The sequence below is a fragment of the Nipponia nippon genome, unplaced genomic scaffold (genome assembly GCF_047370975.1).
Source record: "Nipponia nippon isolate SJK-2023a ecotype South Korea unplaced genomic scaffold, ASM4737097v1 scaffold_3, whole genome shotgun sequence".
Taxonomy (NCBI): Eukaryota; Metazoa; Chordata; class Aves; order Pelecaniformes; family Threskiornithidae; genus Nipponia; species Nipponia nippon.
Window position 1 is genome coordinate 105655104 of NW_028262347.1, and position 144179 is coordinate 105799282.

At 43.6% G+C, this 144179-nt stretch overlaps 4 protein-coding genes across 7 annotated transcripts in view; 1 reads left to right on the plus strand and 3 right to left on the minus strand.

Moving 5' to 3' along the window:
• Positions 1–8816: 8816 nt before the first annotated feature.
• On the minus strand, positions 8817–25745 carry LOC104013294 (annexin A8-like protein 1). Of its 3 annotated transcripts, none has more exons than XM_087765730.1 (14): positions 25591–25745; positions 22032–22111; positions 21867–21913; positions 18259–18349; positions 17897–17991; positions 16577–16690; positions 15638–15728; positions 14908–14987; positions 14258–14317; positions 13646–13739; positions 11845–11940; positions 11539–11597; positions 10556–10678; positions 8817–9203 (listed from the first exon to the last, which is right to left on the minus strand). In XM_087765730.1, the coding sequence occupies exons 3-14, from the start codon at positions 21885–21887 to the stop codon at positions 9147–9149; spliced, it is 981 nt and encodes a 326-aa protein (XP_087621856.1). In that variant the 5' UTR covers positions 21888–21913; positions 22032–22111; positions 25591–25745; the 3' UTR covers positions 8817–9146. The 3 variants fall into 3 exon arrangements, with proteins under 3 accessions (XP_087621856.1, XP_087621855.1, XP_009464058.1); XM_087765729.1 differs by having other exon boundaries at positions 21867–21916; positions 25591–25744; XM_009465783.2 differs by lacking the exon at positions 25591–25745 and having other exon boundaries at positions 21867–21916; positions 22032–22121.
• ANTXRL (ANTXR like) lies at positions 22032–98092 on the minus strand. 2 transcript variants are annotated; one of them, XR_015706486.1, is made up of 19 exons: positions 97497–98092; positions 85278–85349; positions 85069–85140; positions 82801–82882; positions 82664–82697; positions 80615–80694; positions 80433–80501; positions 80148–80228; positions 79981–80041; positions 73170–73268; positions 70821–70890; positions 69576–69654; positions 65178–65273; positions 64467–64505; positions 61196–61294; positions 59368–59535; positions 58110–58190; positions 39627–40410; positions 22032–22111 (listed from the first exon to the last, which is right to left on the minus strand). XR_015706486.1 is itself a non-coding variant. In XM_009466647.2 (18 exons), the coding sequence occupies exons 1-18, from the start codon at positions 97655–97657 to the stop codon at positions 40180–40182; spliced, it is 1674 nt and encodes a 557-aa protein (XP_009464922.1). In that variant the 5' UTR covers positions 97658–98092; the 3' UTR covers positions 35524–40179. The 2 variants fall into 2 exon arrangements, 1 of the variants encoding a protein (XP_009464922.1); XM_009466647.2 differs by lacking the exon at positions 22032–22111 and having other exon boundaries at positions 35524–40410.
• Positions 98093–112945: 14853 nt separating this feature from the next.
• ZNF488 (zinc finger protein 488) lies at positions 112946–123044 on the plus strand. Its single transcript, XM_009465772.2, has 4 exons — positions 112946–112968; positions 115267–115489; positions 119635–119863; positions 121824–123044. The coding sequence occupies exons 1-4, from the start codon at positions 112946–112948 to the stop codon at positions 122984–122986; spliced, it is 1638 nt and encodes a 545-aa protein (XP_009464047.2). The 3' UTR covers positions 122987–123044.
• A 7672-nt stretch (positions 123045–130716) lies between these two features.
• RBP3 (retinol binding protein 3) overlaps positions 130717–144179 on the minus strand; it is a 16082-nt gene continuing 2619 nt past the window's right edge. The window contains exons 1-4 of the mRNA XM_009465761.2: positions 143751–144179; positions 135931–136121; positions 132899–133041; positions 130717–131045 (exon numbers count right to left, since the gene is read on the minus strand). The exon at positions 143751–144179 is cut by the window's right edge and continues 2619 nt beyond it. Of these exons, the coding sequence (XP_009464036.2) occupies positions 130717–131045; positions 132899–133041; positions 135931–136121; positions 143751–144179 (1092 nt within the window). The remainder of the gene's footprint in view (positions 131046–132898; positions 133042–135930; positions 136122–143750) is intronic.

Below are 144179 nucleotides of genomic sequence, written 5' to 3' on the forward strand. Positions count from 1 at the left end.
GTCCCGTTTTTAAAAGCACCTATATTGGAGCAATGTCAAAACCCAAGGAAGGCAATCCAGTGGGCTGACTGTCATGGCCCTACCCTCCCCTCCGTCCACCCCATTGATTCCCCTGTAGTGGTACCAGCAGTCGGATGGTCCGACCAGGGCAGGGGTCTGAGCTGGCAGGAAAAGAAGGAGGCAGGTTTGTTATTACTGAGCTGAAGTAAGGGCTCCCTGCCCACCAAAGGGGATTTCTCCCTTGCCTTGGCTAAGATCTCAGGCTAAGCTGATGCAATTCCCGTCGTAGGCAAAGAAGCACTAAGCTAGTTGTTTGCTGTTAGGGCTGGCATGTGGTCAGACAAAGCCTGGGAGCAGCAACAGGCAAGAGTATGTGGTTGGGAGCAGGGAAGGGGGAGTGGAACAGCTTGCTTTCACCATCAGTGAGCTGTTCAGTTGGTTCACGCAGCCCCTTGAAACAAATTTGCAGCCTCAGGCTACAAATATCGAGTTAAGTTCTCTGCTGATTTGTCCCCAGAACCATCTCATCACTGAATCAGGTAGGTGCCAGAGTAAAGGAAGTACATCAGGTCTGCTAGGGCAGCAGGTAGCTAGCACAGCAGCTAACCTGTATCATTAAACCACATCCTAAATCACCTGTTTTCCCCTTGGCTAGATCTACCACCTGTCCCATACATTGTGTGATATTTCTAAGTAAACTCAGCCTTGGAGCAGGAGCTTGCCCTTAACTTGCCCTTAACATGCCCTTAACATGCATCATGGGGATCTGATCTTAATTGCATGCCTAAAGATCATAACTACTCTTTAAGTAGTCTCACAAAAAATGAAAAGCATTCAACAGCTGCCAACAATCCTGGCTATCCAGTAGCACTCCCTCTTCACTGCAGTATTTGCAGACCTACTTTGGAGAACTTTTCTATCTTCTCCTGTTTCCTGCAGGGGTATTATCTGTGCTTGCGAGGATTCAATTAATGCCATTGATGTGGAATGTTGTTCCATTCATCACCAGCCACTGCATCTAATGAATAGGATAATCTAATTCTCCCCAAATAAATATGACACCAAATTAAAAGAGTTCATAAGCAGCCTCCAAAATGGAGTCAGTTTGTTTCAATTTATTGCCTTTTAAATTGCACTGGATCCCTCAAGTAGAATCTAGCTATAAACAAGTCAGTGACTGAGTTTGAAATTTATTATCACTAATGTTTGCCTTTATTTATACTAGAATTGAGTATTTGTATTAGCTGGAAGAACAGCAAAAGGAAGGTCATCCAAATGCCACAGTTTTTAACCACAATTTTCCTAAACTAGTGAGAGAGCTTTAAGGCACAATGTATTCTAGACAATTATTTTTGCTGTGTTTACTGTCACTGAAACATTTAACAAAGTGGTTATGACCTATCATTAGAACCATGTGAAAAGTTCACCAGGAAACCAGAAAAAAGTAGTAATGCCTACTGGGTACTTGGCTAGTTTAAGAAGAGAATTCTCTCCCTATCTTCCACCAAAAAACAAGCAAACAGTTCTTCCAACTTTTTGCCTGGTATCATTTTATTTGGGAATCAGCTGTTAGACAAATGATGATGTATGTGAAGGCAGATGATCTAGTCAAGCTCTTCTTTGAATTTAGCCTGGTTTTCAGTATCCTAGGTTGTCTGACCAGCCTTTCCAGAATACTTGGCAGTAAAAGAGACAATTAGTGTGGCTGTGGATTTCTTACAGGATGATCTAGATGAAAGAGAAAGGAACTGTGGACTTAGTGTGGTGCTTACAAAGCATATCATATTGGATCACCTTCTTAACTGTGGACAATATCTGGTGCTTCAAAAGAAATGGATCTTGTGCCTAACTGCTTGAAACTCGTATTTATTTAAGAGCTTCTATTGTGGAATCTGAACACTTTCCTGAAATTAATCAATTTATCCTCATTACAGACAGTCCTGGGAAGTAAAGAGCTATCTCTACATGGCTTTGACAGTTAGCACATTACTCATGGTAACACAGCTTTGGCTTAGAAATCCAGAGCTATCATATCTGCAGAGCAGAAAACTGCCTTGTGCAGGGATTTTCTTTCAGTCCCAGAAGCATGACAAGCAGTGAGGAATAAGTGATATCATAGAATCACAGAATCACAGAATAGTTTGGGTTGGAAGCGACCTTTAAAGGTCATCTAGTCCAATTCCACCTGCAAAGAGCAGGGACATCTTCAACTAGATCAGGTTGCTCAGAACCCCATCCAACCTGACCTTAAATGTTGCCAGGGATGGGGCATCTACCACCTCTCTGGGCAACCCCTTTCCAGTGTTTCACCACCCTCATTGTAAAAAATTTCTTCCTTATATCTAGTCTAAATCTGCCCTCTTTTAATTTAAAACCATTACCCCTTGTCCTATAGCAACAGGCCCCATCTTTCTTATAAGCCCGCTTTAAGTATTGAAAGGCCGCCAATAAGGTGTCCCAGAAGCCTTCTTTTTATATAATGATTTTCAAAGACTGCAGGACATTTTTCATTTCAGCCCTAGACTCAGCCTTTAATACTCCATGTGTGTGGCATGGACTCTGAAACCTTTTTCTGCCTTGCCTGCAAGGAGAGAGCTAAGGCTGAGATGGTGACTGCATGGGGATAACCATGAGATATAAGGAAGAAATTTTTTACAATGAGGGTAGTGAAACACTGGAACAGGTTGCCCAGAGAGGTGGTAGATGCCCCATCCTTGGAAACATTCAAGGACAGGCTAGATGGGGCTCTGAGCAACCTGATCTAGTTGTTGATGTCCCTGCCAGTTGCAAGGGGGATGGACTAGATGACCTTTAAAGGTCCCTTCCATCCCAAAGCATTCTATGATTCTATGATCCTGTGGTATTTAAGCAGTAATTTCTTGAATTAATATGAATGATTGATATGATCTCAGGCAAAGCAGTAGCTCTGTTTATTTAGCAAGACATCTGTTTTTGAGTCTAGGATACAAGAGTATTGAATGAATAGTCTAGTATTTTAGGTTAGGGAAAAAGAATTCTAAATAGCTAATAAACTTCTGAACAATAAGCTGTGTTTGGAATTATTCAGCACAGAGTGCGAATAAGTTTCTTCACCTTCCTTTTGCTACTTTTCTGCTGTAAACTAGATAGTTGACCATGACTTAGCATTTCTTACAAAAATATTTCATATTCATGTGTCATAGTTGCTTCCTAGCAAAGTAACGAAGTAAGGTTAAGGTGAAACCATGGAAACTGGGGAAAGGGAAGGCTAAGTGACTAACACCAGAAGGTAGCAAAGCTGTTGGGTGATTCTGATGTGCTTCATAAGCTTTGAACAGGAAGTTCTGGCAAGGCTAGAAGTTGACATCAGCTGTACTCTTCTTATTTCTTCTTGTCTAGACCTTTTGGGATCTGTTTAAACTCAGAATTTATCCCCCACAACACTGATCTTTTCTGTTGGAGAAGATTGCTAGTGACATTTAAAGCAATGACTCTTCCCTCCCTTTTGAAGAACACCAGCCTTTACTATGGCTAAAATAACAAGGGATCTTTCAGCTCAGTGGCTAAACCAAGGAACTGAAGGGGAAACTGTGGTTCTTTGGCTTAAAATAAAGTAGAAATTTAGGAGATACTTCAGAAAGTAAAAAAAAAAAATGTGAGGAAACCTGAAATTTTCAACTTTCTCCCCTCCAAAATGTCATGTTTCAGCTTCAGATTAATGAAACCTTTTAACAACTGTTTTTCAGCTTGAAACAGTTTTTAAAATAAAATTGCCATTTTAAAATCAATACATGGAAATGTTGACTTCCATTTTTCCCCCTTATTTTTCTGCCTGACATTCATTATAAGCTCAGTTAAATTACATTTATGTTGACCAAATACCATTTTTCAGTGAATATACTACTGTCAATAACATTTTGCCCAGTGCTGACTCTGATTCTATGCTTCCCTAGAACATTGTTACACATGACTCAGTTCCTGCTTGGACTGTAACTCAATTTCAGAGCTTACCGTCATCTATAACTCCAAAGAGCAATTTCAGCTGAAATCCTAAATTGAATTACAGATTTGTATTGCATTGCTCACTATTTATTAATAATATTGTGCCTACAACATATCCTGTTCTTCATTACCACAGAGAGAGCAGTACTGGTTCCTCTGTGTGATCCAGAGCTATTTATTTCTCCAAATGTTAGATCCCTGCATGTAGAGAGTCTGCAGACATCTGCATTTCTTTTGTAATAAGTACTTTTATCTAGCCAGTAATGCAGAAAAGGCTTCTCAGGAGTACAAAATCACTTGGATGTATCCATATGATTTATATGTCATAGAAAAATATCACCATATGCATTCTTCTAGTTTCAAAGATATACTAAAAGTATTATGGGATAAAGTCTCTGGGAGCTTTGAACTCCCATACCAATGACACCCTTAAGTGTCGGGCATACAACTTTCAGTCAGAAATGCCAGTCCTAACCCTCCAACAGACACAAGCAGTCCAAGGCATGATGCTGACTCACCATGGTTAGTTGAGATTGGGAACAGGAAGGGATATTGGGAAAACAGAAGCACAGCTTGAAGAAATCATACTTTCCTCCAAACAGACAGGAGCCCAGGTCCCCAGGGCTGACTGTTTCTATCATCTTCTGGGAAGACAGTTAGATATAAAACCTAAAGTACAAGTTTTTTCCTGCAGCCTAACATAAGGTTTTCAGTAAGCAACAAATTCTCTACTTATAATTTCTTGGAACCTCAGGGATGAGTCCTTTGGGTTCAAATGGATGACACCAGAAGACTGAATGACAACTACTTACAAGGCCAGTATTGTTTGCAGCAATGGGAGTGATGGAGAATTGGAGTGACCTTCTTGTTTACATGTGGTCTGAGGAGAAGAGGTCACTACACTGCATCAAACAAAACATCTCTGTGCTGCTGCGGTATCCCAGGCATGGGGATGTGCTGCACTTATCGACCCCAACCACTAAAGAATTGAAGAGTCTTTAGAGTCAGCTTGAGCATTTGGGTTCAGGGCAGAAGTTGAAGGAAAGCCTGTTATGTCTTTGGCACAGTCCCATCTTAGCATCTCACAGTTTGGTACTATCTTCCCTGCAAGGGAGATACCATCCAATAGATCCTGAGGAAGGTCTACAATTTTGTCATCAGATGGCTGCCTTGCAAGCAAAACAGGCTCCTTCAAGAAAGCCAGGCAATAAGCCACAACACTTGGAGACTCCATTATCCCATCTGGATGCCTGTGGCAGGCAGTATTTCCTCACTGAGCACGTTACATTAATAAATCAACACTAATTTACCATTAATTTATTAATTTAAGAATAAAAAATAATCAGCAGTTTCCATTCAGAAAGGCTCCCATCTGCCCAGCAATGAGGATGCTCTCCCCTTGAGCTTCCCTTCAGCCTACCCCAAAGCAACTAATGGGGCCATCCATGCCAGCACGACCCATCTCCCCTTCCTTCCTGGGCCACATGCTGTCCTGTGTTTTGGCAAACCCACCCCCTGCTCTGAAGAGAAGAAGTGCTGTCTGGGCTGCCCCACAGATGCCCCAGTGCCAGCTCTGGTGCCCCAGGCAGGCTCTTTCCCTGCCCTGCTCCAGCCCCAGCTCTGCAGCCTACACCACCCAGGGGTGCCTCCATGCGCTGCTGGGGAAACCATAGGGAACCAGAAAGATTGAACATCCTTCTCAGATTATTTCCTCCCCCTCAAAAAACATTCCTAAGCATGGGGAGATGGGAAAGAGATCTCCCACTTTGCTCAACTAAGATATTTGCTGTTCTCTTCCACTTCCTGACAGGAACAATGTTTTTTTTTAATACCAGTTTGAATGCTTAAATATATTTTATCCAAAAATTACTCCAAACTGTTGTAAAATAGAAATGCATGTGAAGCCAGACCCATCCAATCTTTTCTTCTTCTCCCCAGAAGTCACAGCGGTGATACCCCTTAAGCAGAGCCTTTGCTTCCCTGTGGCTGGCCACTGCCTGGGGATCCTGTGGTCAGCCATCTGGGTTTCAGACCACATCTGCACTGGGATGCTGGCAGAATTAAGCAAAACTATGTAAAGTCAGCTTTCTCCGGAATAGGAGCCTTCAGAGATTAAACACGATTTATGTGCATTGGCATCATATCTGGAACAGATTTTTGTTAGTTTTCCCAGGTGTCAGGAGCAGAGCTAGTAGTTGGAGTCAACTATTCCTATGTACACCTGGGTGTGAGTTGAGCAGAGAGCTGAAGTACCTACATCCCACCACTCTCTGGGTTAGCACAGCTCCTGCCATGTGTGTGCTGCATCTGAAGACACAGAGCAGCCACCCAGGGAGGAACAGCAAGGTGGCATTAGTGCAGTCCCTGGAGACTCCCCACACACAGGTTTTCCTACAGGACAGGAGGTGGAAAAAAGCTGGCACACAGGCAGCAAGCGGCCTGCACCAGTCCTGGGCGTTTCTTACATTGCCCCTGTTATCTCTTCCTTGCTAAGCGTTTATCTTGATTTTTGTGCAATAAAATCACGTTAATTAAACTGTGAAGGAATAGAAAGGCCCTAAGTCAATATATGCATTTGGAAAACACTGGTTAGAACAGCTTAGGAATTGATTTCACTTTATTAAAGCACCTGTTCACCCAGGGAACATTTTAGCAGCAATCAATATGTAATTAAATCTTTATTGATGTTTCACAATTGCTTTGTTTCCCAGCAATTATGGTGATAGAATCAGCTTCCCTTGGTTGTTCCTCCCTGCCAGCTTTACTACTGATCTCCTGTGAGCCTATTAGCAATTCACCTTACATCTCCCAAGCTGTTATTAATAAATTGGGACCACAATCACACTGAAACGGCTCTAATCCTAACTCACTGTGCTAAGCACAGGCAACAGGGAAAGCCAACCTCTGACCTGAATAACGTGATACTAGTAACGACAGGAGCTCCGAGACGATATAAGCACAAAAGTTGCAGTGAAATCAACAGACAACTCTGAACTAAAATATCTTTGAAGAGCTGAGCTTTTATTAGGCTTTTCTAGTCAGATTTTAAGTCCCTCAAATCTGGGATCTCACTTGCTGTCTGTCTAAACTCAGGAGACGCAGATGTCATGGATACAACTGTATAAATCAGTCATGCTCCTTGCTTAGGCAGTTACAAATTCCCATTTGCCTTTTCCTAAATAATACTAGAAAAAAATGAAGGGAATGGATCATATTTTCACTAATGCCTCATTGCACAGATCCGGTCAGAGGAGAGCATTTCTGCAGAGCCTCTTAGCCATGCCAGAGCTAAGGGGCTTGCAGGGTGAGAGTCCCTAAACTGGAGCCACGAAGGGGACACCTGTCAGCAAGTGCACCCCTTCATTACAGATTTTAAAACAGCGGGGAGGGAAAGCATGTGTTGTTACAAGGGGAGTAAATTGCACCACCCCGTGCCTGTTCCGCATCTCTCCCGCGGGAGCCCTGGCCTGCGACCGAGGCGTTAGGGCACTGCGAGGGGAGGCGAGGGGCGCAGGGGGCTGGGGTGCTCACTCACCCGCCCTCGTCGGCGGACAGGTCTCGGGGGGCGGGCGGGGCCCCCCGGGTCCGGGAGCTCCCGGCCGCGGTCCTGCCGGCCGGGCTGCACGCAGGCTGTCACCCACAAGATGGTGGTGTAAGCACGGTTTTCTCCGCAGCAGGCATCCCATCCCCGCTCCTGCCCCGCCTCTCGCTGGAGATCAGCGCCTGAACCTGCAAAACCAGGGGAGGGCGGGTCATCGTTGTCAATGAGAACAAGTGGCTCTCCGAAGAACCCAGTGGGTCCTCTGGCCAGCAGAAGGCACGTGTGATTTCTGGTCCTGGAGCTGGCCCACATCCCCCAAAAACTGAGTGAAGAACTTCCCCCTGATGGTCAGTCTAGAGACATGTCTCCAACTCATTTTAGTCCAGGTGAGAAACTGGGATATTGCTGAAAACACAAACACTTAAAAGGTCAGAGATTGAAACCTCCTCCTCTTCATGTTCACCTGAGGGAAGCAGATACTCTGACCCCAGCTCTGGGTCCTGGACTCCCTAAGATTTTTTTAATTCACCACTCTCCCTGCACCAGTTCCTGGTCATTTCAGCAATGCAAGGGAAGAACCACCCCTCTGCCAGAAACTTCAGAAAAGCTACTCCTCTAAACACAATGGCTTTTAGTAATTACAGATCTAAATGAGTTGCTTTAAGTGTGGAGAATCATTGGTCAAGGCAGACCTGAGCTGCTCAAAGCATTTCATCCTGTTCCCTCTGTATCACTGTCCAAATCTGGGGCCTTACTCAGCAAGCTGTTGGGGCAGTCATGGAGGTGGGGGGAATTTCCAAAGGAGTCCACTGACCTCTGAGAAGTTACTGTGAAACTAGGAGCAGAAACAGGTCTGCTCCCAAGAGCAGGATATCCTATATTCACCAAAACCGAATCATCCGCCCCAGTTTTTATTTCCCCACTGTCTGACATTGATGTCACTCCCCGAACTTGCTGGTCTGCCCCTGCAGACATTCACACAAGCAAGAAGGAAATCAAGCACACATCTTTCAATTTTCACATGCTTATAGCCAGTTTGTCTCTGTCATTCCCTGCTCCTTGGGGAGCCCCCACTGAAGTTATGCAGATAAGGCTGCTAAACCAGCCCCCCTAGGACCGAATTCTCCATTCTGACCCATGCCCTAAAGACCCATTCATATCTGGGACTCCTTCCAGACCCATCCTGCTAGCATCAAATGGTCGGTGCTGTACCAGCTTGTCCTAGTGAACTTAGCAAGGCTTCAGGACAGCCAAAGCTTGGTAGGGTTGTTCAGACTTGTGAAACACAGAGGGCTCAATGTCTCAAAAAAGCTTTTAATTTCATGTCTCAGTGCCACCTTTCACAGTGCATTAAAAGAGAAAGGAAATTGCACAGAACAAAATGGAAACATAAAAGAAACGTTCCCACTTGTGTTTGAAAAACGGTTAGGGAAGTGAAAAGCTTTTAATGTGTAATGAGCAACTACGTCCTTCAGAGAGCTTTGGAAATCTCGACGATTAATTTGGTCTTCTTTTTCTCCCCACTTGGAACAATAGAAAGATTTTCTACATGTACATTTTCAGACCCTTGTTCACTGTTAATTTTCCCTCTGTATCCATTTCAGCATCTTCCTCCTAGATTTTGTCAGTCACTGCCACAGAGACTCAGCAAGGCTGTCTTGTAATCACCACTGGTGTCATCCTGACAGGAGAGAGAAAAAAAAAAAGAAAAAAAAAGGTGAGTGTGGAAGTTCCCCTGCACGCTCCAAGTGCTGACTTTGTCAGCCTGTGGAATATGCCCACACAGGAAAAGCACTTTGGAAAGAGCAAGCCAGACTTCAGCAGAGTTACTGCCAGCTGACACACCATCAAAAGTGAACAGAGAAATGAGGCTTGTAGCTGCCACCTGAAATAACATGTATTAAGTCCAATTCTTTTCTTTGGAATGCAGGTGAACAATTGATCATGGCTCCATCCCACAGAGCAGCACAAAGTCTGGACAAACGAGAGCAACCAACCCTGTGGTGTTCAGATTTTATGTCCCTGGATATTTATGTAGCATTCTCTCCCCTACAGGAAGGGAAAGGGCAGTATAGTTAGCCCTGACACATGACATTTTTTAAAAAAGCCACAAATACGGTCATTTTGATCTAGAGAAGCACTACAGAGAATAATCACTAGATAAAAAATTTGCTCCCTTTGAATGTTTTGTGACGACAGGTGTAGAATCAGTTCCGCTTCTCAGAAGGAATGAATATTCTGTACAGAACCTTGAAGACTGATCATTAATCATCATGACAGACACTGACAGTGTCAATTAGAAGGGCCTACATTACAGAACCAGACTTCCCATGGGGACTGCTAAGGATAGGACTTCTGTGCCATTTGCACTGGGGGAAAGGAATGTCCCAGAGTCCTTAGGACAAATAGTAAAACCCAGCATTTCAGCCCTAACAGGGGAGGGTCATTCACTCAGAGCTGAGACACAAACCTCAAAAGCTGCAATAAGCTTTGACAAGGTTCAGTTTCTAAACCTATCTCACCACAGTATAGACCACTCCTTCATCTGGGAGAAGTCAGTTAAAAAAACAAACAAACAAAACACCACCACAAAAAAACAACAACAAAAAGAAAACAAAACAAAAAAACCCCACCACTGTTTTGAGTTATATGGCACTGGCTTGAAGTAGTTAAGGACAGCAGAGAGAGAGGACAAAATAGCACAGCAGTGTGGGAAAGGTGTAACAGGGAGGATTAAATGAATCTAGATTCATCTAGGAGATCATAAAGTGCAAGGATACAGAGTCTGGTCCGTGGAAAACCTGTCTCTCCTCAGGTTTGGCTTTGCCTGAGTCACTTATAGAGCATACAATCTAACTCACCGTTCAGGCATATATGTCTCTGAAGGAGCTGATTGTTAATAGGCCTAATGAAGGAGAGCTATGGTCTTTGCAGAAATGACATTTTTACTGAAAAAAAACATGGAAGCATCTTACAAAGCAGGTTAGGAATGTATGTGATGGCTAAGAACCATCATATCAAGATGCTGCTTACCAGAATCATACTGGAGAGAGACTTTCCTGCAATATGCTTGAATTCAGCCTTTATAAGATTTAAGTCAACTTCACTTCGAGAAACGATCACCCTTATAAGAGTCCCATCACGGGTGCCAGCCCCCTGAAATAACAGATGTATCAGTCTGTGGTGTTAGTGGGTCTTCAAGGGATAAGCTATTGCAAACTGGTCCAGGACAGGAGAAGTCAGTTTTCAAACATCACTTGGCACATGTTCTGCAGCATATCTGCTTCTCTTTCTGGAGGGCCATCCTCTGCCCCGCTCCCAGGGACCGCTGTCAATACCACAATCCCACCATGGAAGTGTGCTCTAAGTCTTTGCACATGTCAAATGCAAAAGCAAACAGAGTTGGAAGTGTACACTGAATACATATTGTCCTTTTGCAGCACCACCCATACAACACTTGGCTTCAACCGATATTGTTTAATCACTCACAGGAAAATTAAGATCACATTGATAACAAAAATAAATCACTCGGCTTTCCACAAAGTTGGGAGAGCTGACATCTTTTACATATCCCTTAAGAGTTACAGGGGCACAATCTGCAGATGCCTTACGTGCCCCCATTTGGAACTCTTTCATTTTATACTGCCATTGAGAGAATCGCTTCCTAAAAAGAAAATATTGTGGTTCAGTCCATTAAGTTAACATTATGGGCAAAACTCCACCATGATCAAACTCCTAGAAAAGCATCTTCCAGAAGTTTTGTCCATGTTCCAGAAGGTGGGACTGGGCTCCTTGCAGACTCCTAAGTCAGAAAAGCCAGGCTCCCTTGGTATCTCAAGCTTGAAGGGTACTTTTCTGCCCAAGGTGTTTGAAGGGATTCTGCTATTACTTGCAACAATAGCACTAAACTTGCTGGATTTCACCAAAACCTTGGCTCTTCTAATTTGAATTGGTGGAAACCAGGTTAAAAGTTAAGTCCAGTATGAAAACAAGTATGTTACAATGAAGAGTCTTACCTTTAAAGCATGGTACAGCCTCTCTGCAAAGTAGCAATGGATGTTCCTGGTGCATTTCACTAGGCGTACAAAAAGACTTAGTAAGAAGCAATGGTAATTCCAGTCCAGGGCAGCAGGTAACAGAGACTGAACATGCTTTCCATGAATTCAGTGTACCCCTGGGATCTGAGTTTATCTTAACTAAGAAGTACCCTTTACTTCCTACCAGATACCTTTATAAAGTAGATCCATCCCATAACAGTCAACTGCTGCAGGAGAAAAGGCAGCAGACTCAGACAGAAGAAAGGGAAACGTAGCCACTCTTACCAATAGCCAGCATGGCATCCTCAAGTGAACCATGAGCTTCACTCTTGATAGAGTCTTCTATGCTCTTACCAGCCAGTTTCTGGTATTCTTCAAACACTGTTTGAAACACAGAGAACTTTAGATTTTTTTTTTTTACCAAGCAACTGCTCAGGCATTTTGTGCCCAATATTTACAGGTATTGCTTGTGCGGCGATATGAAAACGCAAATCCTGCTAAAGCGATGGCCACATTTGCACCAACTTCAGGAGGCTTTAGTCGAGCCCAGAAATCAGAAATCAGCTACAAAAATGGATGGCAATATTCACAAAAACCCAAACCATCCATGGGTCTTAATTCCTTGCCTTCATTTAAAAATGCAAGTTCAGTCACCTCATATTCATTTGGAAATCTGACCCTTCATCACTGTCTTTAACTACAGAAATGAAGCAGATGACAGAAGGTGAGGCACAACTCTATCATTTGGTTTTGTGTTTGCTGATGTCACTAGCTTCAGGAGCCGAAATCAAATAAAATTAAATCCAGGACTATGCTGCTCATGGCCCTTGGACTTTTAAATTATGACAACAGTTTAGGAAAACTTACTATTTCAAATACAATTTAAAAAAAAACAACTTAGAAAAGATGAGCAAAACACAGGTGCGGATTCCAAGATATTTGAACTCCCACATTAACAAAAGCTCAGCAACAGAGTTGTTCACCTTATACACTCTGGATACTCCAGGGTTCAGAATTACAGATCTCAGTTTTGATTCCTAGCTTTCAGACTAACAAAGAAGGAAAACTGCTATGTAATGCAATGGACATGTTAATGAAGTTTTTTCAGCATTCAAGATCAGATACCTAAACATTAATACAGATACTTTGGGAAAAGGCAATACCACAGAATAGACAGATGGATACAACCTCCTCAACTCAGGCCTACTGTCCATATTAAAAAAGAAAAAAAAAAGTTAACTGCAACAACTACAGTCAAGTTTTAAAGATAAACAGTTACAGGCTGCTGTAGCACAGAGGAAATAACTTGCCTAGCGATACACTAAGTCCCAAAGATTGGTTTCATCCTGACAACGACTAGTTGAAATTCAGTTCTTAAAGGCAGACATAGCCAAAGACTAGAGACCACTTTTTTTTTTGTTTTCTAGGTGATGCTGGGAGATTAAATTTGAAACACAAGGGGGAGCTGGCCTCCAGGGCCTAGAAAACAGCCTCAGAAGATCTCAGCTTGAAAAACCTCAGGCATACCTAATTTATCACAAGTAAATTTATCAGTTTAGGTCCAGCTGATTTACACAGTACTTGATATGCTTAGATTCAGCCAACATAACAAAATCTGTCAGAGCCTTGGACTACCTCAAAAGTCTTGAGGTGACAAGGCCAGGTCTCTGCTGCACAGGGCAGTGAGGAGCTGAGGGCTCCCTTAGCTGCAGCTGGGTTAGTCTTTTCCTTCCCTGCAGCCTCTGATGCCCTCAGAAGAACCTGGGCAGAAATGCAGGGTGCACCCCATGATTCTCCAGCACTGAATAACGAGCTACTTTTTCAGTGATCTTTTCCCAGAGGAACCCATATCCAAGAAGTAATGGATCTGTCCACTGCATGCTCCTACCTGGTTAGAAAGGGACACTCTCTCTCTCGCTCCTGCTCTCTCTCTCTCTCTGTGGTCACTGAGTGATCAAGCATTAGGAGACAGACTCAGGTACTTATTTCTGACCACCCATCTCTCCCATCTATAGCCCTCCCTCTTCTTTTTGTATAGAGTGATCTCTCATTTCAGAGGCTTGGGAGTATGGGCTCTGCTCCATACCTTTCAGCAAGTGTGTGGCACTCCTTGTGCACAAGATGGTGATGAACTGTATCTCATCAGTGCCCCGTATCTTCTCCCCAGCAGCATAGAGCGCCTGTAATTGAACACACAATTGTGCAGCTGGTAAAGGAACAGAGTTTGGGTTAAGGCACTGCTAGGGTAAAGGAGTATGAAGTAACTTAAAACACTGTGTGAACTAGACTCTCCTAGAATGGTTGGTTATGAAACCCCTTGACTGTGTATTGTAGTCAAATTGGAGCAGCCACTATCTTCACCTTTTCCAGCCCTCCTGCAGCACCTGGAGCAGCCAACAATGCTCTTGAGGTTTCTTCCCCATTCTTTGCTGTCCCACTCCACCATACCCATATACTTTCACGTATCAAAAACAGCTGAGCCCAAGCCCAGCTCTCATCACTCCTCTTTGGAACAGCAAGGCTCAGCAGTGCAGGCAAAATTGAAGAATCCCAAGTTACTTCCCCTTGAAGGCCACCCCTCCCCAAACTTGTGGCTCCAACCCTCTGCTGACCAGGTCTCTGCTGCCCACTGAAGCACTCTAAATTTCAAGACAGGTGGGATGCAGGCATATCATTGATCACAGGCATTTGAGAGTACCTCTGCATCCTGGAGAGCCAGTGCTGTGTCCACGTAGAGAGTGGCATTGTCCCTCTCACCCTATGAGAAGAAAAACGTAACCGTTTTGTCTCATGAAGATTCTTCCATATATAAGGATCACAGCATACATTCTGGGCAAAGATCAATTATCCTTCTCAGCTATCTATTTCAGCAGAGTACTCAAGCAGTAATGTTTCAGACAGCACAAGTGCCAAGTCCTTCACTGAAAGGCAAAGAAGTTATTCTTCTGCTAGGCAGGAAAATTCATAAAATGTGATAGCATAAATGCATTCAAATGCACTCAGCATTGAGGGGACAGGCCCTGGAAGAGCAGTGAATCATAGTTGAGGGGCACTGTTCTCTAAGACCCTTGTAGAGTTCAGTGGCTTTACACATATGTAAAATTGAGGTGTCTCCCTGTAGCAGAGCTGGCTGTAAGTTCCCATCTCTCTTACTGCTGCTAAGGGAGGGCGTTTCCCTGCTTCAGTCACGTTGAAGCTGAAACACAGATCCAGTCCAAGTGACATGTTTGTCTCTGCAGTTTATCTGATGATCATGACTGTATTGCCTCTTCTATTGCATGTCTTCTCCAAAAAGGAAGAGAAAAACATGAAGATCTTTATACCCTCATTTCTCTTCTCTAGCATTACCTGAAGAAGGCAAACCAGAATCTGTTCAAAGTAGCCACTTGTTTCCGATTTTATATCTTCTTCCAGATCAGAACCATATTCTACCCAAGGGAAAGAGAAGGACAAGGGAAGGATTTGTTATTTGGGTGATATAGTCAGGATATTACCAGTCACCCAAGAACACACAATAGCCTGACACTAGTCAAGAAGGCCACTAGGGAAAAAAAAACAAAACAAAACAAAACCCACAGGGCTGAGATCAGCTCACACCCTCAGCGATACCCAGCTCAGCATTTGCATCTGACTGAGTCACTAGCTCCACTGATGTCCAAGGGATAAACACAGAGCTAATGTTAGACATATAGTTTAAGGGACCAAAAAGATACCAAATATTTACAAATACATATTTGATAAATTCCCATCTAGAGTGTATTTAAGGGGAAGAAAAATGCAAAGCGCATAGCTATAATTTTGTTTGCATTCTGAAAATAGCCTATGTGGCCAAGCTGAATCAAATTTGTGATTTGCTGACCTTTTCGTCTAGCTAGAGAGTTAGAAACGGATTTTTAGATTCTCTCAACATAGCCATGTTCCGTTTGCCAGGCTGAAAGCAGAGTTAGGTTGCACCTTCTTGCTTTTAAAAAATCTCATTTTCCTGCTGACAATGCTAGTTGGTAACACCGTTCCTGCTGTGCAATCAGGCAGTCACACATTGCTCTGACCACACAAATCAGAGCCCCAGGCACTTTACCTTCTTTGTACGCCTTGATTATCTCTTTGATCTGCGCTTTTGTCCGGGATGCCAGGATCTCTATGATAACATCTTCATTTGTTCCTACACCCTTTAATAGAAAACATAGTGGAGAAATGAAGGTGGAGAAAGGCATCTAGTCATGGATTGTAATTTATTGCCAGAGAAGTATGGTGAAGTGAGGAGTTGGACGGTAGCAAAGTGTTAGGCTGCATGCTGAGCTGTGAGAAACTGTCAGAACGAAAGCTGGAGACACAAAGCATGTTTCGTTTGAACACGGTTTCTTTTACTGAGGTGCCTAATTCGTAAAGGATGATTTTATATAAACCTGCACTTCTGCAATGCACTTCTGGATCTGGAGCTTTCATGACAGACAGTGTTAGAGGGATGTGGGGAGACCAGTGTTTGCCTAGCCAGTCTATCTTTGTATCATTTTAATAGACCTCTCTGCATCTGAAACTTGAAAAGATACTGTATCAATAGGTAGGATCCCAGCCAACCGCAGCCTGGCCCCCATACCACCACTCCTTTATTTCTTAAAGGTTTCACATCTCAGGTGGGGCATCAGGGCAGTAGCTTTGTGTCATTGAGCTCCATTCACGAGAGGCACTGCAGAAGGCAGCAGAGAGATGTTTAACTGAAAACCGTCATCTGTTGGTGTTCATTCCTTGCCAAAGCTGAGTTTAGTTTTGCTCTCGCCATCCCTAGGCTCTGAGACATGTATGTACAGAAACTCTCATACACCCCTAAATACTAAAGCAGTATTTTCCCCCAGATATGCATTAACTGCAAAATTAACTATTTCTCAGAGGCTGCTGCTAATAACAAACTTAATCATGTAACAGTCCAGTTACTTCCAGTTGTGTTAATAAGAACAGTTACAGGAAGTTAACACTGGATCCATGCTGCTACTTAAATATCAGCGTGCAGTTCGCTTACCTTCATGGCATCATGGAGCTCCTTGGCATCATACTTGAATGGGGAGTACATGAGAGCTACAATGAGCCTCTCAAAGTTGCCACTCAGTTCAGACTTCAGGCTTTCAATCAAATCCTGTTAAACACGTACCACACAGTTACATAAAAAGCCTCAGAGACTCTCTTACTGTCTAGTGCTTTATCCATCCCCATGGCCTACAGCAATGAAGCTGAACGACAGTGTTGTGTTGATAGGTTATTAGAAAAGGTCCTGGGACTGAAAAAGGCACCTAGCTCCAAAATAGGATTTGTCTAGGTCCTTCTACATTCCCTGTTGTCCCATTACTCAAGCTTCTCCCAGGTACTAATTAATTCTGCAGCAGAATAGGGATGATAAAAAGCTTCTTCTGCCCTGCTTTATTCAGTGAGCAGAACCAGGCAGCTGAAGACCTTCAACTGAGCAAGGAATGTAGCTTCAGACAGAGCCAGTTCCCAAAGCCTGCATATAAACATGCACCCAGGACAGAATCATTGCAGAATCAGGCATGCAGTCTGTCTGAAAATAAACTTCAAACTTTCCTTTCACTATAATGCAGGTTTTTTAGGGTATGACTCACCCTGTTTTGGTGGGATGCAAGCACTCTATTCATTGTCCCATACTCACCCCCCCCCGCTCCCCCCCCCGCCTTTGCTTCCTTTTTTTGGCCCTTGCATAGCAGTCCCCCTTCCAGCAAGGGTCTGAGAGCCTATATTGCTCTTTCCCAATATGCTTCCTTCTTTCTCCCTCTAACTGTGATTCTCAGACAACTAGCTCCAGAGTACAGCTGGTAGAAGAGTTTTCCCAGTAAAAGAATTTATCAAAGACAGAAAGATAGCCACAGAAAAACATGGTTGTCAATAACCTCAGTTTGTTTTCATTTTCAGAATTTCCAAACAAATGTAATTAAATAAGTCTTTAAATTGAACTTTCTTTGGCATTTAAAAGGGCCCCAAACCAAACCAATATTTTGCTCAAAATGTCACTTAGAAAGGTACCAATTTTCATTACAGCTTCAAAAGCAATAAGAAGTTAAACTTTAAGTTAAAATAGATTTCTAAAAACTATTTCTGGTCAAAACGCATTTTACCAAAAAAATTACAATCTTTGGAGGGAAACCAGTTTTTCCAACCAAAAATTAACTTCACACATTCACCTCAGGCCTTATAAATAAATATTAATCTACTTATTTGCGGAAGACCTGCATATTGTTTACACCATGCTTGAAGGATGAACTGTACACCCATTTACTACATCCTGCATGCAATGAAACAGTGACTGAATATGACTTTGTTTTGGACGAACATTTCCAAACTGTCCTTTGAATGATTTGGCAATCTGTTGACGCTGCATATTGCTCCTCTTGGTTAGGACATCAATTATAGCTTGTTCATCAGTTCCTGTGGAGAACAACAATAAACCATAAACACAGTACACAGAATAAGTTGAGACTAGTCCAAAATCCCAATTCAAGTATTCAGACAACCTTCCCTAGTTCATTGCCTTCATGATGTCGAAGTTTAAGTACCTATTGAGGAAACTTTAATTTTTAATTTTCCACATTAAAAAAATGGTATCTCTGGCTGCAATTTTCTTAAGGAATGGCTTTCAACTTGGCAGTTAGAAGCAGAACATAGAATTTACACATGTGATTGGAGTCAACTCACCAAGCCCTTTCATGGCCTTGTACAGAGTCTGAGCATCAGGTGTGGGGTCAAAGTTTAAAGCGCCTGTCACTGACTTGCCCTCTGCTTCACTCTGAAAGAAGAAGAAAAATACGGGACTTTTCACCACTGCTTTTCATCAGCTGAAGAAAAAGTATTTTGGAAAGTAAATTAGTATTATTCATTGCCTACACATGGGGAAGGTACAGAAGAGTGGAGGGATTGGTTCAAAATGTCTCAGCAGAGCTCCAAAAAGAACGCAAGTTTCCTGCCTCCAACTGTCTCTACCAGCCTTTGGCTCCTGGCAGAAACATGAAGTGCAAAGCCATATTCTCACAAATTTACTTGCAGAGATATGGTTAATATCAAACTAAGGATATCAGTATGACTTGATGGATTGTTTCAGTGGAGGTGGCCTCAGAGTCAGATGAAAAGCACCCTCAAATCAGAGCTTACAGACCAGAAGGAATCACTATGGTTGTCCCATCTGACTTGCATAACATGGACCACCAAGTGCCACCCAGCAGCCCCCTGCTATGCTGCAAATCCCCACTGCTCTTATCTCCTGTGCTAAAGAGGGCTCTACCCCTCTTCTCCTAGAGTCTCATCCAAGTCCTCCCGAGAGAAAAAGCCTTCAAGCGATCCTTGCCAGGTAGAAAAGCTTGTGGAAATTCCTTCATTAATTAATTCCCTTAATGGAAATCCCATTAATGAGAGGCTGGAAGATTAATGGCTGTGTGGTCAGGAGTGCCTGTCAAGAAATGCCAGGTCTAGCCTAGTGCCACAGCTGAAGCATGCCCACACTGTGCTGCGCAGATGCTCAGGCTGGCTCTGGGTAAACCAGCTCAAGTGTCCTTGCTGAGCGTTTTACTGGTGGATATAGATGGCACATATTTGCATGCTGGCCTCTTTGCCAGCCAAGCTCTGGGAGCAGTGACAAACAAGCAAGAGGCAATTATGAGTATCAAGAGAGGCAGTATGTTCATCATTCAGGAAGATCTGGAAGAGGGCTTCAGTTTGCAGAAGTTTCCTTTACGGCCAACACAGAGACAGGCTCTTGTGCTACCACACCCTGCTCCCAGCAGAGAGAGCAGCTGGGGAGCAGACAGTGTCAAAAGGACACTTCTCACTCACTAGATACAGCTTTGAGTCCCAATGACTACTGAGCAGCAAATTTAAGGCTGTGGTGAAGCTGTCACTGCAGAAAGAACAATGACAGACTGTCACCCCCAAAGGTTTGTCATCAGTCCGGAACAGGAGGTATGGATAGGCTGATAGGACCATTGCAAGCACTCCCTTTTCTGCTCCCCTGTGAAGTCAGCCAGCACCATCACAACTGCCCTGGAAAGCAGGTTACACTCAGTCATCTGATTTTGCTCTGAAAAAGATAGACAATCTTCTCTAGCTGCATACAAGGGCTCATGTAAAAGAAACACTCTGGACCTGTGCCTGGTGACTCAGAGAAAGAGGGAGTGCAAAGCTGAGCTTTCATTTGGAGGCAGCAGAAACACCTTAAACAATAGTCTTTTTTTTGGTACTAATTCCAATAAACATTTACAGCCTATCCTGGCTCAATAGCACACTCGTGACTCACTCATACACCTAATTCTCCATGTATTTAATTGTTCCAGCACAGGCACAATCAGAACAGGTTTCCAGAGTAACCCTGTTCAGCTTGGTCTTGTTTCCCAGATTAGCTGATCCTACTGAAACTACTCAAGGTATCTGTGTAATGCTCATGTGAAGATGAATAATTGGCCCAAAAACAATGGAGTCAGTGTACCTTACAGCTGATGATCTGAAAAGTTTTACCTATAAATGAAGGGGAAGGGAATTAAAAGTTTTCCTACCAAAATATTTTCAAACCTAAACAGCAGTTTATTGAAAAGATGGAATTTGGGGATAGGTGGAGTTACTGTTTGGTTTGTTTTTTTTTTTTCAGTGGAACGTTTCTGAAAAAGTTTCACATTTTTTCATTCTGTTTGCTTTTGAACTCTATTTTTTATGAAGGGTTTGGAAAAATCAAAACAATTTTCTGCTATCCTTCCTTTGCCCTCTCATCTTCTCTTCATGCCTCCACCCCCTACAATACCAACAGGTAAGAGATCGCTGGAGCTTTCGAGGACTTTTCTCCATCTCCTTTTCTCACTCTAAGTTTTTTAAAAAGATTTCCAGCTTGGGAGGAGGGGTGGGTGGAACAGATCAGCAGAAAGGGAAAAATTCAAGTCAGAGCTACTCCAAGCTTTGGAAAAAGTCCATTTTACTGTACTACACTTCAAAGAGGAAATAGGGAGGCAGAAGGAGATCAATAGAAAGAAAGATTACAATTTTAATCTTTCTGGGGAAAAAAAAAAATCATTATATGTTTTGAGATCAGGAAAGTTGCCTATCTGAAGGAAAGTAGGAATTAGCTTGGTATTTCCCAACCCCCAAGGTGTTTTGGTTTGGTTTGGTTTTGTTTGGTTTCTACAGTTCCCACCCCTCTGTTGCAAAATTATAACTGAGAAGCTGAAAAATGGTCATGTCTGTGCAAAGTGGTTTCTCACTCCTTGATGATGTGTTGCACCTGAGGTAATATAATACACTGCAAGACAGCTCTCCTGCGCTTCCTGGGCACCTTTGCTGGCACAGGGCAGCAGAGGCCTCTTTGAGGCCCGCTGCTCAGCTCACCCCTTGCACAGGCTGCTGAAACATGAAGCCTTCTTCACAACAAGGTGGAAGGGGGACACAAATCTTTACAAAGAAGACACAAAAGCAGTCAAGAGAAAGGCTGTGCACTGCTGGCAGTGGTGCTGGGCAGGGGACTGGGTTGGGAAAGAAGACTTTACCAGTATTCCTCCATCGCATGGCTCCAGCAGGTCTCCTGTAGACCTTGGCTTATAGGTACCTGGAGATAAAGTCCAGGGGTAAACCTGGCCTTCTACACAGGCTAATGGGAGAGCTGCCATCGATGGCAACAGAGCTGTGCACATCACCAGAGCTGCCTCCCGCCTGGCCTGAGCCGTACCCTGGAGGCTGCCTCAGCGCACCCCGCGGGTATCCCCCCATCCTGCCACATTCCTCCCAAAGCCACAAGAGTTTAAAAGAGAACGTACACAGCATTTCTGGCTCCTAGCAGACAGACAGGGTGTTCAAGTCCACATTGTCATTGCAATATTAAAAACCCACTAAGGAAAAAGACACTGTGGCTTGACCACATCTCCATCCACGACCACAGTCTGCCAGCACAACTGGGGACCAAAACAGGGACAGGCCAATGCTCTGAACTCACTGACACAAGAGAAGGGAGTGGATAAAGAGCCTGCAGCTTTCAGACCTAATGCAGACCTCAGCTGTGTTACTGTGCTGCTCCCCAGTGCTGTCTCCCCATGTACAAAGGCACACAAACACGCCCTGCACCGCTCTCAACTGAAGGACTAGGGAGAGTCTGCTCTTCTTCATAAAGCCTGTTAACACCTTTCTTAATCAAGTTTTTGGAAGTGCTGAAAGCTACTTTATAGTCAGAAAAATCAGTAAATAGGTCTGGCTGATTTTTAAAGGGAAACATTTCACACAGTGCCTGATGCAACTTATAAGTCAAAGTGTCTTACTTCAGTATTTTCTGTACTTACCCAGGCCTTCCACCATGCCATTGCAGTCTCAGTAGTGATACCTGGGTCTGCTGGTGAAGAAAACAAGAAAACCACACATATCACACCTCATGGTTAGGGAAACTGAGATTTAAAGGGGGTGGAGGGAGAAGACAAAGAAATAAAAGTTCTTTTCAATAAACTTACCACAAGAAAATTGGAATAACTGTACTCCTCAGGAGGCTTATTCCTTCTGGAAGCTGCAGAATGCAACTGGCCTCTCTGTGCTGGGAACACACAGGTATAAACCATCCTTATCTACAAATTCCATGGGGCAACACCCTCAGATGTGACTCAACCTGTTTCTTCACGTATGATCTCACTGGGAGAGATCAAGTTGCTTAGTAAACGAGGCTTCCCTTGTGAGGAGCCCTACATTCAACCCCGTTGACTAAAGCTCATTGTAATTTTTCCACTGCTTCTCCCCACACGCACCCTTCCCGAATAACATTTTGGCCTCTGGCACTGACACAACATACAAATTACAACCAGGTAATTTCTCAGCATAAAACTCCACTAAGACTCGGTGAGTTCTGCTACAAGAGAATAAGCCACTCATTATTACCAACTCTTTCTATCTCTACCAGTCTGGAACACAGCAAAACAGGACTCTAAAAACTTAACAAACCCTCCTCTACCTCCCTCCCTTCAAAAAAGCTTATTTTAAAAAAATAAACAAAAAGCAACGAACAAACACAGCCACACCCTACATGTCCTACATCTTACAGTAAAGCTCAATAAAGCAGCAGACTGCACAGAGACTTGGGACGTCCCCCCATCTCGTACCTAGACTTGCATGGCATGAGTCAAGAAGCATCCCTAGGCTAACATAGGACCAGCACATTTAAGGCTAACAACTTTCAGTAATGCCCACCCCAGCAAAGTTGTCATAGAGCTTGCACTAGCTGCCGTGACATGTTAAGGCTTAGGAGTGGAGTGTGAAATGTTATATTTTTATTTCCTTTTTGTGTTTGTTTTAAAAAGAGCTGAACAGCTCTTAATGCTTTAATTTGGAGAAATGTTTCTGTGAAATCAGCTGAAATATCTTATGGTTGTAGCAATATTTTCCTGTCTAGACTTTTGTCAGAACCCAACCATGCCAGCATTTATTTATTTATTGTAAATGGAAAGCTGCCCTGATGGAAATGTTCCCACCAGCTATATCTTAACCCTTGCTATATAGGACCTTTGTCCCCTCTCACATTTACAAACCCACATGGGATGCTGGGTAAACATCCAACCATGGACCTCTCATTTCCTTCCCACACACTGCTATTTCATTTAACCCAGCAGGGTCCCCCACGGCCTGGGAAGTTGCCCTGGCTGTTCCCAAGAGAACAAGCTGTGCCAGCTGCTCCTGCCTCACACACATCCATCATATGGCGAGGGCAAGTTGTAAAGGAGGAGGCATTGCCCTTGGCGTAACAAGCATGCCGCTAGGGTCTGCACAGGCTTGGTTTCTAGCCATGTTTGAGAGGCAGGTTCATCAACAGCACGCAGCAAGGAGAGCTCATGAGTGGTCCTTCATTCCTCCTCCTCCTGGGGGTAAGGTGGATTCGCAAGCAGCGTGAATTTGCTTTTGCTGGATCCAAAGTCTGTGCCTGGCTGGCTACATATGCCTTTTCACTGTGTTGGGATTTAATTGGGTCAGCTTGCCATGGAGGTCAGCTTTCTTGAGGACTCCAAGGACAAAGAGGCCCTTCTAAACAGAAAATCATGGAGTCACCGCAAACAGCTGTAGGTCACAGAGGGGAGCAGAGACCAAACCAGACAGAAAATGGGAGAAAGCCCAAGTTGTCATTCTTGCCAGCATGAACTAAAAAAAGCTGCGAAGGGACACAACAGGGGACTTAAATGCAGAGAAACACTGGCTAGATTTTAAGAAATCAACATGGATGGGCTAGGAAATGTCTGGAGAACCTGAACCCTGCAGCAAGGCTCAGAGGAGTGCTGCACAGTTTTAATACAGACCAGAGCAGTCAGCACTCAGAAGCCAGCGGAGCAGGAGGCAGACACTACAGTCCAATATCCCTTTTGCTTGTGCAGATGCTGTTAAACTGAGCAGCTTTAGACATGAACAGACTCATCTTCACTACACTTCTTGTCCCTCCCTTAACACACATGCTGTGCACGTGAGTGAGCTTATCCATGGTTCATGCACTTTACTACTGTGTACCAAAGAGACACACAGCTTTTACAGCACTAGTAAGTTATGTAAGGCACAACCTCACATATAGCTCAGTGATTACCTTCAGGAACATGCAAAACTTCAGAAAAGGGGGAGAAGATGATGCATGGATTCTCCCAAGCCTCACTGTCTCACCCCCCCACCCCGCCCCAGAGATCATTTTTGCATCTCAGGTAACACTCCTTTTTGGAAAGTGAACTCCAAATGCACTAACAAGATTGTCAATAGAAACTCTGCCCAACATCATATTAAGGAGGTTAGAATTTGACTCGGACTGTGGGGTGCTGTGGTACCCCACAAAATAGTAATCTCTCTGCTATCTGCAAGATGGTTACCTGGGCAGTGGGTCAATCATGCTGTGGGTACAGACACCCATAAAGTGTCTCCACAGTGAATCTTTTTCAAGCCTCATCCACAGGCCTCCTCTAGGCTTCCAGAGAGTCCCTGTTCCTGTCATCACCCAGCAAGATTAGGCAGAAACCTCCAGCAGAAAAAGGATGTGCACCATAATCAGGTTTGGTTTGTGGGTTTTTAAGCCATTTGGTCCAAATCAACTTTCAGCTAGGCAAAGTGAAGAAGCTACCAGGGTACTTTGCTTTTCTTGATTCCACCCTTGGGACTTTCCAAGCTTGAATCAGTGACATTGGAGCTGCCCCTGATACATACTCAACCGGTGTAAGGAAAGTTATAAAAGAAATCACAAGCAGGATTTTGCTCAACCTTTTTCAACCCCCAAAAATACTTAAGGCATGAAATAAAGGTGCTGATGGCTTTAGAACAGTGCATTACTGGCATTGTTTCAAAAAGCTTTTACCACCCATTAAGCTCTGACTGCTCTGTTTTAGGTCAAATGAGAGCAGTCTAAAGGATGCTCTTATTTAGAATGAGGGTAACTGAAGTCTTCTAGGGTACAGAGGCAGCCCCCTTCTCCCCTTTCCCATCTTAGGTTTGTAAAGCCTGGCCCTGTGCCTGGAAAGTTTCAGGCCAGGAACAAACTGCTTTGGAACATGAAAGCTTATGGAAACCAGGTTCTCAACTGCTCAGCAATTTCACTTACTCCATGGCTTTCACTTCTATTAGAACTTTTTCAAGCCTAACAAGAACAGCAAAGCCCATTGGGAATTTTGTATTTGTTTTTTTTCAGCCAGGAACTTGGAAATCACACTGAATCATTCTGGAAACAATAGACCAAACGCACAGATACTTTTATGCAAGGCAATAATCTGATGAATCATATAACATAACTTCTTAAATTTGAGGAAATCAGAGCTCACCCCTCAGACCAAACAGGGAAGAAGTAGTCTGTGACAAGGCTAAAAGCTTAATAACTTTCTCTAATCCAGTCCGTAAGTAATACCATGTAGAACTGTAGCTCTGATGAGGAGACAGTTCAGCAAACTGCAGAATTTTCTTTTATACATAAAAGAAATCACCAGTCTCATTTCCAGGTCTGGACATAACCCCCTTACTTATAAGTCTTTTAGCTCTACATCCATTATTGACAACACTTCGCCCTACCTTCCAGTGACTTAGTCTCTTGCCCCAACAGCTGCTGTGTTTGTAGACAGGCTTGCACTCTCTCACTGTGCAAACTGCACTAATTTCATCCTCAAGATTTTAAGCCAGTGTGCAAAAGGTCCAGAGACCGGGCACTACCTTCTACTACTCCCCCCCTTTTTTTTTTTCCTTTTCTTCCTGTTTATCGCTACTTAAATAGAGACAAGCAGCTGAATGCCCTCACAATTCTTAAGAGTAAATGCCCTTACACCTACCAATCAGCTCACCACCACCTGAAATCAGATCATTATATGGGAGAGCTGTGTAAATTTGCCAGCAAGCCAATCCAAACAATAAGTTACTGTCTGTTTATGAAAGAGGTGTGAGCTGGGGAAAACGAACAGATGGGGAAGGCAGCAGTTTTGAGTAAGGAGAGCATTTGTAATGCAAAAATATAGTCACTAAACCCTAAAAAAATTGTACTCACATATCTGGCAGCTCAGTGCTCACCCTGCCCTTTCCTCTTGTGCCTTTGAACCATCTTTCACAGTGAAAATGACCCCAAAATGGGATCATTTCCATTTGAAAATCGCTACCGCAGCTTAATTTTCCAAGTTTCCTTTATTATCGCAAGCAGCTTTGTGCCAAGTATTATAAGAGAAAATTCATTTCTATATGTTGTTGTCTATATGTTCAATCACAGAAGCAGCAATAAAGTAAAAACTCAGGGCTTGATTCCCCTCAGCACCTTCATAGCTCAGGAGGACGAGCCCTGGGGTCAGTGGGGACAGCCAGTGCTGCAGGGGACCCTGCACAGAGGTTTGCACGCGTTAGTGAAGGGTGTGTTTGCCTTTCCAGAGCACCTTTGCTGCACAGGGCCCCTCTGCTGCTGCTGGAAGAGCCAGGGCGAGGCACTACCATCAACACAGCAGAGCACGTCCCCTTGGCTTGCTCTGGCTCTGCTCTGCTTCTGGCTGACTCTGGCTGAGCATTTTTCTGCTCATTCCTTTCTTGCGCTAGTGCTGGTGCCAAGGAATTCCTCCCAGTCACTGTAACAACCGTTTCGCACACAAAGCAGGCAATTGCTGCTCTTGTTTAACCCCAAAGGCCAAGAAAGAAAGCACCCTCTGATTCAAAATGGGCAAAAGCAGCTCACTTGGGTCTGATGGGGACATGACAGATGCCAGAAGTTCACATGCCAGCAGTGGGTGGTAGGCAGCATTCGGAAGCCTTTGGATGCTTGCATGTGAAATATTTTGTGCATGTCCCCACCTACCTCTATGGGGGTTGTTTTTTGTGTAGTCCTTGATGGAATAAGTACAGGTGTCTGTACTTAGTTAAAGACAGTCCTGCTGCTTGAAATGACCCTGTGATGGAGACAGACTTATACAGAGCAGCCTAAGGGAGAAGACAAGTCGTCCCTGGATGTGTCTGAAGTCCAGCTGTTTGTAGCGAGGCAGCATACCCTTTACTGCTTGCATTGATTGGCATGTTGGACAGCCTTTCTTGGTAAGATACGCTTTTCTCCAGCTTTTACACACTCAGTAGTAGCGATGGAGACATAAATTGCTTTTACTAAGGGTAGAAAAATAGCATGTTTACTACGCTGCTAGCATGGCATAGAATCTAGGTATCCAGCCTTTCTGATCAGCCAAGGTATCTATCAACATCATTATACAGCCAATAGCCACAAATCACACGCTACCTAGCTCAGAGAGGAGACAGAAGCCTTTGGTTAGGGACAGAAGACAATAATAACTCTTCAGAAATCCTGCTGTCCTGCTGAGGGCTGGGGTAGGCTGGACACAGCTGGGACAAGGGGCCACCACCTAATGCCATCCTTTGTAGCCCCTACTGACTTGCAGCCCTGACTACTCTGCAGCAGGAATTGAGCCAGCAGCCCCTGTCACAGGCTCACCCTGATGCTGGTCATGCAGTACTGCCCCAAAAGTAGCAGCTGCATCTGGATGACTCGAGATCCACACTGAGTTCAAGCACTGTGGAGTGATCTGTGCTGAAGGAGGTTAAGGTTAAAAAACAGGAGAACATGGTGTCACTTCTGTTTTCCTGGTAAAATTAGAGGTAATACTAGTGCTTCAGGGAACATCCAGCTTTGGCATTGACTCCTTGTCTGCTTGTATATCTCATTATGATTGCATTTGGTGTTCTTTTTCACATTCTTCTCTACAGTTAGATTTGCCTTGAGCTTTGAAGTGGCCATATTCCAGCCCAGAGTTGGCTACACTGAAAACAGCATCCTGGAGCAGGCTCCTTGAGATGCTACTCATTCAGCTAGGCTAGGAATGATGGCTTGTAATTGCTCAATAGCACAATCTGGGAACATTGCATAGTAGTACTGTCTGGCTGCTAGTACCAAGGGCCTAAAACACTTCAGACCATGGCCCTGAGCAATCACTGGTTTAAAGAGCTCACAGACTCTTAGGGCAAGATGTTATCATGACACTGTCATCAAAAGAAACTTCCTGATAACGAGGAAGAACTTCTCCATTGGGTGCAGACGTTTCTCTGTGTTCCTCTGACACCTGTAAAACTGGTGGAAAGTCTCCCAATGATTTCAGCGAGTGCTGAGCCAGACCCATGGCCTTTTGGTTGACTTTGGTTCCCTTCCCACTGCTGCAGAATTGCAGTGATGCTACTGAAGTCAGTGTGGCCATGCCAGTTGCAGCAGCAACACTGCAGTTGGTATCCAGACCTCTATTTGTGTGCATTCAGATGTCTTGATGGACATAGCAAAGGCATTTGTGTCTCAAAATCTTGACAAAGGAAAACAGAGGCAGAGACGTGTCACGGTTTAACCCCAGCTGGCAACTAAGCACCACACAGCCGCTCGCTCACTCCTCCCCGGTGGGACGGGGGAGAGACTCGGAAGAGTAAAAGTGAGAAAACTCATGGGTTGAGATAAAAACAGTTTAATAAGTAAAGCAAAAGCCATGCATGCAAGCAAAGCAAACCAAGGAATTCATTCACTACTTCCCATCAGCAGGCAGATGTTCAGCCATCTCCAGGAAAGCAGGGCTCCATCACATGTAATGGTTACTTGGGAAGACAAACACCATAACTCCGAATGTCCCCCAGTTCCTTCTTCTTCCCCCAGCTTTATATGCTGAGCATGATGTTATATGGTATGGAATATCCCTTTGGTCAGCTGGGGCAGCTGTGCCAGCCATGTCCCCTCCCAGCTTCTTGTGCACCCCCAGCCTGCTCACTGGTGGGGTGGGGTGAGAAGCAGAAAAGGCCTTGGCTCTCTGTAAGCACTACTTATCAATAACAAAAACATCCCTGTGTTATCAACACTGTTTCCAGCACAAATCCAAAACATAGCCCCATACTAGCTACTCTGAAGAAAATTAACTCTACCCCAGCCAAAACCAGCACAACATGAAATATTGCTTTCCTCTCTTCAGACATAGTGTTCAGTCTCTACTCAAGTACCTATGATCTTCATCACCTAAGCAGACCATTGGGGACACTTTACATGAGCACTCACTTGTGCTTATGGGCAGAAGCAAGGCTTTGATAGATGGGTCTGCCTGTGACAATTTGTCATTCAAGGTATAGACAGGTCGCTGAGCCAGATCTCACAACAATGTGGACACTTACACATCCTCCCCCTGACTGGAATGCCAGCTTCTAGGACCCGTTGAGAATTCACAGCTACTCGGAATGTATGTTGGGGAATTGTTTGGGTTTGTATTTTAATGTGTGCCTACACAACAGCTGTTGCTTTCTAAGAGAAACCAACATATTTTGCAAATTGTTTTTGTAGTAACAAGAACAGAAAACAGGGTAAATAATCTGAGAGAAGATTTTTGCATTAAAGGCAGTAAAAATAGCAATATTGCTGCTAAAACAGCCAGGTCTCCTTAAGCTGAGGGCTGTGGTCTAGCTGTGTTAGTTGAAAAACTTCCAAGTGTTCAAGTTCTTTCTTGGAGACCTCTGCCAGATATGGGTGGGTGATCTAAGACCAGCCCCTCTGTGATACTGAGGTGATTAGAGTCCACTGGGTCAAACCAGAGAGGATGTTTAGGGTCATGGAGAGAGCAAGAAATCAAAACAAGCTCTCCCAAGAACCAGACTCACAATGCCACAGTGTCTCAATTGCAGAATGGCATGAAGTATTCATTCATGCCTCAACAGACTACCTTGTGTCCCAAACGGTGGGTTATTTTCAGCACCAATTTTTATCACATAGGTGATAAATGAGGGCTGAACATTTCAGACATGGAATCACTGTCATCAGCTCATAGATCAGCTCAGATAGGTGCAAGAACAGAAGAAGACTGATAGTCAGGGCTTGTTTGCCTGGAGTATTTTACTCAGCGCATGTTTCCAGGTTGACCTGTGTCTCTTTGATACTGACATAGCAACCAGGTCGCAGCTCACCAGTAAGTATGCCTGTATGAAGTACAGTGTAGAAAACACAGCACGGGCTCATGCATGCTGCTGCATTACCAGCTTGGCTCTGCGCGGAGGCTGCAAGAGGCAGGGGCATGGCCAAGGAAGGAGTGGCTCTGAGGAAGGTGAAGGAAAGAGCCTGGAGAGAGACTGATCATGGAAGGAGCTGAGGAGGGACTGGTTGTGGCAGAGGTCTATGAGTGCTGGAAGGAGGAAAGGTGGCAGCCCCAAGGCCTGCCCCAAGCTTCCTTCATCGGGCAGCCTGCAGTGGAAACAGAGAGCACTGAGCAGTGGGATTATCAGGCTACAGTTACCTAGCTGCAGTTCTGCCACGGAATGGCCCAGAAATGCTGAACCCTTCCTGGTCCAAGAACTGAACCTCAGTGGAAGCCTTTAGCCATCTGACAGTTTTTAAGTGCAGAGATCTAGTTTGGTGCAAGATGCATAACCATAGATGCTGTTGGCTTAGGAGACAGTCATCTCCAATGCTGGGCATTATGGAAAGCATCACATTGCTGCAGAAACTGTGTGATGCTTTTGTTAGGTCAGCATGTCCAGTTCTGGTCCTACAAGCTTTTGGGAATATCTCAGCAGAGATTTGCGCATTTCTTATATAAGCAGGAAAAGTACTGCATCACATCACAAGCTGATGGTAACTGCAAAACAAATGAAAACGCTTATCCCAGGGGACTTTTACAATTTCCGTTGCCAATTTCCATTTCTAGCAAAAGGCAGTTCTCTCTTCTGATGTGAGTGTGTGTGCATGTGTCTACATGAAACAGGACAATCACATAGATACACATCTGCATTAACTCCCTCCTAAGATTACAAGCATGCAACACTATGGACAAAAGCAACCTGATCTACCAGGGTGAGCATGTATTTCCAGCAGCAAGCTGCTCCCTGCTTAGTAACTGTGCAAGCCCAGCCGAGCATGTGGCCCTCGTGCTTGTGGTGGCTCAGACGGATGCTGGTCGGTGGTGAAGGTGAGGAGGACCAAAGAGAGAATGGCAGCGACATGGCCCACATGTTTTACAGCCAGGGAGTTGCTCCTTGGCAGGACAGATGAACAGAGAGCACCTGGACAGCACATTCACTTTGTGGGTGGTAGAAGAGGCTGTTGCTGGAGCTGGAACTGCCAGTTTAAGCAGGGTTTCCACAGCAAAACCAGCTTGAAACAAATTTTTTTGTGTTTCAAAGCAATGCCGATTTCCCACTCCGCTCTGGAGAAGTCCGAGCGGGCTGCTCCGCCGCGGGAAATAGGCTGTCAAGTCCTGCCCTCCAGCGGCAGTCCGGCCAGGCCTGCCTCCCTGACCACCATGGCCACCGTCCCCCTCCTCAGCCCTGGAGAGCCCTGCACTGGCCTTGCCAGAGCACTGAGTGCTGCCAGCAGGCCGCAGTCCAAATGGCCACTCTGGGGTGGGGCCATGTGCCATAATGTCCCCATGCCTGTGTGTGGTGACCTCCCCTCTGCAGGTGACAGCCCTGCCAAGGAGCATCTCCTGGCTGGCATTGATTTGGGTCTCACAGCATCCATGCTGGGAAATGCTCTGTCAGTCCTCACAGGACAAACACACGTTAACGATTTCCTTGCCGTGTGCACCCGGAGGGTCAGGATTCCCACCGGCAAGCAGGAGGGGGAAATGCTGTGTTGCCAGGCCCATCGATGAGGCAGGAGGAAGCGCTGGGGGGGACTCACCCCTCCGCAGAGGGGCAGGGGAGGTTGGCGCAGCCACAGACATCACTGGGACTCCAGTCCCTACCTCTTGAAGCGATGCCTGGCCAGGGTGACGGGGTACAGTGAAGCTGTGATTGCTTACGGCCACTTCTCCACCCCGAAGCATGGAAGAGCTCTGCTCAGAGTATGGCCTCGATGGCAGCTTCAATCACCTCTCTCTTTGTTGTGCTGAAAGACAGGCAGTGAAAGAACATCTTGGGGCTCACAGGCAACCCTACAATAACAAGCCAACAGGGTCTGGGAGGCTGATATTTGCCCTTAGCCCACTGTCTGAGCAGCAGACTTTCAGGGGCAAGTGCTTCTCTACAGCTTGTCCTCTGCATGCAGCTCTCCAATAGCTGGTTAGGAAAGGAGCTGCTGGGGCCAGATCCTGGCAGAGAAACATCATGCACTTTGCTTGGCTGCAAAAACACCGACGGGCTATTTTTACACTTATTTCCTGCTGTTGCGTTGAGTCTGCTCCTGAACTACCGAAAATACTGGAATGTCAGACATGAGTCATGCGCATAGCCAGCACCAGGAGCCTCTCCCACCTCTTCCTTCTGCCCCAGGGGGAGCTGCAAAGGTACATGGAGAGGAAAGCTGGCAGCTGCTGAGTCTGAGAGGAGCCACCATAGCTACAGCTGCAGAAACTGCCTGGCCAGGAGTGCTGAGCTGTACAGTTCAAACAGCCAGAGCTGGACTCTGTCCTTACAGCAATGGAAACTGAGGCACAAAATGGAGGGCAGAGAAACAGCCATAGCCTGATTTGCCTGCAGTAGCATCACAGGAAGGAAGGAAAGGCTTAATGCTGGCTGTGCCATCCCACAGAAATGACTCTGCAGAGTTGGTGAACCCAGGGATGCTCCGTCAACTTCTAGGTGCCCCTCTTGGTACCAGCAGGCTGCAGCTCAGGCCCCTGGGGAGCAGACAACCACTGCCTATGCATTGCTCGGGAAAAGGAGAACAACAGAATTCATGGGGGGATGCAGAAAACTCACCCTCCAGGTACATCTTCGAGGAGACCATGGCAGAGCCACTGTCTGAGGCCACCCAGGAAGCATCCTGCCTGCTCTTCCCGGGGCAGGGTCCGGCTGGCCTGGGTTAGCGGCAGACCTGCTCCTTTGCTCCTGCATGTGGCTGGGGGGGAAATGAGCTATTTCCTATTTTGACCTGTGAGTCACTTTAGCGATGCAGAAACCATTAGTATTGGCAAAAATAGAAAGAGCTGGGAAACTCCAGAGCCTGCAGAGAACTGCAGTTTCTCCCTGCCCACTTTTTCCCCCTAGAGAAAGACAAGTGCTGCAAGGCACCAGCAGTACTTGGCCATACCTGCTAGCGTGGGAAGAGACAGATCCCACCAGGGTCTCTGTGACTTCTGGTGGATGGGCTGTCACTCGTGGTGTCTCAGACACGGGCTGTGTGCATTCCTGGAGCAGGTGGCTCCTGGTGACCCATGGTAGACCCAAGTCTACCGTCATGATGACAATGGCTTGTAAGGGTTATTAACTACCTTCTGAACACCTGTCTGCTGAGGACATTGCAGCATTTCCTGGCTGGCACCAGGCCCAACAGCATCACCGCTGCACTGGCATCCCCTTAGTGCCGAAGATCCCAACACACCTTACACAGGTGGATCAGAAATCCGGAAAAGAATAGAAAAAATCACTAAAGCTGACCAGGACTAATCCCTACATCTAGGTATGTTTGCTTTTAACTAAGCTATTCCTGATGCATGAGGAGAGAGAGGCACAAAGCAGCCACAGTTGTGTTTTTGACAAGGATGAGCTGCCACATATGCTTGCCATATTTTCCCATTGGTTTTAGTTGGCCAAATATGCCTTTGATGATGAAGGCGAATCTTGGGACTCCTGTTTTCAGCTCAGAACATCTTCCTACATACTTAAAAAACAGAGACTAGAAAACATTTGAGGGCATTTAGTATTTTACCTTAACACTGCATGAGGTATGATCAATAAGAGTCACTTCATTTAGTATCTCATCATCTCACAGTTCTCCTGAGCTGCAGTCAGAAATCAGAGTAGTACCTGGCTAGGAAACTTCCAGTGTACCCTCCCTTGCAGTGAAAAGGGGGGTCCTCAATGTGCAGGGAGGGGGGAACTTTGCTGCAGAAACTGATAAAGCTTGAGATGAGTCCTAACGCAAAGGGCAAAGCACATTCACAGAGTAAAGATCAGACAACTTCCAGCATGGGCAACATGCTCTGCCTGTGGTTTCTTAAGGAATGGGAGGATAGGGGGAAAGGGCATTTTTTCAGTTCCTGTCTCAGATTACAGAAGCCAGTAAAATTCTTGCTGCTGACTTCCATGCAGCCAAATAGGGTATGCTGGTGTATGTTCACATGCAAATGCCACTCCTGATACTGTGAAGTATATTTGATGAAAAGATGCTAAATCAGCATTAGAGACTATTTATAGACAAGTTCATAACCAAAGCCCTGGATCGGCACATTCCCAGTCTCTGGGGAAGTTCAGATCAAATCTGAATTTTGTTGTCTCAGGCATGCATAAACCTAACCAGCCACAGCTGCAGCCAGTGTCGGGTTTTTGTTAATGCAGAACAAAAATGCCCAGAGCCTTGGCTCCGGGACTGCTTTTGTTTATCTGATCTCTTTCGAGAGCCCGAGCCTGCCTTTCACGTAAGAAGCAGATGGAGAAACAAAAAAGAGTGAAGGCCACAAAACCGTTCTGGGTGAGCATTGTCTTGCCAGCTTGGGGAGCAGAATGAGAGCAAGCCGGGCTCTTTGTCAGAGCCCCTGACTCCATGAGGGAGGAGCACAGCTCCAGGGAAAGGATTTCAGCTCCCATTAGCAGCACAACCAGTTGGAGCTGCCAGAGGGAGGGGGGTGCCCGGCTCAGTCACCACGCATCTCCCACCTGCTTTGCCATGAGTTCACGTGGCTACCAGACCCCCAAAATTCAGTGCCCACCATTTTTGCAGATAAGGCTCACATGGGCTCAGGGGGCTGTGTGTGTGCAAGGACCCATTGCACACAGGGCTGTGGCTGCCATGTTGGGCAGACTGAGTGCGTAGCATAGCTCAGCAGCTTTGCAGCAGCCTTGATTACCCATAATTGCAGCCTGCTGGGGTTGGAGATTTTTGTGGCCTACCCCTGTTGACCTTCTTGCCTGTCTTATGTTTCCACCAGCCCCGCCCCCCCTCCCCAATCCTCAGTGGGGCTCGAGGAGATACAGAGGAAGTATTAGCAGCAGGGAGGGAAGAAAAAACTAACTTCAGAAACAGAGAGGGAGAAGGGGTCTTATGATCCTTCAGGCAAGCCTCCTAAAAATCAATAGTTGTGTTTGAAGCCTGATGACTCCAGTGTTTTCATAGGTGTAGGATTTGCCATAGAATTTCTCTTTGCTAAATTCTTGAGCTCTAGCATCTTATCTTGCATGGCTTTTACTTTGTTTCTATGCATTAGATGACTTCTCTTTGAGATAGCAACAATAAGTTCAGATCCTGCCCCACATGTCAACCAATGTTTGAGCACTGACTCCAGTGGAATTTACTCAGCATTTCTACCCTGCTACCCGAGATCTAAAAGGGGTTCCAACAAACGATGGCTTACCTTTGAATTAGGCAAAGATTGAAATTCTCAAGCTAGAAACGGGAAACTGAGGCACAGAACACACCCTTGTCTCTAGTCAACTAATGAAGCAGTAGCAACCTAGGGATGGGAATTCTGACAGCCCAATCCCATATTCTCCTGACCATTAGATGGCTGAGCTGATTAGAAACCAGGTATAGACAAGCTTAGCCCCTCTTAAAATGACCCTGCAATGAAATTCTCCATAGTGTTTAACCAGTAAGCACTTTTATTGTTGATTTTGAATCCATTAAGACTACATTATGTTGGAGTATAAAACTTTGGCTACATCTCCCACATTTGCTTGCAGGCATTACATTTGCAAGGTTTTCTCAGAAAAATGGAGCAGGCGCATAAAATGCATAAAGGTTATATGATTATAACGTGGAAGCAGCATGTCGGTTACAGAAATTTGTACCACATGTACCAGTAACAAACCCACACCCCTATGTAAAACTTCTTTGTCCCTCAAAAATCCAACTGCTTCCTCTGTCCCTCATCTCCATGCCCCAGCTGTCTATCAGCCCACATCCCCACTGTTTCTGAAAACGCACATCTTTTTGTAGAAAAAGTTTAGTACAGTACATTTTTTCCCTTAAAAACTACAACATTTCTCCTTCACTACCCCCTCCCCCCCCCCCACGAAAAATCTATCATAATCTACACATCTCTTCAAGCACTGTTATATGTTAGGAATCTCTACTGCATTATTCAAAAGTATCAGACCAGTAACAAACTTCTAAACAAACTAGGATGACCCAAAAATTCCCCTTCCCCAAAACTACAGAGAACTGAAAATGCTATACTGCATATCACACTTGCATGCATGTATCCTGAGCCACCTGTATTTATTCACCTTAAGCCCCTTTTAATAAATAACTGTCCAGCAGTAACATCCAGAAGTGTGCTGTCTCCTCCAAATTAAACTCTATATTTACAGAAGTAGGGCTGTTTTCTCAGTGAAATGTGTTTTTTTAAAAAAACAAAACAAAATAACAACAATAAAAACAGCAAACGATTAAAGAGAGAAAGCATATTACTGATCATGTTGTCTAAAGACCAACAGGAGTAAAAAGCATCAGGAGCACCAGGTGCACATGCATTTGAACTGGTACAGTTCATGAAATAATGTCATTCATTGTTATGCTCGCTCATTCAGATGAGGAGCAGATTCTTTTCCTTTCTTTTTTTCCCTTTTTACATTTAGGACCGTCTGCTCTGCAGGCTACTCCCACAGATGGCAATACATGCACTGAGGTTGAAAGATGGCCATAAATATGCTTTGATCAATGTGGTTCTGTATCAGCTTTAAACACATGGGGTTTCCCTCCCTGCTGCTTTGCACCTTGTGTCATTTCACATCTGTGCTAAGTGTGAGCCAAAGGTCTAATGCGGAAGCATTAGACGCTCACTTTCTGCAAGTTTCAAATGATGCTATATGCTGGAAAATACAGGGGAATCATCCCACATGAGAACACTTCTTAGCAGTGTAACTACTGTAATCACAACTGACATACAAGCATACCGAAACAAATGTTGAAATATCAAGCCAGTTAGAGGGATTTTGTCCCTTCATTTATTTTGAGCCTGCTTTCAGCTGACAGATGCCAGTATTACTGCCTTGATTTCAGTTGGCCTATGTTGATTTACACCAGGTAAGGATCTAGCTCAACAGACGGTAAAATAGCAACCAGTTTCTCCTACTACACTGTTATAGTGCCTGAAATCCCCGTAAATGGGTCCATTTCCACACAGCCAAAAGGCCTTTCTGTAGCCAGTGCAGCATATTTACTGCCCCACCTTTGCAAAGGCAATTCAATTCAGGTTCACTTTCTCTTCTTCCCACTTTACCGACAAACTAAACCTGCAGTGCTCCCACCACAGAAGCTGCAGCCAAAACTTGAGTTACACACCAAATGCTTAATTGTACATAGTGAAAATGCAGAGAACTCCATTTATGTTGAATCTAATTTTCAAATTCACGGTGCTTCCTGCTTTATCATATACGGATCTGATCACCTGGAAGCCCAAACCACTCCTATCCTTGCTGCACTTGCAAGTTATGCAGAAAGTGTTACTATCTGTTATCTCCGCAAGACTGGCTATTCCAGCAAAGAATACTCCCCTCAACTGCAAACAACAGGCATGTTGGATGTGTGGTCGTGAGAAGCCCTCCCTAAGCCAACACCTCCATTCTCACTGGAAGTGAGTCAGATCCTACCAACGTTAACATCAATGCCAATCTGCAACAACTCTACTGACCCCTCTCAAGGTCTGTACAGGTGAAAGACAATACAAAATCTGTCTCCCAGGCTTCTTCATTAGCTGAAGTTTACTCCTAACCCATCAATTCAACTTTATTAGCAGATTCTAATTCTGTAAGCAAGTTTTCCGTTTTATTATTACATCATTTGTGGGCTCCACCATTGTTTCAATTTCATCACCACCTACTGATAAGAGACTTGGCATCTACAGAGCAGTGGTATTCCCCACTCCCACAAGCAGCTAAACCTCAAATGCCATGTTTCACTGGTGTCAAAAGCAGAGCTTCACCAGAGCTGCAGTGGAAAATTGGACATGTTTTAGTTTCACCTTTCAGCTGAAAGAAATGGAGATAATAAGTGATGACTGTGTGTCGCACTGGCTGCAAAAGGCCTTTCCATTCATAGGAGTGCTACTCTCCGAGCAATTTTTGTAAAGGAAGAGAAACCAAACAAAAACCTACACAGTTCCCACACACAAACACAGACACACGCACACACATACACACACTCTTCTCTCTCCTCCAAACAGATATCCATTCTTATGGACCAAATTATGCAGACCCTATTCAAGTGACTAAAAAGAATGAGGATAGGGTTGAGTGCATCCCAATTCTCCTTTCTGATCACAATGAATTCACAGGTCAGCAAAGTACTTGGGCATAAAGATGTTCCTCTTGACCTGCAGGACATTTTAATGCATGCAGAAGTGCTCTGCTGGCTCAGGCCTAAATTAGGAACAGCTCCAAGGCCAGCTGGCACCCACGAGTGTGATTCCACTACCTGCACCAATATACATGAGGTAAGAGCATAACTCAAGAGAGCAGAGCAGTGCAAGAGGAGAAAGAGGCTCTGTGGTTCTTCTGAGTTTATCTTTGACAGCCTCAGCTGCATACACACGGCATGTCACAGTGATCAGCATAGACCGATGAGAGCTTGGTATGGTGTTCTGCAAGTGGGACTTCCACTGGAGATAGTAAGCCTGATTTCTATTTGTACCAGCGCAACTTTATATGTCCGTAACAACTGCATGAAGAGGCCTTAAATCTGGAGTAACTGCACAATACAGTTAGTATTTTCTCTTTGACTTATGTGCCAATAACTACTGTGATGTGCTACACACCCACACCTACACACAGACGGAGAGATAAGTATATACTGTGTCATAATGCAACATAAACATTATTTCTACAGCTATCCTAATAACACAGCCAGTGCCAAAGCGAACCAGCATAGGGATTTGCAGCCACGCTCTCCAATACGATAGGTAGTGGTAGAGAAAAAGCAAGCTCAGGTGTTATTTTGATTCACTAGGGAATGATCTGGGCACAACCCACTCAGGTATTGCTTAGTGAACACTATTCATGGGCTGTCCCGCAGTCCCGCGTCATAAATTCCCACCTCTGTGTGGGTGCTCACATCACTTTCTGATGACACACAGAATTGAGGTCATGGGCGAGCAGTCACTATGTTTGGGAAATCCTCTAGCCAAATACTATACAAAACAGGGATAAAACCTCATACTGACACATCACGCCATGCCTCTCAACCACAGGTAGACTGCAAGGTTACATATTAGTGGGATCTGGGCTGTCTAAAGAAAGAGCTACTCATAGAGGAATTCATGTTTGAATCACAAGAGGATCTAGTTCTGCTTGGCAGTAAGATCAAAAGGAAATTTATCTACTTAAATAGCAATGGAATCAGTCCCTCAATGCTGCTGATATAACACATGCTGTTTGCATATTACAGCATTCATACTCAAATTACATGTATATTTGCTCCATTTTGGACCATGTTTTCTGTAAATGAAAACTAAACACCTAGCCAAAATGTTTTTTTTTCAAAATTCCTCTGAACCTGAACCCAGGTCTTGTTCAAGGTCTGGATTTCTAGAACCAACATCTGGCCTTCAGAGGCTATCCTATGCAACCAAGTCTAAACATATGCAGAGATTGTAGGCTCAAAACTGATTTTCTCAGGAGAGAAAAATACTTCTCTTCTATGCTATAGATTACTATTGCTAGATTATTGGCACATAGTCTCATCTTACCTCATTATTGTTATAGCCTTCTTATAAACTTTCATGGAAATTCCACCTGCAGAACCAAAGGCAGAAAGTTATCTTTGCAATTATTGTTCCATATTAACATCTGGATGCATTACCATTGGGGAAAAGAAAGCAAATTCCTCAATGAACTATGTTTAACCAACTTGCAGATGGCAGCTATCAAAACAACTGATGCACATGTACCGGCTAAAGTTATTAATGAATGATCTGACATACCAAGTCAGACAAATGTCATATGTAAATAGATCTTCAAATGTATACATACAAAAGCTGCTACTGTATCTAGATGATCATTTTGGTTTGTTTCTATACCCCATAGCTCTGAATCTATCCACTGAATGTTTACTCAGCACGTGTGGTATAAATATATTCATACACTAAAATTGACACTTGGCAATTTTTCTTTTTTTTTTTCTTTCTTCTTTTTTTGCTGACCAGCAACAAATTCTGATATCTTTAACTGTAAACCAATACTCAATAAATATGCCGTGTTCAGCAAAGAGACATGTTTTGTCAATCAGGGTTTTGCTGCACTCTAAGCCATGGGCTGCGGGGGTGGGCGTGAAGGAGGAGGTCCAGGAGGGGCTCGGGATGGGGGTGGTCCAGGAGGTGGCTGCCTGGAAGGGGGCTGCAGAGACACAGGAGGAGAAGGATTCCTTGGAACATTGTTGAGAGGAACATCATCGCGCCGTGGCAGCTTCGGCGGTGGGCTGTAAGGGGCAGAGGTTCCATCCGATTTCACCCGAGTGAAGTTTATGCATCTTCCCTAGAGGTAAAGAGAAATTCATTATTCATAAAAAGCAGGCATTTTGACTCATCAGCAGCTAGCCAAAGAGACTATAAGCAGAGGGGCCATGCTGCACTTAGAGATCTTCATCCAATATCATTCACTGTGTCCTAGACATGGCATTCAGGTCACGCTGTACTGAAGGTCAGCACTAGAAACCAATGCTTTCCTTGGGTTTCAGAACTCCTGCCTACGGAGAATAGCTTAGGACTGGTTTAAACCAAAAGGGACCCCAGTGTAACCTTGCTCACATGTGCCCTCTGCTCTGCTACTAGATCTATGCAGAACATGCCTAAAGCCACAGCTCCACCAAAGTCATGGCTGCCTTGGTGAGATCCCTGACTGACAAAGCTGTGCTTGAAAAAAACTCATAGCAGAGACAGGATTATACCAGAGGAACAACATTAGCAAAGACACCATCTGTAGCTTTCCTTTTCACCGTGATGCTAGCCTAGCTTGTGTCCATGCTTTGAACACTACACTGGGATAGTACATCTGTCTTCTGTGCTCCAAATGTAGATATGGCTTCCTTCACAAACACCAACAAGGTGTAGGACTTGCACAAAGGGGTCTCCAATGAGTGTGCTTCCAGAATGGATGTGGAATACAGGCAGGCAGAACCTGATGGGAGAACTGTGGATGGAGTGGACCCTAAGTTTTTTTACAAAGTGCCCCACTATTTCTGGGCAATTTCTTTCTATTACTCCCACTAAATCCTGCAGACACAACCTTGTGTGAGGAGATGCAACACTTGGCATCACTGTCTCCACGTCCTCACCTAGGGAGGTGGGAGGAGAAGCTTATGCAAGAACGCAGCTGCCACAAGCTTGGCAGAAGCCTGCACCTGGAAGTCAAAAAGGCCTTTCAACATCATGTACAAAGGCTGGAGACAAAGACTGCCTGAAAAGGCCAACAGCCCATTTACAGGAGCTGGAATGTGGTTTCCAAATAAGTAACTGTGGGCTGGAAAGTACCCATCCCATCAGTGAACTCCATTTACCAGCACCTTTTCCTTTGCACAGCAGGCCTGTTTTGTTCCACGTAGCAACCATCCTAATAAAAATGACCTCTACAGTTTAGCATGGAGGGGGATGTTACCTGTTTCTCTCTTTCCAAGGCAAACACTAGCTGAGGGAAATGGAAAAAACCTGTTTGGTTTGTTTAGAAAATATCTGCCCCAGAAGGCATCTTCCCTCCATTGTTTTGAAAGACCCACAGAGCCATGATGCCCAGCCAGAGGTTTAGGCTGTGTGCTGGAATCAACAAACCAAATTCAGCTCAAGGTTATGCCAACATCCGCGAAGAAAAATTCAGGAGAAGGGCTCCAGATTTAGAAAAGCTTTTCTCAGAGCTAAGCAGCTGTAGATGACAATCCTCACAGCTACCAATGGCTGTGATAACAGGGGAATACAAGAACCCACACCAACGACAGACTGCTGCTCAGTGCTGCCTGGCGTGAGGAAACTCTGAAGGTGTTTAGCGAATGGGCTGAGTTTCTGTGGCAAACCCACAAATCACAGTTTGCTCTGGAATTCAGGCAAGAGCCATCACAGCTGAACCACAACTATCTGTTTTGTTAAGTGACTCCCAATGCCTGCACCTTCATTTATGAAAACTATTCCTTTAAAAAGAAGAGAATCACTTAAGTCTATGGTTTCTCTGAAGAAAGTCAAGCAGAGTATCAAGAGAAGCTTGTGTAAGCTCCAGAGAGCTCAGAAAATGATTCAACAAATGTACTAACGCCCAAATGGTACCACCCTACCACTTTCCTGGATTGAATGGCTCAGGGCTGCAAGAGCTCAGTTGCAGCCAAGAGCTGTTTGAACAGGCATGTTGTTGCCTGTATGTGCGACATACTCAGCAGTTCTCAGTCCCAGCTTTCACCATCACAAGTTTGTCACTACACTTAAACAACAGCCTCAATAAGTAGGATAAAATCCCCTTTCTAAAAAAACAGGCTAGTTACAGCAGATTTTGGTTCTGAAGCAGGGTCAAGGCAATACTATTTTAGGGCCAGAGCCTCTGCATGGGGGTATCAAAGGGCAAAAGCCAAGGTCTTGGTTACTTCTGCAACAAAGATAAACCATTGGATCAAGAAAACCCCCAAATCAGTGCTTTGCTCTACTCCATCAGGGAACTCAAATCCTCACCAGCATTGCAGCGAGCAGCCATCTTGTCCGTTTACAACAGCCATTTGTATTCTGCTGTGCTCTATGGTATTCAGAACACATTTGGAAATTCAGCAACATTTACTGCTATGCAGTGAACATACAGAAATATTTGATAGCTGTACTGCAAATATATTTAAGAAAACAGCCTTGATAAAGTTAAAAATTTAGAACAGCTAAATAATCACCCAGGACACAAAAAAAAAAGATTAAAAAAGTCAGAGGTATTCAGTTGAGATGCAACATATGTGAAGGGAAAAATTAAGAACAGAACAATCTCCCTTATAGTAAATGCAAAGCTGCAAACGCAACACTAGTGCTTTTGCCTACAAGCCTTTCCTGCCTCTCTGTTGTGTCTCTCTCCCAAACATCAATTCCAAATATATTCATAGTCTATAATCAAAGGGGATCCCATAAATCTGTTTGCATTACTTTCACTTCAGTTAAAGTGATAGGCGACGTCAAACTGCTGCCAGTTTCTGCCACACTCACTGATTTGTCAGACAGATGGGTAATTTAAAGGCCATGCGCCGCATTGTGTCATGAAAAATACGGTTGGGTTGGGAGAGCCTGACAGATAGAGGCTTGGATGATCGATGTATGTATTGTGACACTTCCTCACAAAAGATTATTGGTGTTAGCCTACAATCTCATATATCAAAGACTGCTGGTGAATAGTGGAGCAAATCCTCCTGAGCATTTCAAGCAGCCATTGATAAAAACGAGGCCAAACTCTTAGCCAGAAAGGCTAAGAAAGGGAAAGGGAGGAACAAATGATAATAAATCATAAGTCATAGTTTGGACTTATCAAGTATGTTTCCTTAAAGGATTTCTAGGTTGAAGAATTAAGCCCTCCACTCATCACACTTTCCTAGTAACAAGAGTGCCCCAGCTATTCTACCTAACACGCACATGCCTCTGGGGTTAGTTTATAAAAAAATCCATGTTTCTCAAATAAATATGCTAACCACAGGTTTTTTAATATTCTGTGTTTGAAAGGATTAAGTTATTTCCTCTCCAAAGGCATATAAAGGCTTTTAAACCATAGAGAACATGGACAGAAATCGGGTATCCTGCACACTCACCTATGCTCTCCCTGCACAGGGGATTAACAGGGGTTAAGAGCCACCACACTTTAGTAGTGGTAACAGTATTTTTTTTCTAGAAGCATGGTATACACCAAGTGTTTTAGGGAAGGTGTCAGAGTTGCAAAGTGCAGTAATACCATGATGATCTCAGGCACAACAGCTGTTGGTAGCTGCTTTATTGTTTTCTAGGAAGCAGATGATCTGCATAAATCCAGTTCTGTCTGGTTTCAGCCCCGCTCCCAGTACAGCATCCCTCAGATGGTGCGACCTGCACCGCGTACTGTCATTCAGGCACCAACTGAAGGTCAGCAATGCGCCATATGGAGTTACGCCCTTACTTCAGCTCACATCTGCACAGTCTTCCTAATGCACAATTATTTTGCCTCCCCATATGTCCATCCACTTGTTAGGCTCTTGTTATGCTGCTTGCCAAATTGGCTTTTCAAAAAGTACAAATACTGAAGCAGCGGGATCTGCCCTTGTCCCGACTCCAGCTTTTATCCCAGTGTAACAATCACATGTGCAATTCAAGCACTTTGTACTTCTAGGCAATGCCTCCTCGACCACCTAGGATGTGTTTTTGTGTGTGGTTTAAGGGGGGGAAGGAGTGGAGGAACCTCTTGAAAGCCACCGCATCTTGTTTCTGGGCTACTTTCATCATAGTGCTCAGTGCATCATTCCCCAGTGCTTGTTCCCCCAAAATCTTTAGCTGCTACTCATCAAGTTTTCAATGGAAAGGAAGAACTTTTAAAAGGATCCAGGCAATGCAAAGAGTGCCATGGGCAAGTCTCTTCACCCATGATACTAAGAGCACTTCAGCAAAAAGAATTTAAAAAATCTGCCCCATCTGCTAGTAGCTGTCCCTTTTCTCTGTCCATTTTAATACACGCATCGGTGTTTATTTAAAAAAAAACAATCCAGTTTCATTTCTGTGCATGCCAGAGTGTTTATGTACACAAAAGTATGTCTGTGTCTTATTTTTAGCTGCACTAGTTGACCTAATAAAAGATATCCTTCCCATTACAAATCTTGCTTGAGTTTTCATTCATTCTTGCTTTTGCTTATGGAGCCTCAGTGCTGCAATTCTGACTAGCAGAGGAGGGTATCTGACTGAGGAAGAGCTGGCTTCACTTAAATGTTAACGGAAATTCCTTGGTCTTTGACTTTGTAAGAATATGATACTTGGCTTTACATTTTAGAATGGATTAAAATAAAGTAATTCCTTTAAAGTTTGAGCATAGCAATCCAAAACACTGGACCACCAAATTAAAAAAATAAAGTAGCTCCCAGTCAAAAGTATTACATTTAGGATGCTGAAATCTGAAATGAACATAATTTCTTTGGGCTCAAATGAGTAGTCACCTTTCTCCCCAATTTTGTTTAGGGATGTCACTGGGATGACTCTGGCAGCTTGCTGTGGACGTGGTTCATCAGCGTGTAGCTTCACTTCCTACATATCTACCGATAGTTCAGTGTAGTGGAGCTCTAAATCTCAAAAGAACAGATTCAGGTTTTTATGCTACCTACAAAACCACAAGAGTGAGCATCTACAAAAAGTCAGAATCGCGTTAGCTACGTGAAGGTTTTGATCCACACGCCTAGAAACCAATGGGATATATACCTTTAAGAACAGTGACTTTTGCAAAAGTTGAATCTTGGAAAAATTAGGGATTACCCTGTCCTCTGATAAAGAACAAAAGTGTTCTAGCAGAAACACCTACACCGAGTATCCTAAAACAGCAGCAGTATGGGAAACTTGTTTAGCAAATGTATTTATGAATGAGGTAGATTACGGATACAGTGATTTTATAGAGAAAGAGCTGAACTGAGGCGGTACCGAGTTCCCTGGGCAAGTGTCAGGATTAGCAGCTGGCTCCTCAGGAGCCAGGACCTATGCGCATCAGCCTTTGCCAAAAGCTTCCTCACACGGCACTGCTTCATGCTGACTGTGCGCTGAACATGTCACGGCTCATTAAAACCTTCATGGATTTTCTGGGAATTGTACTGATTACCCTGCAGCATACAGGCTAGAAATTAGTGAGCCGCTGAAACAGTTTGTCACGTAAAACCTAAGCCTGCCTGGTTTTCAGGCGCATTCAAGGAACTTTTACTAACTCCTACTCTTACATTTGGGATGCAGATATTGTTTTCATGTTGAAAAATAAAGTATTAGAAATGTCAGAGATTCCCATATCAGCAGTTTGGTGGCTGATAATGCTTTCAGGTCAATAAATATGTAATTTATAATTAATTTCTAATTATATTATTTAACAATTAAATTTTAATTATCACCATTAATTATACTGTGGTTATTGCGTTAATCATTAACAATTAATTTATTAACTTGTAATTAATTTTTATATGTAGCCATTTTAAGTTATTAGGTCTCAAATCAAAACATTAAATATCATCAACACAAAAACATTTGTTTGCATGAGAATCTGACTTTTTAAATATTTTCAAGTTTAATAAGTCCCCTCTTGTCAATAACAATTTTTTGGGGATCTATTTGGCAGCTCAGCACTGACGCCTAAAGTGATGGTAATGTAAAACTATGAAGCGATAAGAGAAAATGGGGTTGACTGAAGAGAGGAAGATTTGAAAAGTAAGGTTCAGTAAAGTGGCAGTGTCCAACAATGAAAACATATTTATTATTTTCTTTAGTGCTGCTTTTAAAAAGGAGAATCAGTTCAGCCCATTCGTTATCCAGTGTATTATCTGGCCTCTTTATAAGTAAACTCCTATTGCTTTTACTCCCTCCCTCTGTGATGGAGATATTGGAGGGGAAGGAAATCACTGCATTGTGGACTGTGAATCATTCGTATTGTAACAGTGAGGACCCTATAATGGCCTTAGGTACATCAGATAAATTCAAATCAAAAATTACAAAATGATGAATGCAAATGCACAAAGATGATCCAAGCAGCAGCAGAAAACTGTTTACAGCACAGTGTGAGTGAGGTGGTGCTGCCAAGAGGTGTAACCTACTGGGCTCACTCAATGTGCTTCACACCACAAAAGGAATTTGACTGAGCTTTAAGATGTGGGAGGTAACACAACTTTAAACAGGACACATGTCCTGACCCAGGAAGGGGCAGCTGAGGCACGTGTGGATCCTTCACACAGTCCACAAAGACAGTCTTATAAGCAAATTTTGTGCCTTTTCTCTTAGTTTTTAGCAACCAACCTAAACCACCCACAAGCCCCAGTCACTGGCTCACTGGTGCAGCACCAGGGAGACACAGCACAGAAAGTTAATTCCCTCTTCAGAAACTCTGATGCCTGAGTCACGAACAAAAAGATAGCTGCACATGCGCCAGGAGCAGAGCACACTCTGACGGTGGGACAGAGGTAGGCATTGCCTTAGGCTACTGACACGTTCAGAGTAAAACCTGTTGGCTTAGCTGAGGCATGGCCCACATTGCTGGCCAGAAAGCCCAGGCGAGAGCCGAGATGCCTGAGCGCCTCTCAGAGGGGCAAAGGCGGACCAGCCTTGCTTTGCAAAGGGGCTGGGAGAAGAAATCCTTCAGAAGCCCAGTATGTCCTCAGACACCCTGGCTATGGGAGCCAAATAGCTGAGAAAGTAGGATTTATGTGGTGGGGAAGGGAGGGTAGAGCATGGGAGCTCTTCTTTTGACACCAAGTGTGTGATGACCCCATCCAGGGGAACGCCCCAGGGGTCGAGGGAGGTAGGTTGCCAGGGCAAACTCACAAACAAGCCCATGGCACGCACTGCACACAACAGCAGCAATAAAAGTCTTTCGGTTCACTTGCTGGCCAAGGGAAAAGTCAACAACAACCAAAAGTCTTCATTTTTCAGGTAAAAGAAATATGTCAAAATAAGTTTCACTCAGGCTTCAAACAGATATGTTGTTCAATTTAAAACACCTTTTCTTTGAGTTTTGGACAGAAAAGGTGTTTCAAAATAAAAATTGAAAATATTGAGACTTTTTCAAGGGTTCTATTTTTTCACTTCAGCTAATTCCACTAACACGCAAAAATATTTACAGACCATCTAAAGAAGCAGTTTTTAGCCAAAACAAAGAGAGTCACGTGGAAAATAGTGTCCAGATCTACTAGGGAATTAAGATACAGATAGGAACTCTTTTGCAGTAAGATTAATAGCTGCAGTATCCCAGGCTACTGTAGCTTCTTTAATCAGAATACTGAGAGTTGAATACAATCAAGTACTGATAGGTTCCCAAGACACACACGTCTGCAGACACTACTCCCCAGTTCACAGTCCCAACTGTGCATGACACTGCTTGAAACCAGGGATGGGTCCTCTGGGAGCAGTCTATTCAGTTAGTTTGAAGACCAGTGCAGGAATACACTGAAGAGGAGCGGGCTACTTCCAATTTATGCCTGGAGAAACTAGCCAATAATGAGGAATCTGAGGGAGGAATAGCTCAGCCAGGGAAACTGGCCTCTTCAGCTAGGACCAGGACCCTTGCGCAACATAAACTTTGTGCTGAACACATCCCCACCATCCAGCTCTCACATGCCCGATACCACTTTTCCAGCTTCAGCACACAAGGAAAGTGACATGGAGACATGGAGCAGGTGACATGGAGAACCCATCCCAGTATTGAAGACAGGGCTATTCAAATAATTTGTATCACACTCCATTCATCAGAGAACTGCATGTTACTTCCAGCCCTGCCGTGGCAGGAAAATGCAGCAATGGGCTACAGATATCTCCTGAAAGAATGGCCAGTCACAAGATATCTTGCAGGAATGCACAAAACATCACATGTCTTGGACCTTGCTGAGGTTGTGGCTGAAGTAACACACAGTGCAGATCCATAACAAAGCCTGTTGATTCGGAGCCCTAAAAAAGCTGAAGTGACAAAGGGAACAGAAAAGGATAACACTGGGCATAATCAAAGTTAAGGACTATCAGGCATACTTTATATTTGGTACCAAACTCAAAGTGCAGTCATGCCAGACCAAATCCCACCCAAACCTGAGAGAAAACCTGCATTTAACCTAAACCTGCAGTCACAACACAGGATTTACTGCCTGCCTCTTTTCTGACAGGTTTTATGGATGAAGCTCCCAGAGTGGAGGAAGTGAGGAGAGCCACTCTCAGGTCACGTCATCTGCCCAAGGTTATGCAGCAGCTTTGGGGGAAAAAAAATGGTATTTACAAGTTCAGGACTCGTGACTCACATCCCTTGTTTTAACCACAGCACCGCACATTTCCACACTTGAATGCTGACCAGACTAGAATGTGGTTCAAGAAAAAAACAACAGTGGTTGGTTTGCAAAAGATTTTTCTCTTTCCTTTGGCATTTTCAGGGAAAAGGAAATTGCATTTGTCCATCACCTAGAATGGGGAGGGCTTTGGAGCATAGCAACAAGAGCAACAAACATTTGCTGGGTGCAACAGGCTCAGCCTTGAGGCATCAGCAACTTGCTGGCAGAAGCAAATTAGGCCACAAAGGACCATAACTGGTCTTGCTCAAACTGTAATTAAGTGTCATTGTGCTTTCCAGGGTGAATTATTTGATTGTCTCTTCAGGAGCAAGCTGGGATTATGGTGCGCACAGAGGAAGAGCCCAATGTTCTTTACCCACCTAGAGTATAGGATAATGCTGCAGACTCAGAGAGATTTCTGGTGAAAATGGTTATTATTTTTCCTTGCCTCAGCCAAAAATGTAAGATTCTGGCCCACCACACAGACAAGCTGCCACTTTGTTTAGAGTCTGGAAACAGATACAAGTATCCCCAACCCATCTCTGGGTAACTGGCCCTTAAACAGCTCTGCTGCTACATAAAGCAAGTAGATGGTAAACCCACAGTTGCCAGGTGCCTCTGTGCTTATCTCACAATGATTTTCTTCTCCTGGGATAAGGCTCATACAGTTCATTATCAGTGCTGGCATATTTACAAAGCACAGAAAACCTCTCCTCCCCCCAAACCTCCTATGTCAACTTAGATGGAAGTGCTCCTTGGGACACAAACACCTTATTATTTCTAGGAATGAACACACCAGGGAAGCAACTCAAGTACCAAAGTCCTGACATGGAACTCTACTTCCCATTTCAGGTATGCTAGAGAGACCTAACACTCTATGCAAACATATCCCTGCCATGTTTCCCCTATGCAGCTTGACCAGACTCTCAAGTACCAGCTCTGCATTTTGAAGTTACTCTTCTCCATGAGCACCCCATTGCCACCTCCCTCATACAAACTGTTATACACCCTGGTCTCAACTTACCACAGACAGTAGCCTGTCCCCCAGCAGTATTAAAAACCCAGGTACACCTCCTTTCATGTTTCAAAGCTCTGTTCCACTCAGAGTGCCTGGCCTTTAGCATTGCAAGAAGCGACACCGCTCTTGGTAGGCTTTGCTTTAAAGTTTCTGTATATCCCACTCCTTAAAGTTATCAGCCAGTGAAGACTGAGGTGTCTACTTGGGTAATTACGTTCCCTAGAAGAAACCCAAAAAGGAGGGGAAAAGAAGGGATATGTTTACATGCCAAAAAAAAAAAAAAAAAAAGAGGCAGAAAGATCTTAAAACACTGCAGACACCCACCACCAGTGTTGCTGCAGAGAGAGCAGTGTTTGCAGTCCTGTTGTTCCAGGAACAGTTCCTATCTGAGGCTAAAACTAACATACAAAACTGGAGGATTTTATTATTAACCTGATGTTTACGTTCAAAGCAAGATCAAGCTAAGATTAAGACTTAACAGACATAGCTCATAAGCTCTTCAGGTTGTGTGGTATCTTTGTGTTACTCGTACAATGGCAGATGGTGATTTGGGTTTTCTTCTGGTACCACAACATGAACCACAGCAGTTTATACAAGAACAGAGGCATCCAGAACTACAGCTCCTCTATAGAAAGTAATGATGCAATACCTTTTGATTTTTAGTTATCACTCTATACAATAATTTTAGTATGAATAATAGTATTAATACATTATCTTACACAGTGTTTTTTAGTTCTAGGGCTCAAATACCTTCAGAGGAAGGTCACAGCATTACTCTTTTTGCATATGGGGAAATGCATTCCTACATAGTTACTAGAAGTATGTAAGCAGAGAGCTAAGGAAGGCTGGGTAGGTTAATTTCTGGACTGTTACCCAACTCAGAAGACAATGAGAGATGCCCAGCTCCCCGCAATCCAACTGAAACAAGGTAACATGGGGTTCAGCATTCATCCAGGGGTGCTGCCAAGAAACAAATAAACATATTGGCCGCAGCATATGCAAGTCATGGATTCATACATGCAGTCCTACTAAGCAACTGCATGTACATTTGTGCACTTGCCTTCTCAAAGAAGATGTACCTTCAGTTGTAGGCTTCCTCCAAAGCCCCAAGATAGTCACCTGACTCCAAGCCAGGCCTGCATAGCTTAGACACACCGTACTCTTAAGTATGGTTGTGGAGCATCAGTGAAGTGCTGCCCAGAAAACTGTGGTAACGACACACAAGAGCCTATTCCCCCAAGGCAGACATGTCAGAGTTGCAGTTAACAAGGGACTAAGTCACCAGTTGTTATCCCAAAGTCATGTTCCCTATAAAAAACCTGAGAATCAGACCTGATGAACCTGTTCCTTTACTATAAATATCAAAGCATGTGTACCACTTCGATATTTCTTTAAGAGTAGCAGAAGAGCCCCCTGTCTACCTAAGAGTCCATCTATGAAGTGCTCAAAGTGCTGTTAGGAACATGGCCTCACCCTCCTAGAATCTACTGTTCATCTCATTTATCACTGTGGAACTAAAGTGACGTAACTTACATCAACTACAGCCAGGGTCTCCAAAGTCACATCTCAGTGTCTTAACCACAAGGCCAATCCTTCTTCATCCTGTTGTGTGCTAAGCGGCACCAGCCCTGGGATTTGTACCCATCCTTCAGAAGAGCCTCTTATGGTTGTTACTGAGCGTGCCTCTGGCTCCCAAAGACATGGACAGACTGCTAGTTCCACCCGGGGGCAGACAGGCAGCATCTATCCCCAAAGCCTATTTGTGAATTCTTCTTCCACATCAGAAATAACACGATCCTGGCACAAGTGAGAGGCAATGCCATATGTGGGCTTCTTGCAGGACAGGAAATTCATTAGTCACTGACTACGTGATTCCAGCTGCAGTGCTCAGCACACCCTGGGGACTGTGCATTAGGACATTGGTCCCGCACCAGGGAGCTTTTTCCCCCCATGCCATGCCTGCTACAGCAGGAATGAACCTTACAGATACTGGTGTCCTTTGCAAAAAGTAAAAAAAAAAAAAAAGTAAAAACAGGAGCTACATGTGTCACATTTTCATTGAAAGTGACAAAGTGAGATCACCTACTGTGGCAGGCAATGTCCTCGTCTCTTCAATTTTTCAGCAGCTTATGAAGGTAATTGGCTCCAGAAAGGTTAAGCAAAGGGAGAAAAGCCCCAGAACCAGGCAGTAGTCGCTGATGAATACAGTCTGAAGGAGCTCAGTGCTGCTTTTCCAGCACCCCCTGTAGCTCTGCCAATTACTACTTGGGTGATTACAACAAGCGGCAGGGAAGCCTATTAAAGGTCGTGACTTGGTCTTGAAAAGAAGTAATTAGAATGAGCTCCAAATAGCACTGGTATGTGGGCAGCTAGGGTGGAGTGACAGGTGGATGATGCCATCCCCGTGGGCTGCATTCAAACTGATGACCACCTGTAGGTAGCAGCCGGAAAGTAATTATTAGTCATTAACAATCCATAGGTTTGGTGTCCCACCATTCATCTGAGGAGTCCTAAGTGCCTGGAAGGACATAACTAAACCTCACAGCTGTAAGGAAGGTAAATACTGTGTTCTCATGATTATTTTGCAGCTGGGAAAACTAAGGCACATAGATGTCATGGTCAGCATTACAAGGAATCACTCAAAATTCGAGGGTAATCAGACCTTCTGAGCTTTACAAACCTATCAGCTTAAGAGTGATCACTTTGAAAGGGATGCACAGAATAAGGAACACAAATACTCCGGTTCTCATTTCAGAGGCTGGTGTTTAAAATTCCAGCTGCTGTGCCTTGTTCAAAGTCACGCAGTAACTCAATGGTGAAAACTTGAAAGACCCGGGAGTCCTGGCTTCCACTATGACCAGTGGCTCATAGTTTGTGAAATTTTTGGCTGCACAGCAGTCTTTTTACCTTCAGTTTTACGGAATAAAGGAGGAAAAAAGGCTTTCAGATTTTTGTACAACAGCCTGCTTCTACTCCCCTTCCCCAGGAAAGGGCTTTGCATGTGCAAACCACAGGGTAGTACTGCTAAAGCATTGCTTTTTTCTAAGTAAAGTCCCATGAGTATACAAGGGTGATGGTGACAGCAAAATCCAGTCTACACTCTCACTATCTGTTGCAGGTAATTTTCAGTGACAAAAATGAGATCACTTTCTAAAGCTTTAAAGTAAACAAGAGCAATTCTGCCAGGGGGGAAAAACATCATCTTTTTTTTCAGTTGAGGTTTTTGGTAAACCGAGCCTCTGAGAATTTCCGGTGACAGTATGTGCTGAAATGCAAAATGGAATGGATTTGCTGAAAGCAGCAACTAAGCAGACCATTTGAAAGAAGCATCTCACCTTCCTCTCTGCACATATTGGGGCTTTTAATGTTTACTTGCTGATCTTGGTAACAGTCCCATTTTGGATCCATGAGGCCAAGGGGAAGAGCTTGAAAGTTCCCTTTTGCAGAGGCTACTGACAACCTGCCCCACCAGCTACTGTGGTTTCTATGAGACACTTCAAGATAGACAGACATTAATATTTCCTAAACTCCAGTCTTCATAGCAGCCCCCTATAAGCTCAGAAGGACATCAACACAATGATGGGGGAGTTCTCGAGGCAGCCTGAGTATCTTGAGCAACACATAGCTTACCAGGCCATGTGGCCACTCTGACATGCTCCCCATTTCTAGATGAGCAGTGTCCCCACCTCAGAGCTGTCAATCCCTTTCTTGGGCCAAAAGAATGACTGCTGGTCCTCTAAGCCCCAAATTTCTGGGGGAGGAAGGGAAGAATGGCAGCCTAGCTTTAAGGGATCCATCACTGCAGCAGTAGCACAAATGCCTATGAAGCCTTCACCTTTGTACATTACTGCAAGGAAGAAAGCCCAGCAATCTGCAGCAGAGCCTCTAACCCTTTTTCATCTCTTCGCTCCTCTACTGATGCTGTCTGAGAGCTCAGCAAAAAGCCATCCCACAAATAGCAGCATATCTGCTAATGATGGGGTAGAGCTAAGTGTGTTTATCCCTTGCTGCCCCATCCTGGTGCAACAGAAGCTCTGGCTAGGGGTGACCTGCAGAAGTTGAGCGAGCGAGGTCCTGTGACCCTTTACTGAGGTACTTGCCAAACTAATAACCAATTTCAGCAGTGGTGCCATGACATGATCTTGAATGGAGACCAAGAGGAGGAGTTGTCTGCAGAGCCAAGCCAAACACCGTGGGCACAGCTCCCAGGAGAAGGGGCATCAGAGCTTGTGCTTGGCTGGTTTTCTTTAAATAGGCAGTTCCAATAAGTGCCTGTGATTTCCACTGCCAGTCCTATTAATACAATCCTGCTTAATACTGATGGGTCATCCATCCCAATAAGCCTGTGGAAGGCATGAGCAAGGGCAGGGGAGGTCTCAGGAGCCTCGGCCAGCTCTGCAGTGAGGCTGTAACCCAGGGCATGCTGCTACCAGCAGCTCAGTTCCTGCAGTGTGAGAGGAACAGGGGAAGGAGGCTGGTCACCAGCCCATTGCTCCCAGAGGGCAGGACTGCAGGGCACCAGTCTGTCTCATCAAGGGGAGGTGCAGGGAAACAAGAGAGAGACAGCAAGGAGAGGAAGAAGGCACAGAAGGAAGTGGAAAGGAATGTTTAGGGCAGGAGTTCAAGGAGGGGCACAAGTAAGGAAAAGAGCAGGTGGTTTGGGAAAGGCAACAGGATCAGGATGAAGGAAGAAATGAGGATGGATGGACAGCAGCCCTGGACACCCAGAACAAAGGACGGCAGAAAGTCCCTTGCAGCAGTCAGCCCTGTATTCCTGCACACATGCTTCAGCCTGAATTTCCACTGCAAGGCTCTCACACACACTCTGGAATGGGCTTCACCACATGAAGACTCAAAAAAAATAAAAACTGTGCCATTTTTAACTTCATGATGGGGGTGAGGGACAAGTCATGATTTGAAAACCTGGGGTAGCAATATTGCCTTCACTGGATGGTTTGCAGGAAAAAAAAAAAAATAGAGAAGAGGGCTGTGTTGTGGGGCAAGATGCTGAACAGCTCTGAAGAATGTCTAACAGACTTTTGCTTGTCTGTGACAAAACCAGATACATTGGTGAATATACCAAAAACTTGAACATATTTTGTTTTCCACCAAAACTATCACAGAAAGTTTTTCTACAAGTATTTTTCAGACTTTTTGGAGAGAAAAGCTCCCAAACCACAGTACTCATTTTCAAATGATGAAAGAAATTACACTTTTCAAAGAGTTTCTAAAGATTGTTTTAATGTCAAAAAATTCTCCTTTGTCATCTTCCCCCTGTCCCAAAAGCCTTGTGAAAAATATTTTTCTCCCTGTACTGTGGATGTTCTCTTCTCTATAATTAGTATTTTCATTATGCAGAAAAAAGAGTTTTGCTATAATTTCTCCCAATGGCTGCAAAAAGCAAACATATGCCCAACTGAAGCAATAAAAATGGAAAATGAAAACTTTCCTTTTTTTCCAATGGAAGTAAACTGTGAAACAGAAATTTGGAAAACGTAACTTCAGTGAGTTACCCTGTTCCAGTGGGAAACAACCTGTATTTCTGGTAATCCCTGAAAATTTTAAGATAATAATTTGACTGATTCTGGGAAATTCAGAGAGAGGAATTTTCTGAGTTATGAATCCAAATGCCACTCCCAAAACAGAGTTAAATTGTGTTTCTTTTGCTTTCTGAGCTCTAAGTTTTCCTGAACAACCAGGACAACTATGAAATTACCTTAAAATCAAACAAAAAAAAAAGCAAACCAAAAAACCCAGAGAACTCTTCCCCCTGCCTCCCCAAATCCCTCAAAACCCCACAAAGCAAAGCAGTCCCTCTCTCCAAGATCACCACAGTCACTGGCCACTGGATGGTGCGGCCTGGAAGAACCCCATGCACGGAGGCAAGTCAGGCTGTACTTTCATGTCTACCCAACAGTAAACCAAAAATCCATTGACTGCTGTCAGCACACCTGTACAGGATTGACCTTGTCCCCACCTGGACTGGGTCAAGCAGAGCTGTGGGCTTGCTGCTGGGGCTGCCAGGCTCCTTCAGCTCCGCACAGCCAGAGCTCCAGGCTCTCCACGCAGCCGGTCACTGATAGCACTGACTTGATGTCCCCATTTTCAGCCACAAAGTAAGTGTGTGCATGCGTGTGCATACTTATATATACTTATGTGTACCTACGTGTATATTTATACACTTCCCCCCCCCAAAATCCTAACTCACAAGGAGCCGATTCTCCAGTGAGGGATTGCTACTAGAAAAGTCAACCAAACAGTAAATAATAACCTTGCTCTTTTCTGTGCCAGCCTTCTCATGAAATACAGGCCTGTGATGTCCTTTATTTTATTTTTTTTTTTAAACAGCAAATGATGTCTAGTCATTTTCTTATTTCGCTTTCAATATTCCTCAGCTTTAGTTAATTTCACAGGCCAGAGAACAGAGATGATCCTATTCTTCCACCGAATCTGGCTCAATAGGATTCTTTCCACCCTATTTCCCAGATGTACATTTGATTTTTCTAATGTTCTCCCTGATACAATAATCCTTCAGCTCTCTCTGTTTTACATTGCCTCTTTTGAGCCCCTCGTCTTCCCTGTAGCAGAGCTGGAAAGCAAGGAACTGAGGATTCCTGTTCGGAGCCAGCCCCCTGCATGTTTCTTGACCGCGCAGGCTAACAGAGGCTCTGTTGTGCTCTGCACCGATAGAAATGTACCAACCGAGGGAGTGAAAGGCAGAGGATAGATTCATATTATACAATGTTAGTGCTATCAAAATACAGCTGGGCCTAAAGAGCCTATTCAGAAGCTCTAGATCGTGCTTAAAAAGTAAATAAGGTGCCTTGAGCACAGCTGTCTTGAAAATGCAGCTTAGTGAAACCATTAGTTTCATGCAGCTTAGTTAAGACCATTTTACAAAGTAGCGTAGGAAGCTGAGTTTGTTCTTAGTTTCCTTACACACCAAAAGAAAAATGGAAGAGATTAAACTTTAAATACTGAAGCTGCATGTTTGGTTAATAACTAGAGAAATGCCATAACGGTATTTTGCCAAAAGCCAGAGGGATGCAACTTATTTGCCCTAGATGATGCAAATTAGGGCTACTTTTAAAGTCTGTTATTAGGTGTGAAAGTCACCTAGGCAAACAAGCCCAGCACAAGGGCCTCTGTACCACTCCTACCCCAGAAAAGCACTTTATGGCCCCTGCCACTGTAACCCTATAACCCCTTCCCCTGAGAGCAAAGGTGATGAAGTGGACTCTGGCCAGAGAAGGGCCACAGGGAGGAGAAAGATGCCATCGTCTCTGCTCAGTCCTCATGTTTTAAAGTGCCACTGCAGAAAGTCAAATCTGAAGGTGCAACAGCCCAAAGCAGCAGCACTTGATTCTTACAGAGTTTTCCCCCCAGAATAACAACATAGAGACAACCATAACTGTGCCAGGCTCTCACGAGGAAATTGTGAGAGCTCTGAATTAAGCTATTGCGAGTCACCTGGGGCAGCACACAGACACATCTGTGGCTCTGAAAGGCACAAACTCCCCGCTTCCTCCCAGGAGGAATCCACTCCTAACCTATGTTTGGCCAATGGACTTTATCAAGGCAGGACATACTCTCTGCCTACATACAGGATATGACTGAGAAATGTGTGCACAGAATTCTACAGAAACTTTATTCTCCATTAACTTTGCTATAATTTGTTTCTTCATCAACTGCACTGAACTGTGATTTCTCTCATTAATCACAACTGTTATTAAATCCGAGACACATTTTTATGAAGTTGGGTAGGAAGGATAATTACTGTTGTAGAACAACTACTGCATATTAAATTCAAAGCGAGCTGTCCCCCAGAATGCACACACAAAGAACCTATGCTTTGACTTCAACACGTGTACCCAGAAAAAAAAGGCTAAGAACTTACATGGCTGAAAAAGGTCTCCTATACTACTGTGACTGGCCAGCTTCTTCCTCAGTCTGCTCAAATTATCACAGTGGAGACATTGCTGTTGACCTTTTGGGGCAGTACTTTTAAATAGATGCCACAGCAAACATTTTAGCTCATTTTGAAATCTTTGGTTCTTGTGACAAATTTTTAGCCTCAGGGTTATGTGAAAAGAGACAAGCTCACAAAAAAAAAAAAAAAAGAGAAAAAAAGGTGGGGTGGTTAGGAGGGAAGAGCACTGCTGCTGCTAACAGAAGTGACAGGCCACTGTGTTTGTGACACCTTACCTTATCCCCTGGCTGTGGTCTCATAAGAGAGACTTGATCATAGCCTCGTCGAACCAAAGCCCACAGTGCATCAAGTTTGCCCTGGAATTAGAAAAGAAAAAAAAAATTCACACGACCAAGAAATTTGGGGAAAACAACGTGAGATTAAACTACAGGTTAGTTGATCCAGCCTTTCTGTATTAAACTGTCCGCACAAACATTGCTCCTGTGCCCTTGCCCTCTGTATACTGCTTATCTGGACAGCCAGAAAAGAGACCTCGATGGGGTAACATGTACCTGATATGCAACGGGCCAAATTCAGCCTGCTCAAAACTCACTCAGGATGACTGTAGTTTAATGTGAACAACTCCCAAGAGGCACAATTAGACAGGTGTTACGGTAACAGAAGGCAGAACAACAAAAGTAGTGTACTGATGGGAGGTGAGCTGGAGCATGGATAAACAGCCACAAGACTACCTCCCTAGGCAGGCTTTAAAATTCACAGGTACTTTCCAGACAATAAATTCAAGCACTGTTAAACTGATCTGTGAGCATGGGGGGGGGGCGGGGGGTGGGGGCCTCATCCCACAAAGCACTGGTTTGGGACATGACCACAGGTTTCTGTGATGAGCATGGCATGCTGCTCCCTTGGCCTGCGCTAACCCTCCAGCTTCCTCCTCTGTAAGCAGAGATAACAGCTCTGCCCTGCCTCAAGGGTTGTGTGAGGACACATACATTAAAAGACAGGGAGACACCAGATACTATAATGACATGGGAGAAATGGGGATGAAAGTGTGGAGAGAATGAGCGACTTGCCCAAAATCAAACACTACATCTTGTGGCTGAACTAGAGGGGAACAGAGCTGAATCCCAACCCAAGGCCTTAGCCACAGTGCAATCAAAGAAAGGACGGTGCACTTTATCTGATCCTCTTTGTATGCTGCCTTGAGACGGCACAAAACAGCATCCGCCCTCCCTAAGAGCTGAGATATTGGCTGTTGCAATCCAGGCTGTGCAAAAGTACCTGAAAAGAAGGTGTGAGCTGAGGGAGGGAAGATCTCTGCTACCTCCAACACCCTCCACTCTTCCTCAAAAACCTACAGCAACACAGTACCGGGTGAAATGCACGTTCCAAGAAACAGGCAAAGTTAAGGGTTACTGGCCATTTTCTAAATAGGCTCTCCCAGCTCTGCCGTAAGAAAGGCTGTGCTAAGGAAGCAGCATGTAGTAAGATGCATACCATAAGAGACTTGGTAAAATGGAGGGGCAGACACATTACCTTGATTGGAGTGTACCATTTCCGCTGGGAAGGTGGTTTTCTCACATGGGGCTTCTTTGGCTTGGGTTCCCATGGCTCATACTCCTGTTCTGGCAACTTAATAATAGCATTTTTGGGCTTCTCCAATTTTGCTCCTTCCTCTGTTGACCCCTTGTCTCCCCATCGCACCTGAAGTTAGGAGAGCACATTCTAAGTAGAGACACTTCAGCAGTTGCTACCAGCAGGCAGTTTTCATAGACATTAATCTAGTTCCCACCAGATGACCCAATGCCACCAGACATGAAGCCAAATTTATAAAGGCACCAAACTCCCACTGTTATCAGAAATACACATTTAAGAGTCAAATAGTCTCACTCAAAAGCTGCTTGAACTACCAGCCTTTGCACCTTCCAGTAACCTAAAGTGTTGTGGGAATTCACAGCATCCAGGACAGATTAACCCATTTCCAAGTGAAATCTGAAGCACTCTGCCCAGCTCTGCTAGGACACAAGTGTAATACGCTTCCCATTGCCTCATGCAAAAAGCAGGCAGCAGCATCAGCTGAAGGTAGGCAGTCTTTACAGCTAACCCGAAGCAGCTCCTGTTGATCAGTTCAAACGTGAAAAAAGGGTCAGTGGACAAGTACATGAATAGCTTAAGAGCATCAGCCCTCAAACTTGTGCAGCTACTACTAAAAACAGCTCTTCCAAAGATGACCTTGCATAGTCACAAGAGGTTAGTAACTTTATCTTCACATACTATACACTATTTATTTCAAGCTGAAATTATCATTTTGGTGTCTGACTTACCTCAAACAGAAATGTGACTCTGCATTCAAGGACAATATATGATCCATTGGGTTACTCAGCATCAAGGATAAAATTCTCCCAAGGAAAATGATTAAGGATATTAAGATGCAATACTTCAACTGCAGACTTGCAGGGACTTGCTGAGAAGCCATTGCTTTCATTCTGTTAGGCCTAGTTTAGTCCAGATCCTCTGCTAGCTTACATTAGCCCACCTCCCTCAGCTACCAATTAAATCTGGTGGGAGTTTCTGGCGTGCCATCCCTAAAAGTCATCATTAGGCCCTCAGCTGTGACAATTCCCTGCCTTATATTATCCATGGTTAGGAATATTGAATTGATTTCACCAACATGGGTATTCACAGGAGTTTGTAGCCGATCACAGCATTATCCACTGATTCCCTGGAACGTACATGCCATAGGACAGCACAAGGCAAATTTCTTTCACAGTAACACCTTACTTTATACAACAAGACTGGCTTGTGCATGAATCCCAGGGCAGGATTTGATTCATTGGCCAATTTCAACACAGACATGTTTTTGTGCTTTAGGAGTTAATATTTAACCGGGGGGGGGGGGGGAGGCACCCAAACCCAAAAGAAAAAAAAAAAGAAAAAAAGAAGGAAAAAAGAAAAATTGGTGGTTTAAATTCCTCAAACCAACTGCTGCCAGCCAGCCGTGCACAGTGTAGATGGCACCCTCAAATACTCAAAATCAGTGTAACTCTGCCTGAAACAAAAGAACTGGACCCAACTGCACTGAACGGTTTGATTCAGTAAATTAAAACCTCTTTTGGTGCTTATCCCATTTCTTAACCTGCAAATTTTCTCTGGCTCATAATGCTAGATTCATTTATTTATTCATGAGAATGGTGGCAGCTTGATGTCTGTTACTTGGACAGCAGGTACAATCAGGTGGACAAGCCCTAATTAAATTCCAGTCTCTAGTCCATCAAGGTAGCTTTTTAAAAATCACATAAACATATTGCTACAATTTTTAATTAAATGTGCTGATTTTTACAACACTAAAGAACAAGCCAAATACCTCCATCCTCTTAATCCCACCAACACCTCGACCTCCATAATAAGATGCGTCCACGGTTGGCCACTTTTTCTTCGGCAATCCATCTTCATCATCTGATTCCTATGGGAAAGACAGGGAGATATTACTGCTGTTCTCACATAAACAGCATAAACTATGGAAAACAACTGAACATCCTATGGTCCAATCATTGGATATCTGGCTTTGTGTGTTATACTCATTTGCTGACAAAAAACAAAAGTCTCTTGTCTCTGCAGCTGCAATTTTAACTAGGGAAGCCAAAGAGGATTGCCTATTCCTCTTTCCAGGCAGCTTTTATTTAGTCAAATATGTACTGAACTTCAAAATCACAACTGACTTGTAAGGAAAAGCAAAGTGGAGATGAATTGTACATTATACTGGCTTGCCACTATGCTATGCTATGCAGAAAATGCAGCAATCAGCCCAAAGAAATCATTTATTAATTGCGCTTTTAGCACTTAATGTCACCTAACAGGGGAAAAAAGCTACCACTGTGAGTTTTCTAACATGTGCATCAGACCCTTTTCTCACGGCAGCTGTAACCAGCTATTCTACGCTGCTTGATTCTTTGTAGAGTCTGGCTCAAGCTGTACAGTTTGGAACCAGGACTCAGACTGGAGCATCTCCAAATTGTCAGGAAGCTCAGATCGAGAGTTTTTGACCTGCAATTACAAAGACTGCAGATTATTTTTCTGGAACGTGGGAGAGTCTGAATCAGGGTTTTACTTGAGGTTCATTGTTCTGTTCTTGCTTTACTAAAAGCTGGCAAACGTTTCTGGTTTGACAAACCTGGGAACACATCTCCAGCTCTATCATCTTGAGCTGACAGAAGTCACTGGGATTTCTCAGACTCCCTATCATTACGCTGAGTTGAGGCAACTGAAAGTCACATCATGACACTCTCAAAGTACACACATAATTGAGGAAAGGTCCCAACAAGACTCCTACAAGAGCATCTTCATTCCTCACACTCTTTATTAAAGACAAATAACTGCACCTCATGCTGATATGCAGATGTGCATGCTGCTCTTGGACTGGCCAGGCACAGTGATTTCTGCTAATTTTCATCAGTAAAAGTATGTTTCTAGAAACACTGCCTGCACTTAGTTTTTACTAAAAAAACAAAAACAAAAAACCACACAACAAGAAGTGAAATCCAAATACTAGAGAAGGACACAAATTATTGTCAGATTACTAGGTGACATTTTCTCAAAGTTGCCCTATGTGTTTCTATTGGAATGTAAAAGGAATTGAGAGTCCAAATGCCAATACTAGCTTTTAAAAAACCTGCCTTAGTTTTTGTTTGTTCATATTTAACTCTTAGGTTATGCCTTGGAGAAAGGTATTCCCATCAGTTATTCAGTGACATCTGATCTCTCAGCTATGGTTCATGGGTCAGTTCCTCCAACAAATTCTTTAATATGGCCAGGCAAGACTGGAGTTGACATTTCCATTGACTAGTAAGGGTGTTTGAGTTTGATTTTTTTTGTTTTGTTTTGGGTTTTTTTGGTTGGAGTTTTTTGTTGTTGTTTTGTTTTTATCCTAAGTCAGGGAAATAAATATACAAAGAAGGCACTGACGTTTGGTGTTGGGTTTTGTTGTTGGTTTGGTGTTGTTGTTTTTTTTTTTTTTTTTTTTAAGAGTATACGAAATATACAAATTTTATCCCATTTTGTGCCACGTCTAAAACAGTACCCAGTGAACTACATCAAGAATTTTAATTCATTTATATTTTATTTCATCATGAACTTGAGTACTATATAAAATATCCTGCCTCTTCCATGGGACGTAACACAGATTTCAAGTCTTCATGTCTAACAACCCTTACAGCTGGCAAGCCTGACAGTAGCAGGACACAGTTAATAGCGATGGCTGATACTTTTCCAGCTGATAAAGTATCTATACCAAATACTCCTACACTGAACACATAGCAAAACATCATCAACAGCTACTACATAGATTTTGAAAAGTAATGGAAATCTAATGCTTGTGGTTTAGAACAAGTTTTAGATAACTATATTCAGTTTAATAGCAGCAATACCAGACTACACCAGCGAAAGGGCAGGTCACCATACCTAGGGAGGCTAGTGCTAAGTGTAACGAAACAACAATCCATACTGGATAAAGACAAGGCCAAGTAACGGGATGGATAACCTCTGTATTCTGTGTTATACCTGGAGGCTTACGTCAGCTCACAGTCTCTTTGATTGCATTTAAAATCTCTGCTGATCAGAATAATCACAAAGCATCTGGGAACTCTGCTGCAGGGGTGCGATGCTCTCTGAAACCTCCTTCAAACATAGCATGGCTGCAATTGCATGCTTCATGACAACACTAATCGCCCTAAAACTAGCATGATTTTTTGGTGCATATTCTAAAGTTAAATTGTCACAGTGCTGCTGCCCAGGACAAGCAACAGGATCACATACACAGTAATGGTGGCCTCTGGCAACCTCAAAACAGCAGCTGTGGTTGCCTTCTGATATTCATGCCAAGTTACAGCAAGTTAGCAGTAAACTGTAAGCTTCTCTTGTGGGTTAGGCAAGTATTTTTCCATCATTTAACTTTCTATGCCTAGGAAAGAAATAAAGGCAGGGATGAGTTTTCTCTGGAGCTACTTCTATTTACTACTATTATTTTCATTAAATTAGCAAAGTGAAATTAAGCTGAGGTCAGGGTCAGTGTGTTACTGTCCCAAAAAGACCTAAATACAACCCTGCCTCAAACAGCTCACAACCTAAATGGAGAAAGGCTAAATGTCCTTCCAAAGGTCACTGCAGCAGAGCCACAGCTGGGGCAGGCTCTTGTCTTCCTCTCCTGTAGCAAAGCCACAAGAATGTGGCCTTCGCTGTCCTTTCGTCAGCTGCCAGACTTTGTTCCTTACTGCCAATCTGGGCTAAACTCCTGCTGAGACCAGCAGCAGCTTTACTGGAGGAGGAACTGCTTTCAGCACAGCTTAAGAAGCAAAGATTTGCTTACACACCTGTTTGATGTGCAGCAGAAGGAACAAAATACCATAGGAACTGTTGGTCTGTGGACTTCTGAGTTATGCAACTATTTTCTGTGGACAGAAATAATCTTGCTGTATGTATATAAAGAGGCCAGAAGGCAGAAATAACTATCCTGACCCAAGAGACTTCCTCTCACAGCCTTCAAGGTGTTATTAAGACACCTACAGGGCTGACGTTCCTGGGCAGCACAATACACTACAGTGGCTGCAGACAGTGCAACAGCTCAAAAATAGCCTACTTACAGGCTCTGGAGGTGGTGGTGGCGGTGGCTCCTTGATCACCTGGAATATATAAACAATGGGAGAAATCTGAGATAATGGTAGGGTTCATCCATCTCAATGCTATGTCCTCTCTGCTTTCTTGCTCATACCACAGATGCGTTGCCCTGCTCCATTCCCCCACATTCAATCCTCTCACTAGCCCCACTGCTTTTCAGCAGGCATAAAATAAATGCAGATGAGAAGCTAAATCCATCACATTGAACTATCTGATTAGTCAAGAAGTGCCCTATTAAGTAACTCATAATACAGCTCCATGTTCTGGTAGTTCTGCCTTAAAAGTGTCACATAATTGCCAAGCTAGTGCAAAATATTTACTCAGAATAAAAAAATAAAGCCTAACTCTTGTCTTCAAAAAGGACTATAACAGCTTATGCACATATTAATAAAACAGTTCCATTACAGTTTTTCTGCAGCAGGTTTCCCCACAGAAACTTGGGCCACGTCCACGAGCAAACTTAAACTTCTCGTTCAGTGTCAAAATCACATAGGCCTTGCAACATTCAAAAACCCAGACTCGAGTGACTTCAACAAGCACCTTAAGCAATTTGTTGAATTGGGGCCTTACAAACCATTTTTCTCAAACAAAGGTAACCACCTACTCCAACACTTTACCTCTGTGCTTTCACAGAGAAGAGATAAAACCAAGCCAGAAGAATAAAAACCTGTACTTACCACCGTGCAGCAAAGGGGCCAGAACCACCACAGAAGAGCCAGAGCCAGCAGTAGAAAAAGAATCAGGAGAGCAATGAAAAGGATGGTCCCAGTCAGCTGCAAACAAGATGATTACTTCTGAGTTACCTGCGCGTGTCACAAACAAGGCAGGAGCCCCGAAGTTACACAATTAGACTGGGCAAAATGAGCAAGGTTTCCCTCACTATGAGGTCTCAGGTAAATTGTGCAGTCAATCACTATTATCATTAGGGTCACATCAGTATTTGGTGTGACAAATCTGTATTTGAATTCATGATTCAGGGAAGCACCTCCTGTTTGTGATGTTTATGTGTATAATTTATGTATAAATTTATGGTATGTTATAGCCCACTAGAGCTGAGGGTGTTAAACTCGTATACAAACCATTCCTAAATCTGTGCTGAGAGATCCCTTAACATTGGCAGAGGGGCATTGCAAACTACATGACCACAGACTCTCAGGTGTGCAGAGTAACCTTTCATCACTAGAGATACAGAATATGCAAATGCTGATATTCAAATAATGGGAATATTGGAGCTAAGACCTTATGGGTAACTATTCGCATGCCAACATCACACACCAGAGCACAACTTACTCATCCCATCAGCTCCCAAGCCTTCCTTATATTGCCTCTTGACTCAAACTGCACACGCAACCCCCAGCCTGAGCAATTATGCAAACTAGTCCTTAATGCTGCTGGTTCTTTGTATGCTTCCTAGGGCTGGTTTGACTATTTTAAATGAGATGCTGTAATCATGATCTTAAGCACTTCTCATTCTTTTATTCCATCTATTTCTCTGGAGAGAATGGTGGGACTCCAGGGCTGGATAGCTAATGGTCTACATTCAAAATCAAAGTTAAATTTTCTTTACAATGAATAGAATCCAAAAAATTTCAAGTGTTAACACTTGAAATTAGCTTTTCAGAACAGCCAGGCAGCCAAAAAGAATCACAGCTCTGATTATCCTGAGTACATCTTGATGAATTCTTTGTACTTGGAGCATTTCATGTCAGTGTGCTCAGAAGAGGTATTAACTCTGTGTATTGCTCTGATGACTACAGGAAAGCAGGTCTTCATATGCTGCTTCGCCCCTGCAGAACATACAGAGCACATGGCTTTTTGGAAATTAAGCATTTGTTGCAGATGGGCAGTGGCATGCTGGGACATGCCGTTTCCTTGGACTGCGCTGGGCTCTGGGATGAGGTTAAGATTAGCTCTGCTGCTCCAGCCATTTCTTTTATACTGGAAAAGAAACCTCTTCAATGGTAGATTTTCTGAGTTTGAGAAGAGGTTCAATTCACCAGCAACAGGGGTACCAGAGAACAGGCAAAACCTGGCAGCAAACTACAGAAGAGCCTGGGACTAGGAAGATGTGAAAAGAGCTTGAAGAAAGGTCTGTGAATCAGGCTGAGGGAATAGGAGCTGGCTAGAGAGGAAGCTGTAAGATATTTTCAAAGAAGGATAGGTGGGAGGATAAGTGGAAAGAAAGCAAATTCCAAAGAAGATTTATGGAGGATAAAGTCCATGAAATTCACCTTATTAAATCTGAAACTACTTGCTGAATTCCCATGACACCAGAAAATGATGCTTAGCCCACTCTTACAAGAGGAGTTCCCTTCACTGTTCCATGTGGGTTTGTTTTCTCCTCGGACAATGAAAAGGCTGAGGGTGGAAATGAAAGTACCAGCTGATAAGAGCTTTGCAAAGTCTGGGTAAGATCCCAAGTGGCTGACTTGGGTGGTACCTAGTCTTTCTCAGGCCAAATCCTCGAGCCATCAGGACTGACATGTTTAAGATGAGACTAACACAACCATGGCTCCCACTCCATGCTTTTAGGCAGGTAGCTCAGTATCCTGTATCTCTGTGTCACAGCATCACCATCTCTCCACTGCTGTGTGGCTTCTTGTTATAGATGCAAACTGACCTGTTTTGGGATACACTATTTAGCTCACCTCATTCATTTGGTCAGGGAACAGCTGAAAGCCAAGGTGGAGTGATGCGATATGTGCCAGACCCCCGGCTCAGAGGAGCCCTGTTAGAAGACACCCTACCTAGCTGCAATTCAGTGCTGCAGCCCCCCTCTCTGGCACTCCTATGGCCCCATGTAGTACTAACACATCTGGAAAGCAGATACTTGGGCAGCATGATTTCCCAGTGAAGTCAGTTTGCTGAGGAAAGGATGAGTAAAAGTCAAGCGTAACTGTAAGAGGTATTGCTGCACTCCTTAAAAGACAAATCCAAGCATGGCACCAATGCAGTACATGAGCCACAGATGCACATACCACTGCTACTGTTACTCCAAACACACATTACCTCCTTGTCTTGTAGCCTTTGTTCCCAGGTGTTGCTTTTCCCATGCTAAGTGCTCATATAAATCGCTGAGACATTTGCCAGCAGCAGCTCGGGAGCTGCTGGCAGCAAGAACCTAAAGAGTTCTCTTTTAATGATTAAATATACAAAGCATCATAGTGAAGCTGGACTTTGAAAAGGAAATAGCAGACTTCATGCAGCTAAACAGAAATAAGCACAGGGATCACACAGAGGCTTTAGGAGTAAAGTGAAGATACTTACTGTACAGAAAGGACAGAAGGGCCAGCTGGGGAGGAGAGCTGAGCAGGCCAGCTAACTGCCACCCACAGAAAGGGAAATGGGAGAGGAAAGGAAATGGAGAGAGTCTCTAAAACGAGAAGAGTGAAATGCATGAAATTAAGACAAAGTTAGAAACTGAACTGCCAGCCTCCCTGCTTATGGGATGTAACTGGAGTGAGAGTCTTTTTTTTTTTTTTTTTGTACCAGCTGAGAATCAGGCTCCCTGCCTCCTTCACATTCAATCTGCAAGAGGCTGGTCAAAAATTGTCAGATTGACAGGACTGGAGATTGGATTCCTCTCTTTATCCTAAGGCTACTGAGAGGAAAGCTTCTTCCATCCATGTTCTGGCCTGTAGGAAGCCCAGCTAGGGCTAAGACTTCAGTCTTCATCAGAAATAAACTACATATGGGTAACTAAACGCACCAGTTAACACTTGTGTTTCACTGCAGATTCAAAAGGTTTTATTGTACCTGAGGTAGGAGAGAGGAATAAAATGTGAAAATATCAGTCTTCAGTATAACAAATTTGGAGGAAAGTTTTGGAAAAATAAGAATGATCAGGTGAAGCAGTAAACACATCTCTACTAAATTCTGAGTCCCTGCACCCCAGACTGTTGCAGCAATCTGGTGTGAAATTTCCCAGCTTCATTGTTGAAAACATCAGAAAATCATATTTGCAAGTTCCAGTCACTGCCTCTACCTTCATTCCTGCCCTTCTGTTCTGCAGCTGTCAAAAAGGCCAGCAATGATTACAAACCAATATGACAGCATTTGGCATAGGCTATAAAAGTCCTTTTGACACTAATAACAATAAAGCTCAACTTTGATACAAAGTGTTTGCTATCAGGTACACTTCAGCAAACTTTGTTTAGTCCACAAGCACAAGGCCAAATCTTCAGCTACTGTACTTGCTTGCACCAGCTATGGGCATTGCCTAGTTTTACTCCACAGTAAGGAGTAAGACTGCTTATCTAGTAGTCAGCTTCTTCATTTTGATTGTTTCATTCTAAAATCAGGTTTTGATAAAGGATCACTTCTAGCTGTTGGCCCCTGACACTCCACCTGGAGACAGGTAGTCTCTTTGACCAGGAGATGCTCATATCACCACCATCACTGTCCCACAGCAGCACATTCTCCTTCGGCTGGGCTGAGCAGCAGCCTTTTATCAAGAAGCTCATCCCAGGATCTGAGGCTGCTATCTCTTTCTGGTCATCCCCCGTGACACCAAGAGAAAAGCAACCAGCTCCTGTCACTAAAACTGTAAAAACACCTTAGCGAATCCTGAACTAGTAAAGGCAAATTGTGGTGGTCTAAGAACAAATGCTGTAAGCTCCAACCAAAAAATAACCATGTAAATCTGGAGGACCTTCCATGCTGTGGCCCTTCCAGATCCAAGTCCTGGTGGTTGCTACCTTTCACCCCAGATGCCATAAGGGATCCCAAAGCTCAACAGGGTGTTGCTTCCTGATGTTCCTTCCCTCATTTTCCCAGATTCCTTTCTAGTCAGATCCTAGCTTTGAGGATCTCTCTTTCCTGGGATAGGAATGGGAAGGGTGCCTTTTGTTGTAATTTTTTATTCAGTAAATCTGTCATGAACTATGCATCATCAATAACTATTTAATCTTAACTAGCCCTGGTTATTTTTCAAAGAACTGCTGGGATCCAGTCAATAACTGTGATGCAGAAGCTGTAGAGAGCTCATGCACGCTCAAGAAGGCTTTGCCTGAAAAGCCACCATCTCTTTCCAGGATCTCATGGTTTCTCTGTCAAGCCCCATTGCAATTACTTACACACTGTGTGCTGGTGATGCTGACAGAGCTGGAGATAAACGTTAGCCCGTTGTTCATGCTGACTTGTAGGAAAACCACCCTAAAGCACAAAACAGATATGCTTATTTTTAGTGTCATCTTTATACCCATTGTTCCCTTTATTCTGGCTGTGTTTTAGCCATTGGCTCATGAACACGCATGGATAAAACGTCCTGCTGAGTGAAGGCACTTTCATGGCTTCAGGTGCTTACCTGCATTTGTCTCTCTGCTTGCCCAGGAGCTACCCTTTTTATGTTGGCTTAATTGAGTTGGGGCATATGCTCTTTATTAAAAAACCTCCATCCCACCTGGGGCAAAGGGTACTAGGACAGTGAGTCATAACATGAAGTCTCAGACATTTGCAATACTACCCTAGATAGCACAAGAAACTTCAAGGCTTTTTTTTTCTTTTCTTTTAAACCCCTTCTGTAGCTTAAGAGCCAGAATGTGTTTTCTTTTATATCCAAGTAAATGCAGAATACGTGCACTGATGTCAAGGGGTAAAAACACTGAAATAATAGTGAAATTAAAGAAGAATTTGGCCCTAGCCATTCTCCAATATAAGAGAAAGGGTCCAAAGAAAAAAACAAAAACAAAAACCACACACCACAAACACAACCAAACAAAATAACCCACAAAAAACCCACCAAGCAACTTTTCCTCACCCACAAATAGGAAAGGGGAGGGAGGCATTCCCCCTTATCCCCAGTACAGTATTTCAGCACCCACAAGATCATCCAAGGGGAAGGTAGGGCCTTGTGCCATGTCTCCCAGGAGTCTGCAGGATTACAACAGTTGAAAAATACCAACACTAGCCAGAGCAGGGCAAAACACAGGAAGCACCATCTACAACAGCAGCAAAAGAATTCAAATCAAGCAGCTCTTTTCAATCAAAATTAAAAGTTTTCCTGGAATTCAATTACCGTTTGGTCTGAAAAAGCAGGATATAGGAACAGAGGGGAAATCACCATTTGATGAATCTATGATATGGGACCGTGGTCCAACAAGGCCTTTTGTTAAGCTGTGCTAAAGATCCAACATTGAATAGAGCCATGCTGGCTCCTACTAGGAGAGGATTTGGCACAAAAGGGATGGAGGTAATCCTGCTACACACGCACAAATTTATTAGCTTGGCACTCTGGGCAAAATTCTGAGCCCTTGGCTCAGTAATGACATCCTCATCCAGAAGTCTCCCTCTCTCAACACATGCTAGAAACCAATACTTACTGTCCAGCATCTTCTATCACTGGGGCAGGACAAAGTAAGTAAGTATCATGAACAAGGGTTGGCTTTTCATCTGAAAAGAAATGAATATAACTGTCAGGAATGAAAAAAAGAAATTGTCCCAGGCAGGCCACCCCCTGGAGTAGCACTGACACCAATGACAGACACAGACGAATTCAATATATAGGCAAGTGCCAATATTCCCCAATGGTATTGATTACAAATCCAAGTACTAGGATGACCATTCTTGTTGATGCCAATATGTTATCAGGTTAGAGATACCACAGCTAAAAAATAGAAGTGCATCTCTGCTCCTGACAGCAGTGATCAGCCATTTTGAAGCCAGCTTTGAGCAATATTCATCTTGTCTATCTTACAAGTGCATGCAAACTCTACTCATGCTGAATACTCTGACCCCACAAGTTACTCAAGAGGTCAAAAGCATAGGGTTCAATTTTTGCCTACCTAGTTCCAAACACACACACAGAGGAGAAGCCAAGGCTGCATTGTTTGAGCCCAGGGAAAAGGAAGACCAGAGATAGGGTGGAGCTGAAGTGGACAGACACCAGAGGAAACAAAAAACCCATGGTTGGTCATATACGGGAAACAGGCAGAGAGGGGCCATGACTGATGCTACTGTGAGGACCTGTCCTGCACTAGCTGCTGCTTTTCTTGTCCCCAGCTTCCCCTCTGTGGCAGCATCATCTGGAAACAGCCCATGTTTACAGAGGTCTGGTGCAGGCAGAGTCAAAAGCAAGGCCATGGGTGTTTTTGCGCCCTGCACTCTGCTGCTCCAAGAGTCAGCAGTCCTAATCCTGTTACTTTCAAAAGCCACATCCAGAAAGCCAAGTCCCATGAACACACAGAGGAGGCCCAGCAGTAATCCTGCAATGCCACTCCACTAAAAGTACGCAAGCTGAGGCACAAGAGCAAGCAAGTCAGTGCTGTGACCACACCTTAGCTCCAAATGGCCCAAAGCATCTAAGGTACTAGTCCAGAGAAACACTGGTTCACTAAAGTCCATCCCAAGTGAATTAGGGGCTGGTAAAAGCTGCCAGCTTATTTAAACTTTAGAGGCTTGATTACTCTTTCTACCTGGGAAAAAGAATTAACTTGAACAACAACAGATATGAGAGTTGCTCTTTCATGCTTCACCCACCCCAAGCACACCTGAAGACAAAGCTCATTTCCCTGTTCAGGCAGAGATGAGACCATGGAAATTACAGTGATATGTTTTAGGGGCAGCCTGAAGGGGGGAAAAAAAGCCAGCCAGCATAGATCAGTGTCTCATCACATCTGTTGCAGACCTAACCCAAGGAGAATACAGCACGGAGATGTGGAATTAGGGTAGTTTTCCTCCTGTGTACTTTCAGGCCCGGGTCAGCACTCACTGTGTGAAGTCCAGTCAAGATGCCAGTGCATTAGGGACAAGGAAGAAAAAAACAAAAGTCTGTCTACCTGGTAAACCACAAGAAACAAATCCCTGGCAAAGGGCATTTGTAAGTGGAACGAGAGCAAGACCACCAGAGTTTATTTAATGCAGCCTCCACGTAGGCAACTGGGATGGGAAATGAAGGCGCAATTCATGTGCTCCCTCTTGTAAGTGAATTCACTGCTAGGGAAGGCACCAGTCTGACCGCGACAGGATATGAAAGCCTCTACTGTGCTCAGCCAACAAGGGTAGCATATACAGAAAAGGAGCAAAGTTCCCCTCCCCACACTGTGCTTCACCCTGCCAGACATACACTGCTTCTTGGGAATAAGAGAGGACTGCTGAGAAACTGGACATTCAATCTTTTTTGGCCATTCAGTCCTTTGCCTGGCTGCTGAGACAGGAAACAAAAGACCATTTAGCGCAGTGATGACAGAGTTTCCGTGTTACATGCTCGCTGCAGTGAGACCAGCAACTGGCGTCAGAGAGGAACGGAGAAGGCCTGGGAGGGCCCTGCTTTATGGTGAGTGTCTCCTGAATTGGTGAATAAAGAGTCTGAAGACACCACCAGAAGATGGTAGCATTATATCTTTTGATGAACAAGGGAATAGGAAGCAATTTTATTTCTCCCTCTTAAAACCCGATATCCAGTCCTCACTGGCTGTATGCATCACCCATGTGCACCATTACAATGATGCTGAAATTCATTGTGCAGCAGCACACCCTGCGTAAGCCCTTGTGACACAATGCCCACAGGTCACAGGATTGACTAAAGATGCATTAAAAGCTTCTGTTAGAGGTAGATCCCTACTCAGCTCCCCCCATATCCACTGCAAGAACGCCCCCAACATGGACGAGAGGTCACTCGTGAGGTGACACAGCCACAGAGGGCACTGGAATCCACCAGCCTGCAAACTTACTGATAGTAAGGCTGTCGTTGAGCTTGAAGCTGCAGAGTACCTGGTCGATATTTCTTGCATGATAAAAGCCGTTGCCTCTTACCACAACTTGAAATGATTCTGTAAGTAAAAATACAGAAGAGTAATGAAAACCAGCTAAAATACAGCACTTCCTTCCAGAGTGATCTGAATTACAACATGGCAATGGCTGGTCTCTGCCTTATGCCTGAAACAAAGCCTTCACACTGACACTCATTCAGCAGCAATGGTCAAGAGTGCTATAGTGGCGCTGGTGCTTCACAGAGCAACATTCATCTCAAGGTTGCTCCCACAAGCATCCCATTGACCCCCAATGCCTTAATTAAACATGCCACAGTAATACTGCGAGCCTGACATGGCTGATGTCGTCTCATGGTTCTTCCATGGCTTTTGGGCCAGACACCTTTGCTAACCATAAGCACCAGTTCTTCCACCTATCTCCACAGCAGAATGTACTTGGCTTTCAGCAGCAGCTCTGTTCAGACAGATGCAGACAAACAGGACTCCCCTCATAACCCCCCTGTGAATCAGAGAGGAAGCTTTGCATCTGGTACAAGTCCTGGAAAAATACAATCTTTCAGCCCATACAAGAACTGAGCCTGTGCACAGCCCTGTTAGCATCTGCTGCGCATGGGGATAACTAAAGACCCAGGTGCTGCAACTTTCTTTGTGCTCTTCCCCCACACCACTGTCCCAGCAGCAGAAACCACCAGTGGCACAAGAAGAGACCTGCCACATCAGACACACTGTCTGCTGGCCAGAGCAAGCACTCCTAACCCTGCCCTTCAGCTGCTCTCAACTTCTGTTGCTTCAGTCTGGATGGGGGGGCACCTGTGATTTTTGTCATTACTGTGATAAGCACCTGTGATTTGTTCATTCAAGCAGCAAAAGCATCACCAGTTTTTTCAGCCAGCCTTTCACTGGTCTTTATACTGATAGAGCAGTTTCACATCTGAGTAAAGCCAGCCTAGGCGGGCTGCTGTCAGAAGTGAGATCCCAGCTGCACACACCCTCCACTGTTGGCACTGCTGATCATGTTGAGGTGCACTGAGCTTGCTCACACACCTGAAAAATAACCCCCTGTTACCAGGAAGATCAGTAAGGTGATCTGCCTGGCTGATCATCTGCTGGGAACACAAGTGTGGAGGAGAAAGGAAGGGACAGAGACAAGTGGTAGTGACATCGGGTGAATTTATGCCTATCATGAAACCCCCTCAAGTCAGTGTACCCAGAACAGTTAGAAACAGAAAGGTAATTTGAGGAAGAAGGTATTAAGAAGCCTAGTTTGGTTTCTCAGCTGCTCCGCAACAAGCTTTTAAAATTACTTCTTAGTAACCTATATGGGTAACACTTCTCAGAGCGCAGGTGGAGCCCAACACCAAGCCGCAGCCTCCTTCCTCTTGGGGTCAGCCTGAATGGCTAAGCTAGGCACAGATGCACCAGAAGGGGAAGCAGCAAGGGAAACTTCTCCCTAGGTCACAAAATGCATTGTAGCTGCTACACTGACAACAGAGATAACATCTTCAACACAGGCAGGCGGAGAGACACATTGCAAATTTGTTCTGTGCCAAATGTATTTTTGAAACTCCCTTCACACAAGAAGCCAGCTGTCAGCCAAGACCCAGGGCACACAGCAAGAGAAAGCCCAGAAGAAGTAGCACTTTCACACATAAACCTCCTGCTTTAGCTGAATCCTCGACAAAGCTCGCTTATACCAGCCGCTGAGCGGTATTTGAGACCAGCCCAATACCAGGGGGACACCAGCACAACACAGGACCAAATAATCTTCAAGCTACACATAGAAAAATAAGAATAAACTGCACAGAAGTTCTCCGCTAGCAGCAAGTAAAACCATGAACAAGTCCACATGCATTATCAATTATACTTTGACCGACATACTGAAAATGATAGGAAAACAATGTTGATAGGATTGAGGGGAACAGTACCTAATTTTTAGTGATTGAGATCTGGCTTTAGATAACATTCCACATGATGCACTGCCGTGTTACTTGTATGCTTTGGAGGAAGGACTTGTTACTGGATAACACTACACAAGGCCCAAAGGTGGCTGAAATACATATTCAGCTTAGTCTGCCTGCTCTTCACTATCAAGTTACTGCAAGGCAAGCTAGCATGAGGATGTGGAGTGCTTTAACTTTTCCATACAAACAGCTTGTTCTTGCCAAAACCACATTCTCACTCCATTGAGGTCTAATGCAACTCTGGGTGAACTGGACAAGGGCATGGACAAGTTATGATTGAGCACTGGAAACCCACACTCCGGTTTTCCTCATGGTAACTCTCTCTCAGAGCAGTGCTCTTGAACTGACACAGGCTGCAAGGAACATGAGAATTGGAGAAGATATTTTGGGAGGGGATAAAGAAAATATCTACCAGAGTGCATATTAAAGTGAAACACATGCTTTGGAACTTTGCTGAAGAAAGATGATCAAATTTGAGACCTCACTGAGCACATCAAGAGCCAAACATACAAAGCCAGCATCAGAATTTGGCCTCTTAAGGGAAGGGTTATACCTCCTTGTTCCCACTGGGGGTGGAGGGCACTTCTTTAAACACATAAAAATGGACTGTAGGGTAGATTCGGCTGCTTCTTACTCTAGTAAGAATCTGGAGTTACTCTAAGTCTGATTCATGCCTTAAGCCACTCCACATTTAACCCAGTGAAATGTTGAGAATTGTTTTGATGAGCATCTCTTTTTGTCAGCAGAGCTGAGAGTCATGGCCAGCCCTAAGGGAAACCAGGCCTCTGCCCACCCACCAGAACTACCTGGCTCAGACCACACGTTACCCCAGATTTGCTTGTAGCCAGCCCACTCCACAGTGACGTGAACACCCAGCTAAGATAACTTATTTTTGTCTGTCTATATTATAGAAGTAGCTTGCCGAAATAAAATTGCAGGCAGATTCTCCCCCCCCCGCCCGCCCCAAACAGATGGTCTTAAAAGGCAGCAACCACAAAGGCTTAGTTGATAGCTATTGCAGTGGCAATGCCTTTAAAAAGAGGCAGCAAGTAAGAGACTTCCAACACAAAACATCGAAGGTAAAAGCTACATCTAGAAGTTTAGTCTTGTCAAGATAGTTTACCTCTCCTGCCCTTCTTTCCACCGTCACTGCCACTCTGCACAGTCAGTTGTGAATAACTGACTTGGTAGTAACCTGTCCACCAACACAAGCTGACAATATAGTCTCAATACCAGACTTGCATGGAAATGTAAACAGCTGGTACTGGATTTGGTTGTTGCTGCTAAGAAGTCTGCCCCTTTGGATGCTCCGGAGCATTAACGTGTTCTGGATGATGGTCTGTTGAAATGGCTAATTCCATTTAATTTTGCACCCTGGCTCTGTCTGCGTCCTTTTCTTCCTTAGTTACTGTCAGATAGTAGATTGTAGCTTTTGACAAGACAGCGAAGGGAAAAAGGTCAGCACTGAAATAACCAGGCGGCGCTGGCAGCGAGATGGTAGGTTGAAGCTGGTGTGCGCTGGCTGCGCTGTCGGCTTCACTTCTGTGACTCTGATAAGAAGCTGACGGCTTGCATCCACACCTGGTGGTTGATGTGGCCAGTAGGATGCCACATCCAACAAAACCTTTCAATCACATCTGCGTACCGTAAGCATAATCAAAGCAATGATGCTGTCAAACAGGATATGAGGCACCTCCAATTCTGCACTGATAGCCTGTTTACAGGCTGCATGTCTTGGTCACTTTAAATCAGAGGGAACGGGAAGGACCCAATTACATTTCTCCACATTGAGGACGATAAATTTGCAGGGTCAAAAAGCATTAAGCATCAGATAGCTGTCATAACAGGACAAGATCAATTTGTAAATGGACTTGCCAGATAGCTTCGTCAGAGTCCCACATGGAAATCATTTCATCAGCAATTTACTAAACCTCTGGCAAGTCAAAAATGAAGCCAAGATCACCAGTAATCACCAACACAGGGGTAATTAGGAATTGCAAGAATGGTTACAAGGAGTGGGTCAGAGTTTGCTCTAAGCCCTGATCATGACTGGCTTCCACTGAGCAACACAAAGCCCTCATGATCTCATATCAGATTCTAAAAATTAGTAATAATGCTAAATAAAAGCCAAACTGATTATCACCTCCTCACTCAGATAAGCTTCATACAAAAAGCAAGGACAGAGCCACACTTCAAGGCTGTAAACAAGCAAGCTTCTTTGCTGGGAGAATCTGACAACATCTTGCACTCTTTCAAGAGGTCTACCATTTTTTGATCAAAATTTTGAAATGCAAATTTCAATTACGTGTTTTTTTTTAAAAAAAAACAAAATTCCTAACTTAGAAAAAAGGAAGAGGAATGTTTCATTTCTAGAAAATATTGTGTTCTAATTTTCAGCCAGTTCTAAATGCAGGTGTATATGTATTTTTATATAGGATTCAATGGCTATATATCTTACCTATACATTATCGGTAAACTACATTAGTAATTACTTAAATTTAAAATGCATTAAAATTCTGCGATGACTACATAGGCTTCAGTATTTTTTGTGTTAAAGTTCAAATAAAGTACATTAAAAAAATAAATCACATTACACAGAGTAGAACTATATCTGACTGTCCAGTGAACTGGATTCAGGATCTGGATTCACACTACCATGAAGAACATCGTTCAATCCCAGGAGATTCCCTCCAGGAGACAGTGGTGCACGCAGCTATAAAGATGAACCTCTGGCTATGTTGAAGTAAGTGGGATTATAAAGGATAATAAAGCCAAGCACAAGTGTAAATATTTGCAGCCTCATGCTGTAAAACCTCTTGCAAGAGTTCATTTCAGCTAAGGCTGCCGGGACTAGACTCATAATAAAAGCTATTACAGACCTGATTCTTCGTGCTAAAGACCATTTATCATGACAGTGTGCACCATCCGGAGCTGCAGTTTTGGCTTCCTCCTATTTTCAAGCTCCCTGCTGCTATAAGCAAGCCTGCAGCACACGAGATCCAAGTCTTCATGCCCTGGTGATTCAGCACGGCACTTCACCGTATGCTAGCCTTTGCTGGACGGCTTTGTCAACAGGGACAGAACAAACCTCAGAATTCAACTGAACCAAGTGCCAGTATTTTGCTGAATTGGTAGCAATACACAGAAACTGGTTCTGTCTGATTTACATTGGTCTTATTTGAAAACCACAAAGACAATGAAAAACTTTACAGATGCAAGTAATGCAGCAATTTTTATTTATTTTTTTATTAAGGAGGGCAAACTATTTAAGTGTACTTGTGTATTTTTAATCACGTTTGTGATGAACTAGTTACCTAGCAAAAAATGAAGTGGTCTGAACTCCTGAATCTGGAATCAAACTGATTACTTTTCAAAAAAAGAAATTTTACTCTTTTTGCTGAAATACATCTATTTTTGAAAAGCAAATCTTTTCTTAGAAATTTATTTTCTCAAATACTTTAGAAGAATATTTTCAAATTTCAATTTGAAAAATATGGTTTTGAATTCAACTTTCCAATATTCTTAACATTGTTCCAAACAATTACAAGAATATGACTGAAATCCCTATTATTGGAACACTCACATTTTCATGTAGCTAAATGCAATTTTTGTTGAACAGGAAAGCTTGCAATAAGCTTGCACAAAAAATTGCCTGGTATACAATAAGCAAGCAAAAAAAAAAGAAAGAATTTATCACTATGAAATTAAAAAAGCTTTGAAATGTCAAAGCTTTAAAATTGTTTTTGATCAACTCCACAAGGCGATTTTTAAAAGAAAAATAATTCCTTTTTGATTTTTCCGCAGACAAGATTTTATCACAAACTTCTAGTCCACAATGATATACACAGGAATAGTTCAAAAGATACAAGGATATTTAAAATTAAATTGAAACACTCAGGGCAAGATCATATTGTGATGGACATGTGGAAACGAAGAGGGAACAATTTCTCTGTGATATTTATTACATTTTTCCCAAGTTTCCTATTTTTATCTGTTTTCAAGGTCAGCTTTCATGCATCATTGCTATTTTATTTTTACATGCTCATTTTTACAGCATATAAGGAAATGAACACAAGACAGTAATATCAGATCTAAATAACCATGCTGTAAACTGTACCTTCCAGCAAACTTATGGTGTCACTCTTACTCTACTGCAATAGCCTCTTAAGTAGACAAAAACACAGCAAGGAAATTGCTAACGTAAACCAGAACAAATCCAAGTTAAATATACTAGACATGAAAGGCATGAAATTATCAACAACTCCTCTGGGGATTCTTCATGTTTACCATATCCACTAACAGCTCTTTCATTGCAAATAGTTAGTACTTTGGAAAACACATCAGGTATCTTGGCCTACGCAGTTAATTATGTCTGGTTCAATAAACCTGAAGTTTCTGTGAATGTTTTGCAAAATCTTGTTCTAACTGCTGACGAGTCCTAGCAGATCCCAGGAACGCAGTCTTTCCAGAAATTTGTGAGACATCGCCTTTAGACCCTAAAACACCTCTGGCAGTCTGACTTCATATCACTTGTCTCCTCCTTCTCTCAGGTATTTTAAAAAGCAATATTCCCAATTCCCCGAGTGCTACCTCAGCCAATTCTCCAAGCTGGCATTCAGCCACAGCAGCTACGTGTTTATCAGCACAATTTTTTTCTCAAGCTGAGAAGGGGCACACAGAGCTTTAGCCACAGCCCAAGGGGACGCTCTAACACATCCACGGGCTTCAGCTCCGATACCACATTAGGTAGTTACTGACATTTCATCATTGTCATTCATTTGCCTTATCACACTGTTCTTGCAGAAACCTACCTCCTGCACAAACACTCGATGGTTCAGCTGCTAGGATCTCAATGCAAGATTTCTTGAGAATCTGAAAGATTTAGATAATGGCATTTTTGGTAATCAAACATTTTTATCTATGCTTTACTAATACAGGAAAGTGTGCCCTTTTCTGGGTTTCAGAATACCCAACTTACTGAATCAATGGTTCCTCTTAGGGCATAAAAGCCTCCCGTAACTGGAAAAACATGATCGATGCTGTCAGCAATTGTTGACAGCTGCAAAGAAAGACAATCATAAATCACGAGGAAAACAAAATTACAGTGAACAAAACTGGGCCCTTTCATACTTGCCAAAAGACATCACACTGACACAAAATTATTTACACCTCAAGTAATTAAATAAATGCCTTGATCTGGTGCTGTTACTTGTGAAGTAGTATAACAGGAAAAACAAAACAAGAAGAAAGCAAGCAAAGTTACCTGAGTTTCATTGAAATCTTTCACTCCAACACAATACACAATAGCTCCAAGGCTTCTGGCTCTGTTGGCCTAAATAAAAAAAAAATTGCCATTAAATGCAAAGCCATATAATCAGTGGAGCCAACAGTAAATGCCTACACGTTTGGCATAAGGTAGCTTGGGTAAACGTGAAGGTGACTTACTTCTTGTTCTGCATAATAAAACTGAACGTCTTGCAATTCTCCATCCGTCAAAGCAATAATCACACTAGCGGTCCGAACTCCTACATGGAGGATAGTTAACAGATTGCATACATATGACAAGACGCAGCAATGAAAAAGTTTGAAGTGAGGCATTCCTTTTTGCTGACAAATAAATACCAAACTGTAAGGTCAGAATCTCAGCCCGATTTGTATGGACTTTATTGGAGATACATCAGCTGAAAGCAAGATGCATAATAGAATGCAATAAGCCAAAACCTGTGCACCTTCATACCACAAGCATCACTGAAGCAGGAGTACTGCTCTAACAAGGTCCATGCACAAACTTCTCTGTTCTGCGTAAAATATAGCACCTACTGAGATAACCTCTAGACCCTTCGTGTGGAGAAGTGGCAAAATGGATCTGCAGAGAGGGAGAGGTTTCCTCCCTTCTCTTGACCAACATCTCTCTACACAAACCTTGCCCAGAGATTGTCATAAGAGATACCTCTGCAAAATGAGCTTTCCTGCCATCCCACCTTCCCCTCCAGACTTTCAAGGAGCAACCCCACTGAACATGGCATGAAATGTGCTTCCTATAGGGGATTCAGTCCTACACTTCTCGAGCAACAAGAGCTGTCAGTGAAGTTCATAGGAATTCAGAGCATGTGAAAACCTTAAGATCAGCTCCACTGGAGAAAATTCATGTCTTAAGACATTTCATATCCCACCTAAGCTTAAGTGAAAATGTTGCATAGACTTTGGATACCTATATATGTAATGCAGTATAGAATATAATACTACCTAGAAAAATGCAACATGTGAACAAAATTAAACCAAATTAACGTGCAAACTATGGTTCAATCAACCATTCTGCATCCACAGTTCTTAAGCAAACTAACTAATACACATACATGTTACTTTCAGGGAAGTATTTGTTATTTTTTCAAAATAATCTGTTACAACTTCAAGTGTCTTTCCCCGTACTGTCTGAAATTAAAGACTGATTAGTTCTGACAGGTTTCTTATGCCATGCAGTCCTTCCCATGACATGTCAGACACAGACATAAATCTTAAAAAAAAAAAAAATGACCTGCAACTTGGGGGGAAAAAATGGCTTGGATTCCCATATTCCTCATTTTTTTTCCTGCCCAGCATGCTTGAAAAAGGCTGAAAAATTGGAGATCTTATTTTGTTTTCTTTTGAACACTTGCTTTTTTTCCCCTGATATTTTAGCTTGTAAGTCCAGATCTCATCTACTCTTTTTTCCTTCCTAATCAACTTACAAAATAATTGATTAGTTCTTAGCTGTATGTTATGAAGAGGTAAAGTAGTTTTCAGCTGGACTCTTCAGGATTCCTGATTTCACTGGCAGAAGTGTCTGAGAAGCCATGCAGAGTTGCTGCTGAAGACTCTGCGCTCACAGCTTATTTTATTAAAAGGGCACTGACTCGTTTCTCCATCTTCTAAAGAGACCATCAGCCCACAAATGATAACTACCTCACACCAGGGTACAAACGAGCCAAGTAGTGTTCAGTTTAACTAATTCGACCTTCTTTTGGCACAAACAAAACCCACACATTTCCCTCTTGAAATTTAGTGAGGATTTACATTTTAGGGAACTCAGAATCTGATCCCAAATCATTCACACTGATGCAGAAATCTTAGCTGATTACATTCATACCTACACTAATGAGAACAAAGACTTGGGCACACAAGGCAGACAGGGCTGAGTGCATCAGGACAGAAGGGCTCAGGAAAATCTGGGTATTCCTGTCCCCTGGGTGCGGGACAGGCAGTTCTGGCTGTAATGCTTTGGTTTGTATTCTGGACTGGGTCAGATCTGTGATCATACTGGTCTTCTCTGGTCTTAATAAACCATGAATCATGCATTTAAAGTTAGAGCTGTAGTCAAAATGGAATGTAGTGATTGTGTAACACCAATTTCTTCTCCAACACTTCTCTTGGCGGGTTTACTGCAGGTCATATAAAGAACTATCATCCCTGTCTTTTCAATGCAGATATATAACATGAGTGATATACAATGCCTACCTCCATAGGTTTCATGGTAAATCTGCTCATTTGCCTGCAACGAAGTGTAGAACATTGTTAGCTCTTAAGTACAGCAGCAGCAAGCAAAGCAAAGTTTATACGTATAAATCAAAGAAAGGAGGTACTGTGATGTGTACCCTTTTAAATCCTTCATGCATGAACGTGTCTCCTCCAGGCACTTCATACTGAAGAATATCAAGCCCTCGTCTTATGGCTTCCCTTTGGATAAGAAAAAGCAGGAGAAAATAATTTTAATAAAAGTTCTGTTTTGTTGAGATATTCCCATACCACAGCTAGATTATGCACCCTGTCAGTACGCTGCACAGAGTGCATACACACCAGCTAAAACATTGGTAAAACCAAGATTTTTCAAAAACCACAATTTTTCACCCATGGGAGCACAAAACTGGACATGTAATACAATGTTAGAGCTAACACATTTTAAGGGTGCAATTCTGTCCCTGCTCCCTCATTCTGGTACACTGTTAGGCAGGATAAGATTGAACTAAAGCAAATGCCAGATATTAAACTCTGACAAACTGCAGACGGAATGAGAATTTAAAAACTTATGACCCTGTCATGAAAACGGGACAAATAAAAACTCCATATTCAATCAATCATCAGGACAGTTGGGACTGGGACTTTGCCATGACAAAGACAGAGGCCAAAAGATAAGAGAACAGGACAGGAATGATGAGAATTTCCTATCCTAGACCAGGGACTGATCAACCTTCCTGCAGCACAGACTGCTCCCTGATAAGAGATGGACTTTGATACCATGACCCCTGTTGCTTAGCTTCTTGCTCCACAAACACTTATCTGTTAACCAAAAGGATGGCTCAGGGAAATCAGTAATTTAATTTATCACTGATCACTAAGAGACTCTGATTCTTAGCAAAGTTTTCATATATTAATGGAACACAAATAAGGCCAAATCACAAAAAAAAAATATTCAACAGACAAGATGTAGGAAGTCCAAACATCAGCCCCAGATGCTATGGGGCATCCTATATTAAAAGGACAGTGAGAGCCTCTCTAAGCTCCATTTTGCAACTGGCCATTTTAGGCGGCACAACCCAAATTACAGAGGAAACGGGAGTCTATGCGGGATGAAGGTAAAATCAGGAGCTGGGATAGGGGATGTCCTTAGGGCAAAAAACCCACATTTTTACCCTTTCAAAGTATAAAATGAGCTGAAAAGGTACACATGGTGATCCATACAGAGAACAGGAGTTTAGGAGAAGGAACATTCTAACACCATGTTCAACATATTGCCACAGGGTTCCTGCCTACTTTCCACCTTGCAAAGAGCAAACCCACCTAGGAGAAGTAAGCAAGTTTGAGCTCTGTCACCAAGGTACAAGATGGAGACTCGAGCCAAAACTCAGTGGAGCCAGCAGAAATGCAAGACCACTAGTGGGGTTTCTAGCTTTGGATGAGGCCCTGGAGTACAAAATGGAGATGGGGCTTGTTCTTTCAAGATGGCTCCAGAGCCTCCTTTATTTATAGGGTGCACTGTACTATCGAGGCCCTCTCACACAGGCAGAAGCAGTAGCAAAAGCAAGGGCTTTAAGCTGAAAGAAAATACTCAGAAACACCTCCATGACAGGGATTTCCATGTGTGAGGCGAATTAAACTCAATTTTTTTTTTTTGGGGGGGGGAGGGTGTAGGCAGATTTTTGGTGATTTTTCTGGGTTAGGTTTTTTTTTGTTGTTGTTGTTGCTTTTTTGGGGGGGTGTTTGGTTTTTTTTTGGTTTTTTTGTTTTGTTTTGTTTTGTTTTGTTTTTGAAAGAGGATTTGATTGTGAAGGTGGCAACACGAATTTTGCTGCAGCCTCAGACTTTCTTTTTCTTAAGAAGCCTAGTGCTTGGCTGTGCAAACCACCTCTGGCATGGGTGCTGTCTGAAGGCAGCCCAGGAGAGAGGTGCGATAGCCTGGCAAGGCAGTGCTCCAGCACTAGGTATGACCGGCTGCTGGCATAAAGTTCAGGGCTTCAGGCCACTTCAAAGGGCACTGTGGGACTTTCCTACAGTCTTTTGCTCATCAACTCAGGGTCTGAGATCTCTTACACAAAAACTGCCCTTATTTGGGTAGGGGGACATACATGAATCCTTGAGGACAGCAAGGACATACATGAATCCTTGAGTGGAGACACAGTTTCTCCCTGAAATACTGCAAGAAAGAACAGACAGTCCAGTGCTGCCTTTCTCTTATAAGGCTGAAAAAATGGTAATGGGAGACTCAAAGGCCTTCTAAGCCCTCTTCCAGTTGGGAATGGTGCAAAAGATTTCAGTTGGTACCATACCAAGGATCAAGACAGAGCTCTGAATTCTGGTTTTGGGGCCACTTGCTGCTTGAGAGGAGGGATGGAGGGTATTTCTGGAGGAAGCTGTGGAGTACTTGCCTGTTTTCTGTTAGTTTCATGACTGTAGTGCCTCGTGAAGAGAAAACGATGAAAGACATCCGCAACATTGGACTGAAACAGAAGAACAAGCTAGATGCATGTCACAGACACACATTACTTCAGCAGATTTTTCATTTGCTAAGAAGCAGTGAATGAAAAAATAAATTACATATATAGCAAATTAAAATATCATCTTAAGAAAACTTTACCTTATGAACTTCTCAGCTAGGCTTTCCACAAAAGAATAAATCTCTGTCCAATGATTTCTGACACTTCCAGACCTGCATACAAAACGTAATTGATTACATTTATCTTATTTCACAGCAAAATTCCTTGTTCCACTCTGAATTTTAAGCCTGGGCTACTCCAAAGGTGGTTAAGGACACAAATTCCATATAGGCCTATGGAGGCGAGGCAGCTAACTCTGCTGAGGCTTCTACAGCAGTTGTGTTGGAAGCTATAACAGGAACCATCATGACAAAACCCACTGACTCAAACAGAAGTAGAAATAGGTCTGAAATGGTTTACCACACAATTTCAAAACAAGTTCAGCAACTCTTCCATCTGCTTTTGTTCCTTTTATAACATGAAATATAAATATTTTCTTCTAGTTTAATTAATTTTATTTGACTTCACTAAATCATCTGCTAGCAGATTATTTACTTTCCTAGAGCACAGTTCTGTCTTTGCAGCCACACAAAGTCTTGACTGATCTCCTATTCTCCCAGAACGCGTGGGAGAATGTTTCCATGAATTACTGTTTGTTTCAAGAGAGAAAGCTTTTGAAGTAACTCCGAAGGGAAAGGCAGTGCTCTTAGCTAATTCGCTGGACTAGCATTCTGGACAGTCAATCCCTGGCTCTGTCACAGATTTCATGTGAAAACTTGGGCAACTTAGTTACGTGCACAAACTTACACATTCGTGCTGCCGTTTCCAATATATAAAACCGCATTACTGGCACTCCCTGGCTTTCTTCCGCTTAGTCTTAAATTCTCAGGGACACCCCCCAGTCTGGTGGGACTCACACCTCAAACACAGCCTCATATGCAGCAACTCTACAGTAAATGACAAGTGGTTTCAACCATGTGGATCTATGCCATACACTTTCAAGCCTTTTAAAAGGCTAGAAAGCATGAGAAGTCAATGATTTTAAAAGCCATCCCTAGGACTGTGGTGTTTACGAGAGAACAGCTCATCTGCTTTCCTTGCCAGACAAACTCATGTATCAGGTATCTTAGGCAGAAAGATAAATAAAACAACAGCACATACAGAAGGATCACGGGGCTTAAATGCAGAAGAACTAAAAAATTTCTGAAATTTAACTATTGTAAAGCAGTAGGTTTCCTCTAACTGCTGTTGGGCGTTTTTCTGTGTAAATGGATAAAAAAAAGGGGAGAAAATGATCCCATGTTATAATTCTCAGTTCTACTATGGGCTTTTCAAGCAACTCTATGCCAGTCACTTCTGCCCCTGTACATGAGGTACAGATCAGCATACAGAAGCCTGCATAATATGGCACTGCCTGTCCTGAAACGGTGCTGGTGTAGTGGAGGAGAAGAGCAAAGATAAAGGGACAAGGACCGAAAGGAGACCCCTGAAGTACATAAACTAGAATAAGCTTCCTTGTGTAACCCTGTGCTTTCACGCTGCTCTTCTGGAGAACTGGTGATTCATTCACAAAACAAACTGGTTATCACAGAATGAAGAAATTGCCAGGCACTGAGGGAGGGCAACAAAGCACCAGAGACTGCTCGAACCAAGGATCTGGATCCTCTGCAGTCTCCGATTTATATGCACTAGGCAACAGATGAGACATGATTATTCATGAACAGCACCAATGAAAGGTGCTGGCACTATTAGCAAATGAGCACTTTTCACATCATTAAAAGATAATCCATGCAGATGTGAGGTATGTACTTTAAGCACTGCTTTTCCAGAAGGGATGTGAGGCAGTCCAACACCTATAATTCTGAAAGTCCCAGACTAAATCTCGAAGCATGCTAAACTCAAACGCATTTTCCTTTAATCTATGCAAGATGCATTTACCACTCCCATTTTTTTTTTTTTTAATTCTTTCCCTCACTGGAGTTGACACTTCCAGTTTCATTCTGAGCTTGCCATCTCACTTAAATCCAATTCCTGCAATTTCCAATAGAGTCACTTCCCTACATAGAATAGCCACAGTTTCTTACTTGGAAAAGTCTGACCTATTTTAGATGAGGTATCAAATTTCTACTGCCAGCTGCAGAGGCACTGATGCAATCCAAAAAAGAAAGTAGCAACGAATTTTCTTTATAACAGCAACAAATTATCATTTCCAGTACCTTCTTAGGACTGTCATAATTACCGCCCTCCCCTTTTTTTATCTACCCTTCAGGCAAAGAACAGCTTGGCAAAACAGCCTAAACACTGAAAATTCAAGAAAATCATAAGCCACTTAGTGGTGGAAAAACATGAACACTTTTAAAGTGAAAATGCACAGATAAACTTAATACTGTGCACTTCCATGTACTCTGACTATAATGAAACACCCCTTCTTGGAAAGGGTACAGCCAGTGAAACTAGAAGTAACTAGAATTGTCTGTAACAAATCTACAGATGCCCCCCTCTGAAAAACTAGGGAGGTCTCTGTCACAGGCTCGACCTCACGGGAAGCATACTGTGTTCTCAGAGCAGCCGGCTCTACACCACTGAGCTGCAACCCTGTTGAGCAGAGGAACTTCAGCAGGGTGGCACGTCTCCTTCTCCCCGGGAGCAATTCTGCACCCATATGTTGCTTATCAGCTGGGAAGCATCAAGGCCAGACAAGCCATACTAGCAAGAAAATTGTACTGTTTCAAAATCTCATATAAAGAGTACCAGTGAAGTGGTCAGCACTTAATGACTTTCCCCACCACATCCCTCAAAAGACCAGGTGTGTCACCTCCCGCTGCAAACGCCAAGTGCCACTGATGGTGGTCACATCAAACCCCTCATGAACACCAGTGGGGGTGGCCTGGCTTATAGAAGAACCTGATTTCCCACCCTGCCCCCTCAAACTCACCTCTACATATCCCTGTTAATATCCCTGTTTGCAAAGTCTGTCTATTTGTGTTTCTCATATATATATAAAAATATATATCTTTATATTTATAAAAAAAGATATGTATGTATGTTTGTTTGTTTTGGAGGCTTCTGGGGTTTGTCCTGATATAGTTTCACCTGTTGCCCCAGAGACCTGAGCCCAGAAAACCAGCAATGGCAGTTTTAATGGCAGATTAAACAAAATTTACAACAATAAAATGTTTGCTAAGCTATACACTAAGTTGCCAAATGCTATCAAATATTTCTCCCAACACTGACAAACAGAAGCTGCCCAACACTATTGAAAATACTGAGGCATTTCACTGCCTTTGAGATCTTATGTTTCACACTGCAGAATCACTTTTGCTGGCAGCAGAAACTAACTTGCTGCCCTTCATGGCTAGATCAGACTAGGAGGTTTTTGCATTGGTTTCCCATGGCAAGTGCGAGGCTCCAAGCATACTCTAAGCTCCTTTCTGACCATGGCCAATGCTTGAAAGCCATACTCATTTTCAAGTTGACAGTTACCAAGCCTAGAGAAATCACAAGGTCTTTCAGTGATGCTCTAGATCACAGGCTATTCTTGGACATGCACACAGCATGATTTTTACAGCAGTTTCAGTGCTTTTGTTGTTTCCCTTAGAACCTTACAATAACTAAGAACAAAACGCCTGAATCAGCATACCTGTGCTAATAGGAGCCTCAGACAAAGCTGGCATGTTGTCTCGCATTGCCATTGGTAAATAACTACAAACAGATTCCTTGCCTGGTGTGTTTGACCCTCAAATGATACACTCCTGTAAGATTTCAGAGGAACTGTGAAGAGTTCTAAGTAATGAGGAAACATTTATAAACAAAGCACAAAAGAGCAGCACTGTGCAGAAAAATCACTGGGTGCAAGACACAAACTTGTCCACCCTCACCAGTAACTGGGGGAGGTCATGCAGCCAGGGAACCTTACGCATCCTGCCGTGGAGGATCCTGGATCCTGCCGTGGATCCTGCCGTGCCAGCGCTGTGGCTGTCCGCAAATAAAGATGATGTTACAGCCAGATCTATCTTGTTGGCTCATGCCTTCGGGATTTCCTGCTTTTCGGGTCATCAGCTACCTGGTTCAACTCCTCACATCAAGCAAAATGGCCACTGTCACCCAGCCCAGCTGCAGGCTTCTTCCTTGCACTCTCCCTGCTGAAGAAGCCCAGTGAACCTGACGTTCTCTGCAAAGTACCAAGCCCCACCAGCCAAAGACCTTGGTGGATAGTGACCCACAGCATCAAGCAGTACGTGTGCCTTTCACAAGCGGGACAGTGAGGTTTCAGCCCTGGGAGGTTACATAATTCTCATGGCGAAGGAAAACGCAATGCAATAAACAGCTGTTGTGGGTAACTGGAGTGCTGCAGACAATATTTTAGGGACTGTTTCTGCTGCCGGTTCCACTGGGGTGAACATGGAGTGGGTCCAGAGAAATAGCAGAATTTCCCCAGGTTCATACCTATGCAATTGGGAAGAGAATTAGGCCCAAGCAAAGTGAAAAAACTCACAGGAGTCATTTGTCGTGAGTGTGCTCCCTGCTCCATGAGCTCTGTTCCCATTACACACGAGACAAAGAGAAGAGTCAGCAAACCACAACATAGGAAGGAATGTGCTCCAGGCCTCATCGGGACTCAGCTTGGGGGAGCAGCTGCTGCTGCAGCTCCTGCTTCGGCTGTTTTCCTGAATGTCACATTGCTACCACTTGATGGGAGGGGAAAAGAAGAGGTCAGTGAGTATTTCTGGGGGTGGAAGGAAGTGATGTGATTGCAAGGCTTGATTCTGCTCCTGCTTACTTTGGAGCGACTCCTTCTAGCTTAGTAGAGCGCTCTGTCAGTATGAAAATGGTGAGGTTAGTCTCATATCTGCCTCAATCTGTGGGATTTCACTGCTGTTTGAGAAGACGACAAAGCATGAGACAGGCTGGAAATCTCCTCTTCATTCCTAAAAGGCTCCCAGAGGCAGTGGAAGCTGGAGCCCAGAGAAATCAAGCAGCACAACCCTGGCATATGGGGTGCCACTTTCAGCCCAATTACTTCAGCAGGCAAAAACCAGGAGGGTCAGTTGTAAGGTGTCTGTCCTAGGACTTGTGTGATTCAGTTACAGTGAAAGTCACAGTCAGGAGCTATACAGATCAACCTGATGCAATACACATCAGACCTGCAGCTTAGCAGTGAAAGTTAATACCCCAGCACTACTCAAACAGTAAATATTTTTATTACTACATGTACACAGAGAGAAGGCAACAGGACCCAAAGCCTCTCCTCCCTGCTGAAAGCGAGAAGGTGAAACCTCTTGAAGATACATAGCTGTCCCTTGTCCTATTCCCCGCCATGCATGTTTGCATCTGTTTATGGATTAGCTGAAGGCAGCAATTCCAGAGATCCTGGAGCAAGAAACAGACCCATTATTACTGATGCTGAGTTCAGTATGAGTATGGTGTCAGGGGAGTACAGCACCCATTGAGTTTGCAGGTCCCTCAAGCTTAATGGTGGCCCTGTATACACGGCCCATTGCTCAGAAATATGGCACTTTGTTGTTATTATTTGGAGAGCTCTTTGTGGCCACAAACACATTGTAGACAACAGAATTCTTGCACATGGCTAATAAGGGCTCTGCAATAAAAGCAAACCCTGGGGCATCTAGTTTGTTGTGGTTTCAGACATGGGTTCATCCACCCCTCTGCTCCCTTCTGAACCAGCAGAGCATTCAAAGTGACAAGAATCCGCCTCTCCCAAACAATGCTTCTTGCAAGCATGGAAGGGACCTTGACTGGGTGATTCATCCAGGCAAGGAAGGACTAGTTTACAATATCTGCTCCAAAGGCAATTAGAAACACTGGCGGAGACAGCAGTTCTGAGACAGACCTCACTTCAAAGTACTTGTAACATTAATGGATAAGACAAGGGCTGGAATGGGGAGGGGAAGATACAGAGAAGTGACTGGGGAATGGGTTTCTTAGTCCTAGGCCAGCACCCCAAGCACAGGACCCAAAGTACTTGAATCCAAAAGGTTTCATGACCAAACCCATTAATTTTATAGATAGCTTTTCTCCTGTAACACTACAGAGAAAAATCTGCAGCAACCTTACTGATTTCTATAAGTCAGCCCTCAAAACATTGCCCATTGCTCCTACAGCAATCCACCTAATCCACAAGTCCTGTCCACCTGGTGCTATAACTCTTGCTACATACCCAGCCACCAAAAGAGCACAAAGTGAAATTCAGAAGCCAGGCTCAGACTGAATCCATCCGCTTCAGATCTCCCTGTAAAGCTCCAGAACTGCTGAGCAGCACCAGGCCTGGAAGACCCACTCTCAGCATCCTGGTCCTCTTCGGCACAACACGAGGAGCCAGAGCGCTCAATCCCAGTCATGCCGCAACACTCTTAACAAGGTACAAATGATAACCAGGAGCAGGGAAATACAGCTCTTGCACTGTTAATAACTCATAGGAGTCAATGCATCTCCTCCACATTTGAGACAAAAAGGTTCAGTCCTACTATGCCTCATACAAACTCAAATTGCAATTCACACCAGCATTTGGCCTGCAAGCTCAGACAAAAGTAATGGAATTCACAAACCAAAATCCTAGGTCAGTGGGAATCTTACTGTTTACTTCCTTGGCTCAAGCCCCAAATAAATCAGATCTAGTTACATGCATAAATAGACTGCAAATGACAAGCTGCCATGGCTTTTTCTTCCTGTTAACTGTACACGTTTTATGTCAAATAACTACTACCCATTAGCTTTGCCTTGTGTTTTATAAAGAATTTTTTTCTTGGGGCAGAGGGGAGGAGAATTGGTTTTCCTGAATATTTTTTTCCTGCCAAAAGGCAAATCTGGCAGAATAATATCAGACAAAATACAAACAAATAAAACCTGGTTCCAATAACATAGGTATGTCTGAAGCTGAATAAAAATTTTCTTTGGAACATTCCAAGCAATTATACCTGGTTGTAAGAAAATCACAGCACTGGCTGCAATATAACCACAACAAAGAAAGATACAAAGGCAAAATACCAACAGATTATGTTTTGAAAACAATAAAGATATTGCTTTTGGGCAGTTGGAGAGTATGAGAGGTGTCATGTAGATGATGTGGTTACATTGGGGGGGGGGGGGGGAACAGAAAAGGAGAACAGATAGACACAACCCTTTTTAAATATACGTGTACTGTAATCAGCCATCTAAGGAACAAAGCTAATACTTTTATTCAGACAGCAAGTCCTCTCCATCTCAATAGGCAGTTGACCTACATCAGGTCTTACATCTTACAATGAACTGAAGTCTGGCTGCAGTAGGTAGATATTCTTGCTTACAGAAAAGGGAGTTCAGTAGTGTTTTAAGTCAGTCAATATGAGATTTTTCAAATGCAATTAAATTAGGTGTCAGAACACGTGTTCAGGCACTCTGCCAGTAGTCCAATTTGCAACCACAACAACGTTGCTAGCCACACTCTTCTCACACACTGTGTGAAACTAGCACACAGAACAGCATCGGACCAAGACAGTGCAGAGAGAAGCTGCAGAAGTTCCCACAGGTCCAACTCCATCCTAACACTCTTGGACTGGGACTATGTGGACATGGAAAGAAAGGCAAAAGGCTACAGTGAGAGCCTAGGGCCAAAAATACTTGCTCTTACCAGTACTTATAATTCATGAGTGCTAAATTAATTCATATCATTGGCAAGGAAATCATGTGGGAGGGGGAAGAGGGACACAAAATGTGTTTACCAAACTCTCTTCTTTGTTTGCTTAAAATATGGCATGTTGTGAAAAAACAAGGTATATGGAGATCAGCAATTCATTATTGTTGTCTTAAAACGATAAAAGCTGGCACAGAAGAGCAGCTACTGAAACGCTTTTTGTTCTGTGATGGCCTTTTGGCTTGCCTGAAGTGAGGTAGGAAGTATCAACCTGTTTCCCATCCGACACCTCCCTCCCGCACAAAGCTGGCTTTTCAAGGGGAGGTGGGGGCAGGCACAGACCCAAAAGCCAAAACCATGACAGAGATGGGACAGGGTAGCTAATTTCCCATCTGATCAGAGGTTGTGCTCTTCCCCACCAGCTCCCTACCAGTGACATTCACCTCTGGAATGAGCAAGAAGGCTTGACTGGCCACATTGTACTGATGTCTTTACCAAAGTTGCTGTTGACAGGGATGTTCTCGGGAGCACGGGAGACAAAGCAAAACTGATGTGAAAGGCAATATTGTTGTGGGCCCAAGAGACAGAAGTACCATCAAGAGGGACTACCCAGAAGTTCAGGGGGAAGATGAGGAGTGAAGGGTAGTTAGGCGAGCCCCTCCCAAAAGCGCTAGAATCACTGCTCTAAAAGCAAATCGGCCAGGGCCTTACTCAAGACATTTGCACTGCCATGGTCTGTGCTGTGGAAAAAGAAAACATTTTCCCAAGGCTGTGCAGCTCATTTTTCCTCAAAATCCAAACAATTTCTTAGCAAACATCCCAGCAGGAAAAATGAGAAAATACTTTCAACTATCTCACATTCTTTTTCCTCCCCATTTCCCATCCTGTCCTACAGTCAAAAATAATAAAAAAAAAAAAAAAAGGTCTTCATACTTGGTAAATACAAAATACAGACAGCTCTGCAGCTCAGATCTGCCATGTCAAGCATCACCGGGAGCAAATATTTATAGAAGTTATAAGTCCTTAGTTTAAAAGGGTTTCTATTTGTTGCACTAATAAACAATCATAATGATGCTACCAGGCACTGCTATAATTAGAAAACACTAGAGGTCAGGCATCCTTTCTGCTGTGCATTTTAATATGATCACAAAGAACAGCTGGATGTTAACAGCAAGGCAGGGATGAAAGAGTTATTTACATACTCAAGCATGAGGATGTCACTACAAGGCCTGAATAGTCAAGCAATCAAATCCCTAAGAGGACATGTCCTCAGCAGTTTGGGATGGGACTGAAACAAGTTCTTCATGCACCTGGACAACCAAAGCAAATGAAGCAACCAAAGCAAGTGAGAAGTACTCAGCTACCTATTATGTTGGGCTTAAGAGCTATGCTTGTTTAAAGGTAAACATGAGATCTTCAATATCACATGTGACTTGACCTTACCACATGCCATAGGAGAGATGGGTATGCCAACTGCACACAGCTGCCTTACCTCATGCAGAGGGAGTCACTTAGCTGCAAACACAAAAACTTCTGCTGCTTCCGTATGATAAAGTCTTTCATTACACCTCCAGATAAGCTCAAGCATGCATAACTTGTAAAGTATGACATACAGACAGCACAAGATTGCAGACTCTAGGCAGCTGCCTCGGCAGCCAGCAAGCATCCAGTTCTTATAGCTTCAAGAGATTTGCTCATTTAAGCATCCTCAGAGACAAGGCAGTCCCAATGTGGCTCTGGCACAGTCAGACTATCCTAAGGAGGACAGTGGCAGGTCTCCCTCCCACACATGCTGCTTTCCCCTTTCACCACGCTAGCTTCTTGGACATCCGAGGCTCAGTTCCACTGCTCTGATCTTGCCTATCCCATGGAGTTAGCATAAAGGGCTGCAATCAACTACAGGCAAAGAAAAACTGAGTTTCTTTTTCTAATTGGCAGCATATATATTATACCAATAACTTCACCAGCAGATGATCTTTTCCATCTGATGGTTGTTGCCTGCAGGATTGAATCCCCACAGACTTTGCCTGGCAGAATGAAAAGGAAAAATCATGCCCCAATAAAGTCATTGCAGTAACACACAGTGCTTACACACAGAAGGAGAAAGGTTTGCTGTCTTCTTCCAATTTGACTCCTACTGATGTGAGATTACATCTCTCTATGGGGAAGCAAAGCAGATTTAAAGTCATTTTGGTTCACCCTGGCTGACTTCAGAGCCTGTCATTCAGCTAAAGAGCATGCTACAGGGTCACAGGATTAAATCCTGGAGTTTTTGCAGAGCCAATGCTTCAATCTCATTGTTACACAGCTAATTAACACTGAATGCATCTCAGTCCAGACTGGGAAGGCACCAGTGAAGGAAGGCAATCCCCAGGCCATGTGGGGATACTCTGTGGTGTACAGGGCTGGGATTTTCCCCATTAGAAGTTAGAGACACAATTCTTCCCAGATATGTATCAGCACAGATCTATTTCTAAGAAAATGTGTCCACTGCATTTTCAGATTTGACCAGCTGCTTCTGACTGGCTGAGTGGCTTCTCCCTACCAGGAATACCCTGACCTTTCTCAACACTAACGGATTATCTAGTTCCTTCCTGATGAACTGGCCCAAGATCCAGAGTCTCTCCATTCAGTGAGTCCTCCCTGTCTCCATAAAGCTCCCTGTGCTGTGCCAGGTGTTACAGAATACAGCTGGGACTAAATACCCTCTCAGCTAGCCCTCGCCCCAAAATATGACATGCATTTGGTTACAGCAGGAAGGCAACATGGGACCTATAGCACTCTGATATTACCCATATGGATTATAATGCAATCTCATTGAGGCGAAAAGCAGCTCTGCCACCACATTGGCACTGACTCGGTAGGAGCAGGGATGGATCCTAAAACCACCCACAGGCCCAAGTAACTTTTACTGCAGCTTTTTACTGAAGAGTTGCTCTTTCAGCCTCTCAAAGGTTATAAAGACTCAGTTTGCAACTGACGCCAAAGAGAATTTTCGCACTGGAACTGAAGTGCATGGCTTACTTCAGCCGTAATCAGATCCAGTCTCCAGTGGACCAATGTACCGAGTAGACAGCACCTGAGCCAAGATAAAAGACCTGTAGCCTGCTAGAAGGGAACGTATGATTTCATGTTCACAATGCTGAAGAGGAACTTGGTTACACAACCACCTTTCTATTGCTTGACATACCAGTAACTCGGAGCAAATCACTCTCTTCTCTGCCTTCATTTCCTCAAATACAACATAAGCGATAACAGCAATCACACCAGGAAAGTGCCTTCTCAGCTACAGATGAAAAGTAGCATAGGAGCGCAGTGTGGCAATTGCTAGGGGTACACAATGCCATTTTAGAGAAGAAAATCGCACTGTGGAAGACAGATACCATGTCACAGAGAGAACCCATACTGCAATCACCAACATTTATTGTTACACGGAATTCAATACGTGAAATAAGCATAACAACAGTACCAGCCACTTCTTGAAAGCCTGGCCAGAATGCATTTGAGAACTAACACCAGCCCCTCACAGAGCTCTTTCTAGACATGCAGGTTACTTAGGAACTTAGTGAAAGAAAACAAAACAATGACCACACAGAGTGTTAGTACATCTTTTAGAAAGGCAGAATGCCTTTGGTCTTCAGATCCTTTTGCTCTAAAACCAGAATCACTACTTAATGACACTTTTTTTCTTCTTCTTGAATATGGGAATATACTGGCTTCTGAGTGATGGTGGCTTTTTGCCTCATGTGGGCGGTGCAGAAGGCCTGATGGACTGAACAGTTCTCCCAGCTGGGAAACAGCACAATGCAGCCTTCATACCTGGCTTATGGGCAACAATCACAAAGAAAAGGCTTCAGTCTTCCATAATACCATACCACATACGTAACCCAGCATGTATTAGATAACACAACCATCACACTGAGTATATGTGGGAGACTAACAATTTATTCCTTGAGTTTAACCCTTGGCTGTCAAACTGGAGCAGTGCACCAGAAGAAACAGAAATTTATGTCTTCTGAAAAACACCTGTGGGTGCACCAGTTTACCACTCACTTCGCTAATGCTTGCTATAACATGCCTATGAATGTGAGCTTAACCATGTCCTCTGGCCATACTTAAATTGGGCTAACATAGTATTAAGGAAAAGTATTTGCCAACCTCTTTTAATAGATGTAACTCAAACACAGGTTTAGACAATTCCAAAGAAGGTGAGCAGAAACAAGTTTTATAAAACCTTACAGTGAGTCTGTAAAAAAGCAACCACTACATACAAGCAGTCTAGTCTTAACTTTAGGTAGATCTACACAGCTGTGGCACTGCTAAATCCCACAGGTGACATCTCAGTGCTTAGCCCGAGTCCTGACACCAAACTCCAGGAGTGCTGGGGACACTGACTAACATCCCCTCAAACCCAACGCTCACAGCCCACACACCACAGCCTGAAGGTGACCTCATTTCCCAGGTCTGCATGTGCAACTAACCCAGGATAAAGCACAGTGCTCCCCTAAATGCTCCACTTGGGAAACATGCAAGTTTTGGGGAGCAAAAATAAGGATCCTGCCACACACATCGTGTTTGGCACCAGGCGAGGTGGGGAAGGCACCCAGGGAGACAGGGGAAACAACGTCCCTGCTGCTGCAAGGAGGCACTGAAGGGTGAATAAACGTTTTTAAATGCGACTGTCACTTACTTATCCAGGACGAAGTAGAGATCAAAGGCACCGTGACAGGAGCGCTGCTTTTCTTGCTCTTCCTCCTCCTCCGGCCGGGCGCAGGAGGTTAGGCTCCCCATTGCCAGCAAGAAGCAGCACAAAACCGCTGCTTTCTCCACGCTGCTCCTGCAACTCGCCATCTTTTCCTTCCCTTAATTCTTCCTCCTCCCCCAGTCTCTCCCTCTGCAGACCTTACGGGCTCTTCGGAAGCACAGAGGGAAAGGAGGGGATAGGGGAAAAAAAAAAGGAGGGAGGGGGAGAAGAAAAATCACTAACTTCAGGATCTCGGCTCAACCCTGCGTGCTGAAGGCAGCTCTGCCCGCCGGGCACCGGGCTGCTGGCTCAGGGCTGGGATGGTCCCCCGGCCGGATGGTCCCCAGAGCCCTGTCCCCATGCCCCGCCGCCGCGGCGGCTGCCCCGAGCGGCTCAGCCCGGTCCCGCACGGAGAGAAGCGGCTCCCCTCGCAAGGGCCAGAGGCAGGAAGGGGCAGAGGGAGGGGAGCGGGAGGGGGGAGACAGGATCTTATGGGGGAAAGCTGAACTGGGACTTTCCTGTTCCGGGATACCGAGGTGGGAAAGGCTGCTGCGAGAAGGGGAATTGAGGTGAGGGGCTGCTGCGCCCCAGCCCCGCCGCCTCTCCGCGCCCCCCGCGGGCACAGGGCGGGCCTCCCTCCCGGCCTCCCTCCCTCCCTCCGGGGCTGCCCGCGGGGCGCTTGGCAGCCGCAGCGGGGAAGGAGCGCAGCCGCCCCCGCCGCCCCTGCGCGCTGCCCCGCGGAGGCGGCTCCGCGCTGGCCGCCCTCGGCAGGGGTGAGAGGGGGCACGGGGGCTCCGCCGCCGGCGGGAGGGGCGCCCGGCCGAGGGCAGGGGCAGCCTGGCCGTGTTCCGGGGCATCGCTGCGGATCCTGCTCTGCCTCTCGCCCGCGGACTCTGGGAGCGATGGGTGTCCTGAGGCGACTGGGACTGGGGAGCCTCAGCTGCCGGGGCGGAAAGAAGTTGCTGTAGGAATGATGGGCGTCATTGCAAAAACCTGTGACAAAGTGGGGTTGGGGGGGAAGAGGCGAGAGGGCACTTGTGAAAAATTGAGTTGCGGGAGATGAGTACAGTTAAAAAGGTTATTGCCTGGGGGTGGGCGTAAGGACGGGTTTTTCGCGACTCTTTCATGCCACAGCAAATTGTTTCTTTTCCGTGATACAAAAACTTAGTTTACTCACACTGAAGTCTGCACACATCCCGCAGGCAATGAGTAACGATGAAACGAAATCTCTTAATGGAGGCTTTGCACGGTGGCATGATCGCTCCCCGCCTGATACACACAGGTTACAAAGCACTGCCCTAAAGAGCTGACCCAGCTCATCTGGATGCTGTCTCCAAAGTTTGAATAATTAGTGGCTTCCAGCCGCTTCCCCCCTCCCCCACACCCGTTGCAGTCCCTAATTAATGAAAAGAGCCACGGGGAGGGATGCGAGCAGAGTCACTTTGCATGACAGAGTTGGGACTAGACGTTTCTCTCTTTCTTGGGGGAAGGCTTTTGAACGCGAGTCAAGGTCGCGGGAATCCATCCCCCGAGGGGTGCTGGCACGCTGCCCCATCGGTCCTGCCCCCCAAACACCCATCGCCTCGCTGGGGGCCTCTTCACCCGGGAGGCGAGCGATAACGCCCCGGCCAGGAGCCACTTTTACGTGCCAACAGCAAAAAGTGTCACCTCCTCCTCCCTGCGACAGAGCTGGTCCCCGAGGGGTCGCAGGGCGCACCCGGGCGGGGCTCGGCCCGCTGCCCCGCGGGGAGGCGCTGGCAGAGCTGCGGGCTGTGGGTGTCAGCCTGCGGGGTGTTCCCCCGCAGCACACGGCAGCTCTGTCCCGGGCCCTGCCGGCTCCGCGGGAGGTGTGCGGCTCCGTCGGGAGGCGGCGGGCTGCCCCCACGCAGCCGGCGGGCCCTTTCCCTCTGCGCCCGACAAGGACACGCGTGAACGCGGCGCGCCTGCCCCCGCCGCGCAGAGGCCCTTCCCCGTCGGAGCCGGTGCCCCCTCCAGCAGCCCCTCGCGTGTTTTGTGAGGTGTAGGTCGCGGCCCGCAAGTCTGAAATAGTTTGCACTGCGGGAAAAGCCTCTCGGTTTCAGTTCCCTGTTTCTGGGCTGGACCGCGTTCAGACGCGTCCAACCGCGGCGGCGGTCGGGGACTTATCAAGAAAAGATTAGAGGATCCACCGGTTTTCAGCCGCTCGCCCAGCTTTAACTGCACAGCTAGAAGTTGAATGCACTGCGTGAGCTAACCACTTTAAAGGTTTTTGTGCACTGGCCAGTTGAGACCCAGCGATTACTTAGATCATGGAGAAATACAAGAATCCCACATCCTCCCTGGTGACATTCGCAAAAAATGAGCAAGCGGCTGCTGAGCAGCAGGAATCCCCCTCCTTCCCACTCCGCCGGGCTTCGGCCTCGACGGTGCCCGCTAGCGTCCGCAGCCTGCACGGTCCCCGGCAGCCCCAGCCCCGGCACCGCGTCCCGGCCGCCCTCGCTACCCCCTGCCCGAAGCAGCCGTCCTCCCCCGCAGCCACCGCGGCCTTCCAAAACGAAATAAAAATGCTAATAGCTTCAGATTCCCTCGGGAATAATTCCCTTCCGATTCTCCTTCGTGAATATCTGATTGTTTCGTAGAATAACGTGGCAGACTTCAAGGCAGTCTCCAAAGCAGAATGACAAGGCACTACGAGGCAAAATTTGGCTGTAACTATTTTCTGATAATGCTCATTGCCCTTCTCTGGTCACTAATAAATCATCTGACTCTGCAAAGAGAGCACGCTGCCTGACCTGCCTTCTCCAAAGGATACGCGGTCCCGGCGAGGGGGGCAGGTTTTAGCGACAGCGATGATACCACCGCGGTTAGCGCTGGCTAGCGGCTGCCACCCCTAGCGCTGAACCGAAAAACTACGGGGGAACGCGGGGCTGGCGCTCTGCTAGCCCCCCTTCCTTCCCTGCCCGCCCAGCCCCTGCCAGGAGGGCCGGGCGCGGCGGGGGGCTGCGGGTGGCCTCTGCAGAGCCGCCTCCCGGCGCCGCAGCCTCCTCTTTACAACAAAACAGGTTTTCCGACCTGCCTGAGACCCGCCAGATCCTGACCGGTCCGAAACCGGAGCGAGGTGTGTGTGGGGTGAGTGCTTTTGTCCAGGGGAGGGGAGCGGGGAGGCAGGCGGGCCGGGCCGGGGGCTCAGCCCCGGGCCTGCCCGGGCTCGTTTACCGCTCGAAGGAAAACCCAGCCTGTCACCGGCTGAGCTGAGTGTAAGGTGCGGGTCTTACCCGGGGACAGAGGTTACCTCAGCGCCCTGCCTCACAGTGATTCAAGCTCCGTAAGGCAGGTGACAACGTCTAATTATCCCTCCCTACGCCTTCTGTAGCTATTTGCATAAAGGCTGCAAAAATGTAAACTCTTGCGATACGACGTGCAGTGGGAATTGTTCGTCTCGAGTTCCTGACATCTGCACCCCAAATCAGAACGTGTTCCCAAGGAAGTATTACGAGCTGCCACCGGCAGATGAACCCGTCCCTGGGAGGGTGGCAGGGAGCAGCTCCGGGCCCGCGGCGGGGCAGCTGCCGGGCCCCCGCTGCGCTCTGTAGCCTTCGCCGTTCTGCCTGAGCTGCGTTTGAAAAGGGAACACCAACTCTTGACTTCATCCTCTTTAATCGCCGCAGCACAGGACACGTAGAGCGTGATTCACTCTGTTGGTGTAAGATTACTCTTTAATTGCAGCGAAAATCCAGCCTTTCAAAAGCATTAAAGGGTTGACGTTTCTTTTCCCGATACAAGCCAATATTCAGATTACATGGACACTAATCAAATAACGCGGGTTATTTCATTTGTCAACATGTTCATAAGGATTTTCTACCAGGCGTTAAAGGCATTTATATGGAACGACATCTTTCAAAAGCAATGTCGCTACTCCAGATTTAGGGAATATTTGATTATGACAAGAGGTTTGATGGTTTTATTTTACGTACCAGCTGTGCCACAAATCGTTTCATACCTCAAATAAATTCCTAGTTTTGTATAGGATAAATTCCTAATTTTGTATAGGATTCGCAGGACAGGTCGCGCGAGTACTTTCTACGAAGCAGTAATTTTCATTTTAAGCCAATTCTTGTCAATACCTGCAGCTCCCAGAATAGCCTTATATTCAAAAGTGGTGTCAGATGCTCTAAAGGACAACCGGCAAGAGGGCTTTGGAGGTGGTTTTGTTTTGGTTGGTTGGTTTTTTCCCCAACTTTAGAAGGAACTCCTCTTTTTAAACTGCCGTTACAAGGGGGAACCCGTCCACCTTCTGAGCCCCCCTCGCTGCGGTTCGCAGCCGCTCCCGGAATGGCTCCTGCCTCGGGCAGGGCTCCGGCCCCCGCGGGCGGGGGTGGCGGCGGGTCCCGGGGGAGGGGGCGGCTGGGCGCCGGCGGGGGGCCGGGGGCAGGCGCTGCGGTAGGCGTTTCCCGGGGTCCGCTCGGGGCGGGGAGCCGGGGCGGGGGAGGGGGATGCCGCCGTGCCGGGGCGGTGCGGCGGCGGGGGGCTGCCGGCGCGGCTCTTGGGGGGCCGGGCGGCCCCGGAGGTGGGGTGAGGGCTCTGCCGGGACGCGGCCGTAGCGGGGTCCTGGGAGAGGGCTGCGCCCTGAGCGCCGGGAAAAGGGGGCACGGCGGGGTCCCCGGCGCTGGAGAGCCCCTGTCCACGGAGGGGCCTCAGCGGGGCCCCCAGGTGAGCGGGGCCGGGGCGGAGGGGGCCGCGGTGGGTCGGTCCGGGGCGGTCGCCCTGCCGCCGGCAGAGCGCGGGCAGCGCGCGGGGAAGCGGACAGCGCCGCGCCGTCCCTCCCGCCCGGGCTGCGCGGCCGCGGAGCGCTGCGCGCCCCTCCTGCAGCGGGTAAGGGCGGCGGCGAGGAGCCGCGGCGTTTCGGGCCGTGCCCCGGCGGCCGGTGCGCACCGAGGGGGCGGCGGGGGCGGAGAGGCGGCCCGAGGGGGTCCCCGACCAGCCGGGGAGCTGCCGCAGGGCCGGGATCTGCCGCTCCCGGGGCCGGGCTGCCCCGGGGGGGTTTGCCGGGGAGCGGGTGAGGGCATGGGGGTGCCCCTTGGTGACTAGCGCTTAACCCGGACCTTGTCGCCGCCCGCTTCAGTGCGGCGGCGAGGGGTCCCGAGGAGAGCCCCCGGGCGGCGGGTACCGTCCCTGCGCTGCCGGGGGGCGATGCGGAGGCAGGGACAGGGGGAGGCGGCCCCGGCTCGGCAACCCCGAAGGCAGTAGCCCTTTTCCTCCCTCCCGGCTCTTCTCTCGCCGAGACTTTCGAGCATCAGTTGCCCTCTTTATTGGTTACAGCTCTCATCCTTCCAACTTCGACAGGTGATGCTCTCATCGTGGCGGATTTAGGTACTTACGTAGGGTCTCATTGCTTTTAAGAAATCGATGTTCTTCGGAATACCTCATATCGTTATTCTCTACTTGTATCTAATATAAGGATATCGATGTTCCTTAGCAGACATTTCCTACTGGTTAAGTAAGTTGGAAGCTGCTATTGTTGTCACTTTTAAATGTCACATTGATCTTTACATTTGCACATCCTTCCATGAAAAGGTTTCTGTAGGAGTTCAGTCTACTGCAAATGTTTGAAGCATTTCAATGTCTTTATTCCGTGATCAGACAGGTACTAGTTGGAAGAAATGTCAATAAAAACTTGATGGAAAACATGATTTTTAAGTAGCTTTATATTTTTAGCATAGGTGCTCTTAAATAAAAAGCAGTTGCACTCATGCATGAAATTCTGAATTTAACGATAAATTATGGCTCAGGAGCTATCCCTTGTATTTGGCTCTTAAAAATGTAAAATTTAGTGCTTGACAGCTCTTGTTACCATTTATTAAATATGATTGGTACTAGAGAAAGGGATTTATTTAGGCAATAGGAAGACTGGGAGAATAATATTTATTTCTTGTAATGTGTAAAACTACAACAAAGCATAAGCCATTCTTTGAGAAAGTTAATTTATTTGGTATTTAAGCATCTTCCAGTATTTCAAAGCAAAGTAGAGCTGCCTTTTAGAACTCTATAGCGGTATCATCTTATAGAGAAAATAGCTTTATACCCATAGAAATATTAATGTAAAACCAAAATATTACTTTAGCTTCTATTATCTGAACATAATAGAACCAGATGAGAAAGTACAAAAATAAATACTATGTAAAGAATTATAGATTACATGGAAGGTTTTGCAGAAGAAATTACTTGGCTAAATCCTAGTGTGTTATAGGTGGATATTTCAATGTCTGTAATGCTGTGAATCAGTTAATATAATTTTCCTACAGCACAGTCATATGTTACTTGCAAATGCTATTAATAAACACTAGGTCAAAGAACAAAGTATTTTGTGGGGAAACAAATTATTTTAGGTCAGACCTATTTTAATTTACAAAATTCACTTTCCATTAAAAGGTTTCTTTGCTTCATTGTAGTGTAAAATAAGCTGGTTTTGTTGTTCCCCACAATTTCACATTACATAGTGTTCTTCAGCTCAGTTACTTGCTGTTATTGGAGTTGACATTATGTAGTAAGTAAGTTTAGCATTAATGTAAATAAGATTAATGTAAGTTAATGTTACTTAGTGCTGTTGAAGAAATCTCCAGTATTAAACATGTGAAAGTGACTGCTCTTAGTTTTAAAATATTTCTCTTCAAATACAGATGATGAACATGTAAAATTGCAGATTATATAGCTGTAGGTATAGCTATACGTATAGTTGTGAATGCATGTATGTGTGTATATATATGTGTACATATATATATGTATATGCTTACACACCAATATATTAGTTTCCTGTCAGAAAGAAACGTTTGAACAGATTTTTTTTTTTTTTAAATTGAGAGCTACCAAAAATAAGTAGCAGGACTGTTAAACAAGAATGTACCTTATATATCTTGAACATCAATCAGATAACGTAATTTCTTTGAATTTGTGAAAAGGAGATGTGAATTTGAACTGTATGAAGAGAGAGGAAATATGATTTGTGGCTTTTTTCACAAGTTACAAATTTTGGTTCAGTCTGGTTGTGTGTCGTTCAGTCTGGTTGTCTTTGGGTTGTGTTGGTTGGTTGGTTCTCTGTTTTCTGTGGCTACATGTTGGGAATGGTGGTGTCGTCTGCACGGATGCCTGGCTGAAGGAACAAATGCACAAATCTGTGTAAGAACAAATGCACAAATTGCCATGGTCGGGGCTCCTATTTACGTGAATCAAACAAGGATTTTGCTGGAAGTGGATACACACATATGTATGACAAGTAACTTCCTTACACTATGTTGACAGATGAATAGTTGCCTTCTCTGTTTCCCCTCCCATGGAATAACTTTGTTGCTTTAAAATGCATTTTTGTTGTATGTTTTTTTGTGTGTGAGAAAAGCAGAGGTATTTTCACATCTTCTTTCTCTCCCTTCCTGGTTGTCCCCTGTAAAATTCAGAACTCCTGTGACATTTTGAGGCATTATGTGTATTGTTGAACAGTGAACGATGCCAGAGCAGCGGGACCAGAAACCAGACCAAGTCTCTGAGGTGACCACTACCACAATTCAGGTCCGGGATATGAAATACTGTGTGTTCTGAACTGAAATATATCCATACAGTCTAGTGCATGTACTATGCAGCTGAAATGATGTTAATTCATAACATTTGCAGTCTGATAATCCTCAAATCTGGCTGAAGAGTTAAAACATTCTCCCTTTATCCTACAGAAGCCCTGGTTTTTAGGTCTTAGGCCTTGAAACCACAAGAGCAAAACGGTGGATAAAGGTAATGCTTCCATTAGACTGAACAGCAGTACTCTAGTGAAGAGTCAGCCCTTCAGTACAGTGCCCTGCACACAAAAATTAAGTCTTTGAAAGTCAGCAGACTACAGAGCTGTAGTCAACTCCTCTTTATCCACAGGTGGATTGTCTGACTTATGAATGACTTGTACAAGCCAGTACCATGCACCAGGGTCCATTAGATCAGATGCAGTGCCAGACAGATGCACTAATTCTGCCTCTGGGGCCAACCCAACTGGAAAGCAATATTGACATTTTGTGCATCATGGAGCCAAACCCCTAGACCCCATCTGTCTGAACCACTGGGATAGCAGCAAATAAAGATATTTCATCCTTTCTAATTAGAGCAGCATGGTATTACTATTGCTCATTGTCCAGCTTGAAAATCAAGAGCCCTCCCAGTGCCTGCACTGCATTTCTTGTATTCAAGCACTGGGACGTGTGGAACAGAGACCTCAGTGAGTCTGTCGCTCATGTTCCACCAGATGATTGAAAACCTCCAGTTTGCTACAAGGTCTGCTAAATCAAAGAAGGCTTCACATGGAGCTATGCAGTTACTGCTGCATTACACATCCCAGCAAATCAGTATTAACCAGGCTTTCCTGCTATGTGGGATAGTCCATTCCTCTCCTGGCTGCCTTGTTTCCTGCCATGGAAGATAGTGGCAGTAGAAATGGGGGTTCAGTGTGGAAATTTCCTAAGAACATATGGAAGTTTGGTGCTGAGGTGCCATTTGAAAGTCAGTGAGGGTAGTGTACATGACTCTCCTGGGACTTGTTCAATCTCAGTTATTTTCTCATCAGTCAAGATCTGATGCTCAGTCTCAAGCATTTTGCTCCTGGGCTTCAGGTGAAGAGTGGAAATTGCATCCTTGTGGTGTTCTTGGAGAAGTGATTCAACCCGCATCTACTTTGGAGATGCAGCTCTGTATGTCTGTGGGGCAGCTACCACGCATCAGGAGAGATCTTATTTCAGCTTTCCCTATCCTTAGAGAAAATAGGAAGAAACTTGGAAGCTTTTCTTTTAATCTGCACTTCCAAATGGCTCCTGTATTTCACAAGACTTGCTAAGGCAAATGTGGGGCTTGAGGTATGTACTTGTTTCCAAGCAGGGATTTTAGCTTTGTCTTCTTCATTATTCCCACTGAAGTTTGAGAGCTTGTGCATAATAAAAAGATTTGGCAGCTTCATGATTCACTAGGCTGGGTATCCAGCCAAGGTATAATGATGGTTCGTCAAGAGTTGTCAGTTTACATTGCATGTACTGTGGATTTCAGGTGATGGAAGACAGTCTGAAAACCACAGAGCCTTGAATAGTAAGAATTGGAGAACTGCTCCCTGAAGATATCATAATGATGCAACAGCAAAGTTGTGAGCACCCCATAAGCTTGGGGGTCTCTGATTTACAATAAAACCTCCAGATTGAACTCACACTCCAGAAGTGGCCAGTTTCTAGAAGCTCAAAGTAGACACCAGGCTCTTCACTCCGAGCTGCCTCATGATGTTTTCTGGGGATGCTAGGCAGTGAGTTTCCCTGTTTCTCTGCACTATTTTTAGGGGCTTGTCAGGTCAGAGTTGTGCAGCTGCTGTACAGGAAGGTATGATAAAAGGAAGCTGGGGGTGCCTGAAATGCTAAGGGAAAACCATTTTCATGCATCAGGCTATTTCAGTCCCAATTTTATTCCGCTCTCTTTAGATTCAGTTCATCTCGTCAGTCAGCAAATTCCTCCTTGGTGCATAGTTGTATTTCCTTCTGCTTCGTCCCAAATGCCTAGCTCAGGCAAGCTGCAGGGACTGTGTCCTCCTAGGAAAACAGAGGATATGTTCAGAGCAGCAGCATATCAAGAGCTATGAGGAACTGAGAAGAGAGGTACTCACAGTATGCCCCAGTCCTAGCCCTGGAGAACAAAAACATTTCAAGTCTCCACAGGTTTTATTATCATTATCTCAGTTTCTTTATCAGTGCTAATTGGGCTGTTCTTAACACATAGATGGGAAGTGGCTCACTGGCAGGAAAGGGCCCTCTTTGGATCAGCTGCCCCCTTGCTTCTCTGCAGAATCATTGCTGGGATCCAAATTTGCCACCCGTGAAATTGGGAGGACAAAAGAACATACTCAGAGCTCAGGAATTCAAGGAATACTGTCTATGGGCTGGTACTCAAAGATGGGCAGGATGCAAAATTTGAGACTCAGAAATAAGTCACACATGACTTCAGAAAGTTTTCTATCTTAAAATCATCAGCCACTCTTTCCTTCCGAAGGTAATCCAAGACTTTTGTATACTCTGCTTGGGATATAATGTCTGTCTGAGAGGTAGCACATCCACGGCTGGCTTTGTTCATCCCAAACAGGCTGGGAACAGCAGCACATGGCTATATCTGCCTATCTTCTCCATGTACACTGGTACAATTTTCTACCATGTATGCAGGCTTTTCAGCAGTAAAGGTATGAAAGAACCACTTCATGCCTCAAAGGAAACATCTCCCAGACCTGCACCCAAGCTGAAGCACAGAAGCTCTGTCTTGCAGCAGCAGTGAGCTGAAAGACATGGCTTGTTTAGACTTTTCATGCTTTAAAAGGACCTTCTCAGCTTGTAAGTTAATAGATTTAGGAAACAGATTGCAGTTTGTTTCAGGATTTATTTTGTGGGTTCTGGAATTACTTATTTTATCTTTTAAAACAAGAATTCTCCATTCCTTTCTTTGATTTCCCGACAGTTTCCTTCAGTTTTAGTTTTGATTCTTCTCCTTTGCAGTTCACAACTTGAATAAAAAGGGAAGAAAACCTTGCACAGAAGGAAAGCAAATGTATATAAACCCAAGAAGTGGGTTTTCTCACTTTTCCATCTCCGATTCCCTCAGAATTTCCTTCATGTGTTAAGAATCCTCAGTTCCTTGTAACAACAGAGAATAATAAATGCTGCAGACAGAAGCACTCTGTCTGCATCAGCTCAGTTCCTTTAATATCTGTAGTTTATTGTGCGTGACACTGCATGTCTCATCATGGATACCTCAGACCGACAGACCTCCTATTGAAATCAAAGGCAGTTTTGGCAGTGGCCACAGGAGTGCATTGTCACGAAGTCACAGGTCATGTGTTTCAGGGAAAACGCCATCACACTTTTGAGTAGAGAGGAGTAAGTTAAAAGGAACTGATGGTTCCAGTATTTAATATTTCGTTGTTTCTTTTTTTTCTTTCAGTTTTGTTGACATGGCAAATGCAGGGCTATCCTGTTTACATTAATGCCTGCTCTGGAGAAAGTCTGGATTAGATGTAAAAATGGTTGGGGAGACTGTAGGATGATACTTTCCAAGATCAAATACTTTCATTAGTTTTTATGAGTAACATCTGGTTTTTTTTTTTCCAACTAGGATAATTGCTATGAAAGTGATAGCACTATATGCAAATTAAACCACAGTTAAAATGGAATGTGAATGTGAAATAGTAGAAGCTATTGGATTTTTTTATCAATTTAAGAGAAACTATTTTTATTATCCCCTTCCATTTATGATTGTGAAGACCTGAACTAGCTAATTAAGTTCTGGCTGAAAAGTTTCCCCTCTTGCAAAGGTGATTCATTTGCTTCTTTCACACTTGCAAAGTCAATCATAATATTAAGCAAGGCTACCAGTGCTTTTATGACCACCAAGAAACGTCAAGTGATGCCACAGTTCAACATTGTCACTGTGGCAAGGGGAATCAGGCAAGGCCCTATGAAAACAGGAGGCAGGGGACTCCTTGCTCAGATTGGCCTTTCTACATTTGGGTATTTCCAGACATTTCTTAGAAGATCTTGCAGTGACATCTGAAGGCCATATAGTAGAAAATAAGGGATCTGAAATTCAGCTCAGAACTGTTCCTATGCCTTTTTCTCATTTTCCCCTCTCTAGAAACATTTTTCTCATGAGGTGAGGGAGCTATGTAAAAATTTTTCAGGAAGGCAGTTGTAACCCTAGTTAGTCAATGTTAGTCTCTTAGTCAGTTAGTCTCTTAGGAGAGAGGAGGAGAAGGCTATTTGCAGGGTTCTAGCTTGGAAGAGCGTTCGGGAAAACAAAAAATGACTAGTGATTTGTGTGCTGCTTCTGGAAGCAAGCAGGCTGAGAGCAGTTGCTGTGAGCACCATCTATTTCATGTGCTTTTTGATGGAACATCCACAATTGCGTAATCTATAGGGAGTTGCCTGCCCATAGATACTTGTTGTTTGACAGATCTGTCACACTTCTCAGAAATCAAGATGCAAAATCCATCACTCAAGGACATGGTATATGTGTATCAGATACTCTCTGGGGGATGAAAAGTCCATTAAACAGCAAGTCCCTAAACTCATCCATATGAAGAATTCGCATCTGTGACAGATAGAATATGGAGAGTACCCATCATCTAACAGGTGATCTGACTCTAATGTGCTACTAAAGCACTATAAATATTCATTTTATTTCACCCTTTCAGAGACATGTGTGGGGGTGAGCCCAGAGGGATAGGAACTGTATATGCAGAACATGAGCGAGAACAGCAGGGTTATGTTGCATGAGGGGAATCATGTCTCTAGGAGGCAACGGTACTCCCAGCATTGGCAGTTTGAGGCAAGCGTATCATTGCCTGCATGATACAGAGCTGAAGATATGACCTTCACAAAGAGGCTTATGACAGAGTTCTGTAAACTTTGCTATATAGTAGAAAAGGAGTGAATTAGTCAGAGGTACCTTAAAGGAGGTAGCCAAAATGTGGAAATCAGTAACATAAGATTAGAGTAGTTAGTTAGGTGAAGTCTTGGAGAATTCTCTGTTATGATCATTTTCTCTGTCCTTCGCTCACTATGAAGAATGTGAGCAATTCACCTACTTCAGCCCGGTGAAGAAAAATGCCAGGCATTCTAGTATACCTTCTCTGTTTCTCGTTATGACTCCATTTGTAGATTCTTAATAAGTATGACTTTCCTTAGACTAAGACGACTGTTGGCAAAGATGTGAGATTTGCATTGAGACTGGATTTAGACTTGAGCAAGAGCTCAAGTACTGGGTTCATGGGTTGGCATAGAATTCCCATTCAGGTTCAAGTCTGAAGTTCCTGAAAACTAAGGAAAGTTTTGCAAAAAACAAGCATTCTTGGTTGTGGCTGAAGTTTTGTCTTTAGATTATAACCAAATGAAAAACATGTAGAGATCGTCTAGATCCAAATCAAACTTCCATCCAAATTGAGAGGTATTTAAAATTTATATTCTGGCCTACTTACATGTGATCTTTGTTCTAGCTCATGTCTGTCATCTGTTTTAAGCACTGCAGGCAGTGCTGCTGTATTTCAGCAATGCTAAGCTATCTGCTGGTGCTCTCAAGCTATGAGGTTGCATTGACTGTTATGCAATAACCCTTCTGCACTGCATGCTGCCACAGCGTAGTCCCACACCTGCTGACCCCCGCAGAGAATCCAGCAGATGCTCTCCTGGCAGCAGTCAGACCTGACCTTGCACAGAGTCATTCCTTGATTATCTCTGGGTTTGCAATGAGTGGTGGCAGGACTGAAAAGAGCAGAGCTGATTAGGGCCCTGGGCAATCTCATGCCCATATGCTGTTGAGATTTGCTCCTGTAAAGTGTCAATGAGTATTTTACTGGACTTACTCGGGGAAGAGCACAGAGCACATTTAGGCTTGGGATACTGCTAAACTTCCTGAGCTTTGCTGAAATGGTACCTCCAAGTGCGTTTTCCAGACACTACCATCCTCAAACTCATGGGACAAAGGTAAAATCTATGTTAGTAAACTTTCTTAAAAAGTGCCGTGCAGCCTGATAAGTTTCTTTAACAGCAACAACCATTAAAAAGTGATTTTTAGAAGTCTGCAATGTAGAAACACATTGCCTAGGTTGTCTGCGTGTGTGTGGGTACCCTCTTTTATGCTGCAGTTGCTGAGTTGCACAATCCAGCCATAATATTGCAGTGATGCCTGTAAAGCTTTTATAGATACTTAGCTCCTCTTCACCTCTTATTCCTCTTGTTCGTGATCCTTTTATCTCCCTTCAGCTCCTCTGTTGCGTTTCCTTTGCTCCACCAAAGTGTTTAGAAAGTAAATCAGTTCAATTTCTCTCTCTCAAGTCTTCTTTCAAGACTCAGTCTTTAATTTTGATGAGGTCAGTATTTCAGTTCTCCAAGATAAGGACTGTGGCTACCAGAGAAGCCCCTACCACCCCTCACCTGTGCAGAGGCAGGACTTGTTCCAGTGCTGTCCTGTGGAGGAATCTGCACTTTGCAATGGAGACCTCTGAGTGAGTGCTGTCCCAGGTTGGAAGGCCCACAGGGTGCAGCACATCCCTTTGCAGAGGTAGCAGCTCATTTTTGAAAGCAGTACAGTCATGCTTGCTTGTTGTTACCCCTCAGCTGATGAATTTGCCTCTGTAACACAAGCTGAAACTTGTCCATGCAGAGGGAGGAGCTTTCTCATGCTATTTGGAGATTGTAGAAAAATGATTCACCCTTTTTCTTCTAAAGATGTTGCAGAGTATCACCACTCTCCACTCTGAGTACCAGGAGCACATCTTCAGCCTGCCTTCTCTGTTTCACAAAGAGAAAGCTGTAAATTTAAATTACACTCCCTACCTGACATAACCCTGACCAGACCCTATCGAACCTAGTACCTTTGGAGGCACCTAACCTCCTGTTTGAGCAGAGGGTGGCAGAGAGAACGACCCGCTCATGAGAGAAGCGATTCATGCCTGACAGGGTGCTCAGAAGCTGTGATGATGCAACAGGTTAACAACAGCCGGCAACTAAGCACCACACAGCCTCTCACTCACTCCCCCACCATGGTGTGATGGGGGAGAGACTCGGAAGAGTAAAAGTGAGAAAACTCATGGGTTGAGATAAAAACAGTTTAAGAGGTAAAGCAAAAGCTGCACATGCAAGCAAAACAAACCAAGGAATTCATTCAGTACTTCCTATCGGCAGGCAGGTCTTCAGCCATCTCCAGGAAAGCAGGGCTCCATCACATGTAATGGTCACTTGGGAAGACAAACGCCATCACTCTGAATGTTCCCCCCCCTTCATTCTTCTTCCCCCAGCTTTATATGCTGAGCATGACGTCATATGGTGTGGGATGTCCCTTTGGTCAGTTGGGGTCAGCTGTCCCAGCCGTGTCCCCTCCCAACTTCTTGTGCACAACCAGCCTGCTTGCTGGTGGAGTAATTTGAGGAGCAGAAAAGGCCTTGACTCTGTATAAGCACTGCTCAGCTATAAGAAAAACATCCCTGTGTTATCAACATTGTTTCCAGCACAAATCCAAAACAGCCCTGTACTAGCTACTACGAAGAAAATTAACGCTACCCCAACCAAAACCAGCACAGGCAGTGCTTCTAAAGAGGAGCGATGGCTTCCCTTCCCCTCCTCAGAAGGGAGGACTAGCCTGCGGCAGGCCTGTAGAACAGTGCGTACAGGCAGAGACTCCTATGTCCAGGGGATTAGTTCCCGCCCTTCCCATTGGGTGTGTGGAAACCCTTCTGTATTTAGGATTTGGGGCAGGGGAGGAGGCAGCACAGCAAGCAGCACACATGTTTCTGGCAACTGTTTACACTTTCAGCAAGGAGCTCAGAAGAGCTGTCCGGGTGGGAGGTGTGGGCAGCGGGTGTGCTCTGGGAGCTGATGGTTGCTTGTCCATCTTGCAGGTAACAAAAAGAGTGCTAAAGCGTGCCCTGCCCCTTTGTGAATCTTTCTTTGGGACGTATATTACGGCAGAAATCACTAGGTGGTGCTGTTACACGTAATTCTTACACTTGGTATCCACACATTTTCCCTCTGGAGAAATGGTTCCTCTTAGGGTTGGGTTTACAGTAGCTCTTTGAAAAGCTGCTGAAGCAGAGAAAAGTAGCAGGCGGCAGTAGCTAGCTGGAAGGGAGTGTAGCTTCTTCAGACCCTCATATCTGTGCTTTGGGCGAGATTTCTGGAGGAAGAGACTGACAGCACACAGGTAGCACTCACTGTCTTCCTCGAAGTGTGTGTGCTCAAATCCAGCATCCTTCCCCACTGAAATCTCCACTTTGAGGGCCCTGGATTTCTATTTCCTCAGAGTGACAGCAGTGCACCAAGGCACAGCACTCTCCTAGTTTACATGCAGAAATTCAGATTAATTTCACAGAAAGGGAAATCTTAGTCTTCTAGGGTCATAAATGGAATAAGTAAAACAATGTCAGAAAAGATTAAGAATTTCCCAAATGTGAATTCTTTAGAAAAGGAATGGGCTTAGGTTGTAATTTATTTCTAAACCTTTTCTTATTTAGAGAGACTTTTAAGTACTTTAGATCTCCAATTTATTTTCTGATGGTTTGGAACTTTTATTTTTGGTATTATTTAAAATAAATATGCCTTGACGGTTTCCATTTATTAAAAATCGGTATCGTTTAAATGGAAACACACACATACATATGAATATGTTGTATGTAATTATGTAGATCCTATATATTGTACAAATGTACACATCATTCCCATCATTTTGTTCTCACACCAATAGTAACTTTAGGAGATTACTGGGAAACCAGGCAATGAAACTCATCATTAACAGAGGGTAGAGACCTATTCTATCCTCCTCTTATCATCTACTCTCTGGCAAACCATCTGACCTTTTTTTTTTAACCCTTTACCTCCCACTCTTTGCCTTGGTTGTCTGGTTTAGGTGTTCATCCTTCAGATGTTTACTGCTTACTGCATATGTAACCATGTATTTTAATATTTTCAAGGTTGGGCCTTAGACCTTGCCTACCTAGAAGAAATTACACTGAATTAACTATACTGATTTAGAAACTGATTTAGTTAAATCAGTGCAACTCTCCTGAGCACTTTATATCACTTCAGTTTAAGTCATGAGTCAATGAGTAACAAATCAATTCTGTTGGCAGAGCGTGAGAAAGATTAGACTGGATCTTCAGCCCTTCCATCTCAGTATTTATTAGGCTAAGGCCTCTTCAGGGCTTGTTGCTGTTCTCTTTAATTTTCCCTGCCTAATGGACCTGATCCAGCTCTTGATGGCATAAATGAGGGTTTTTCCATGACCTCCAGCTGGGAACTGGAGATGGCAATATCTTTATTAAAAACCTAGAGAAGCTTAGAATGACAAATAACTCAAACCTGCCTCCTCACTGCATACAGAGTTCTCAGATTGTGGCTCATATTGCAGAAATTGCCTCTGCTTTGAAAAATATAGTGTTCTACATTCAGGGCAGAAAAATTCATTCTCTGAAGACAGCAGTCTCTACTAACATTATGCTCAGAGCATCACCATACAAAGAGTCATAATCTGATTTGATCTTCCCAACAGCAGCAGATAAGTAAGATCTCAGATATATTTTGAGATGGGATGAAAATAGTCTTTTTGTCAGTCTCCACAGATTTTATGCATTCAGGTTGGATAGACTTGGGACTCAGGTTATTCCTGGTTTTGTACCGACTTAACCAGAAACTAGACTGATGTTGCACTTCCAAATCAAAAAGCAGAGCTTTTTCAAAATCCTTTCAAAAAGTGTTTGCTTTTTTGGTTGTTGTTGTTCTCCTTCTCTACCTTTCTTCACACTTCTACAAACTACTAGTATTAAATAAGAAGGATATCTGAGAATATACTGAACAAGAATATGTTGAGTTCCACTCACTGAAAATTTTGCTTACTGTTCTCAAAGCTTCTTACTCCTGTCTGTAGAGAGTAGCAGTGTAGCAGGAGTTGAACTCTTGGAGTGTCTGCCTATTCCAGAAAAGAGTAACTCACTTGTTTACAAACCTAAGATTTTGGTTCAGTGCAAAGTCATTTTTCTCTTTCTGGACTGGATATTAATAAAGCTGTAAACTCCGTAACCAACAATGTCCTGGCATGCTCTTACAATTCACCTACAGCTCCTGGAAGTCTTTATATTGTAAGTTGTGATGCCCCCTTCCATTTCCATCTCTATTCCAAATGCGATTTCTTGTTTATTTCACAGGTTTATGATGGAACTTACATCTTTGCCTAAATTCCTTTGGACAAGTGACAACAAACTTCTGCATCACCATTTTCCGGACATATTGGCTACTGTTCATACCACACAAGACATTCCTGAAGAAGTTGTTTTTGGACCGTGCATGCTCCAGAACACCCTGCTGGACACTGTAGCTTTTATTGCTCTCAAGTGTTCTGATAGACGGAACATCCATTATGTATTTAAGGTAGGAGAAATCAGCATTTAATGTTAGTCATATCAAAAAGGACTACACTACCCCTGAGAAGGTAACTTTGCCAAGGGATAGGTTTTTGTTTTGTTCAGCACAACTAACAGCTCCTTCAAAGGGGAGAAGTAGTCAGTGCATTTCTGATTTATGAGCTGTGGACAGGAGGGACCTCGGTGAAAACTGTTTCCTTTGCAGGAAGAACACAAAGTCCCACTTCTATGCTGATGATTGGTGACCTGCCTCAGCACTGACCAGGAATAGGAGGAAAGAGGGACAAATAGTTTAGAAACTTCACGCTCAGGTTTTGTCCTTACAAAGGACAACAGAGGCTTATCAGGAGGTGTGACAGCCCTGTGAGAGCAGAGAGGGAAGACTGTGGCATTGCATTGCACTAATTCATGCAGGTGGTACATTCACAGCATTTATTGGTGGATCTGAGCAAGCATTAACCCGGTTTGCTCAGTTGTCCATAAAGTAAAATCACAATGGCAGTGATCTCGGCACAGGCTGTATGAACTGTAGAAGATATCAGTCAGGCAACTAGTCTACACAATCTTCAGGCAGCCACAACTTATTGCTATAGTACATGGACCTCCTAAAGTTACCTCAGGTATGTCTGTCTGTGTTACAGCTGCACTTTTCAATCACTGTAGAGAAGCCACAGAGATACGTCTGTGAAACAAAAGGAATTGTCATGTAGGGAAAGTCAGAAACCCCAGGACTGTGATGAAGTGTTAACTCTCCAGCTCTAGTTCCCAAATTTTTTTGTTCCCTAGCCACTGTTTATCATAACATTTTAATTTGGACAATGCATATTTCTCATGCTGGCCTCTTACCTTGGCTTTCTGGGTCTTGGAGTGCATTTCAGTCACCATTGGTCTAGATGAAGACAGGGAGGTAGTGTTTTACAATGTGAGGCAAGCAAATTTCCCATATGCTATGGCATGGATGGATCTGGGAGAGATCCAGGTTCTCCTAAGATTTCTGTGCTCTGGAGGAGTGAAATCCCATGAAGTATGTGTAATATGGAAGCTGCAGCTGTTGCAAGATACCTGTTTGACACTTTTGCTTTAAACAAATTAAGAAAGAGAAGAAGAGGCTTCAGGGGTTTTCTGACTATATGTTTGAGTCTCTGGCACAGGTTTGCTTGCTTGGACAGTGTTATCAGTACTCCAGGAGATCTGTAAGCTCTTGGGAGAAAGATCTCTCCTGAAACAAGGCTTTATTTGTGGAATATTTCTGTATTTCTCCTGGGAGTTTTGGAATGACTGTAGACTCAAGAAAGAGCCTCAAAGGGTTTCTACACTGGAAGAGCCCTCCAGAGGGATGGCTTCAGTGTTTTGCTACATGTGAGCTAAGTAATTGTTAAGCAGCCATGAAAATGGATGCCTGAGTTGTCTTGGCTCTTTGCCTTTTGGCAGTAAATACATCAAATTCTGTGCAAGTAGCTGTTTCAGATGCATTCAGTGGTCCCATATCCTGTTAGCTACTCATAATTAAAAGTAAGCCTTCCAGAAATCAGAAACTATTGTTAAGCTCCTAACTCTGTGTGTATCAATTAATTAACAATTCAATCCTGATACTATGCTGTTGTCATGGCACTGAAGTGCAAAACAAGAAATGGGTTTTGATATGCTTGTTATGGTACAAACAGAATACACACAGGAATGATTCAGCAAGGTGGATTCTTCGCAGCTGAGGTTCATGTTCATCATAGTTCGGCAGCACTCCTCCAAAACTTTGGGGAATATTATTTCTAACAAGGGTTTCTTCATCTTGGGCTTTTATGTTTAGTTCAAAAGGAAGCTCTATGTTTTTTCTCTCATCCTCTTGGAGACCCTAATTTGAGCCCCTTGGGCCAATTTCTATGCTTGGGCTAAGAAAATGCCTTGGCAACCATTGGCACAGGTGATTCTTTCCAGCCAACCATTTGCCCCAGGAAAGCAAACCGTCCCCTTACAAAGCTTTCTGTCCCACTGAGTTCCTCTGCCCCTTACAGCTTCCTGTGGGTTTCAAGGAAGAGTCTTATTCTCTCCTGTCTCCTCCAGCCTCTATCAAGGAAGCCACACTGCCCCCATAGCCCAGCTGTGATGGAGCCTGTTGGGCTGTGAAGCCTTTACCTCATATATGGGTGCAAAGGATTCATCTGAGGGTGGACTTGCAGGGTTTATAGTGTCTCTAAACACACAGAAAAACTAAAGCTGGTGCATGCTTCTGGTTGACAGCACCCAGATCTTATGTTCTGTCCTTTGCTCCTCCCCTCTCTCAGTTCTTTCCCTGGAGGCCTGGTTCCTGGAGGAGCTGTGTTCCCTTTGACTTTGCTTAGAGCACCGGGTGGATGCTTGGTATTTCTGAAACACAGAAACTAATAAATGACAGCCTCTGTCATAGCTATTAGTTACAACCACTGTGTGTGGGTGGGTGTGCTTCTGTTGCTGTCAGACTTTTGTATTTCTCAATCATTGTTAATTCCCATGGCGTTTAGAGAGAACTAGTTACAAGACACGCTAATTTATTTTCTCCCTTATACTAACTAACTCTTATCCTAATGGTCCCTTAATGTTTCATTCTTGTATTCAAGCTACTAACGTGTTCATACTTTTCATGGTAGGTAATAGAGAGAGTTAAAAACAGAGAAAGAAATAGCCAAAATACTGTTTCTGATACCAAACACTAATGAATGGCTGCCCTGCAATTAGTGGAAAACAATGAGCTATACATTGCTTGGAGTGAAATTTAGATCATACTTGTCATTAGACATTTTTCATTTCCAAATTTCTTCCTTTCTAAGCAATGACTTAGTGCTTCAAAAATTAGTCGAGGCTTTTTATGCGTGTAAACATTGCCCTTGATCGCCCTGTGTTTCAGCCTCCAAGCTACGAAAATCTTTCCCATCTTTCAAATACTGCATAGGACATAGATGTGCTGTGGTAAACACCAAGGAAAAACCTATAAAGAAATAAATAATTCCCTATTCAGAGCAAATGCCATAAAGTAACTAAGATGGGAGCCACACACTGAATGAGGAAGACAAAGCCAAATGTTTTATAGTTATATTATATTTCCAGAGCATGGTCAACCTGTGACTAAATGACTCAGGAGTCCTGTGGAGAAAGGAGTATATGTGACTGAGGACTATGCTGTAATATACACACAGAAGAGAAATTTCATTTGAGCCGTAGACTTAATATTATTTTTTTAACTTCTGAGTGCCTGACCTTGCAACCTAATCAGCATTTTTTAACTTAATCTGTTTGGTATTTCTGATTGCACACATACTGAAAGTAAATCAACCCCTCGCAACTCTCAGAAATAATTTAATGAAAAATATTCATCTGGTGAGGTTTTTATCTGTTTAGATACCTTGAAATGAATTAATTGATTTATCAAAGGCAGAAATAGGAATATATCATTTTATTTCTGAAAAAGGAAAGAGATCATATAAGTGCTTCTTAGTTGTATTTATTAAAATCTAATTTTTATGTAATCTAGCCAAACAGTTATATATGCAGATGTTGTCTCCTTGGGGTGTTGAATCAAAAAACCAAGATTATTCTTACACCTCCTGATCCATATCCTCTCATGTCAGTGAAAAACTCCACATGTAATTGCCCAGAGTCTGTGTTCATTTCTGGGCTCACATTGCACTGATCCAGGGGTCTGCACACCTCACAGCCCCCAGGCCACAGCACTCACACCTCTCCTGATTCATATCCCATTTTCCCGTGCGATTGAGACCCCTACTTACAGAGGAGCACACCTTCTGTACTTCTGTGATCCACACCTGACACAGTCCCATGGGATAACCTACATTGGACAGAGGACATCATTCTTGCCATGAGTGGGCTAGAGACTGACCAACGTACTACCCCTGGCATTGCCATGAGAGGTTACATGTGAACATCAGTGTCTCCTTCTCCCTCCCATGCAGCTGTATTCCCAGAGCTCTCAGCACTCACACTGGGGAAGCCTTCTCCCTATGATGACTTTGGATTTGGTGACACTGAGGTATGAATTGAGCTCACAGCTTTGGCATACTGGCTCTGTCTGAGGCAGAAAACAGGCTTTGTTCTTGAATTTGATGGAAATCTATTTTGGGTCCCAGGACTTGAAACCTCCCTTTTTTGTGTCCTGACTCACAGGTAGATGTTACATCTGTGCAGAGTCCCACAGGACTGCCTTGGATGAGACTTGTACAAGCAGCTGCCAATAGCAAGGAGCAGAACTTGGAAGCTTACTTAGAAAACAGTCAGTTATATTATCGTTCTACCAGGAAAATCAACAAAAATGAGGAGCTGCTTGTCTGGTATGATGAGGAGCTTTCCAGCCTCTTGGGTTTCAATGAGATAAAAGCTCAGAGTCCCCAGAATGGTAAGTACTACGTTGTTGACTGCAGGGGTCACTGAGGACTGAAGTGAGTCTTCAACCTCTTCAGTATGTGCTGATCTTGTAATACAGGAAATAAAACCTGTCTAAAATCCTTAGCTGGTCAGCTAAAAGAAAAGACTTTCTGCTTTGGGGATTGAGCTGGAGGCACAGACAAGAACAAATTTACAGTTCTCAATGTGATTTTCATTGCTACTTTCCAGCAAAGGATGGTGCACTAGGGATTAATGCTGAAATTTTTGAGCTGTATAGTGGACATCTATGCACCTGACTACCTTGGAATCCTAAAAGCCTAAAATATCAATTGGAAATACGCCTTTTCTAGCTCATTGAGGAATCAGATATAGGCTAGTGTTCAGCTTTAATCTTGTAAATGAGCAGGGCTGTAAAAAATACGTAACAACCCAAACAGCGCTGCATACAGCACAGTCTGCCTATTTAGCTTGGGACACAGTGGGAGCAAGGAAAAGGGCATGATTTGCATTCTGAGATATTGCTAGGAATTTATTGCTCTAAAAGAAATTGAGTTGGCAATTGTTGAAAAAATAAAAATCTAGATTATGGAGACATCAAGGAAATCACTGTCAGGTCCATACCAAGGTTGACTCCAGCTGTCATTTGCTCCAAACTTTGATCTAGTTAGACTGGAACAAACCCCTTTCTACATTCCCTTTGGTTGATTTAAACACAGCTGATATAGCTTGGTTAGTAAAGGTGTAGGTTGGTAAAGGTATGAGTTGGTGAATTTATATGATAATGTACTTGCCTGTAAATTAATATTAAATTAATATAGACACAATCATAGCAGGAACCCACTAAATTGTTTTAACTGCTTTCAGCGTATTCTGTTAGCTTCTGTGTAGACACACACAGTCAGCCCTATGAATTTACCAGGCTAAATTGTTATCTACACAAGAAACACCATATCGAGACTCAAGACTTTAAACTAGCAGGAATAATGTGCCACTCAAATCAGCAGCCTTATTTTCTTTTAAAAAGTTCAGTTTCTGTAGTTTGGGAAGCAATCTAAGCTGTGCTGAGTTTACAAATTAGGGGTTTGTAGTTCTACCCAACCAATGTATGAACTTTCCTACGTATCCCAGGCCTCAGGTGCTGTCTGGCATCATTTGCATTTAAAAACTGCTGTGTGTTGTGAAATAACATAGCATGGATACTGTTTCCAAAGGTTAAGATGTGCAATACATGTCTTGGTCACTGAACTATGTACTGTCTGTTCATGGGCAATCAATCATCCCAATGAACCAGAGATGCAGTACATCGGAAGGTCAGAAGGAAACAGTGTCATACCAGTGCATGTCCCCCATTCCTCCTGCCCATCACTGGCATTGTTTCACTTTGAACATTATTTTCTGTGCCACAGGCATCTGTGCTTTGAGGCATATAGCAGTTTGCCAAATGAGCACGAGTATGGGCTTCAGGCATTATTGTCAGATGATTTATGAAAGGTATTAAACTATTAGAGTATCCTATGCAGAAAATAGAGGCTCATGTCAAAATCTTTGAGTCCAGGTCTAAAACACATTATTACTTGGGTATACAGAATTTAACATTCAGCCTCTATTAAAGCCAGTGCCTTACTCAGGAAATGTAGACCCAAATCTGGGTTCAGACTTCCAATTGTCATAAAGTCCATATGGTTTTATCTAGACCATTGTGTACTGGACATTTTATGTAATATAAACTTGGCTTGAGAGTCTAAATGAAAACATTTCTTCAAGTAGTACATGGAGGCAAATATGAATGAACGATTTTCCATAGCAGCAAGGGGCCTGATTCTGCACTGGCATTAGCTTTATTATGTGTAATCTTGTATGACACAAGAGATGTTTCTGTTTTTTTGTTTGTGTCAATGACAGGGTCAGGATCTGCATCCATGCATGATTCTAACTTTGCAAAACTCATCATCTGTTGTCTGTTTCTGCAGAGTTGAGATGCCAAGAATGTGACCGAGTCTTTAAATGTGAGCATTCCTATCTCTCCCATGTCCGCTTCCTATGTGTCCCAGAGAAGAGCGCCCTGCTATGGAGAAACTTCCAGAACCCTAAGAGTGAAAAGAGCAACTTAGCTGAGCAGACCACGAATTTCCACAGCCTTGCAAGAGATCTAGAGGTCAAAATGGCAGCTTGTAAAGCTGACGCCCATGGTCTCACAGGAGAAAAAAGAGCAAAATCTGACGAGGCTGAGAACAACAGGAGCAGGAAAACAGTGTTGCTGGAGAAAACGAATAATCTGAGTGAGGAACATAACTGTGGGGGCAAGGAAGAGGTTGGGGGAGAGCATGCATTGGCTGGTTCTTTCTGGAAGCTTAGTTCAGGGAGGCAGTCAGCTAGGAAGGAGGCTTTAGAGCAGAAGCAGAGTGCTTTCACTGAGGTCAGGAGGATGAAGGAGAAGCTGAGGATTGAGAAACCGAAGGAGCCAGAACAGGAGGACGGCACAGTCCCACTTGGTAAAGAGCAGGTATCAAAGGAAGTGTTGCTGAACTCTTCTGGTAGTGCATTCTCCTTTGTGTGGCCCACCAGAGCTCGAGGAGAACAGAAGAGTGCTTTCAGCAAACCCAGTAAGTGTCTAACAGAACAAGCTGCAATAAATTCTTCTCATCCCATGAGTGAGTCACCGAAGAGCCTGGGGGAGCTGTCTGGCTTCATCGCCACCACAGACATCATGTGCTGCAGCACTCTTCTCAATTCCAAGTTCTTTGTCAGTGATTTATGTAATGCTCAGATGCTGCAGACAAGCATAACTCAGAGCAATGTTTTCCCATATACCTCAGAACCGTGGCCCAAACAAGCAGGAGGACAGTTACAAAACACAACCACCACTTCTTCCTCCTCCGCTTCCTTGACTCTTCTTCCCCCCACCTTCACGTCCTTTGGAGTGGCTGCCCAGAACTGGTGTGCCAAATGCAACCTGTCCTTTCGCATGACATCCGATTTAGTCTTCCACATGCGGTCACATCACAAAAAAGAATACTCCTCAACTGAGTCCCAGTGCAAGAGGAGACGAGAGGAGAAGCTAACATGTCCCATTTGTCATGAGTACTTCAGAGAACGCCATCATTTATCCCGACACATGACTTCTCATAATTAGAGCTGTGCAGACAGATCTCACCAAGGGACTGGGCAGGTTGGGTAAAGAAGGGGAACACGATTCACTTGTATCCATTTCTTTTTGAGTTTACATTAATTTCTTACAGGAAATCATTGTTTACAATAATTTATAATAGATGCTTTGCAAAAAAAAAAAATGTTTACAAGAGTCCGAGTGGGTTGTAAGTTTTGAAAACTCAACGTAGCCCTTGTCAATCTATTTTCAAGGAAATAAAATAGTGAAATGAATACACATGCAGTATTAATTTGCAAAGAGTTGGGAACAAAAGTATTGTTTTGCAAACAGAGTTTTCTTTGCTTGTATTTGATTTGCTGGTGTCTGTGCAGTACAATGTAAATACAGAAGTAACAACGACCTCATTGAATGAGTAATCTTTAAACACTAAAAAAATCAGAGCTTATGTGCTAAAAGAAAAGAAGTTACTGTTTCTAGCAGCTTTGGTGGAGTCTTACTCCTTTATGTTAGCTGAATCAGCTCTCTTATCAGATTTGTGAGTCTGAGTAAAAAACTTGTATCTCAATGTCTCCTTGACTTTGAAAGAGACTTGAAGTTAAGACTCTATCTGAAATTTGTGATTGTCAACAACTGACCAATAGACTGCCAAAGAGGATGTGACTTGTAAATCAGTATATCTGAGTTTTGTTCTAGGCTCTGCCGCTTTTGAAATATCTTTTACAAAGTCAAATCAACCTGCATCTGTATCAAAATGTGACCTGTTGTCAATGTTGCTGTGTAGACAGGGAGCACAAATTCCTCCCTGATATGTGCTTGCAAAATCTGTATGACGTTAGTAGGCGTACAGATTTGATGGGGGTAGAGTTTGGCTTGTGGGTTTCAGGTTTTGGATATACTAAACAAAGCAACTAGGGTATTTGAGTTACTATTAGCTACTGATAGATAGAACCTGCACACTTTAATTGTGGATGATAGGCTTTGTTCTGCTAACAGCTAGAAGAGGAATGTCCTTCACAAAACGACACAGGCATACATGAATTGCATTGCATTAGACCAGCTTGTCTATCCTCTGGTTTCTACATGGGCCAATTCCAGCTTTTTTTAAAAGAAGGTGCCAAATTCTCACTATAGCCTGTCCATATGAGACATTTTTCTCTTGCCTGCTTTGGTTTGAGCTCTGCTTAGTCTCAGAAGCAGATGAGTTTATACTGCTCTGGGTGTGTATGTAGGGAGCAAGAATCCTGTCTATTGTTACTGCAGCTCATCTAATTAGCCTTTCATTACTTTTTAAATCCATTTAAGGCTTGCTCTTGATTGATAGCTTATGATGTGTTCTTCAAGCGAGCATTTATCTCTCTCTTGTATAGTATTGTTTCAGGTTGTCTGATGTTCTTGTGGCCCGTCTCAGCCTCATCTGCTATTATTCCCTTTCAGATAGAGAATGATCAGAAACCACTCATTTCCTAGCTAAGAGTAAAGGACATTGCAATATGCTCCTTATTATTTTCCACCATACTGATGATATAGTCCAGTGTTTGTCTGCTGCACACTGGACAGAGGTTTTCTTTGAGTTCACATGATGATGCCTAGGCTGATAATGCAAGTATCAGCAAGTAAACACATCTGAGTGATAAAAGACAGCCTGAGAATCTTAGGGATCAACATATTACACACATTGTCATCTCTTGGGAGATTTCTATAAGTCAGGAGACTGTGTTCTTCCTAATATATTGCTGTTGAACATTAATACATGGCTGTTTCTTATTAACATAAACATTCGACTTATTGCAGGCCAGCCACTGGCTGTGCACCCCAGCTTTATTTTCCCAGCATAAAGTGATTAAACTGTTACATTATGCCTTCGAGTTCAGAAGACATAAATTGAGACTGGAAGTCTGGTTGTAACACAGCTTTCCAAGGTCAGTGATGGAAGCTCTTTCACTGGAGTAATTAAAAACCAAAATGAACAAAAGCTTTGAAACATGGAGCACAGGGAACAACCTTGCCTTGAGTAGGGGATGATGTGGTTTCCTTCTAATCTTTCCATCTCTATTTTGTGTCCAATAACTTTTACTGTGTAAGGAATATATTTATGGGAAGGTTTAATGGGCCAAATTTCACTCCATCTGGTTTTATCTGGGTGCCAGCCAGTTTGCTGTGAAGTCAGTGTCCATAAAGTGTAATGAAGGACTCCATGGTGTAACTGCATTCATATGTGGTTTGGGTTATAGTTCCCATTAGTAGTTTAGGCCAGGTTGTGATCTCATTTATTCCAGTGCAAATCCAGAATAATTCCATGTTGCTACTCCTGATTTACATCAATTACTATAAGATCAGCCTGGCCCAGTATAAATAAGACTAAAGATTTTTTGGTACCATTGCTGCAAAATGTTCTCTTCTGTACTTACTGAAAGATGCCATGTTTTTTTAACAGTTTTATGGTTAGAAAACTAGCTTCAGATTTCTTCTGGAAAAAGACAAGACCAGCTGTGTAATGCGCCCCAGTATTCTGTTGGCACATTGCTTCAATATTACCCTGCTCCAAGGGCCTGTTTTTCCAGTGCGCTACACCTGGCATATCATTTGGATCAGAATGAAGCAGTAACAAATCTAACTGGTTACATGTTTTCACTGATTTTGTATTGGTGTAAGTGATCTTGAGATCACTTCCACAGGTGTGGAAAATCAGCCACTGATAAACAGCTGCTGAATCTCAAAACCTCTTCCAACGGTGTGTTACATCTACATCCTGAGAGGTCTCACCAGTAATCAAACTTCTTCACTCTGCTTATGGTATAAGGCTTAAGCAAGCAGCAAGGCTACAGGGAGACACAGCTGTCCTTTATGTCATGAGGTTGTTTTCTTTGGGGGAGGGAAGGTAAGAACCCTTACCCAGTTTCTTTGTGGGCATATCTCAGCCATAGCACCTTACATACTGTGATGAAAAGCAATGTATAAATGCCTTCTGTGCACAGAAAGGCAAGAGAACCAGTTATGAAAAGTGGCAGAGCTGATTCAAAATGGCAAAAATGGAGAGGTTTTTAATCAGCTTTATTTCTGGTACTGTCCTCACCTCCTCCAGCTGCAGAGGCAGTGCAGGTTGGTCCTAGCATGTAAAGACTGGGGATTTTTCTCTCGCAACATGGAAATCTCACTGCAGGTAAATGTGTGCAATACTGCCCTTGCTTCTTTGTAGGTGGCCACTGGCACAAAAATTGAGTGAACAAATTGTTTCTTATACTCGACTAAAGCGTTTCGTGAACTAAGACTTGTTTATACACCCAGCTGACCAATATGACACCTTGTTGCCTGCTACACCTGTGCTGACATCAGAGCAAAACAGCATAGATACCAACAGAACCAGAACTTGATTCCCTATGTGTAAAATGAGCTCTTGTGTAAAGCCTCATGTGCAGGCAGAGAGAATGTCTGTTACATGTCTCAAGTTTAACTGAGTGTCTCATCTAAGCTAGGTTACATAAACCAGGGGGCTTATCCAAAAGTTTTTCAGATTTTATTTCTTTAAACAAAAATATTCATATTAAAGCTGAGTGAACCAAATATTGCACAGGCAGAAGGAAGCCTAATGAGACAAAGAAAAACAAACTTCCTATAATTGAGTCATGCTGGAAGCTTTTTTTCCCTTATGTCTAGAAGTCTGAACATTGAAATTGGTGCAGATGAAAGGAAATCCTGCTGAAGGAAAGGCACTCCACTAGAGCAAGGGGTTCTTGAAGAAATGAAGGGACTTAAGGAATTCATGAAGGACTGTATGCAGTTGAAGTGCAATACTGTGATTTTACAGCAGGGATCTGTGTCTTTTCTACAAGTAGAAATGCTTGGAAGAAAAAAAAGATTTTGTTTTTTAAAACAGGAGGAAACAATTTGAAGTCAGCTGACTGGTTCTTTTCCTGTCTTTGCTAGCAACTGCCTGTGTCATTTTGATCAAACCCCTGTTTCTCATGACATCTGTTTCTAGATCAGTGAAAAGGGACATAAGACAATGCTGTCAAGCTTAGCTGTTCAGGCTGTGTTTCTGCAGTGGATTGTGAGTTTACTGATACGAATGCCAGATTAGGATATTTGTTCACTCATTGATTCCTGAACTTTTTCCAGTGAAGATGTGTTTCTCCATCGAAATGGTGCTCAGATAGGTTTTTGAAGAATTTGCTTGCTTTTTTTGGGGTAATTTTTCACTAATAGATGCAGTATGTGGGCTCCTATTGGTCTACAGAGCACAGTTTGAAGGTCACTGGACTAAGGCAGCTTTTGTAGTAGATAAGACTACACTAGAAGCACTCTCCAGAGAGCAAGGATGCATCATTTTGTAGAAAAAAACAAAACAAAACAAAACAAACAACCTGGCTGCCATTTCTTGGTCAGAGTTCTGCGAATGCTAAAAGGAGAAAGATCATACTGCTAGGAGGCCCAATACAGCAACTCCTTTCTTCCTGCCTTTAAAAGGAATGCGATTAGGGTTAAGGAAGTTATTCTAGGTGGGATGGTAAGGAAATGGTGCTACAAACTGTTGAATGTCCATGTCAGCTCTGGAACCAGAAAAGAGAAGGGTGGCAGTTTCAGCATGTTTCTTGTGTTGTGGAAGGGCACTTCCGAAATTGCTCCCTAAGAAACCTTCTGTTTCTTCTCATTTAAACCACAAACCATGGATTTTCCATAACTAATTTTCATTCATAGTTTTGTGATGTTCAAACCTTTCAATGCAGTGTAATTTTCTATACAATTACTGTCTGTAGTTTTGTGAGGTCTGTTGATCACACTGTGCTGTGGTCATGGTTTGGTTTGAGCTCACAGTTTTAGTGATCACTAGACACATCAAACAGGTGGAGCCAAACCTGGGGGACATACATACAAAGTGAGATCTACAGCTCAGGATCTATGTCTTCCTTCACGCTGTAGAAGAAGGTGGAAGCTCCATGCAGAAAGCAGCTGTGGGAAAAAAAGATAGTTCTTGACTGCATAGATGGCAGAGATCAGCTTTAGTTCTGAAAGTGCAGGTTTAGGTTTCCGGGCAAGTTCTGTTACCTACCATAACTCCAGATGTTCTAGAAGTGTTTGGTACCTCTAAACAGTACGATCTCACTAGGTTCAGTGCCACTTGCCTCAGTGAGTCCTGCAGGCTCTGCCTTTACATGTATTTCCTTTTTGTCAGTTCTGAATTTGCCTCCTTTCAACTTCACTGTATTAAAGTGCGATAGGATAGGATATAGTTCATCCTGCTTGTTATCTCTCCACTCTAAGAAAGGTGGTCTTTTCAGTGTCTTCAAACAAGATGTTTCTTGTGACCCTACCTTGAGCAAAAAGTACAATCATCTAACACAATTTACACTACGCTGTGCCCAGGTTCTAAGCTCATTGAGATGGGAATAAATATGACACAGCAATTTGCAAAGACAGGAAAAAATAGGTTTTGACACGCTGGCCTTTGTTAAGCCTGATAGTTTCAATGCTAATTAGCCAGCAGATGATCTATGAAATATTAAATAATATTTTGTCACTTAATAAAATTTGTCAAGGTTGCACGCTAATTTTCCAGTGAAATTGATCATTTCAGTGAACTAACAGCACTATTGATTTCAAATGGACTCACCAGCAAACGCATCTTCATTGTTTGTTTTCCCAACTGCCAATTTCTAGACATATTTATTATTCATAAGTACTTACCATATTACTATGGGAAGAAATTATTTATTCTTTGTGCCCATATGGTATAGCTTTTGGTCCTTGAATGGATGGCTAAAGTTTTTAAATGTTTGGTTTAACAACTACTATTGTTTGTACGTGACAGCACAACTGATTGTGTTTAGAAAAACAAAGCAGTATAACTGGATCATTTAGATATTAAAGAGGCTTAAAAGACATTAGAAGAAATACATTAGTGTTGTTTACTTATTCGTTGACTACTCCAGTCTTTTCCATATTAAGTATCTTTAATATTCTTCATACATATATCACTTTACACAAAATTCTGTATGAGTTTTAATTAATTTAAATATTTTCCACAACACTGAGAAGTTCAACAACTAGCTAGTGCATAAAAATCAGAATACAAAAATGACTCAAAAGAGTCCATGTTAGTGATCGCACTGAGTGTAGTTGGTAAGACAAACAAGCAGTAAAACAGATGGAAAGTCTATTTGATTGTTAAAATTATTTTCCTGTAAATACTGAAAGAGATTCGCTGCAGTCAGATTTTTAAACACAATTTATAAAAAAAACTGCAGTAATTTACAAATGAACAAGCAAACAGCAATGTGTAACAATTACAGACTGACTAAATTTGGGGGGACCATTTTCCTAACAATTGCCACTTACAGGTGGCATTTTGTAGATATGAGAAACTTGGAGATCTAGATTAGAGTTATATGTATTTCTAAATCATTACAAAGACAGATGGTTAGATAAGAATTGTAAGAAAGACAAGGAATGTTGTTCATTGATTAAGCTCATGTCAATAACTCTGTTAGTTGCCCTGGAATACACTATTACTTAATAAGTAGCTTGTTAGCAGGGTGCAAAGGGTACTTCTCTGCTTTCTGCTTGTCTTTGGGGCAGGACACACAGCAACCTGTTTTTAACCTTAAGTAAAAACATATGATTCTTTTCCCTCACTCTGTTACCTGAGCACTGGGTGAAAGAGTCAATGTACTGCCTTTCTCCTGCTCGCTCCCCATCCCTCTGCCAGACACTAGAGGAGAAGCAGGCATGCACCTAAGAAATACCAGGAGTCTGGGCAACCCTGACAGACTGGGAATGGTTATTTTTGGTACATCTAAATGATGAAATGGAGAAGAGACTTAATTTAGCTCTTGCAGTTTGGAAAACAGACTCTCCCAACTACTGTTAATTCTTCTTTAAGATGTATAAATAGGAATGTACACAATTTCCAAAGGAGTAGATATGCCTCTTCTATCTTTGCATAAATGCTTTGAGGTGGTTCACATGCCTTCAATACTGACAGCTGGGATTTTCTAAGGGACCAAAGGAAATCTCTGTGATTTGCAGCTAAATCTTAAAAAACAGACACTGCAACAACAAACATTTACATTTGACCACAGGAGAGGAAGCCAGAAACCCCAGTGAATTATCCAAATCTCACCCATACCCAGAAAGAGTTGGCTTTCACAGAATGGGCCAAAAAATTCAGCATGTTGAAAAAGGAATAACTTTGAGCTATGTACAGGGAACCAACCACTGGCTATACAGACTGAAATTAAGTTCTCATTCCTTTCTAGGGTTTACATTTGGGGAGGTAGCTTTCTTTCCCTAAGAACTTGGTTACTAGAAAACTCATACAAAAAAATGAGACTCCACTGTGAAGCCTTCTTCAGCTGATAGGAACTCAAATCTACTTCTGCCGCCCAGAACAGCACTATTGCTGATGCTTGTGAATTATTCTGGGTAGCAGAAGGGCCTTGCAACTTCTCCTGTTGGAAATGGGCTCCTGTGCAGTAAACAACCCATGGTTTCCTGAGCCAGACAGTTAACAAAAGGAGGAGCACCAGTAGCCTGCCCATCCCCTCACATGCACATATGCACATACATGCATACACATACACACACTGTCAGATTTTTGGGTTCTCAATTTTGCCTTAGTTACCTAAATTATGTCTAAATCCTGCTCTGGGTTCCCAAACCCATTATTGGTTCAGCTCCTGAGAGTGTAAGTAAGTCCCTTGGGCTCCTTAGAAAATTACAGCCTACCTTTTTTTCCAGGGCCATGTTCCCCCAGTGGGCTATCTAGAGCTGTGCAGGTGAACACTGAGCATCTCCTTTGCTTTGATGAGTGCTGTGTCAGCTGATGTTTCCATGTGAGGAGGCACCCCTTTCCCTTCCCAAGAAGTGCCCTCTGCAGAGGTGACTGATCTGGAGGTGGGGATGATGATGTAGAAGTTGGTATCATCTACTTGATGTGTCTGTGCAGAATGGCAGCCACCACTGGTCTGTTCCCCAATGATGAGAGCTCTGCCCAGTCTCTTCATTATGTACACAAACTCTTCGGCAGCCCCAGCTGTCACAGCACTGGTGAGGATTATTAGCCCCTTCTGAGAGCCATACCTCTCCCCTGCCAGGAAGGACAAAAAGCATCAGAAAATGCATCCATTTTCAGAGATTTATTTGCATAATGGAGCAAGAGAAGCCAAGATACAAACACACTTCATTTCCTACCTGCTATTAACAACCAAAGAAATCTGGAAATTTACTTTGTACCTATGATGGTATTAAGCACTTTTTACACTAGCCCAGCCTCTATACTGTGAAAAAGACTCACCCTATGTGGTGCTCTTGTGCCATCAGTTTCTGGTTATGAGCTCCAGCAGCTGGGAGGCCAGCTCATGGTTACTACTGCTGGCTCTTCTGTGGCTTTGACTTTTACAGGAGCTCTAGATCCCATCACAGGAGTGGGATAGGCAGGTGAGGAAGGCGACATTTTCCACTGCTCCAGTAGGAATACTCAAAGCTCAGCCAGCAGCACCTTCAGTTTCACTCTCATCCCTGCTCTAGGAACATGGCTATCATAGAGCTTGGCCTGCAAACTATGCAGGCAGCATTTTATTAAATTATAATTATAGTGGTTTCCCACAGGCTTTTTATAGTCTATAAATGGAAGCTGTTGCATGGCTTTTGTCCCAAGCCCTTCAACAAATACCCCTTTATTATTAGGATCTGAGCCAAGTTATCTCATTTTCCTACATAAACCAGCTGACAGGAGTAGGAGGTATTTTGCACCTTATTTTCAATATATCTGAGCGCGCTAGATGCTTTTTGAGACCTCAGTTCTTTTGAAAAAGTTGCCAGTATGTCATAACTGGGACCTGACAACTTGAAAACTACTCTAAACTGCTCTAAAACTGTCATTCTTTAAGTAAGTTACGGTATGACATATCATTCTCATACTAAACTGTAAGAGAGAGGCCAATAGCATGGTAATTAATTTTCACACCATCTTTGCTCTTCTCATTTCACTATAGACATAATATCCATTAGAAGACGCTTTTCACAGTAGATGTATATAATACAGGACCAGATCCAGCTCCTTTGAAGTTAATATGAGTCTGCCTGTTCTCTTTGATGGGAACTGGAATGTGTCCATAGTAATCATATCCCTTAGCACAGTCCACCTTTGACTGCCTGGGAAAATAGATGAACCCTGAAGCCTGCGACAAAGTTTAACCATTTCAGCATGCTCCAAGCCAATAATTGCAGACACCATTGTGACACCTTTTTTGGTACTGTCTTAACTTTAAAGAGGAAAATAATTAAAACTGATGTTTAAGGCTTCTTAGTGCTCTAACTGCACTTTATGAGCACTGAAGAGCTCTGTTTCTGCATATTGCAGCATCCCTTCAACCTCTATGAACAGCAGGGTGGGGTGTGTGTACGTGTGGGGGTTGTGTGTGTGATACATCGCCAAATGCTCCAAACTCACTTAGATGTGCAAAATGTAGTGCTTTTCTTTTTCTCTTGCATTCTCTGGACAAACTGGGCTATTGTGTGTGTTTTCATCTACTGAAATAGTGGATTACACAGGTAGGAAGTGAGGAGCTACATATAAAACTATGTGTGAGTATTGGAAGAGTCTAGGCAGCACTGGATTTATTTTTAATTTTGGCAACTTTGAAAAGCAACAAGTTACAACTGCTATACACAGTATTCAGCTAAACTTCTGGGAACCAGTTTACAAACATCTGTGCCTAACATACCCCATTCCTAGGAGCGATAAACAGTTATTTATAGACGGCACTGAGGGACATGCCTGAAATGCACAGTTTAGTTTTTACATTCTCTGCACAGCTTGAGCTAATCATGGCAGGTGCTTTCACCAAATAAGTTATGGTGTCTAATGGCTCACTTTAAAATACACAAGGAGGGGCACCTGAAATGAAAAGCTACTCTAAAAAGAAATTGTCATTTTACCTTTGAGCTGTGGCTGGGTCCATATTTCCTTTACTGAGTCACTGGGTCTGTCATAAACTTTGTCCAAGAGAATTTGGTGTCCTTCATCAAAGAAGTATGAGCATAGGATTGCTATGGAAGTGGTGGAGCCTCCGATATTGTACCTTTTCAAAAATTAAAAATATTAAGGAAACAATTGAAAATTTGTGGCAGACAGTAAATTTCCCTTCCAAGTATTGTTCCTTAACATCAGTACTGAAAGGGCTTATGGCTACATTTTGATATATTTACATTCATTCTCCCCTATCAGCATTTGCACATTTATCAGCGAAACAAAATCCTGTCTAAGAGTGTTGGACTGTTATTGCCCACAACTTCAAAAGCAATCATAAAAATGAATTGTCTATTTTTTCCTTGATTCAACCTGGAAAAAATTCACAAAGTAAGAAAAGACTCTTAATCTGCAGAGAAACATCAGATTCTTGTTATTCTTCTACTCTGAATAACCCATGTTGTTACTGACATAAGCAGCATGAGTAAGTACCTAAACCCTAATATATAAATGTTGATCCCAATGTAAGCAACATATGTTTGTAGAACTGATGTGTTCTTATTTCCTGCTGTTCACAATGAGAATACTTGGTGTTTGGCACCTTATAAGATCAGGGCATTTCTTTTTGTGCTTAAAGATTGTGTTAGCTGCTTCATTTAGAACAGTCATGTTTGAGAACTTTGCTTGTAGTTTAATTTCATATCACTCTCTGCAGATTAAATTCACTGAAGAGCCTTAGTGTCATTGGAGAACCCCTGCTATGAATACACACAATGGAACACCGAATTATTTTTTGTCTGTCACTTTTCACTAATACTAGAGCACATAGAGCACTGGAAATATTTGTACCTTGCTCACTAGTAGGAGATAGATACAGTGCTTTCCTGTAGTTGCTGTTAGGAGTGCCTGGCACAGGCGCTCCAGCAAAAACCTGCTAGAAAATGAGTTTTGCTCAGTCCAGCCCATAACTAAGTTTATTTCACCTCCAGAAAAGGATTAGACAATCCAGGAAGCCTCTGTCCCAAAGAGTGAAGCTACCTCTTTATTCTGCAGCATTTGGGAGCTGTATGCTGGATTCCTACTGTGACTGGCTAGAACTGAAATAAGGCTCTTTAGTGTGTCCCAGATAGTGCTGTGCCGTCAGGAGGTCCTGCTGCTGCTGCACAGCCCAGCAGGCAGCTAGACCCAGCAGAGCCCAGTTTCCTGTAGCTGCCATCACTGCTGAAGTGAGTGGCAAGCAGGCAGCTAGAGCAATGCTGGAGAGCTCTTCTGGGACTCTTTTAGAGTGAAACTGCAGAAACTTCAGTCAGTAATAATGACTGAGGAGTTGTTTTAGAGTTTTAGCTTAACTCTCGCAGGCAAGTACTTCCTTCATTACAGACTTCTTGTGTGACATTAGGGAAGCTGTTTAGTTTATCACTGTCTCTTCTCGATGCTGTGAAGGTTAAAAATATGAATTTCATGAGTGGCACAGCTGTTCCATGAAGGGGAACTATTAAGGTGAGAGACATTATGCATTATGGTTAATCCCATGCAAAATTGAAATTGTCAAAATATGAAGTTCATTGTTAGTGCAGCTGTCCCAGGGAGGGAAACACATAAGATAAGAAACATTATTCATTATGGTTAATCCCATGCAAAATTGCAATTATCAGCCTTGCCTTAAAATCATAAGATTGGTTTAGGGAGAATTGCAAAAGGTAAAATGTTTGGGGTTTTCTTTTATATACCTTCAGAGACTGGGTCTTTTGTGTACACTCAAAGGGCTGGAAATACATTAAATATAAAAAAAAAAAATCAAAGCAACCCAAGGAAAGAACTATAATGAGACCAACCATTTGGTACCTGGGGCATGATTTCACCTTTGCTGTTTTATTGCCCCTGGCCCTGGTATGAGTTTTAGCTTGGGAGAAAACTGGGGCAAGAAAGAGGAAAGTCCCAGTCCCATCTCAAGTCTATTGGAAGATGGTTGTGCCTTTGCTGAATTTGAATTCAGTCATAGGTGGGTTTTATTGGTTGCTGCCCTGCCTCCTCTGTGCTCACATAGTGAGTTCTCTCTCTCTCTGCTGTCATAGCTGCACTCATCTTTTCCTGCCCATGCTGCAAATCTCAGAAGAATATTAAGAAGATTACCAAATATTGAGAGTCCCATGATGGCAATGGACATAAGTGGTTCTAGCATTAAAAACAAGTTCTTACAAAAGTCTTCTTTTCTTTAGTTGATATTTGTAATGTTCTGGGCTCACAAACATTAGCTCTGGACCAAAACAAGGGAATGACTTATCTAAATATTGTATGGGAAATGTATATTTGTGATATTCATCTGCTTTAATAGCTGGAAACAAATGGATGCCATCTTCTGGCTCATAAGATTTGGAGAATTGTTGACACACTGGAGTGTCCAACAGAATCCTAAGTTGAGAGCAGGCACATGATGCTGTAGCTTGCTGCAGCAGGGTCTAGCAGTGCTACAGTGCCTTTGAGGCAACAGGACCTTTAAGCCACCTTTGTGCTCTGTGTACAAGGGTCATTTTGTCCAGGGCTGATTGCCCAAGATAATTTAGCACTGCAGATATGGCAAACCAGATGTTGTAACACAGCCTTATGCATGGTCTGTATTTTTGACTGTGCAATCACTTGACCACTGCCTGCAGTAAAAGATTTAATTAGGCCATGTATATATATAATTAATACAAGGCACATGCAGAATTAGATTAGAAAGAAATCAGAGAAAGAAAACAGATGTGACATCCAGGATTGCATTCTGCAACATATCCCCTAAATTTTCCTATTTAGTTCTAAACATCTCAAGTGATGGTACAATTTGTCTTGAGGTATACTTCCAGACTGTTATTGTTTTCCTTGGCTGTTTTCCTTTTCTCATTTAATCCCAGCAATGTTAGCCTATAAACAGGACAGTAAGCCATGTAAAGCTAATTCACTGTTACAAATAAAATGCTGTTTTGAAAGAGCTTTGGTTATTTGCCATTCAAAGGTTTACCTCATGTCTATGATTAATGCATCTGTGTGAACAATTTTCTTCCAAACATGCTCTACCAGTAGGTCGGACACCTGGGTTAGAAGTTCACAGTCTCCAAACATATCGAATCTCAGATAGCCGATGTTGTTTTCAAATACATTTGTGTGGAATGAAAATTTAATCAGATCTTCAAATACTTCTGGGGAAGGGATCTGAAAGAGTTTGGAAAAACAAAACAAATCATTTGCTGGCACTGATAGCTTGGCACAAGATTTAAAAAGAATTATGTGGGTCAAGTTTAGTCCAGGTGGGACATATGTGAGGAATGTGACCAAGTTTGAAGAACATAATGAATGAGGTTAAGATTTTGCATATTAAACATAGATTAGCATTGGCTACTGCACTGTTTGCCCAGTATAGGGTGCATCAATAGCATGCCCAGAATCTGGATCAGGCCCCTGTTTGTCAGGGCTCAGATTATTTTTCAAAAATACAGGAATTTAGTTGGACCAAAGAGTCTGAGGTGGCTACAAGAACCATCCCCTGGTCTGCAGCACAGGCCACTAGCCCAGGCCTGCCACCCAAGCCCACTTGTTTCTTTTAGCAGTTCTTTCTAAATAAGGCGCTCGGGACTTTTATAATCTCTTGATTGGCCTCAGCTGACAAAAAGCTGCTGGCTGCAGGTGAGGTTGGCCCCAGCCCCTCTTATTGAGCCAGTCCTTATGACAGTAAGGAACCTGATGTGTTGGGCATGTGCTAGGATACTCATGAGGCAGACGTGTTAAATCTCTTATATGGTGGCCATGTGCCTGGGGTCTCACGTGTTAGGCTGTGATTAACTTCGTTGTGTTTAGCTTATGTTATTAAACAGCAGAAATTTTTTTAATAGCAATGTGTAGCCAACTTATAAAGTTATCCTAGTAACCCCTACATGCCTTGGAGTCATAGCCTGCTCCTATTGCCAAACTTATGATTTGCATGCATGCGTCTGAAAATGGAAGACTCTTCTTCAGCTTAAGGAGATAAGGCTTTGGGATATATATGACTTATGTGACCTTCAGCAATTTGGCCTCTTCTCCTCAGGGTTGCTGTGAAAATTATTTTATACTTGCTTTTTAATCAGTTGCCCTCTGCCATGGCTCAGCCCCAGACAATCCATACTTTTATATCCAAAAGAACAAGGAGTCAGCAGTGAGCCATGTGCTAAAAGGTGCTCCCCCAACCTGCAATATGCCATAGAATTTTGGGAGGCATTTGGGCTTTCTGCAACTGTAAAGGAGTCAGGCAATCTCCTGCCCTACATGTAGTGCTCTGGCCTGGGGTCATGCTCCTGCCAAAATCAGGTCTGCCACAGCAGAAAGAGGGCTTCCAAGGTGTGTGAATGCAGCTGTAGTTGACACAGTTCAAGCAGTTTACCTTTACCTGGGGGAAAATTACTGACCATATCACACTTCTAGCTGCCCTGGGCTGCTTCATCATTCAGCACCTTCTGTATGCCAAAATTGCCAAAATTTCAAACATTAATTTAAAAGCCCTGTTGGTCAGTAGTTGTTGATCTGATGGTGAGAACGTACTCTACTGAGCCCTTTTCTGTACCCTTCTTTCTCATTGTACCTTGTGAAAATAACCACTGTATCCAGACTGTAAAAATATCAGTCCAGCACTACTGAGTTTGTCATTTCCAATCCACTTCCCAGTGACAGCAATGCTACTTGATCTGCCCACTGTACTTTGATTAACAAATCACAGTTTTGAAGAATATGTCCAGCATGCATTGCATGGTTCTGACAGAGCTTATATCTAGTTCAGAGGTACTGGTCCCCCCAGGAGAAAAAAATCATCACTCATTGGTAACATCTACAAATAAAATTGATGTGTTACTCTCAGCCACTTACTAATGATATTTCAACTGAACACACAGATTTCTTAGCTCTGTCTCCAACAATTATTGCTAGATGCACACCCATAAGCATGTTGATTAAGAATAACCTCTCTGTCTATGCCTGGTATTTTTTTTTCTACTTGTTCTTTTACTGTGCTGCATCACTTCTTTGTTCACTAAGGACTTCAGTACTTGCTAGCAGTGTTGCTAATTCTTGGAAGTCCATTACAGATTTCAGGGTGGGCACATTGCTCTTAAAGCCTCAGGTATCATGGGGTAAAATGAATATGCAAGGATCTCAAAGAAACTCTTCTTCATCTTCATGGGTGCAGGAAAAGGTATGAAAATATATCTATTCTAAAGGCTCTAAACCCAGAGTTCAAATGAAAAGCATGCAGAATGTAATTTTGGTGGGGTGGGGAAAGCCTCCTAATTTTTAAACAAAAGAGGGGAGGAGGCTGGAACTGACAGTAGAGAGTTACTGTCCTGGAAAACTGCAGGTTCATGACACTGGCACATGGGCCATGTGCTGCTGGTACCTAAGGAGGCAAGTCTGGCTGCAGAGAGCAAGAGCGCACCCTCCTTTGGAAGGCAGGGCTCTGTTTGCAGGCCAAGGACAAGCTGGGACAGGATGCAGCTGAAAGTAAGATCCTGCTGCTCAGTCAGGCAATGTTTACATACAAATGACTTGATGTTAAATATAAACCCTCAGGTGCCTTAGTAAGAACACTATAAGCAATGTGGCTAGACTAAAGGATCTCCAAGCTAACACCACTTAAGCCAAGGAAGAATTGTTTTCCATTAACTGTGTAGGGTCTCCAGCCCTCTTCTGCACTCTCCTTCCACAAGTGAGTGGCCTAACTGGAACAAGCGATGTGACACAAAATAGGACCTAGAATGCTGCCCTGGGACTCATGCATGGAGTTTCATCCCTGGTTCTGCTGCTGACACATACCCCAATCCTGGGCAAATTACTTTTCCAACTGTGCCTCTCTCCTCTGTTTTCTCCCCTTTCACATCTCTCTGAAATTGTTTTGTCTATTTAGATGGAAACTGTATTTTCATAGCTAATTTTGTGCTGACCATTGTAATGTAACTCTGGTTTCCATTAAGGTTGCTAGTGCTTTCAACTGCCAGCTGTTAAAATATTATCAGCCAACACCCTTGTGCCATTGCAAATCCTGAGATTGGTTTAAGAACCATGAGATCTTGGGGGCTGGATGGTGGGGTTGCACCTCTCTTTCTTAGAATAACATTTGGGTTCCTCGTGTACCCTCACAGACTGGATTGAAACTGTCCATCCTAGTAGGTCCCCCAGCTCAAGGACTGAGCAGGATCAGCTATACTCCTGACAGCCGATTCTCACTTGCTCTTAAAAACACCCATATCACTGGGTGATTTCCAAGCAATCCAGTCTAATACGTCACTAGCCTTAGTATTACAAAGATGTTTTTAACATCTCGTGTAAACAGTCTAAGTTCACTACTTTCTACGGTTTAAGTGCATTACTTCTTGGCCTATTTACCATGGACAAGGGAACACATTAATCTCTTCATATTTGAAACAGCCTCTTACGTATCTGAAGACTGTTTTCATGTCTCCTCTCAGTTTTCTTCTCTCTGGAATAAACAACTCAAATCTTTTAAACTTTGTCAAGATGACTCTTATTCAGTCTTTTCTTTACGCCTCTTCCTCTTTTCTGCTGTCTCCCCACTTGAGCCACATCTTTCCAGAAAAGCATTACCCAAGACTGTGCATAGTATACTCTAGCTGAATTTTCTTTAGAGCTGAATGTAGCAGATGACTTCACATGTCTTACTGATTATATTCCTCCTTATCCATTCCAGCTTGATGATTATCAGTTTTTTACTGCAACAACCAACCTAAACGATTCTATGATTCTATGATTCTATTGACTTGTGTTCAGCTTATGAACTCTGAAGAACCCATATACTTTTTAACAGGACTCCCCCTAAACAAGCCGGTTTCCTCCCAGAGTTATGCAGTCAATTACTATCACCCTAGAAACTGTGTAAGAACCCTGCGTATGTTCTTATTTAACCTCATCCTGCTTTTCACAGATCATTTCTCCAGTTTTTTCAGAACTGTAGCTTTGAATTCTAATCCTGCCCTCCATTGCACCAAGAGAGTCAGACAGGGGGGTTACCACAAGCAAAAGCTGAAACCCTCTGGGACAGTGCTCTGCAAAGGATTAAAAGAGGTTATTTAAGGCTCTTAGTCCCCATTGAGGCAATGCAGGGCAGAGTGAGAAGCTGTACTTTCACCCTGCAAAGGGCGGCACTGCACAGCGGTGTGTAAGCCTGCTCTGACAATACACAGCTTGTAACATACTCTTTGCACGCCACTGAGCAGTTATTTTCTAGTCAATGTCCTGGAAGATTATATTTGAAAGCAAAATTTGAAAACATGATTCATGGCTAAATTTTGATTTTTGTCAAAAACCCATTGAAAATCGTTAAAACCAGTGGCCAAATCTACTGTAACATTAATGACAATGGAAAAAGCACAATGGAGCACAAATGGATCTCTTTGGTGGGATTGTAACTGCAAACATAGATGCATTGAGCTTCAGTATCAAGATCATAAGGTGAAACGTACTAGAAAAAGAACAGAAGTGATTAACAAAGTGTCATATTCTTTTCTGCACCAAATACAAGAAGCAAGCATGGATTACAAAAGGTGAAGAGTCAATGAGAGTTAAGCACAAGATATTTTTTTGGCTTGCATGAACTTGTAGAGTTCCACTGACTTTACTGTGGTTACGTTGATATAAATTAGCATCGTATGGGCCCACAACATTTTTTTTTCTACCTGTTAGCAATAGAAGTAGCAATTTGATTGTCTGTCTTGACACATTGAGGCTGAGCATTTTGATTTCACTCATTAATGGAGGGACATAAGAAAACTATACTCCTTTCTGGTGAAACATCTGTAACTATTGCCTCGTTCAGCAAGTACAATACTCTGCTATAGATACATATTATTTATCTGGGAAAATGAGGACTGCAGGAACAATTTGTCTTTATAAAGGATTCCTTTTTGTCTTTTACTATGACCGTCATTTTCAGCTGCTTATCTAAGACATTAATACAAAAATTCTCTTAGGTGTGAAGACTGCATTAAAAGTATTTGGGCATTATCAAGGGGCCAAAGAGTCACTCAGGGAGACTCTTGTCACTTAAAATTGACATAACACATTTGCCAAAATCAGGCAGGAGTTCTTCCATGGGTAGTCTACAACACTCAGATATTCAAGAACACAAATGTTTCAGTATGGAAAGGAAGGTATGACTGGAGAGAGAGAGAGAGAGAGGCAAACAGAAGACTAAGAAGTAGGGATTATTGAACTGCACATCAGCAAGTTTAGAGAGCTCTGCCTTATAAGCAAAATTCTGTTTTCTGAATCACAAATAATATATACAACATTTGCCTCTGGGAAGTCTGACTTTGGAAAGTGGCATTTATGCAGCAGACAACTCCGGCTAGCATTGACCTTGCTGCTGTCATAGAGGAGATGTATTCACTACCCTGTATTATGCTTCAGCAGCTATTCTACTGTAGCAGATGCAAAGGTCTACATGCATTTCACTTGCCTGTCTCCTATGTCCCATCCCATCCTTCCTGCAGTTATTCATAATCACTTTCATTTAATTGTGTTGGATCTGCTTCACTGTCAAGGTCATTATCAAGAAAATCCCACTGTCAAGGGAAAGGGTGGCTTGGAAGGTAGGTAGCACAAGAGAAAAACTAGCTTTTAGGTTTTTGAGGAATAAACGTGATATATATTAAAAGAGCCACTATGTCCATGTATCGGACTGTAAAAAAAAAAAAAATTTACACATGCAATTAGTGCCATCATGTAAGCTTCACTGTAATCTTAAGGCATTTGCTTTCTGGGGTATAGGTATGGGGTATTCCTGAAATGTTCCACAATGTTTGCCCTGCAAAAGCAAGGCAGGAAATGAAGGTACTCTTGCTGCCCAGTGCTCTATAGAATAGGAGCACTTTCTTTTACCTCTATCACAAGGAAAAGCCTTTACTTCAGTGAATTCAGTGTCTTTGTTCACTCACACTCTTTCACCTTAAAAAGTCTTAACATCGCTCTCTTGTCTCTCTGCCCCCCAGTTTCCTCAAGCACTATGAGGGAACGCATGCACCTTTGGAAACTATTTTAGCCTCATAAGAAACCCGTGCTTCTCCTCTGCTATTTATACATTATTTCCCCTTGAAAAAAATCTCACATTTGTCCTGATTTTCATACACATTGATATGATTTCCTTCTTATGGATGTATCCCTGACCCCTTCCAATCATTTTGCTTGACAAAGAACTGAGGTAAACAGAGGCATTAATTAGTATAATGGCATTTCCTCAATAGCTCTGTCAGGATCAGAATTTCACGTCATGCGACAACTGAGATATTTGGTCTGTACAACCTGTTCTCAGCATTCAAGGTCTGAATAAAGTAAGTAAGGTTTGAACAAGTAAAAATAGCCAACAATATCCATTAACAGCCTTCAGTGAAAACAGTGACTAATTTGCAAGATGGGCCCACTTTGTAGAATGGGGAGAAATTATGATGTATTGTTACTGATATGTTGCTAATACTTTAGCAGGGAGCTCTGTCAAGAACATCTTTAGAGTGAAGTTTTCTACCCCCAACAAATGTAGGAGGGTAAGAGAGTGATGGAATAGAAAAATCCTTTAATTAATTATTTTCCATTTAAGCTTAGAGGCAAGAATGGGGCCAGCACCTCTTGGTTAACAAACTTGAAAAAAAATGCCCTCCCCTGGCAATGCTTAGACTTTGTCCTTGACCTTAGTGTTGGAGATAATACCACAAAGGTCATGCCCACTTTAAATCATGTATGCCAAAAACTTCAGAGGGTGGAAGCCCACAGATTTCCTCCCCCAGGAAACATTTAATCGTTACCTGACACTTGGTATACTCTGGTTCATTGCAAAGGCAAATTCATTCTCTTCAAAAAGTAATTTTATGAGTCCCTGGAGAAAAGATGTCTCTGATAGCCATGCTAGAGCAGTAGCCAGAAAGGAGCTAACTCCATCCAAGAAAGGAATCAGGTTATCCTAACCCTCCCTTTAATAAGAAGATGGAATTTTAACAAGTGCTCCTGGGAGCTCCCTCCAGCACAACATTGAACAAGAAAGATTGCCAAGGCAGACCAGTGTATAAATACCCAGGCTCAGAACAAAGCACAGACTGTTATGCAAACCACACAGCACGGGCAAAAGTAGATTATTAAAAATCATTTTCTCCCTGGGGTCACCTAACTTCCACCCAGATACTTCTTCCAAAGTATTTCTAAGTCACTGGGAAACTGTCTGAGGCTGAGCATGAGATACAATCAGAACAACTTTCCATTTTCACTACCAAAGGAGCTGCTTGTTATTCTGATGTAATAGAAGTCAGGTACAGCAATTTTATATAGAAAAATCCATTAAAGTGTACGTGGCAGCATGTTTTGTAGGTGTGTGCATTTACTCTGGTCCAACCAAATTTTTCTTAAATTACAAACTCAGTTTCTGCAGTGGGTTTCTGCATTAATTTATTATAGCTTGAAAAGCCATATCACTGAAAGAGAGGGGATCACAGAGACAATGAGATATTGTCCCTCTGACTGTGAAGCCCTGCATATTTGCTTGTGGCAGATGGCAGCTGAAAGAGATTCACAGCCTGAAGGTTGTTCCCAAAATGCATGCATCCAGAACTACCATCTACTACCACAAGCTACTACCCTGACTTGCCTTAGTGCCAGAGAGAGCTCAGCCTCCAAAACCCACTCAGGCACTGGCTTCTATTCTGAGTACAGGTAAATCCTGGTGGGTTTATGATATGGGCTAGAAACAAGATAAGATATCTGACTCAGTGCTCCCATTCTAGCTGGCATCAGTATACCTGGGTACAAGGAGAACCGTACCTGTTTTGGCATGATCCCTGGGATGCTGTCCTTGGCATGTTCAGGGATGTAGAGTAATTTCAGGTGCTCATCATCAGAAAGAGCTTGCAAGTTGGCAGTCACCTTCCAGGCCAGCTCCTCTTCTGTATTAATCTTTTTATAACTGTCTTTGTCGATGTTCTTGGTGAGGTTGGATGCTATAACAGTCCCAATGTCCACAAAGGCATAATTATCTGCCACAAGCTTGCCTACAGTTTGCAGTGTCTGTGGCACATGGGCACGCAGGTTGGCAATGTGTTGAGCTACACCCATGGCTTCACTGGCCTGGATGGTGATGTGTGGCTCCACACCAGACACACTCCATACTTTGCCAGTGACTGGGCTGAGCACCACTTGGCTGGGGATGGAGGCATATAGGGAACTGTTACCAACACGATAAATGCCCACTGA

What these genes read in the sequence shown, in the direction of transcription:
- LOC104013294 (XM_087765730.1), bottom strand. Translation starts at nt 21,887, where the DNA reads ATGGCATGGTGGAAGGCCTGG. An exon ending in TCAAAGGACAGTTTGGAAAT is followed by an intron (nt 16,691 to 17,896) that starts GTTCGTCCAAAA and finishes CGTGTTTAACAG; the next exon opens with GATTTGATTGAAAGCCTGAA. An exon ending in TTCTGGTTTGCCTTCTTCAG is followed by an intron (nt 14,318 to 14,907) that starts GTAATGCTAGAG and finishes TTCTTCTCATAG; the next exon opens with GGTGAGAGGGACAATGCCAC.
- ANTXRL (XM_009466647.2), bottom strand. Translation starts at nt 97,657, where the DNA reads ATGGCGAGTTGCAGGAGCAGCGTGGAGAAAGCAGCGGTTTTGTGCTGC. An exon ending in ATGAAACTAACAGAAAACAG is followed by an intron (nt 82,883 to 85,068) that starts GCAAGTACTCCA and finishes TCTTATCCAAAG; the next exon opens with GGAAGCCATAAGACGAGGGC. An exon ending in TGCATGAAGGATTTAAAAGG is followed by an intron (nt 82,698 to 82,800) that starts GTACACATCACA and finishes ACTTCGTTGCAG; the next exon opens with GCAAATGAGCAGATTTACCA.
- ZNF488 (XM_009465772.2), top strand. Translation starts at nt 112,946, where the DNA reads ATGGTTGCTTGTCCATCTTGCAG. An exon ending in ACATCCATTATGTATTTAAG is followed by an intron (nt 115,490 to 119,634) that starts GTAGGAGAAATC and finishes CCTGACTCACAG; the next exon opens with GTAGATGTTACATCTGTGCA. An exon ending in AGCTCAGAGTCCCCAGAATG is followed by an intron (nt 119,864 to 121,823) that starts GTAAGTACTACG and finishes CTGTTTCTGCAG; the next exon opens with AGTTGAGATGCCAAGAATGT.